Genomic DNA, 127,196 nt, shown 5'->3' on the forward strand with positions numbered 1-127,196 from the left:
TATATATATATATATATATATATATATATATATATATATATATATTGCCTTTATAAAACCTTGCTTCAATATTTTACATACACTTTTGTATTTTCTATATGGACAGTCATGTCATCTACAAATAATAAGCTTTGTTTCTCCTTTTTTGATCCTTACTTTTTATTTATTTTCCTTTTCTTACTACACCAATTGGGACCTACAGTACAAGGTTGAATAGAAGTGCTAGTTTTGCTCCTTTGTATTATTATGGTGAAGTAAATTAATAGTTTTCTTAAGTTAGATCACTCTTTTATTGCTGAGATAAGCCCACCTTGGTCATAGGTATTTTCAAGGCATTATTCATTCTGATTGCTAGTATTTTGTTTTAGATTTTGGCATGTATGTTCATAAGTGAAGTTAGCATGTAATTTTCCTTTCTCATAATATCTTTGCCTGGTTTAGCATAGAGGTTATGCTAGCCTTATAAAATGAGTTGGGGGAGATTTAATGCAACAGTTTATACAGTATTGAGATTATCTGTACCTTGCATATCTGATAGAACTCACCTATACAACCAACTACCTAGCGGGTAGGTGGTGGTTGTTTGTTGGTTGATAGATTTTAACCACTGCTTCAATTTAGTTCACAAATGTCAGTCTGTTCAGTTTTCCCCATTTTATCTTGAGTCAATTTTGGTAAATTTTAGCCTTATATAAAATTATCCATTTCATTTAAGTTTTCAAATTTAATGGCATAAAGATGTTCACAAAGTCATCTTACTTTTGTTTCAATATCCTGTCTACTGTTATTTACTTTACATCCATTTTTGGTTTGGTTTTTTTTTTTTTTAGATGGAGTCTCATTCTGTTACCCAAGTTGCAGGGCAGTGGCACGATCTCAGCTCACTGCAACATCCACCTCCCAGTTCAAGCGATTCTCCTGCCTCAGGCTACTGAGCAGCTGGGACTACAGGCATGCGCCACCATGCCCAGCTAATTTTTGTATTTTTAGTAGAGATAGGGTTCGCTATGTTGACCAGGCTGGTCTCGAACTTATGACCTCAGGTGATTCACTCTCCTTGGCCTCCCAAAGTGCTGGGATTATAGGTGTGAGCCACCGCGCCCGGCCCCATTTTCTTTTTTTACTCATTGATGGCCCTGAATTTATTGATAAGTAGGTGATTTTTTTTATCGCTTATCTCATGATTTATTCAGATCTTTAATGTCTTTCAATGAAGCTTTACAAGTTTATTCATAAATACTTTATTTTTTGTTGCTCTTGAAAATGGCCTTTTTAAAAAAAGACTTTATTTTTGTGTATAGTAACCCTATTTATTCTATTTTAAAAACTTTTATTTTAAGTTCAGGTGTACATGTGTAGGCTTGTTACATAGGTAAATGTGTGTCATGAGGGTTTGCCGTACAGATTATTTCATCACCAGGTGTTAAGCCTAGTACCCATTAGTTACTTTTCCTGATCCCCTCCCTCCTCCCACCCTCCACCCTCTGAAAGGCCCCAGTGTGTGAAAGGCCCCTCTATGTGTCCATATGTTTTCATTTTAGCTCCCACTTATAAGTGAGGACATGAAGTATTTGGTTTTCTGTTCCTGCGTTAGTTTGCTAAGGATACTGGCCTCCAGCTCCATCCATGTCCCTGCAAAGGACATGCTCTTGTTACTTTTTATAGCTGCATAGTATTCCATGGTGTATATGTACCACATTTTCTTTACTCAGTCTATCACTGATGGGTATTTAGGTTGACTCCATGTCTTTGCTATTGTGAATAGTGCTGCAATGAACATACATGTGCACGTGTCTTTATAACAGAATGATTTATATTCCTTTGGGTATATTCCCAGTAATGGGATTGCTGGGTTGAATGGTAGTTCTACTTTTAGCTCTTTCAGGAATCACCATACTGCTTTCCACAATGGGTGAACTAATTTACACTCCCACCAATAGTGTACAAGTGTTCCCTTTTCTCTGCAACCTTGCCAGCATCTGCTTTTTTTTTTTTTTTTTCCTTTTTATCATAGCCATACAGACTGGTGTGAGATGGTATCTCATTGTGGTTTTGGTTTGCATTTCTCTAATGATCAGTGATATTGAGCTTTTCTTCATATGCTTGTTGGCCATACGTACGTCTTCTTTTGAAAAATGTCTGTTCATGTCCTTTACCCACTTTTCAATGGGGTCGTTTAGTTTTTTCTTGTAAATTTGTTTAAGTTTCTTATAGATTCTGGATATTAGACCTTCATCAGATGCATAGTTTGCAAAAATGTTCTCGCATTCTGTAGGTTGTCTGTTTACTCTGTTGATAGTTTCTTTTGCTGTGCAGAAGTGCTTTCATTTAATTAGATCCCCTTTGTCAATTTTTGCTTGTGTCGCAATCGCTTTTGGTGTCTTTGTCATGAAATCTTTCCCTGTGCCTATGTCCTGAGTGGTATTGCCTAGGTTGTCTTCCAGGGATTTTATAGTTTTGGGTTTTACATTTAAGTCTTTGATTCATCTTGAGTTAATTTTTGTATGATATGGTATAAGGAAGCGGTTTAGTTTCAGTCTTCTGCATATGGCTAGCCAGTTATTCCAGTACTATTTATTGAATAGGGAGTCCTTTCCTCATTGCTTGTTTTTGTCAGGTTTGTCAAAGATCAGATGGCTGGAGGTATGCAGTTTTATTTCTGGGTTCTCTATTCTGTTCTGTTACGGGTGGAGGGTGTCCAGGTTCTTGGCATTTTGAACAAAGAATTGGACAAAACGCACAAATAAAGCAAGAAAGGAATGAAGCAAGGAAAGCAGAGATTTACTGAAAATGAAAGTACACTCCACAGTGTGGGAGTGGGCGGAGCAGTGGCTCAAGGGCCCTGGATACAGAATCTTCTTGGGGGAGGGAGAGCATCAGGATAAACAGCTAATGCATGTGGGGCTTAACATCTAGCTAATAGGTTGATCTGTGCAGCAAACCACTATGGCACACATTTATCTATGTAACAAACCTGTACGTCCTGCACATGTATCCCAGAACTTAAAATATTTTTTAATTTTTTTTTTTTTTTGAGACGGAGTCTTGCTCTGTCACCCAGGCTGGAGTGCAGTGGTACGATCTCAGCTCACTGCAACCTCCGCCTCCCAGGTTCAAGCGATTCTTCTGCCTCAGCCTCCCAAGTAGCTGGGACTACAGACGCGTGCCACCTAATTTTTGTATTTTTAGTAGAGATGGGGTTTCACCATATTGGTCAGGCTGGTCTCAAACTCCTGCTCTCAGGTGATCCACCTACCTCAGCCTCCTAAAGTGCTGGGGTTACAGGTGTGAGCCACCGTGCCCGACCATAAATTTTTTTTTTTTTAATGGAATGCTGGGACAGAGACCGAGACACGGGGAGAAAGCCATATGAAAAAAGATGAAGGCAGAGATTGAAGCAATGCATCTACAAGCCAAGAAATGCCAAAGATTGGCTGCAAACCCCCAGAAGCAATGAAAGAGGCATGGAAAAGATTCTCTTTCACAGTCTTCATAAGAAACCAACCTTGCTGACACCTTGTTTTCAGACTTCTATTCCCTAGATCTGTGAGACAATACATTTCTACATTGTTTGTGCCACCATGTTTTAACAGCCTTAGGTAACGAATGCAGCATTAGTTAATGAAGCACTGACATTGTCCAGCATAATACTGGACTAGATGTCCTTAAGGGCACTTCTTTACTTCTCTAATACACAATTTTTTAAATGGTTCAATTCAATGACAGAAGACAATAAATTGTTGGAAATATGCTTAATTCATTTATTCATTCAATAAATATTCTTTGAGGCCAGGTGCAGTGGCTCACGCCCATAATCCCAGCACTTTGGGAGGCCGAGGTGGGTAGATCACGAGGTCAGGAGATCAAGACCATCCTGGCTAACATGGTGAAACCCCATCTCTACTAAAAATACAAAAAAAAAAAAAAAATTAGCCAGGCGTGGCAGTGGGCACCTGCAGTCCCAGCTACCTGGGAGGCTGAGGCAGGAGAATGGCGTGAACCCAGGACGCAGAGCTTGCAGTGAGCCGAGATTGCGCCACTGCACTCCAGCCTGGGCGACAGAGCAAGACTCCGTCTTAAAAATAAAATAAATAAATAAATAAATAAATAAATAAATATTCTTTGAAAACACTACATGGCACACTTACATGCTAATGAAGGAGACAGACATAAAAAAAGATAAATACATAGCCACAAACTTGTTAAGTAATATTAAGAAAATACAAGGTTTGGCTGGGCACGGTGGCTTACACCTGTAATCCCAGCACTTTGGGAGGCCGAAGCGGGTGGATCACCTGAGGTCAGGAGTTCAAGATCAGGCTGGCCAACATGGTAAAACCTTGTCTCTACTAAAAATACAAAAATTAGCCAGGCGCGGTGGTGCATGCCTGTGGTCCCAGCTACTCTGGAGGCTGAGGCAGAAGAATCACTTGAACTTGGGAGGCGGAGGTTGTAGTATGCTGAGAAAGCGCCACTGCACTCCAGCCTAGGTGACAAGAGTGAAACTCTGTCTCAAAAAAAGAAAGAAAGAAAAGAAAAGAAAATACAGGGTGGCTAGGAGAGAGTATTCACAGACATTCTCTCTGGAGAGACAATATTTATACTGCAAAGTTGAAGGAAGAGAAGGATCTCTATGTGAAGACAGGGAAGCTCATTTCAGGCAGAGGAAACTACACTTGAAAGGGTCTTGACATAGAAATATGTTGGCATGGGTGAAGAACAGAAGGGCTCTTAGAACTTGATATGCATGGGATATAAGAGAGGAAAAAAGTCAAAGATGACTAACTAGGAAACTGAGTGAATAGTGGGAGCTATTGACTGAGGTGTGGAAGAATATAGGAAGAATGAAATGGGTCAGGGTAGGAAGCAAAAGCTCAGTTTTAGACATGTTAGGTTGGGAATCAGTAAATCTTCAAGTGGGAAACTGAATATATAAGCTTAGAGCTCAGGAGGAAGGCATGGGCTGGAGATAGAAATTTGGGATTCATCAGTATAGGTGGTATTTATAGCCCTGGAACTGGAAAGTATTATCAGCAAGGGAGTAAGTGGGGCTAGAGAAGGGAGAAGGGCCAAGGACTGAGTCCTGGGGAATCCTGACTCAGAGATTTGGCTTTGTCAGATCTGCATTGTCATCTGAGACTCTCCCTTCTCAACTATACTACCTTTCCCCTTTCTATTCACAAGTGTCAAGTCTATGTCATGGTCTGAGGCATTTCCTGACCAATCTTGCTTCCTCCCCTTTTGTAATTCACAAGCAAGACACCAATAAACTTCTTACACTGCTAATTCTGTCTCAGTGTCTGCTTCCCAGAGGACCTGAACTGACACAATTGGTACCAGGATTGGTCTGAGAAAGCAGGAGATGATTGGGGTTTTGGCATTGGATCACTTAATGAAATGAAATGAGGACTTCTTCCCAAGTAGTATGTGGACCATGGATAGTCCCTGGTACAAGATGGTGGCCCAACTGCTAAAACTGTTACTGGTAGTAACTTGGGAGAATGTTCTGGTAAAAAGAAAATGCTCTGGCAGGTGCAATGAAGGACAGTGGACTTGGCTGGCTGTCATTAAGGTTCATGGATACCATATGAAGGGAAAATTAAGTGGCTGAGGGCAGTTAACAATTGAAAACTAAGCATGAAAGCCAGAGGACCTCTTTGGTAGCTCATAAAGATGTTCTTATCTCCTTCGGTGAGAGAGCAGAAAAACCTAGAGATCAAACTCAGGATGACCAAGCTCCAAAGATGACTGAAAACTCATCCAAGGCAGGTCCACGATACCCAAGTCAGCACTCCAGTTAGGCAAACCCAGGATCGTGGCAAACAGCATGGGAACGTCTAAGTGGGTGCTCCCAAAGATTTTGACTCTTCAGACTGCTCTAAACCTTTAGAGCCTGCAGCAGTAACTCATCTCTCTCTATTAAGGGCTGGCATTCACCCCATCCTTTGTGGAAAAACAGCACAAAGGCCTTTCCCTTGTAAGGCACCAAGTTCTGCCTCCACCTTTTCTCCTGGCTATAAGACCAGTAACTAGGGTTAAATCAGGGTGTAAGCCAGCCAGGGATGTGCTGGGCCTGGTAAGAAAGGAAAAGATCTATACCCCAAAGGAGCTGTAAGACCTAGCCAACAGATACTAGGAGTCAAGAGAGGTCCCATGGACTGGATTTAGAGTATTTGAGCAATGGGGCCAGAACATAAGACTAGGTAAGGAATAGTTTATTGATTTGGCAGCACTGTCTAGGAATACAGGATTTAACACTGTGACAAGGACCCTAGGAGTTGGTGGGAACTGGCAGTTAGGGTGGCCCATAGAACCCTGGGGAAAGTGATAACCCACATTGAGTGAGGATGAAATGCCTAAATTGCCAGGGCAGATGGTTATGAAAGGAACTAAGTAGCGCAGGAAGGTGAGCATGCTGGAGTGGTTATATAAACTGAGTCCAGAAGACCAGCCAGAGAATTATGTTGCACAGGAGGGCTCAGGAGATGCACCATTTACCAATGCCATGTGGAATGTCCTGGTGAAAGGGGTGCCAGCATCACCAAGATGTTCCACGGTATTGTTCCTCTGCAAGCCAAGGTGGACTACAGGAGAGGCAATCACAGAGCTGGGCTTGTTAATGGAAGCCAAAGTTATAAGGGCCAAGTGGCTGAAGTCAGAAGGCTACACTTACCATAATGATTAGCAATCCGAGGAGCAGCCAAGGACACTTGACCCTCGAGGAGTCAAGAGGATTAATAGTGCATATTGTCCCTAGAGGCAAAATAGGTGGACTGCCAACAAGAATATCATTTAATTACATAATTTTTTAAGTGGCAATAGATGAACAGAAGGTTGAGGATCAGCACCCCTATAAAAAGCCATGATCTCCTGCTTAGTTCCTGGATCTGAGTCAGTTATTAGACCTAGGACTCACTGACTGAAGAGGTGGCTAGGTCCCCTGGAAGAAGAACCCGACATCACCATGGCAATTATAAACCATAGTTTGAGTCCTTCTCCCAAAAGGACCTAAGACTTAAATGACTCTACACGAAGGACAGACGTTTAGAGACTACTGGAAATTGATGTCTAGAGACCCAAAAAGTCTCTCTAACAAGGGATTCCAGGTAATAAGCAATGAGGTAGAACACAAATTTGGATACAAGTTAGTTTACCAATATAGGAGTACTCTCCTGGTATACACCCAGGGAAGGACCCTGGAAGACAGCACAAACACAATTCTAGGATAGATCCTAGTAGCATGAAAAACATGTTGTCTGACACTAAGTGCAGTAGAAATGCCTATATTGCCCTGGCAGATAGTGAAGAAACGAATGAGAAGGCTTGGGGAGGTGGACATGCTGGAGTGCGTATGTTATGTCGGGCCAGAAGACCCACTGGAGAATTCACTTGTACAGAAGGACTCAGGGAACATCCAGTTCACCCAGGCCATAAGGAATGTACTGGAGAGAGGGATGCCAGCATCACCAGTAAATTCAACGTGGCTCTCCTCTGCAGGCCAGAATGGATGGTAAGTGGGGCAATCACAGAGTTGGGCTCATAACTAGCAACGGGGACAATGGGGCCTCTTCCATCCTGGAAGGGCCAGCAATTCATTCTCACAGGATAGACATTCATTCTGAATATGGTTTTGCCTTTCCTGCCCACAGAACCTCATCCAGCACCACCATACAGGGGCTTAAGGAGTACCTGATCCACACCATGGAATCCAACACAGCACAGCATCCAAACAGGGAATTTATTTCATAGCAAAGGAAGTTTGGGAGTGTGCCTGTGACCATAGGATCCCCTAGGCATGTCACATTCCACACCATTCATAAGTAGCTGGCCTGACAGAGCAATGGAATGGCAAGGAGCAGCTGAAGCACCAGCTCAGAAGCAACATGCTGCAAAGATGTGGTAGCATCCTCCAGGATGCAGTGTAAGCACTAAATTAGAGACCTCTATATGGCACCATCTCACCAAGAGGAAAAATACATGGGTGCAGGAACCAAGGGGTGAAAGCAAGAGTACCATCATTCTCAATAACCTACTAGTAGCAAGACATTGTGTTTTCAGTCTCCACAATCTGGGGCTCTACAGTGTAAGAGGTGGGCACACTCTTGCCAGGGTCGTAGCAGGAGTCCCATTTAACTATACGCTACAGCTGTCACCAAAGCATTTTGGAGGTTAGAGACATGGTAAGTAAGAATTAGAAATACTCTGTTATAAGGTGCCTGAACTACTCATGAAGCCTTACAGTGTTAGTTGAAGGTTGACTTACATTAGTTAAAAATGTACGTTATAGGCTGAGCATGGTAGCTCATGTCTGTAATCCTGACACTGGGAAGCTGAGGCAGGAGGATCGCTTGAGCTCAGGGGTTTGAGACCAGCCTGGCCAACACAGCGAAAACTTGTCTCTACAAAAAAATACAAAAATTAGCCGGGCACCATGGCACGCATCTGTAGTCCCAGCTACTTGGGGGGCTGAGGTAGGAGGATCACTTGAGTCCAGGAGGTCGAGGCTGCAGTGAGCCAAGATCGAGCCACTGCACTCCAGCCTGGGTGGCAAAGTGAGACCCGGTCTCAAAAATAAATAAATTCATTAAAATGTATATTATAAGCTGTAGAGCAACCATTGCAACTGATACATTAGGAGAGTAGATAAAATGGAATCATTTAAAAAGCTCAATTTAAACCAGGAAAGGCAGAAAAAGACGATGGGGAAAAAACAAAGAACAAGAGCAATAAATAGAAAACAGTTATAAAAATGGGCACAAATACACACTTAGAAGAAATAAGACCAGGTTTTCAATCATCAGTACAGTGACTAAAGTTAATGTGAATCAACTGTACATTCCAAAATACCTAGAAGAGGCCAGGTGCGGTGGCTCACGCCAGTAATCCCAGCACTTTGGGAGGCCGAGGCAGGTGGATCACCTGAGGTCAGGAGTTCAAGACCAGCCCAACCAATGTGGTGAAACTCCATCTCTACTAAAAATACAAAAATTAGCCAGGTGTGGTAGCATGTACCTGTAGTCCCAGCTACTCGGGAGGCTGAGATAGGAAAATTGCTTGAACCCGGGAGGCAGAGGTTGCAGTAAGCTGAGATTGCACCACTGCACTCCAGCTTGGATGACAGAGCAAAACTCCATCTCAAAAAGAGATGAAGAAAACCTAGACAATGTCATTCAGGACATAGGTATGGGCAAGGACTTCATGTCTAAAACACCAAAAGCAATGGCAACAAAAGCCAAAATTGACAAATGGGATCTAATTAAACTAAAGAGCTTCTGCACAGCAAAAGAAACTACCATCAGAGTGAACAGGCAACCTACAGAATGGGAGAAAATTTTTGCAATCTACTCATCTGACAAAGGGCTAATATCCAGAACCTACAAAGAACTCAAACAAATTTACAAGAAAAAGCAAACAACCCCATTAAAAAGTGGGCAAAGGATATGAACAGACACTTCTCAAAAGAAGACATTTATGCAGCCAACAGACACATGAAAAAATGCTCATCATCACTGGCCATCAGAGAAATGCAAATCAAAAACACAATGAGATACCATCTCACACCAGTTAGAATGGCGATCATTAAAAAGTCAGGATACAACAGGTGCTGGAGAGGATGTGGAGAAATAGGAACATTTTTACACTGTTGGCGGGACTGTAAACTAGTTCAACCATTGTGGAAAACAGTGTGGCGATTCCTGAAGGATCTAGAACTAGAAATGCCATTTGACCCAGCCATCCCCTTACTGGTTATATACCCAAAGGATTATAAATCATGCTGCTATAAAGACACACGCACATGTATGTTTACTGCGGCACTATTCACAATAGCAAAGACTTGGAACCAACCCAAATGTCCATTAATGACAGACTGGATTAAGAAAATGTGGCATATATATACCATGGAATACTATGCAGCCATAAAAATGATGAGTTTGTGTCCTTTGTAGGGACATGGATGCAGCTGGAAACCATCATTCTCAGCAAACTATCGCAAGAACAGAAAACCAAATACCACATGTTCTCATTCATAGGTGGGAACTGAACAATGAGATCACTTGGACACAGGAAGGGGAGCATCACACACCGGGTCCTATTGTGGGGAGGGGGGAGGGGGTAAGGATAGCATTAGAAGATATACCTAATGTAAATGATGAGTTAAGGAGTGCAGCACACCAACATGGCACATGTATATATATGTAACAAACCTGCACGTTGTACACATGTACCCTAGAAATTAAAGTATAAAAAAAAAAAAGGATCTGGAACTAGAAATGCCATTTGACCCAGCCATCCCCTTACTGGGTATATACCCAAAGGATTATAAATCATGCTGCTATAAAGACACATGCACATGTATGTTTATTGCAGCACTATTCACAATAGCAAAGACTTGGAAACAACCCAAATGTCCATCAATGACAGACTGGATTAAGAAAATGTGGCACATATACACCATGGAATACTATGCAGCCATAAAAAAGGATGAGTTCATGTCCTTTGTAGGGACATGGATGTAGCTGGAAATCATCATTCTCAGCAAACTACCGCAAGAACAGAAAACCAAACACCGCATGTTCTCACTCATAGGTGGGAGCTGAACAATGAGAACACTTGCTCACAGGAAGGGGAACATCACACACTGGGGCCAGTCGTGGGGTGGGGGGAGGGGGGAGGGATAGCATTAGGAGATATACCTAATGTAAATGACGAGTTAATGGGTGCAGCACACCAACATGGCACATGTATACATATGTAACAAACCTGCACATTGTATACATGTACCCTAGAACTTAAAGTATAATAAAAAATAATAATAATAAAAAGAAAATAGCTAGAGGAGAATAATTCAACAAAAAGATTTATGTTTAAGGTGATGGATATTCCAATTACCCTGATCCGATTATGTAAATGCATCAAATTATCACATGTATCCCAAAAATATGTACATCTAATATGTATCAGTTTAAATAAATATATGAAAGAAAATAGTTATAAAAATGGTAGATATTAGTCTGACTATATCAAAGTCACCTTAAATGTGAATGGTTTAAATGCACCAATTAAAAGACAGAGATTGTCATAGTGGATAAGAAAAAAGACCCAATTACATACTGTTTATAAGAAACCCACATTTAATATAAAGACAGAGACATATTAAAAGTCAAAGGTATGGTGGCTCATACCTGTAATCCCAGCTCTTTGAGAGCCTGAGGCGGGAGGATTGCTTGAGCTCAGGAGTTTGAGACCAGCCTGGGCAACACAGTGAGACTCCATCTCTACAAAAAAATTAAAAACGAAGTAAAAAGATAGCCACAGATATACAAAAAGAAAAAAAAAACACTAACCAAAAGAAAGTTGGGGTAGTTATATTTCTATCAGATAAAGTAGGTTTCAGAACAAGGAATGTCATCAAGAACAAAATGGGGATCATGCTGTGAATGGCACTCCACAGGTCAGGTGGCTGCACAGTAGTAGCGGAGGTGACCATAGCCACAGAATGTCCATGGTTCGTTCATCCGTCCATGCCAAATGGATTGTGGGGAAGGTGACTTGGACAAAAATGCAAATGACTGCTAAAGTGAGAGTGACCAGGCTTGTTCTGGATCCCTATTTATGAAAGCATTATAATAAGAGAAAAACCTACTTTGCTCACAATGCCCTTCAGCAGTGCACAACTGGGGATATTGTGCTTCTCAAGGCTTTACCTGTTCCACGAACAAAGCATGTGAAACATGAACAGGCTGAGATAGTTTTCAACGTTGGAAAAGTCATAGATCCAGTGACAGGAAAACCCTGTGCAGGAACTACCTACCTGGAGAGTCCATTGAGTTCGGAAACCACCCAGCTAAGCAAAAATCTGGAAGAACTCAATATCTCTTCAGCACAGGGAAGGAGGAATGGAAGAAGCAGCCAAAGGGAAAGACTTACATGCTTATTTTATGGAAAAAGAAATTTTTCTAAGTTTCATCACAAACTGTGTCCAATTTCTCTTGGTATTTATAAAATAGTTAAAAACAAATGAAGTAAAGGGCATATTATGGTTTTTCACAAAGGTTTATGGTCATGCTTCAAATTTTCTTTTCAGTGAACATACTTTCACGTTACCACTAAGTATGTCTAACAGTCTGTTGTATTTTGTAAGCTCACTGTTTTAGAAGGTTTTGTTTTTGTTTTTCGAGACAGGGTCTCACTTTGTCACCCAGGCTGGAGTGCAGTGGTGCAATCAATCTTGGCTTACTGCAGCCTCAACCTCCCTGGCTCCAGCAATCTTTCCACCCCAGCCTTCTGAGTAGCTGGGAGCACAGGAGCGTGCCACTACACCTGGCTAATTTTTTGTCAATTTTGTGGAGACAGGGTCTCCCTATGTTGCCCAGGCTGGTCTTGAACTCCTGGGAGTGAAACGCTCACACTGGCCTCCCAAAGTGCTGGGATTACAGGCCTCAGCCACTGTGCCCAGCCGGTTTTCTTTTTTTCATTCAAAGGAATCTTGAATTTATCTTAGAACCTTTATTTTGAGGGAAGAAAGCCTTTGAATATAAACAGATAAGGCCACATTAAGTGAATATTTTGGATGCTATATATTCAAAATAAATATTTTATTTTTCTGACTTCACCAGTTCCAAAGGGAAATCATCAACATGCTTATGGTCAGAGTTTTTTTCGATCAAGCTGTATTAATAAGAATGTTGACGTGTGGAAAATAAAATTTTACAATTCTGAAAAAAGATAAAATAAAATGGGGCATTATGGGGGTCAAGTCTCAAGAAAACTACAATCTTAAAACGTGTATGCACCTAACAACAAAGCATCAAAATAAATGAGACAAAAACTGATAGAACTGCAAGAAGAACTAGATACATCTACTATTATCATTGGAGATTTCAACACCCCTCTGTCAACAATGGATAGATTAAGCAGGCAGAAAATCAGTACAAATATAGAATGGATTGTAGAGAAGGAAGAAAATGAAACCTAGTGGCAGCCCTGAGACCAACTGCAGCAAGATGAGCTGTAGTTCTTCTCACTAACCTCCTCTTCTAAGTCTTCCCTCAGGAAGACCTTCTGAGGGTCACAGGAATTCTGAACAGGAACTCTGAAGTTAATCCAGGCAACACCAAGGGTGGACTGTGGCAAGCATGGAGCTGCATAGCTCAGAGCTCCCATCAAGAAAGACTTTGCCGTGGAACTATGAGGAGTGAAGTTAGCTTACAGCCTCAGGTTGCAGGACCTTGCAAGACTGGCTGCAGTATTCTTGACAAAACCATGCTTTCCCTGGGCAGCCTCCAGTCAATAACTAAGCAAGGTGGCAGTTCTAGGGCCTGGCCACTTCTGCCCAATGTGAGACTCTTTTAAGAGGCAGTCTTTCCTCCAGAACTTCCCACTGGGTTGAGACCAAGACTTTGTCATATCTGCCTCAAAATCTAAGGCAACTCTGCCCAATTCTGTTTCCACCCCTTATCCTTTCACATGTGTCAGATAATGCATCGTAGTTTGAATGCCTTTCCTACCCAATCTTGCTCTCTGCCCTTTCATCTTTCACAGGTATTAGCCACAATCAACATCCTGCATTCCTAACTCCTTATTAGCATCTGCTTCCTAGAAGACCCAAATAGACACAATTAGTCACTCACCACTGCCATCCACGTTAGGGAAATTCTTTAGAATGCACTTAATCAAGCATTTCAAGAGTCTCTTCATTATGATCAAAATGTTTTCAGCAAGTTCTTCAGTTTAATTCACAACTAGGAAAATCAGATAATGAAAACCATTTAATACCACAGCCTCACAATCTTCATCAAGGCATGTGTGCTGCCGGACGCGGTGGTTCACGCCTGTAATCCCAGCACTTTGGGAGGACGAGGCGGGCAGATCACAAGGTCAGGAGATCGAGACCATCCTGGCTAACATGGTGAAACCCCGTCTCTACCAAAAATACAAAAAACTAGCCAGGCATGGTGGCACGTGCCTGTAGTCCCAGCTACTCCGGAAGCTGAGGCAGGAGAATGGCGTGAACCCGGGAGGCGGAGGTTGCAGTGAGCGGAGATCGTGCCACTGCACTCCAGCCTGGGTGACAGAGCAAGACTCCGTCTCAAAAAAAAAAAAAGGCATGTGTGCTGCAGCTACAGTTTTTGTAATCATTGCATTCAGTTTATCTGGCAGGATAGAACACTGATGAAGCTTATCATATAAGCATACATTTGGGCTGCGTAAAGTTAATCCTAATCATGCTTATGATCATTCAGATTAAGGGTTTTTGTTCCAGAAAGACACAAGATTTTTCTTGAAACTCAGTCAAGTGATGAATTTTCCTTAGGGAAGTCAGTGACTTCCTTGAGCAAAAGTAGTTATATATGGTCATTACCCTAAGCTCATAACAAAGCTGGAAAAAAAAAAAACCTTTAACATAACTGTCAAGCATTAAGTGCTTCTCATAATCTTCATGTGTAGCTCAGGTAGAGGGGGCGTTCTTGTGGTCAACAGTGTGTAGATGTATTAGTTAGTGCTGCCATTTGGATGTTTGTTCCCCCAAAACTCATGTGGAAATTTGATCCCCAGTGTTGGAGATGGGGCCTATTAGGAGATCTTTGGGTAATGGGGCAAATCCCTCATGAATAGATTAATGCCCTAGGGAGGGAAGTGGTGAGTGAGTTCTCACTCTATTACTTCTCATGAGAGCTGGTTGTTATAAAGAGACTGATACCTCCCCCTTCTCTCCCTTGCTTCCTCTCTCTCCATGTGATCTCTGCACACACTGGCTCCCCTTTGCCTTCTGCCATGAGTGGAAGCAGCCTGAGGCTTTTACCAAGAGGCCCAACATTCCAGCCCGTGGAACCATGAGCCAAACAAACCTCTTTTCTTTATTAGCGCTGATATTTCTTTTTCTTTCTTTCCTTTCTTCCTCTCTTTTTTTTTTTTTTTTTTTTGTTTGTTTGTTTGACAGAGTCTCACTCTGTCACCCAGGCTGGAGTGCAGTGGCACAATCTCAACTCACTGCAATCAACCACTGCCTCCCAGACTCAAGCGATTCTCGTGCCTCAGTCTCCCGAGTAGCTGAGACTACAGGTGTGCACTACCACATCCAGCCAATTTTTTGTATTTTTAGTAGAGACGGGGTTTCACCACGTTGGCCAGGCTGGTCTTTTTGTTTGTTTTTGTTTTTGAGACAGAGTCTCACTCTGTCACCCAGGCTGGAGTGCAGTGGCATGATCTTGGCTCACTGCAACCTCTGCCTCCTGGGCTCAGGTGATTCTTGTGCCTCAGACTCCCAAGTAGCTGGGATTACAGGCACGCACCACCATACCTCGCTAATTTTTTGTATTTTTAGTAAAGACACGGTTTTACTATGTTGGCCAGGCTGGTCTCCAACTCCTGGCCTCAAGTGATCTGCCCGCCTTGGCCTCCCAAAGTTCTGTGATTACAGGCATGAGCCACTGCGCCCAGCCAGATATTTCTGTATACCAACACAAACAGAAACAGTCAGGTAGACTAGAATCTGCTGTGGTAACAAAGAAACACTGAAATTTCATTGGCTTAACCAAAGGTTGATTTTTCACTCACACAAAGTCCCATGAGATGGTTCCTGTATGAGCAACTGTCCAGGGTGGTTTTCCTCTGAGGGGAAACCCAAGGATACAAGTTCCTTGCATCGTGTTTCACCATTTCAGAGTCCTTTGCTTCCTGCTGTACAACAGCAAAGAGATTTATTAATAGCATGAAAAATCATGAAAGGTATTACATGGGTCAGGCCTAGAAGTGGCAGTTATCAATCCTACACATGTTCCCTCGCCAAAACAAAACCACATGGTTCCACCTAGGCAAAAAGAAAGCCTGGAAATGTAAGGGAGCATGTGGATATTGGTGGATAGCCTCTGGCATAATAGACTTTTCTTTTGATATAACAGTTTGAAAACATGAAACAAGCTCTAAAGTTGGATTTACCTAAGCTTTTACTCTTTATAGTTTATCCTGACACATCACCTTCAGTCTAAGTTATTCACATAAAGTCATCAATAAGCTTAAATTCCTTCTGTATCTCAATTAATTACATCACCATCCACCCATTTGCTCAAGTGCAAAACTTAAAAGTTATCCGTGTTTCTGCTACATAGAAACTGGATAAAAGAGCTGGGCGCGGTGGCTCACGCCTGTAATCCCATTACTTTGGGAGGCCGAGGTGGGCAGATCATCTGAGGTCAGGAGTTCGAAACTAGTCTGACCAACATGGTAAAACCCTGTCTCTATGAAAAATACAAAAATTAGCTGGGCATGTTGGTGGGCGCCTGTAATCCCAGCTACTCGGGAGACTGAGACAGGAGAATCACTTGAACCCAGGAGGCAGAGGTTGCAGTGAGCCAAGATCCCACCAGTGCACTCCAGCCTGGGCAACAAGAGCAAAACCCCATCTCAAAAAAAAAAAAAAAAAGAAACTGGATAAAAGAAAGCCAAAGAGCCCTGTGCAGGAGTGATCCCAGAGCAGCTTCTATGGATATTATAATTCTAATTGGAAGGAATATTCCTAAAGTGAAGATGGATTGGTAGAATTACCTGTGAAGATATGCTCACAATGTCAGGTCCATTTAAAAAAAGAAAATAAAATAGAAGACCTATGAAGAGTATTTTAATATTTCCCTTTGCTCTAAGGTTGTGTTTTATACTAACTTCTTATTGCAGTGTGATAGCCCCTTAAGACTTCCCTAAAGCGAAGAGGGTTCCCTGAATATCCTATGTGAGTATTCAGGTCTGCTTAACAGTTATAGTTCTCACTGTCAATTAATAAACAGACATTTTGGTTCATATATATCTGTATCTTATGAGTAGAATCATTCATTCATTCATATATTTAATAAATATTTATTGAGTGCCTAGTAGGCTACAGTTTTAAATGCCAAAAATATGGAAGTATACCAGATGAAACCTCTGCCCTCGTAGAGCTTACATCTTAGTAGACTAAAGAGAGACAGATTTTGGCCCAGAGTGGTGGATCATGCCTGTAATCCCAGAACTTTGGGAGGGTGAGGTGGGCAGATGACTTGAGGTCAGGAGTTTGAGACCAGCCTGGACAACATGGTGAAACCCCATTTCTACTAAAAATACAAAAAATTAGCCAGATGTGGTGGCGCATGCCTGTAATCCCAACTACTCAGGAGGCTGAGGCAAGAGAATCACTTGACCCCGGGAGGCAGAGGTTGCAGTGAGCCAAGATCGTGCCACTGCACTCCAACCTGGGTAACAGAGCAAGACTCTGTCTCAAAAAAAAAAAAAAAAAAAACAAAAGAGAGAGAGAGAGAGGTTTTTGAAGAAAAATATACAGTGTGTCAGATGGATAGTGGTAAATTCTATAGAGAACAAGAAAGCAGGGAAGGGGGATAGGATGTACCAAGGTGGGGGTTACAATTTTAAACAGAGTATTCAGGCCTCACTGAGAAGAAGACATTTGAGAAAATCTCTGAAGGAGGTGAAGAAAGTAGCCATTCAGATGGCTATGGAAAAACATTCCAGGCAGGAGAGACACCAAGTGCAGAGGCCTGAGGTAGGGAGTGCCTGGCTTGTTTGCGGATCAGCAGAAAGGCCAGTGTGACTGAAGTGGAGTGAACGCAGGGGAGAGTAGTGGTGAGGAGTCAGAGAGATAATGTGGGGACAGTAGGGGGAACGAGGGAAAGATTGTGTAGGGCCTTGCAGAGCAATGTTAGGATTTTGGATTTTACTTTGAGACGTAGAGTCATCGGAGGGTTCCGAACAGTGAAGTGACACCATCTGACTTTCATGCTAAAAGGATCAGTTGGCCGTATGCGGTGGCTCATGCCTGTAATCCCAGCACTTTGGGCCGAAGTGGGAGGATCACGAGGTCAGGAGTGCGAGACCAGCCTGGCCAACATGGTGTAACCCCGTTTCTACTAAAAATACAAAAATTAGCTGGGCGTGGTGGTAGGTGCCTGTAATCCAGATACTCGGGAGGCTGAGGCAGGAGAATTGCTTTCAGGAGGTGGAGGTGGCAGTGAGCCAAGATCATGCCACTGCACTCCAGCCTGGGCCACAGAGTAAGACTCTGTCTTGATTAAAAAAAAAAAAAATTAAAAGGATCAATCATTCTAATTGCAGATTTGAGAATACAGTGTAAGAGGGCAATGGTGAAGCAGAAAGACCCATTAAGAGATAATCCCAATAGTGCAGGTGACGGATGATAGTTTTTAAAGAGAAAAAGGGGTGTCAAGCATGACTACAAGATTTTTGGCCTGAGTTACCAAAAGAATGAAGTTTCTGCCAGGTGCGGTGGCTCATGCCTGTAATCCCAGCAATTTCGGAGGCCGAGGTGGGTGGATCACCTGAGGTCAGGAGTTCGAGACCAGCCTGGTCAACATGGTGAAACCCTGTCTCTACTAATAATACAAAAATTTGTCAGGCATGGTGGCGCGCACGTGTAGTCCCAGCTACTCAGGAGGCTGAGGCACAAGAATTGCTTGTGCCCAGGAGGCAGAGTGTGCAGTGAGCCAAGATCGCACAACTGCACTCCAACCTGGATGACAGAGTAAGACTGTGTCTCAAAAAAAAAAAAAAAAATGAGGTTTCCATTTGCCAAGATGGGGAAGGTTAGGGAGGGACAGATTTGATGGGGTAGATCAGGGGTCTCATTTGAGACACTTTATGATTGAGATGTGTATGAAATATAAAAGTGGAGCTATTAAGGGGGTATCTGGACATGGGAATCCAGAGTTTGGGGAGAAGTCCAAACTGGAGATACAGTAGTCCTCTCTTATCTGCAGAACTGTTCCAAGATCCCCAGTGGACGCCTGAAAACATGGATAGTATTGAACCCAACATATACACTGTTTTTTCCACCTGATAACCGAGAGAGCTACTAAGAGACCAACAGGCAGGTATCATGGACAACTTGGGTACACTGGACAGAGGGATGATTCACATCTCAGGTGGGACAAAGCAAGATTTCATCACACCACTCAGAATGGTGCATAATTTAAAACTTACGAATTGTTTATTTCTGGAATTTTCCATTTAATATTCGCAAACTGTAGTTCACCACAGGTAACTGAAACTGAGGAACATGAAACTTCAGATGAGGGAACACTACAGTATATATTTGGGAGTCATCAGGACATAGATGACATTTAAACCCATGAGACTAGATGAGATCAGCATGGAAATCGGTTTAAATGGAGAAAAAGCTCAAGGAGTGAGCCTGGAGCATTTGAATATTTTAGAGGTCATGGAGATGAGGAAAAACCAACAAAGGAGAACAAGGAGTGACTGGTAGTTATTAAGAGTCAGCCTTCTGAGCCTGCTTGCTGCAGGGTACCCTGATAAAGCTGAATTTCTGGATCTGCAGAGCTAAGAAGTCAACAGCAGGGACTGCTGTCTGGTGAAGTCTAGCTAAGTAGTCAGTCAGCGTTTTCCTTTGATATCTTTTAAATGCAACAAAATCTCATGCAAATTATATGCAAAAACAACAGGATGGCAATATTGTGGTAGATATGGCTAGTCTGTGGTTTAGGGACAGACATTAAACCCCAGAACCATGCATGCCACACTGGTAGGAGGAGCTCCACCCTGTGACCCTCCAACCAGGCCCTCAGGTCAACCGTGGAGAACACCCAGCAGAGACACTGAAAACCACTCCCAGTGAGGCAGGAGAATAGGGACTGGAGTTATGGACTCTAAGGCATTTCACACTGACTTCCTAGAACTAAATTGAAAGGAAAACCCTAACTTTCCATGCCTAAGTAACAAAAGGACCAGAGGCTACTCCCTTTCCAAATCCCCACCTTTTCTGGATGGCAGATGGGAAATTGAAAGTACCTCTCACTGGTTGCAAAAGGCAAAGGAGTGTAACTTTGTAACTTCACTTTAGCCTCTGATTGGTTGCACCAATCAGATGTTTGCATAGGAGAATGACCTTTGTAACTTCACTTCAGCCTCTGATTGTGGGCCACCACTTCATTTACATGGGGTGAACACCAAGTGGCCAATGGGAACCCTCTAGGGGTTATTTGGACCCAAGAAGTTTCTGTATCGGGGGTCTTGAGCGCTGCTCTGCCGCTCCCACAGAGTGGAGTACACTTTCATTTTAAATAAATCCCTGCTTTCATTCTTTCGTTGCTTCATTCTTTCCTTGCTTTGCTGTGCATTTTGTCCAATTACTTGTTCAAAACTTCAAGAATCTGGACAGCTTGCAGTCAAGACCCTCTACTGATAACACCAGTGCCCCAGTAGCAAAAGGCTAGTGACTCACCGCACCCCCTTTCATTGCTGCCACAAATACCAACTGACCTAGAAGTAAAAGAACACTTCACACTCCAACAGCTGGACCTTATCAGCACGTTAGGTTGAGAGAGATTTTAGTTAAGGTTAGCACTCCAAGTCTATGATGGGTTAAATTCCAAAGCCTCAAATCTCTCAAGATATTCTTCCCCCATCCCTGCTGTAATCGAAACCTTGGCTGTCTGCTGACCCCTTTCAAGCGCAAGTTGTTTATTTTCTCATCCCCCCAACAGCTAAATGCCTCAGGGAGTGCCAGGAGGTGGAGCTCCAGCTCTCCTCGCTCCCCAAGACCACTTTCTGATCTTCGTTCCTCCTCCCTCCTGAGAAATCTCTAGCTCTTCCTTGGCTCATGCTATCCACTTGTATCATCCTCTCCCATTCCTGGTGGCAGTCTTCTATCACCTTCCCAGTCACTACCCTCATTTGTGAAGAATTTAGTTCTGCACTCACAGTCTCTCTGTCCTCTTTGTTCCAACTTCCCTTGCCATTCTCAGTGATTTCAATATTCATATGGCCAATAACCCAGCATGCACACCTCATGTTTCCTTGATCTGCCCATTGCAAATGACCACTGCCATTTTGGGACATACTTCACAACCCAGAGCAGCAAGATGGGACCTTGTATCTTGAAGGTTCATATACTACTTCAATGCATTTTTTTCATTGGTGCACCAGCACATGGTTTATAAAAGTTGACAACTCCTTAGTACAGGAAATAGGTAAAAGTGTGTATTGTTTTTACTAGAAGTTGGGCCTGTGCTTCATTTTTTCTGTTTTGTTTTCTGTTAAACTCACCGTGGGTCAGTGATTACAAATGGGATTTTATTTTATTTTTATTTTTTAGAGATGAGGTCTTGCTCTGTCACTCAGGCTGGGGAGCATAGCTCACTAGGGCCTCAAACTCCTGGAATCAAGGGAGTCTCCCACCTCAGCCTGCACAATAGCTAGGGCTACAGGTGCACACCACCACACTCAGCTAATTTTTAAAATTTTTTGTAAAGACGACATCTCACTATGTTGCCCAGGCTGGTCTCAAACTCCTGGCCTCAAGTGATCCTCCTGCCTTGGCCTCCCAAAGTGCTGGGATCATAGGCTGAGTCACCATGCCCAGCCTATAAATAGGATTTTTAAGTGTCACAGTAGATGAAGATAAACCCCTAACAATCCAAAGAGACATATGCACAAGGTCATTCATCACAACATTGCTTATAATTGCAAAATATTGGAAATAATATAAATGTCCATACATAGGTTTATAGCTGAATAAGCTATGGTACCTCCATACAATAGAATACTATGTGGCTGTAAAAAAAAAAAGGTGAGAAAAGTCTCTACAAACTGAAGTGGAGTGACTTCTAAAATAAAGTTACAGTGAAAAAGCAAAGTGCCAAAGATATGTCTATAGAATGCTACCTTTTAGGTAGTAAATAAAAGGAAGCATTTTCATACAAACACCTGTACATGAATGTTCACAGCAGCATTATTCATAATAGCCAAAAACCAGAATCAGACCAAATGTCCATCAACAGATGAAGGGATGCTATCATTTGAATGTGTCCCCTCCAAAATAAAGGTGTTGCCAATGTGATGGCATCCAGATGTGGTGCCTTTAACAGGTGATTAAGCCATTAGGGCTTCTCCTTCATCGAAGGGACTAAGGCCCTTATAAAAGAGGCTTCAAGTTGCATTTGGTTAGTTTGCTATTCCACCTTTTGCCATGAGGTGGTGCAGCAAGAAGGACTCACCATACCAGATGCCAGCACCTTGGTTACGGACTTTCCAGCTTCCAGATTTGTAAGCAATAAATTTTTGTTCTTTGTAAGTTACCGAGTCGCAGGTATTTTGTGGTAGCAGCACAAACTAAAACAATGGATAAACAAATTGTGGTACATCCATACTATGGAATACTATCCAGCAATCAAAAGGAAGAAACTATTGATGAACACAACATGGATAAATCTTAAAGGTATTGTGACGAGTTGATGGGTGCTGACGAGTTGATGGGTGCTGACGAGTTGATGGGTGCAGCACAGCAACATGGCACAAGTATACATATGTAACAAACCTGCACGTTATGCACATGTACCCTAGAACTTAAAGTATAATAATAATAGAAAAGAAAAAAGAAAAAAAAAAGAAAAAGAAAAAGCCAGTCTCAAAAGGTTACATGCTATATGCTTCCATTTATATGACATTCTCAGAAGGCAACACGATAGGGATAGAGAACAAATCTGTGGTTGCCCAGGTGGGGGTTGGGGAGGGCTTGACTACAAAAGGACAGCACATGAGAAGTTGGGAACAGTTCTGGATCCTTATTGTGGTAGTGGTCACACCAGTCTATACATGTGCCCAAATTCCTAGGACTCTACAACAAAATATGGTGATTATGCTGTATATCAATTACACAAAGTATAGTGGTGGAATCTGTGTGGTAAAAATGTTACTTTAATTGTAGGTCTTCAGATAGTTATTAGAGATGTATCACTCCAACACTTGGACCATCTACTGGTGTAAAAAAAAAAATACTGGCCAGGCATGGTGGCTCATGCCTATAATCCCAGCACTTTGGGAGGCTGAGGTGGGCAGATCATCTGAGGTCAGGAGTTCGAGACTAGCCTGACCAACATGGAGAAATCCCATCTCTACTAAAAAAAAAAAAAAAAAAAAAAAAAATATTATCCAGGTGTGGTGGTGCATGCCTGTAATCCCAGCTACTCAGGAGGCTAAGGCAGGAGAATCACTTGAACTCGGGAGGCAGAGGTTGCAGTGAGTCAAGATCGCACCACTGCACTCTAGCCTGGGCAACAAGAGCGATACTCCGTCTCAAAAAAAAAAAAAAAAAAAACCAGCAGTGCCAGGCACAGTGGCTCATGCCTGCAATCCCAACATTTTGGGAGGCCAAGGCAGGAGGAGGATTGCTTGAGCCCAAGAGTTCAAGACCGGCCTGGGCAACACAGTGAGACCTCATCTCTGCAAAAAAATTTTGAAAATTAGCTGGGCGTGGTGGCATATGCCTGTAGTCCTAGCTACTGCAGAGGCTGAGGTGGGAGTATCACTTAAACCCAGGAGTTGGAGGCTGCAGTGAGTTATGATCATGCCACTGCAGTCCCGCCTGGGTGACAGAGCGAGACCCTGTCTCTGAAAACAAAAACAAACAAACAAAACAGCAGCAAAGAAACCAAAAGTATCATGCAACTCCCATGAAAAATAACTGAAATTTGGATTACCATGGCCTGGTGTATTAGTTCATTTTCACACTGCTGATAAAGACATACCTGAGACTGCGCAACTTACAAAAGAAAGGTTTAATGGACTTACAATTCCACATGGCTGGGGAGGCCTCACGATCGTGTTGGAAGGCAAGGAGGAGCAAGTCACATCTTACGTGGATGGCAGCAGGCAAAGAGAGAGCTTGTGCAGGGAAACTCCCATTTTTAAAACCATCAGAACTTGTGAGACTTATCCACTATCACGAGAACAGCACAGGAAAGAGCCACCCCCATGATTCAATTACCTTTTAGTGGGTTCCTCCCACAACATGAGGGAATTGTTGGAGTTACAATTCAAGATGAGATTTGGGTGGGAACACAGCCAAACCATATCACCTGGTAATGAGAGAAAATTAAACTCCATTATGTGACATATGTATCACTTGCACAGTTCCTGATATAGAGTAAGTATTCAATAAACATTTGCGGAATGAGTAAATGAATAAATGAGTGAATGAGTGAGTGAATAAATGAAAAGGCTCATATATTTTGATACAAAATCTTCCTTGCTTCAAATATCATCAAAAATTTTGAAGCAGAATAGAAGGACATTTCATCATCACCTAAACACAACAGGCCAAAGGCAAAAGCTGTGGAAACCACATTTTATAAGGTTGTACTGAATTGCAAAGGTTAGACCTGCTGAATTCATTGTTCACACACTTACCAAAACTGCTGCCAAAGACAGAGTGAAAATGATGACTGGGAACAAAGCAAGTGTCTTTGTCAAATATCACAGTTCTTTTTAAAATTACAGATGTGGCTAGGAACTTAAAATAGCAAACATCCAACTTCTGAGGAGGTTGGTATTATTTGCTGCAAATTGATGAGTCTACTGATCTTGTGAATTAAGCTAATAATTTGGTATTTATCATATTTAACTTAAACCATTTCATGAAGACATCATGTTCTGCCAATCTTTTGCAACTTGTACAACTGAAGAAGAGATTTCCTTCCCTCCCTCCCTCCCTTCCTTCCTTCCTTCCTTTCATCTAACTAATGATTGCTGGGCACTAATGTGCCAGCCACCATTCCAGGTAACAAGGACACTGCTGTGAACAAGAGACAAGATCCCTTCCCTCAAGGATCTTACATTCTGGTAGGTGGAAACAGACAATAAAATGACAGGAAAGGAAAACAGCAGACAGGGATGAATGCTATACAGAGAATTGAAATGGGGCAATGTGGTAGACTGAATGAGGGCCCTGTAGATTAGGCAGTCAGGCAAAGCCCTCTGAGAGGAGGTAACATTTAAGTTGAGCTCTGAATGACAAAAAGAAATCAACTCTGCAAACTGGGAAAAGAACATTCCAATCAGAGGAAGCAGCTAGAGCAGTGGTTCTCAGCAAGAATAGCACCACCTCCTAGGAAGCATTTTGGAAATTTGCGGGGAAGAGTACCACAGTGATTGGGGTATTCTGCTGGCATTTACTGGAGAAAGGCCAGGGAAGCTGCACATCTGCAAGGCACAAGACAGTCCTGCATCCTTCATGGCTCTCAAAGATCCCATCAGACATTCATGCAGGTAGAAAACCTGTTTACAATTATCTGTGTGGACAACTTAACTTTGCTTTACTCCTAAAGATAAAACATTTTTTGCATGGTATTTTTGTACATGGCATTTTCCAGGATCGCAAGTACCATGTAAACAGAAGGAAGGTTGTATCTCGTTTGTTTCTTTCGGAACTTTATCAAGAGTTGTTTAACATTTAAAAAAAAAAAAAAAAAAAAAGTTGCCGGCCAGGCGCAGTGGCTCACTCCTGTAATCCCAGCACTTTGGAAGGCCGAGGCAGGCGGATCACCTGAGATCAGGAGTTCAAGACCAGCCTGGCCTACATAATGAAAACCCATCTCTACTAAAAATACAAAAATTAGCCATTTGCCGGGTGTGGTGGCAGGCGCCTGTAACCCCAGCTACTCAGGAGGCTGAGGCAGGAGAATCGCTGGAACCCAGGAGGCGGAGGTTGCAGTAAACCAAGATCGTGCCACTGCACTCCAGCCCACACAACAGAGTGAGACTCCATCTCAAAAAAAAAAAAAAAAAATTGCCAAGGAAATAAAGATGTGTCATTAAAAGGAAAAAAAAAAAAATCTCACCAATGGCAAGGCAATGTCACAGAAAACACTGCACCCTCAGAGAAAATTGATAGAGAAGAGAATTTTTTAAATTAATGATACATGGCCACGGCAAAAAAAAAAAAAAAAAAAACAGGAGAAAAAGGCAAACAGTATAAAAAGGCACACAGGCTTGGGTGCAGTGGCTCACGCCTGTAATCCCGGTACCTTGGGAGGCTAAAGGGGGCAGATCACTTGAGGTCAGGAGTTTGAGACCAGCCTGGCCAACATGGTGAAATTCCGTCTCTACTAAAAATACAAAAATTAGATGGGTGAGGTGGTGGGTGCCTGTAGTCCCAGCTACTGGGGAGGCACGAGAATCGCTTGAACCTGGGAGACAGAGGTTGCAGTGAGCTGAGATAGTGCCACTGTACTCCAGCCTGGGTGACACAGCGAGACTCTGTCTCAAAACTAACTAAATAAATAAATAAATAAACAATAAAAGAAAATAAAAAGGCACACAGTCAAAACTCAATCTCCCTTCCACCTCTGTTCCCAAGTCTCCCAGTTTCCTTCCCCAAAGATAACCTGATTAGCAGTTTTTTGGGTATCCTTCCAGAGGAATTATTTCATTTCTGTTTCAAAGGAAGGAAAGAAGGAAGGTAAGAAGGAAGGAAGAGCGGAAAGGAGGAGAAAGCAACCCCATATAATATTTATTGGTCTGAGCATGAAAAAAAATATGAGGAAGAACATTCACACACACACACCAAGCTCTTAACTGTGGTTACCTCAGGGCATGGGCAGGGGAACTTAACTTTCTTTAATACACTTCTGGACTATTTGTCTTGTTACAACAGGTATATACTACTTTATAATTTACAAATTTCCAAAAAAGTAAAAAATAAAAGAAAATTAGGAGAGTGGGAATCAATCAACATTAGTATAAATATAACAAGATAAATTATATTTTAAGAAATACTAGCAAGTTAAACTAAAGTAATGTACTGAGAGATTTCAGTTGGTGAGAAGACAAACTGAAAAATGAAAGCTGGAGAATTTAAAAACCTGCTAGCATCTCCCAAGCCCTGACTGGGGCAACAGGAAGCTGCCTATGGCTTAACTCTCAGCTGGCCACCTTTCTCCTTACATTACGATATAACTTCTAAGATTTTTTTTTTTTTTTTTACTCACTGCCTCTTCCCTTTTTTTCAGTTACCACACATTGATTTTTAGCATAGCACCCCAATTTCACATCATGTACATTTTCCAAAGTTGGAGACTGTTAACCTACTATGCTCTCCACAGACTTTTCAACAAGTGTGAAAAAGAGGCAGCAAGGTTGGCCTGAGTCTACAAGTCACAATCCAAAATAGGATATCCTCAGAGATTTATTTATGTTTAGGATCAATATACATAAGGTGCCCAATGCTAAGCAGATGAATGAGACTCTGGCTGAATAAAATATGAACACCTGGTTAGCACATGATCATGAAAAGACAGAAGGCATCCAATATATAGTTTGGTGTTGTTCGTTTTACGGTTCAGTGTACCTATAGTGAAAAATATACATTTTACTTTCAAGGTTAAAATAGGCCAGGCACGGTGGCTCATGCCTGTAATTCCAGCACTTTGAGAGGCCAAGGCAGGTGGATCATCTGAGGTCAGGAGTTCGAGACCAGCCTGGCCAACATGGCGAACCCTGTCTCTACTAAAAATACAAAAAAAATTAGCCGGGCAAGGTGGCATGCACCTGTAGTCCCAGCTACGCTACTTAGGAGGGTGAGGCAGCAGAATCACTTGAACCTGGGAGGCAGAGGTTACAGTGAGCCGAGACCACGCCACTGCACTCCACCCTGGGCGACAGAGCAAGACTCTGTCTCAAAAAAAACATAACTTGGCTGACCCAATCTCCATACAATGGGGTTATCGCAAGAAATGTTCCAGACCCAGGAACTTCCTGAAGGAGCTTTAGAATCTTGTCCTGTTGTCCAACAAAGTGCTTTAGGAAGTACCAGTACCCGAAGGTTTCCTTATTGTAATCCCCAAATTCCAATTCAAGCCCTTTTAAAGTCAGGGTCCTCGGGTCTTCAGAGTCATACATCTTTCTCAAGCTTCCCCCAGCCATGAAATTAGCTTACAGCAAGACAGGAGAATTCACAAAACATGAAAATAAGCGTTCCCCAATTGTTGAGAGCAGAGCAAGGCTTCTGCAACTAGCACAAGTTCTCACAGTCAAAACCTTGTAATCTCAAGTGAGACTAACAGTGAAAAATAAAACAGGAGAAACCCTGCAATGCCTTTTAGAAAACGTTCCTACAGCATTGTGTGTTAGTAAACATAAACAACTATACAAGCCTAAAAGCAACTATGTATGCGGAACATCTTGCTCACACCAACAGACTGCTGACTGTTCCTTTCCTTGTAATTATTAGTGACATGGCTTTTTTAGAAAAAAAGAGAAATTCTGAAATTTTGAAATTTTTGAACTGATTAAAGAATGCTTGGATTCTGGCCAAGCCTCTCTTAGCCATTCTTTGCCTGTATTCTCTTAGCTTACAGAACCACTGAAAATGTCCCTACTGGAGTTAACTGTGCAGTCCTAGTAGACGCATAGTGTAGCCGTTAATGGAAATTGACATAAACCGACCTAGATTTCAAACCAGTCTCTGCTTTGTAGGTAGCTGTGTGAGCCTGAGCAAGTCCTCTCTGTGTCTTGGTTTCCTCTCCTGTAAAAGAATATCTAATTAGAACTAACACATATAAACTGCTTACTCGTATCAGTCATTGTTCATTAACCCTTACAACAACCCCTAGGAGAAAAAAATTATAATCTCTATTTTATAAAGCAACTGACGCACAGAGAGGTTGAGTAAAGACTTCCCCAAGGTTCCACAGCTGGTAAGCTGCAGAGCCAAGAATCTTAGCAGTTTCAAGAGTCCAGATTCAAATCCCCACACCCACATAGCCTCTGTCAATGAGGACATACGTACGTAGGGCCGTTTTGAGGATTACATGAGAACATCTGTAAAGCCCAGTACTTGACAAGTGCTTGAGAGATAGCTGTGGTTGTTAGAATTTTTTACCTTCTGCACTGGGAAACCATCAAGGCTTTTTGGTCAGGCAGGAAAAAAAAAAAAAAAAAAGAGGTTGGAAGGAAGAGGAGGAGGAGGAGGGAAGAGCCAGGGGAGGAAGACAGAGAAGTGGGATGTGAAAGGGAGAAAAGGGGCAAACCAGAGGAGAGGCAGGGAGGGGCGGCGGGGACGCACTGAACATTTAGGAAGCAAGATGTCTAGCAGGCCGGGCCTTGAAAGAACAGTGACTGTTTCGCAACTGAAAGTCGCTACTCGAGCCTTGCCAACTGGGGAGACTATGCCCATCATATCCGCGGCCTCGGAGCCCAGACCCTCCGGGCCCTCGCGCCCCAACCCCCACCAGCCTCGGGCCGGGCTAGGGCGTGGACGGGGCTTCCAGTCCCTCACGCGGGTCCGCCCCATGCCGGGCGGGGCCTGGGGCCCGCCCCCTCCGCCCCCTCCGCCCCCTCCGCCAGTGGCCGGAGAGCCCCAGGCCCGAGCCACGCGGTCTCCCGGGCCCGGGCCGGGGCTCGATGGCGACGTGGAGGCGGGACGGCCGACTGACAGGCGGCCAAAGGCTGCTGTGTGCTGGGCTGGCGGGGGCGCTCAGCCTCAGCCTCACCGCGCCCCTGGAGCTCGCCACCGTGCTGGCCCAGGTTGGCGTCGTGCGAGGCCACGCCCGGGGGCCGTGGGCCACGGGGCACCGCGTGTGGCGGGCAGAGGGGCCCCGGGCCTTGTGGAAGGGGAACGCGGTGGCGTGCCTGCGCCTCTTCCCCTGCAGCGTCGTGCAGCTCGCCGCCTACCGCAAGTAAGAGCCGGGCGGGGCCTGGGAACCCAGAGGCCGGACGGGGGTGGGGGGGCGGGGAGCCGCGGCCCGACGCCGCCCTGCTGCCTGGACTCGGGGCCCTGGAATAGGGACGGCCCCCTTGTCGATCCCTTGTGGGCCCCTCGGGGCAGTGGGCCACCTCTGTGGTCCCCAGCGTGCAGTCCCAATGTTTTTCACGTTCTCTTGGGGTTACCGCCCTGCAAGATGCAGTTTTGTGGTCCGCAGCCCTGGTCCAAGAGGCTTTCCGGATTGGACCAGGCGAGGAGGTGGAATGCAGCAAAGGGTTTGGAGGAAAGGAATAAAAAGCTCTCTAGAGAGATGAGTCCTAACCATTTCCACCGTCCTCCAATTTGGAAACTTCTGCTTTGGCTGGCGTAGGAGGAGAGAGACCCTTTTAAAGGTGTTTTTGTCTGTGTGGTCCAAGCCCCGAGAAGAAAGTGCTTGGTGTGAGGAAAGGACCCAATCCATCGACACGAAAAGACCGCAGATTTCTGCCCACACATCTCCCCAACTTAAATGAAGCTTGACTTCAGGCTCCAACAGAGGCTGCAGCTTCCCCGCCCCAAGCTGAGAACGGCCCCTTCAGCCCCACTGGCCTCATTTTTTCGGCCTTTTCCGCCTTTTGCCACATCAGCAGCTCCTCCTTAGGAAAAGATCTTAAGGTGTAAATGCAGCCTTAAAGCTTCCACCGAGCTCAGAGGTACCTGCATTTGAACTGGAAACCAAGCCTAAAAGAATGAATTGGTAGTGATGGCATTTCAGGAAGCAGAGATGTTTCTGTATTGGGGGCATGGTCCCTGTGTTCCTCATTCAGTGGGCACAGTGGCATCTTTGACATCGCCTTGGCTCTGAATTAGACAAACAGCCCACAGTTGGGAGAGTCGGTCTTGACCACATAGTTTAGCTTTGGCGGCTAATAGTCAAAGGATTTTGCGTACTTGACCACATAGTTTAGCTTTGGCGGCTAATAGTCAAAGGATTTTGCGTTGACAGTGTCACTCACTTGGGAGGCCAGAGCTGGAAGGCTCACCTGGCAGCTGACAAGCCAAATGGAATGATCCTTATCAGCTAGGCCTCTAGGCCAGCACTCATTTTGCCTCTGCCTGGAAGTAGAGTTCTCTTCTCTTCCTCTACAGAGGGACTCGTGGGTAGGATCATGACATTTAGTTAAGGCCCTTTTTCCTCCCCACCCCTGCTTGCCCTCATCAACATCTGGCCTGCAGTCTGTAAACAGTTCTCCTCTGAGTCTTAATGACTCAGTTTCTCCCCCATTTCACCCTCTTCTCTACAAAGTAGTGTGGAAATCTTCCTTTGGATGGGATAAAATATGTCCAGAGCAGTGGGGGGCAGAACTTCAAAGGCTGGTTTAAGTATTGTGGCTCTTCTGCTAACCACCTAGTATATGCACATCATTAGATTTTTACAGCTCATGCCTCCTGCCCTGTAAGGTCCATAGGACAGGAAGCATTGTGCCTGTTTTACAGATGCAGAATTTGGGCTCAGAGTGATCACACCTCTTATCAGTGACAGAGCTGAGCTCCACTACCTGGCCTTCTGACTCCAAATCTCATAGTCTTTCTGTTATATCTTGCTGCCTCCCTGCAACCATTTGACACTAATTTAGTTAGGCTACATTAAGTCCCCACTGTGTGCACGATGCTGAGAACAATACCAGGATGGAAGGGGCATGGTCCCTGTGCCCCAGGAGCTTACAGAGTAATAAAAGAGTAAGACTAATATGTCCATGACCATAACACACAAGGTAGCATGTGATTGTCATAAATAATGTGCTCTAGAAATGTACCCTTCTGATAAGCAATGAGGAGGAGAAAATGTGAAGACTTCATAGAGGAGAAAAAAAATTCAGTTTGGCATTGGGAGAATGAGTAGGAGTCTGCTGGGCAGAGATGGGGAGAAAGATACTGCAGTTGATGTCAGCAAAGGCACAGAGGTGGGAAGGCAAGCAGCACAACAGGAAACCCAACCAGAAAAGCAGGTTGGAATGAGATATTAGAGGGTTGGATTAAGGAATTTGGACTTGACTTGGTATCCAAGGGTAGCCATGGGAGGTTTTTGTGGGGGGTGGGGGGAGGCGTGTTGTGATTAAAGCAATTCAATGGAAATGATCGTCACATCGTGGCAAAGATGACTAGAGAGGAGGAAGAGTGGAGACAGCAGGGCCAGTTAGGAACCTGTCGCACTAGTCCACATAGCAGCTGAGGGCACCGGCAATAGGTGACCATGGGAGCAGAGAGGAGGAGATGTGTGGGAGAACGAGAACAGAGACTTACATGGGCTAGGTTTGCTAGGAATTTTTTTTTCCCTACAGGATTATTTTCTTTCTGAAAACTAAAAGGAAGTATGTTGTTGAATGGCAAGGCATAGTTGGAAAGCAAAGTGGTTGATTAATCACGATGCCGTCCTTCCTGCATCAACATGATACTCTTGATTCATCATTATACTGATTCATTTTTACTCTTTTCTGACCATGAATTTGCAAAACAGTTGGCTGGGGGCCTGTGATCATGGGTTTGAACAAAACATAAACATCCAGAATGTTCAGGAAATGGGGTGGTTAAGCGACTTGTCCACAAACATGATTAATGGAAGAGCTGGAACTTGAAGCCAAGTCTTCTGGCTCCTTAGTTCAGGTCTCTGTCTACCATCGCACAGCAGAAATATCTGCTTAGTTAGATTTACGATCAAGAGTCCACTCAGTAGTCTATTGGGAGCTAGGTTATTGTAATGGGTGGCTTTCAGATGTATCAAATAGAAGACCCCCCCTCCTCCCCTGTAACTTCACAACCGCTTGTCTATCTTGTCTAATAAATATTAGTTTGGGTCCCTGCAACTCTGAAATTGTTCGTAACCAACACTATTTCTTTATTGAATAAGCACTTCATGAGCTTATGTTTGGCTGCATTGGTTGCTAACCTGTTAGGTTGAAGTATTGGCAGTTCTCATTACACATATCCAGGCTGTGTGTTTTATCTGTGCTGGCTGAAAGGAAGGGGTTGCTGCAGTTCACTAGTCTCGCTAGAAAATGCTTCTGTACATGTATGTGTGGGGGTGGGAGGAAGAACAGAAAAGGGAACAGTGCCGCCCTACCTAGCCAATCAAGAGTTTAAGATGCATGGACCAGGATGACGTCACTGGCGGATTATCAGGGTTGCCTGCCCTGACTCTGAGATTCTAGGGGGAACAATTGGTAGGCCTTATCTCTGTATCAAATGGGAGAAGTCTGAGAAAAAAAGGACTTCCTGTGGTTCTTCTTTTTAATTGTGTATATTTGATATTGAGACTCTATAAAAGAAACTGATATAAAATACGGCTCCTCTCCCTAGTTCATCAAGTCGTTCAGTGAATTAAGGGCCTGTTTCCTCTCCGCTTGCCCCTACCAGTCATTTCCTTATCAGAAGTGTTGAACTCCCTTAGGCTCTATGCTGAGGACTAACACAGGGTCTGATACATTGTAGATCTTCAATAAATGGGTAGTGAATTAACTATGCCCTAGAAGTGACCAAGTGGGATGGGGAATAAGAGTGGGACAAGGAGAATGAATGGTGTTTCTTTGGGCATTTCAAACTCCACCTTCTAGGTGGTTCCAGCTTGCTGCAGACCACCCCTCCAGTCAAAAATTTCTTTTTTTTTTGGAAGAAGTATCGCTCTGTCGCCCAAGTTGGAGTGCAGTGGCGCAATCTCGGCTCACTGCAACCTCTGCCTCCCAGGTTCAAGCGATTCTCCTGCCTCAGCCTCCCGAGTAGCTGGGATTACAGGTGCGCACCACCATGCCTGGCTAATTTTTGTATTTTTAGTAGAGACGGGATTTCACTATTTTGGCCAGGCTGCTCTCGAACTCCTGACCTCGTGATCCACCTGCCTTGGCCTCCGAAAGTGCTGGGATTACAGGCGTGAGCCACCGCGCCCAGCCCCAGTCAAAAATTTCTACTTCCTCTGTTTCCCCTGTCCTTCCTGAGGTCCCCCTCCAACTTGACCAGCGTATAGAAGAGGGAGGAACGAGGAAGTGGGCAGGCAGGCAGTACAACTGAGGCAGATGGTCTACTGGTGAATGCCACCTGTTTGAGAAAACCCTCTGTCAAACTGGGTTTTTCCTCTGCTCTCATACCACAACAACCCTCAACACAGAAGAAGACTTCTGTGACCAAATGTGTGTGGGGTTTTCCCCACACTCTGATAAATGGACACCAACTAGGTGTCCTGTGATTCAGTTCTGACACTGTCTACCCAGACAATGTCGGACACCACAGGTTAAGGGCTTGGTCCCCCAGAATGGCCCCCAACCAGGCACTAGTCACAGTCCAACCTCCAGAACTTTTTTTTTTTTTTTTAAAGACTGAGTCTCACTCCGTGACCTGGACTGGAGTGCAGTGCATGATCTCGGCTCACTGCAACCTCTGCCTCCCGGATTCAAACTATTTTCCTACCTCAGCCTCCTGAGTAGCTGGGATTACAGGTGCCCGCCACCATCCCTAGCTAATTTTTATAATTTTTTTAGCAGAGATGGGGTTTCGCCATGTTGGCCAGGCTTGTCTCGAACCCCTGACCTCAAGTGATCTGCCCGCCTCGGCCTCCCAAAGTGCTGGGATTACTGGCGTGAGCTGCCATGCCAAGCCAGGCCTCCAGAACTTCTGACCAACCAGCTTCAAGTTGGGGTTCCCACGACCCCCTCTTTGGATTCGATTAATTTGCTAGTGTGGCTCACAGAACTCAGGGAAATAGTTAATGTTTATCAGTTAACTATAGAGGATACCACAAAGGATACAGAGAAGAGATGCACAGGATGAGGTAAGGGGCAAGAGGCATGGAGCTTCCATGCCCTCCCTGGGCACACCACCCTTCAGGAACCTCCACGTATTCAGCCATCCAGAAGCTTCCCAAACCCTGTCTTCTCGGGTTTTATGGTAGCTTTGTTAGAGACATGACTGACAACCATGTAGAAATGTGATTGGATGAAAAGCACATGATCTAAACCCAGCAAGGCCTGTCTGTTCAGACTTTTCTTGGCCTCTGTGCAGCATTCCTTTCTCTGGGGCAGAGGTGTCCAATCTTTTGGTTTCCCTGGGTCACACTGGAAGAAGAAGAATTGTCTTGGGCCACACATGAAATATACTAACGATAGCTGATGAGCTAAAACAAAAACAAAAAAAGTCGCAAAAAAATCTCATGTTTTAAGAAAGTTTACAAATTGGTATTGGGCCACATTCAAAGCCATCCTGGGCCACGTGCGGCCTGTGGGCTGTGGGTTGGAAAAGTTTGCTCTAGGGTATGGGGCAGGACCCTCTCTGGAATGAGGATCTTTTAACCCACAATCAGATTAGAGTCCTACCTTGGGCAGGTAAAAGGAGGGCAGGAGAAGGTCAAAGAGAGAAAGATTCTGTTTCCTGAGACGTAAAGTGCCCCAACATTATAACAAGGACTACGGAAGTTAGGAGCCAGGAACCAGGGGTGAAAACCAATGTATGTATCATAGCACCACATCACCTTTACTTACCTGTATGTTTAAAAGCAACTGATTAACTCAAATGACTGTTTCAGTTAATGCGGCTAAGATAGGTTGACAAAATGAAGTCAAGACTTGTACAGCTTGAAGGAGATGCCCCTGGCCTACGGGCAACTGAAAGAACAGGAAATGTACCTTTTCACTGGAGGTTTGAAGGCTAAGTAACTGGGGATGCTCTCATTTTAAAAAAATAGGCCAGGCACAGTGGCTCACACCTGTAATCCCGGCGCTTTGAGAGGCTGAGGCGGGCAGATCACTTGAGCCCAGGAGTTTGAGACCAGGCTAGCCAATATGGCAAAACCCTATCTCTACAAAAAAAAAATTAGCCAGGCATAGTGGCACACATCTGTAGTTCCAGCTACTCAGGAGGCTGAGGTGGGAGAATCTCTTGAGCCTGGGAGGTGGACATTGCAGTGAGCCCAGATCGTGCCACTGTACTCCTGCCTGGGCAACAGAGTGAGACCCTGTCTCAAAAAAAAAAAAATTTTTTTTTCTACCAGAGAGTGGGGCTAGGGAGAGAGGGAGAAGGACATAGAGAGTTTGGAATCAAAGGTAAGTGAACAGAGCTGGGCTAGAATAAAAGTATTTTAACCGGTTTTTTTTTTTTTTTTAAAGACGAGTCTTGCTCTGTTGCCCAGGCTGGAGTGCAGTGGCGCAATCTCGGCTCACTGCAACCTGCACCTCCCTGGTTCAAGCAATTCCCCTGCCTCAGCCTCCCGAGTAGCTGGGATTACAGGCACATGCCATCATGCCTGGCTAATTTTTTTGTATTTTTTAGTAGAGATGGGGTTTCACCATGTCGGCCAGACTGGTCTCGAACTCCTGACCTCAGGTGATCCACCTGCCTCGGCCTCCCAAAGTGCCCAGTTCTGGGCCAGGTACAGTGGCTCATGTCTGTAATCCCAGCACTTTGGGAGGCCGAGCGGGGGTGGATCACCTGAGGTCAGGAGTTTGAGACCAGTCGGGCCAACATGGTGAAACTCCATCTCTACTAAAACTACAAAAATTAGCTGGGCATGGTGATGTGTGCCTGTTGTCCCAGCTACTTGTGAGGCTGAGGCATGAGAATTGGTTGAACCTGGGGAGCAGAAGTTGCAGTGAGCTGAGATCGTGCCACTGCACTCCAGCCTGGGCGACAAAGTGAGACTCTGCCTCAAAAAAAAAAAAAAGAAAAGAAAGAAAGAAAAAACAACGGAATTACTGAGATGCTCAAAGTTATCATTTCAAGAAATTTTGTTCCTTTTAAGTTTCAGCTGAACTAAAAGACTGCATTCCAGTTGGTATTTACCAGGTACTTCTGTGCATTTACACCCTATAGGCAAGCCAGGATCGACAATTACGTAGCTAAAAGTAGAAAATGCTGGCCGGGCGCGGTGGCTCAAGCCTGTAATCCCAGCACTTTGGGAGGCCGAGACGGGCAGATCACGAGGTCAGGAGATCGAGACCATCCTGGCTAACATGGTGAAACCCCGTCTCTACTAAAAAATACAAAAAACTAGCCAGGCGCGGTGGCGGGCGCCTGTAGTCCCAGCTACTTGGGAGGCTGAGGCAGGAGAATGGCATGAACCCGGGAGGCAGAGCTTGCAGTGAGCTGAGATCCCGCCACTGCACTCCAGCCTGGGCAACAGAGCGAGACTCCGTCTCAAAAAAAAGAAAAAAAAAAAAAAAAGAAAATGCTTTAAGTGGGAAGGACTTGGGATAGATGTAAATAAGAAACTTAGGCATCTCTTATAGCCAACTAGCGTCATATAAATATAGAAAAATGTAAATGTGTTATTCATGAATGCTTATATAGTACTATAGTAACTTCTCACTTTGTAAAGTTCTTTGAAATGCTGGAAAATATTTCAAGAACTAGTGGAGAGAACTCTAGCACAATCCATAGCTGATTCTTCTGGCCTTTCCCCCTATTTTCTCCCAGGTTTGTTGTGATGTTCACAGATGACCTGGGCCATATTTCCCAGTGGAGCTCCATCATGGCTGGGAGTCTCGCAGGCATGGTTTCCACCATTGTAACATATCCTACAGACCTCATCAAAACCCGGTTGATCGTGCAGAACATGCTGGAACCATCGTACAGGGGGCTCCTCCATGCTTTTTCTACTATTTACCAACAGGAAGGGTTCCTTGCCCTTTATCGAGGGGTTTCCCTCACTGTTGTAGGTAAGATGGACCTTTTCACCTTGTCCAAGAAAAGGCTATGTCCTCTGAAATTACAAATGTATTGTATACCTTTGTGAGCCACTAAATCAGTTTTACTGAGGTCAAGGTTATATGGGTTCAACCTACATAGAGCCAATTAGCTTCATTCTATTCCATAGCCATACGCTTCACTCCTAAACTGTGGCCAGTTACATCCCCGGGAGGGGAGTAGAACGGAAAGTGGAGGTGACTCAGCAAACCGGTAAGAATGCAATTCTGCCCACTCTCCATCTGACTGCAGAAGGAGTCTTCATTGATATGCCATGAGGGCAACTAGGGTAACAACTGTGTCTTCCGGGGTCTTTGTAACCTTTGCCAGAGCTACACATTTATGGCCCAGTTGCAAAATCCAGCAGACTTTTGCCCTTTATCTGAATTTGAGAAGGTTGACCACCCCTTCTTCTGGAAACTTGGCTTCGAGAACCCGTCCAAGTCCTGGGTGTCTTCCCATCTCTCTGGCAGCTCTTTCTTATCTGACTTATCCAGCCCATCTGGCTCATCTGATACTGCCAGCCCCTACACGTTGCTCTTCCCCTGGGCTCCTTCCTTAGCTTTCATTTTAGCCTCCCCTTTAGCTTGCTTCTCATCCTCCAAACCCTCCCTAGGTGGCCTCATCTGTGCTAGTGGCTTAAACAAGCGTCAGTGTACTCTGTGACCCTCATTCTCTACCTCTTTAGTAACAATGACCAACTTTTGGGGGAAAGTACTTACCACATGCTGGGTACTGTGCCAAAAGCATTGCATGCACTTTCTCATGAGGCCTTACTTTACAGATGAGGAGATAGATGCTTCAGGAAGCTAAGTGACCTGCCCAAGTCCACATAGATAGAAAGTGGGAGAAACTAGCCATAGAACTCCAGAGCCCTCTGTTAGCCCCTGACTGATACCAATTCCCAATGGTAGTATGAGTCCCTGCTGCTGGACACCTTCACCCCATGCTCCCTAGGCACATCAAATTCAAGACTAACCCTGATGTCCTCATTGGTCTCAAACTAGCTCTTCCTCCTGTGTTCCCTAATGAATGAGACTACCTTTCTTTCACCCCATGGCCCAAGCCAGAAAAAAAACCTAGGGATCACTTCAACTTCTTCTCTCACTCCACCCCCACTTGAATCACCAAGCTCTGTCGATTTGACTCATCCTCTTTCCCACAGATCCTTACGACTCACACTCTCAGGGTCTCCCGCAGACTCCGGCTCCTACCTGCTTCCACTCTTGGTCTCTCCTGCCCCAGTCTTCCCCGTGCACTGCTGCCCGGCTGAGGTGATCTCTCCACATGCAATTTCATCGTTTCATGGCCCTCATTTCACTGCTGTCCTTAAAAGTGTTCAGCGACTCCTGAGCTACAGGAGAAAGCCCAAATTCCTTAGGACATTCCAGATCCTTCAGACCTGGCCCCTGCCAGTCTGTCCTACCTCATCTCCTGCCACACCTCCACCTGCATTCATCCTCCAGCCATTCAGAAAAACCTGGATTTCCTGGAAATATGACTCCCTTTAAACATGCTGTTCCCTTTGCCTTTCCACTCTGTCAAAGTCTGATGAACTCCTACTCATTCCTCAAGATCCAGTTCAAAAGTTCTCTCTTCCATCAAGTCCCTCCTGAACCCCCAGGCAAAATTAATCCCTTTGATCCTTGTGTACCTAATGCATTTCATATAGCCCCCCTGTTGTGGCACACATCAGGGGCGTTATACTTACTTTTCCCTGACTGTCTCTTCTCCTCGATGATGAGCATCTCCAGAAATTAGCCTGTTGCTCTTTGGATTCCCAGCGCCTGGCACAGGGCCCGGCACATAACCTAAGCTTTCCAGATGTTTTCTGAATGAAGGTAAATGGAAGGTTGGTGAGCCAATTAAATAAACATTACATTTTTCTAAAGATAAGCAATCTCACTTGTATTATCCCCTATTTTAAATTTCATTTTGAGGGAGAAATGTAGTCCCTCTGTAAACTAAAGATGGCTCCTAAAGTTTCTGGAAGTTTGTGAAAGTGCCACCTACTATATTACTTACCATCTCAGTTCTTAGAAAGGTGAGGAAGCCACACAGTGTAGGGTGCCCACTGGGCCATGATATGACCACGTAATTCCCAAAGGTGAGGTCAGGTGACCTCCCTCACCACCGAGAGTCTCTCACTTTCCAGTTTTCACAGAATGTTTCCTTCTCAGCTAGAGAGCAGTCCCTCCTGTCCTCCAAAACATAATGAGGTACTGCCCACTGACTTTTTTTACCTGAGTGATTTTTCCCCAAACATTAAAAAAAAGCTTCAAATATTTAGAAAAATTAAAAGAAATATAGAGTACACATCCATGGATCATCTAGATGCTACAATTAACATTTTGCTACTCATCCCTGTCACCCGGGCTGGAGTGCAGTGGTGCAATCTCGGCTCACTGCAACCTCTGCCTCCCAGCTTTAAGCGATTCTCATGCCTCAGCCTCCCAAGTAGCTGAGATTACAGGCACGCACCACCACACCCAGTTACTTTCTGTATTTTTAGTAGAGACAGAGTTTCCGTTTTAGTAGAGATGGAGTTTAGTAGAGACGAGGTCAGGCTGGTCTTGAACTCCAGACTTCAAGTGATCTGCCCACCTCGGCCTCCCAAAGTGCTGGGATTATAGGCATGCACTACTGTGCTCAGCCAGTCCACTTTTTTTTTTTTTTTTAATGATTTCAGTGTAACTTGCAAATATCAGTATACTTCACCCCTAAACCCTTCAACATGTGTGTTATTAACTAGAGTTCAATATTTGTGTATGGTTTTTTTTTTTTTTGAGATGGAGTTTCTCTCTTGTCGCCCATGCTAGAGTGCAGTGGAGCGATCTCGGCTCACTGCAACCTCCACCTCCCGGGTTCAAGTGATTCTCCTATCTCAGTCTCCCAAGTAGTTGGGATTACAGGCACCCACCACCACACCCAGTTACTTTTTGTATTTTTAGTAGAGATGGGGTTTCACCATGTTGGCCAGGGTAGTCTCAATCTCCTGACCTCGTGATCCACCCACCTCGGCCTCCCAAAGTGCTGGGATTACAGGCATGAGCCACCACACCCAGCCGTATGGTTCTTTTTTAAAGTACAATTTACATCCAGTAAAGTGGACAAACTTTTAGTGAACCATTTGATGCATTTTGACAAATGACACAACCCCTACCAAAATATAGCACATTATCGTCACTCAAGAAAGTTCCCCCATGCTCCTTGAGTTGGAGGGATTTTAGCAACCCCAGAGCCCCTCCTGTTTTCTTTCCCCGGAATCCCCCCAGGAATTTATGTTCTCAAGCCAGTGTTTTCCCAACACAGCAGCAACCTTTCCCTGGCCTTGTTTCACAGGTGCTCTCCCGTTCTCTGCTGGCTCCCTTCTTGTTCACATGAACCTGGAGAAAATCTGGAATGGACCCCGAGATCAGTTTTCTCTTCCACAGAACTTTGCTAATGTCTGTCTGGCTGCTGCAGTGACCCAGACCCTCTCCTTTCCCTTTGAGACCGTGAAGAGAAAGATGCAGGTGACGAGTTATCCGAGCGGGATGGGGGGTGGAATGCTTTGCAGTGTTTGTGGGTGGGTAACAACAGCAAAAAACACCAACCCCAAGTGATGCCAGGTTTCCAAGGAGCTTCCGACTGCTCACACAAATACTGTGCAAAAACCCCCACGCTGTGGCATTTCTGCTGCTAACCTCAGAGCTGTTGGCTTGAGCCCAGGCTGCCTCCTAATTCCCATCCTGTTTTTTGGTCTTTTAAGAAGCCTCCAGGCCAGGTGCAGTGATTCACGCCTGTAATCCCAGCACTTTGGGAGGGCTGAGGTGGGTGGATCACTTGAGGTCAGGAGTCCAAGACCAGCTTGGTCAATGGTGAAACCCCGCCTCTACTAAAAATACAAAAACTAGCTGGGAGTGGTGGCAGGTGCCTGTAATCCCAGCTACTCGGAAGGCTGAGGCAGGAGGATCACTTGAACTTGGGAGGCAGAGGTTTTAGTGAGCTGAGATCACGCCACTGCACTCCAGCCTGGGTGACACAGAAAGACTCTGTCAAAAAAAAAAAAAGTAAAAAAGAAAAAAGCCTCCAGATGAGGCTTCCCTCTTCTTTCCTGACTTCCTGATTATATCACTTGTGGCTCTCTTCCTCCAAGACCAGCAGAGAGTAGAATATTAAATGCAGCCTGCTAATAATGCTCCCTGTCCTTCCTGCCTCCACAGCAAGGATGCCACTCTTGCTTTCCACACTGTGCCTTACCTCAGTGAAGCAGACTGGATAGGACCAACATAAGCTAGGAACTATAGCTAACAAGGGTCCAGCATCCCTGACTCCCTCGCTGAGGAAGGAACTGCATTTAAAATGGGGCAGCATCGGGCCGGGCGCAGTGGCTTATACCTGTAATCCCAGCACTTTGGGAGGCCCAGGAGGGTGGATCACCTGAGGTCAGGAATTTGAGACCAGCCTGACCAACATGGAGAAACCCTGTCTCTACTAAAAATACAAAATTATCTGGGTGTGGTGGCACTTGCCTGTAAACCCAGCTACTCGGGAGGTTGAGGCAGGAGAATCGCTTGAACCCGGGAGGCAGAGATTGCAGTGAGCAATTGCGCCATAGCACTCCAGCCTGGACAACAAGAGTGAAACTCCGTCTCAAAAAAAAGAAAAAAGAAAAAAAGGGTGGTACCTTAGTGAGACCACTGAGGCAAAATCCTAGAATCAGAGGTTCCAAAGTGAGTAATTGACTTAGCCTAGAATAAGCCAATTTTGATCAAAGAAAAATCAGACTAGTTCAAATAAGGTTGGATGGGTAACAGTTATATCTGTACAGTGGCGGCAGGCCCAGAATCCTAGCAGGGCTGAGGTGCTGTATCTTCTCTTAGCCCTGCTCAGGCCCTTAAAATTCAAAAATAGCTAATGCATGCTGGACTTAATACCTAGGTGATGGGTTGATAGGTGTAGCAAACCACCATGGCACGTGTTCACCTATGTAACAACCCTGCACATCCTGTACATGTATCACAGAACTAAAAATTAAAATTAAAATTAAAAAAAATATTCCACTTCCATGGGCTAGCCTGTCTCCATGGCCTCTTCTGGGCAAACCCTGATTTATACAAGTAATATATTCCTGAAGAACTCTATAGAAATTAATTTGGGGTCAGCTGAATCCAAGTTTAAATGATCAGTCCCAACCAAGTTTGGTTTTCCCCCGGGACTCTAACTTGTCCTCGCTTGCTCAATGCCCCTCCCCGCTCCGCTTTCCCTCTGTAGTATTCCCGGCTGCCCGGGGCCATCGCTTACCTCAGCACTAAACAGCCTGAAGGTGCTTATCAAAACTGCCTTCAGACAAATACACACTATGATTACACTCAATAATGCCACTCCACTCCCTGAAACTTTATCTGTCTGGGTTGCATTCCTTTCCTGTCCTTGTCCAAACAGATAATTGTCACATCATTGTAATGGTAGTATAGGTGCAAAGTTTTTCTATTCGTTGGTAAGAAGTCTTTATATATTAAAGATATTAACCCTTTGTCATACATCTCACACATTTTTCCCAGTTTGACATTTGGCTTCACTTTTTTTTTTTTTTTTTTTTTTTTTTGAGAGACAGAGTCTTACTCTGACACCCAGGCTGGAGTGCAGTGGCACAATCTCAGCTCACTGCAACCTCCTCCTCCTGGGTTCAAGCGATTCTCCTGCCTCAGCTTCCCAAGAGCTAGCACTACAGGCACGTGCCACTACACCCAACTAATTTTTGTATTTTTGGTAGAGACAGGATTTCACTATATGTTGACCAGGCTGGTCTCAAACTCCTGAGCTCAAGAGATCCACCTGCCTCAGCCTCCCAAAGTGCTGGGATTACAGGCATGAACCACCGTGCCCGGCTGACATTTGGCTTCTAGTGCTGTTTATGTGTTGGTGGTGGTGGTGTTTTGTTGTATATATTTGTAGAATTTTATCTAATTATATCTATTACTTTTTTTTTGTTTCTGACTTTGCTTTTCTGCATAAATGTAAAGTCTGCTTAGTGCGTGCTTATCTTTTTTTTTTTTTTAGTATTTCTAATTTTAAAAATAATGCACATTTGGAAGGCCAAGATGGGAGGATCACTTGAGCCCAGTAGTTTGAGACCAGCCTTAGCAACATAGCGAGACCTTGTCTCTACTAAAAATAAAAAATTACCTGGGCATGGTGGTGTGTACCTGTGGCCCCAGCTACTTGGGAGACTGAGGCAGGAAGATTACTTGGGCCCAAGAGGTCGAGATCACAGTGAGCTATAATCCTGCCACCACATTCCAGCCTGGGTGACAGAGAGAGAGCCTGTCTCAAAGAAAAAAAAAAAAAAAGTAATGCAAATATACTTTAAAATGGTTAAAAATGGTTCATTTTATGTATATTTGACTACAGTGAAAAAAAAAAGTAATACACATAAGTCGCAGAAAATTTGGGAGATACAGAAAAATGCAAAAAGGAAAATAAATTACCCATAGCCCAACACCCATGGATTATAATGATTAATAGTTTTCCTTCTATGGATCTTCATACATATACATATACACACACACACACATATAAATATATGTAAGATTATTTCTTTTACAAAATTGTGTTCACACTGTATATAAAAAGTAGTATCCTTAGGCCAGGCGCGGTGGCTCACAGCTGTAATCCCAGCACTTTGGGAGGCCAAGGCAGGTGGATCACCTGAGGTCAGGAGTTCCAGACCAGCCTGGCCAACATGGCGAAACCCCGTCTCTACTAAAAAATACAAAAATTAGCTGGGCATGGTGGCACGTCCCTGTAATCCCAGCTACTTGGGAGGCTGAGGTAAGATAAGTCCCTGAACCTGGGAGATGGAGGTTGCAGTGAGCCGAGATTGCACTACTGCACTCCAGCCTGGCCAACAGAGCGAGACTCCATCTCAAAAAAAAAAATTAGTATCCTTTTTTCACTTATTATATAATGGGTATTTCCCTGGGCCATTAAGTATTTAATTATCAAATAATATTCCACCATATGGATGTGCCAAAAATATGTAACAATTTCTCATTTTTTTAGTATTTAGGCTTTTTCTAATTCTTGAGTTATGATAACATTGTAATGAAAACCTTTATATTCTTTTCGTATCTGTGATGATATCCTTAGGCTATATTCCTAGAAATTGACTTACAGGTCACAAAATATGAACAATTCTAAGACTGTTCATGAAATATGCACTCCAGAAAGGTTGTAAGTTTATAATTTCACCAGCACTAAAGGAGTGGTTCAACTTCTAAACTCTAAATATTAATTGATATTAATTATCAACATTGTCACTTTTTAAAGCATTATGAACCTAATAGCTGAACCTAGTATCTCATCATTTTAATTTTAATTTGATTGATTATAAGCAGGGTTGCATTGGCCCTTTGTATTTCTTTGTAAATTTTGTATTTATATAGTCCTTGCCCTATTGTTCTAGAATATTCAACTTTTTCTCTTCATTGGTAAGAAGTCTTTATATATTAAAGATATTAACCCTTTGTCATACATTTCATGTATTTTTCTCAGTTTGACATTTGGCTTCTAATGCTGTTTATGTGGTGGTGGTGGTGGTGGGTTTTGTTGTTTTGTTTTGTTTTGTTTAGACAGGGTCTCGCTATGTCGCCCAGGCTGGAGTGCAGTAGCAGTTCAAGCAATTCTTCTGCCTCAACCTCCCAAGTAGCTGGGATTACAGGCACCTGCCACCATGCCTGGCTAATTTTTGTATTTTTTATAGAGACGGTTTCACTATGTTGGCCAGGCTGGAGTGGTGATGTTATGTTGTACATATTTTTAGAAATTTATCTAATTATATCTATTAGTATTATTTTTTGTTTCTGATTTTGCTTTTTTGCTTAAAAGGCCTATTCTATCCCATAATCCTATGACTGTTCACTGATATGTTCTTTAAATACTTTTTTAGTTGTGATTTTTACACTTGGCTTCTTTTTTTTTTTTGAGACAGGGTCTCACTACTGCCCAGGCTGGAGTGCAGTGGTGTGATCTCGGCTCACTGCAGCCTCGACTTCCTAGGCTCAGGTGATTCTCCCACCTCAGCCTCCCGAGTAGCTGGGACTACAGGCATGCGCCACCATACCCAGTCAATTTTTTTTTTTTTTTTTTTTTGAGACAGAGTTAGGCTCTGTTGCCAGGCTGAGGTGCAGTTGCGCCATCTTGGCTCACTGCAACCTCCGCCTCCCTGGTTCAAGCAATTCTCTTGCCTGAGCCTCCTGAGTAGCTGGGACTACAGGCACGTGCCACCATGCCCAGCTAATTTATTTTATTTTATTTATTTATTTATTTATTTATTTATTTTGTATTTTTAGCAGAGACAGGGTTTCACCATGTTGGCCAGGATGGTCTCGACCTTTTGACCTCGTGATCCACCCACCTCAGTCTCCCAAAGTGCTGGGATTACAGGCATGAGCCGCCATGCCTGGCCATCATACTCAGCTAATTTTTCTACTTTTTGTAGAGACAGAGTCTTGCCATGTTGCCCAGGCTGGTATCAAACTCCTGGACTCAAGCAATCCTATTCATCTCAAACTCCCAAAGTGCTGGGATTACAGGCGTGAGCCACTGTGCCCGGCCTTATACTTAACATTTTAATACATTTAGAATTTACCTGGTGTGTCAGGGTGCAGTGGCTTGTGCCTATTATCCCAGCACTTTGGGAGGCCGAGGTGGGCGAATCACCTGAGGTCAGGAGTTCGAGACCAGCCTGGCCAACATGGTGAAACCCTGTCTCTACTAAAAATACAAAAAGTAGCCGGGCGTGGTGATGCATGCCTATAGTCCCAGCTACTCAGGAGGCTGAGGCAGCAGAATTATATGAACTCAGGAGGCAGAGGTTGCAGTGAGCTGAGATCGTCCCACTGCACTCCAGCCTGGGCGACAGAGCAAGACTCAGTCTCAACAACAACAACAAAAAAATTTACTGGTGCACAGGTGCTGTGGCTCCTGCCTGTAATCACAACACTTTGGGAGTTTGAGATAGGTAGAATCACTTGAAGCTAGGAGTTCGAGACCAGCTGGCCAACATGGCGAGACCTGTCTCCATAAAAAAATACAAAAATTAACTGGGCACACCTGTAGCTGGTGCACACCTGTAGTCCCAGCTACTTGGGAGACTGAGGAGGGAGGATCACTTGAGCCCTGGAGGTAGGGGTTGCAGTGAGCCATATTTGTGCCACCACACTCCAGCCTGGGTGACAGAACAAGATTCTATCTCAAAAAAAAAAAAAAAAAAAAAGAATTTTCCTGGTGCATGATGTAAAGCAGTCATCTAAGTTGTTTTTTTTTTTTTAATAGTTTACCAATTGTTTAAGCACCATTTTTAAAATAATTATTCTTTTCTCCACTACTTTGTGCTGCAACTTTCGCCACATACTAGGGTCGCTGTCTATCTTAATGACCATAACTTTAGAAAAATGCCTTTTTTTGTTGTTGTTGTTTTTGAGATGGAGTGTTGCTCTGCCGCCCATACTGGAGTACAGTGGCGCGATCTCAGCTCACTATAACCTCCGCCACCTGGGTTAAAACGATTCTCCTGCCTCAGCCTCCCGAGTAGCTAGGACTGCAGGCGTGTGCCACCACTATGCCTGGCTAATTTTTTGTATTTTTAGTAGAGATGAGGTTTCACCATGTTACCCAGGCTGGTCTCGAACTCCTGACCTCATGATCTGCCCACCTTGGCCTCCCAAAGTGCTGGGATTACAGGCATGAGCCCCCACCCCTGGCCGAAAAATACCTTTTAATGTCTAGTGGAATATAGCCCTCCTCATTGTTTTTCTTTTCAACATTTCCTTGATTATTTTCAGGCGTTTGTTCTTCCTGATAACTTTAGAATTACCTTGTGATTATGATTGCAATTATGTAAAACCCATACACTTGGAGTAATTTATGTAAAATATTTCATCTTTTATTCAGAGACACAGTATGTCTCTCCTTTACTTTCAGTCTTCTTTCTTTAGCTTGAACCAGATGAAATTGCCAATATTCAACTTTGTTGACATCATTCAAACAGCAATTTCATCTAGTTCAAACCTTAGAGAAGTTGTTTTCTTCACAGCGTAATTATGCTCTCTCCAAACAAACAAACAAAAAAATAGTTTCTCTTTAAAAATCTAGGGAGAAGTAGGGTGGGAAAGAAGTATGATATACTTTAAGTGTTTTATTCATTTTTTTTTTTAATCCTGGTCCTAAGAATTTCTCACTGCCAGTGGCATCTCTCCAGCACTTTCTGCCACTTCATGCATAGTTCAAGGCTTCTCGAGCTTAGCTTCCTCCCCATAGTGGGCCAGTCCAAAACCAGGGCCTTGAGCCTCAAGGGGTAGGGCTAGTCAGTGAAAAAGGGTTTCAGGCCAATGCAGTGGCTCACATCTGTAATCCCAGCACTTTGGGAGGCCAAGGCAGGTGGATCACCTGAGGTCAGGAGTTCAAAACCAGCCTGACCAACATAACGAAACCCCATCTCTACTAAAAATACAAAAAAAAAAAAAAATTACCCAGGTGTGTTGGCATGTGCCTGTAGTCCCAGCTACTTGGGAGGCTGAGACAGAAGAATCGCTTAAACCTCAGAGGTGGAGGTTGCAGTGAGCTGAGATCACGCCACCGCACTCCAGCCTGGGCGACAGAGTGAAACTCTGTCTCAAAAAAAAAAAAAAAAAAGAAAGAAAGAAAAACGGTTTCAGATGAAGTCCAATGACATCTAAATGGGAGGGGGGAAGGGTCCCAGTCTTCCCCATAAACCTTAGTTTTGCTTTCTCTTCCTGGGAGCTAGAACAGTGACCTCATCTGGGAGAATCCAGCCAACACTGCTTTCTACACCATCTGCATGCTATACCCCTACCATAACAACCCACTATAAACTGGGGTAAGATACACTAGAAGTGGGTATTTGGGGATAATCCTGATCATCTTTTTCCTTGTATGGGAGCCTTCCAGATAATGCATATATAGAGCATAAGAAGAAGTTTTTAAATAGATGCAAAGTCATGATGATTGTATAAAAAAAAAAAAAAATCTGAAGAGGTAATTGCACCGTTTTCACAAAATAGGATCAGCATGTAATTATGAATAACAATATAAATGTCATCCAAAGATATAGGAAGTGAACTTTTAGGGTTTCAGTGAAAGTGTTATTTTGCACTTTTTTAGTATGTTAGTAACATACTAATACTTTGTCCACCCTATATTAAAAAAAATATATCACCCCCAAGACAGAACTGCACACTGCTTTTAAATGCAAACATGGCATTGGGCTTTTCTGGCCATTAGATGTCACTGCAGTAAATAGAGAGTAGCTGAGCACCACCTGATTGGAGCCTGAAGTTCAGTGATCTCTGTCGAGTTAAAAACTTCATAATCCCCGCTTGAAATCCATCTTCGGTTTGCAGACTAAGAGGCCTAGAAACCACAGGCTAATGCTAAACTTGTTGGTTTTGTTGTTATTGGTATTTGTCCTACAAAGCACACACTCCAAATTTACCGAGAAGAGAGGGCTTTAAAAACAGTCTGTCCCCGCTGGAGCAGGCAGGGTTTGCCAGCAGAATAAGTAACAAGGGACCTTTGCAGGGCCACTGGGCTGCTCTGACCTGAGCGCACTTAATGGCAACATTTGCATTCCATTGGCTTTCCCCATTGCACTGCCTGTCATGAAGCAAATCAATGGCAGGTGTCTGTTTGATAATGCGCTACACAGGAAATTTTTCTCAATCCCTGCACTGACTGGCCCCTTTGTCTGGATGTCTCTTTCTCTTAATATGCTTTTCTCTAGACACACACAGCCCATTTAATGGCACATCAGGTTGGAACTCCTTTGAGCATAATGACAGTAATCAGAAGTCTTGTTTAACCAGCTGAGCCCTTCCTTCATCATGCTTACACTCATTTTATCCCTTTTTCCTTTTCTTGCCTTGGCTCCTGGCTGGCATGCTAGAGAGTGGAGAGGTAAATAAATATGCATGTGCATGTCTTGATAGAATGACTTCTGGTGGGAAGGGGGGTGGGGCAGGCCTGTGCAGACATGGAATGAGGTGCCCCCAACTTGGTGTGCTTTCACGAACCCCAACCACCCTGCCTGAAATCCCCTTCTCCACGCTTCAGTGCATCTTAGCTCAAGCCCTTCCAGGTATAGCCTGGCCTTTTCGTCTATTTCCCACACCTAGCCCAGGGCCTGGGCCAGAAGAGATGGCAGAACTTAGTGTATTCAGAGAAAGGTAGGAGGGGTAAAATATTGACAGAGATGAATTCATCTGATCAATCTGTATACCCCGAATAAGAACCAGGGAGTCCTGAGAAAATGGCTCTCTGCACAGGTGCATATGGAAAAGAGAGGGAGATAGGCTGGGGAATACTGCCCTGAAAATCCAGGGAGCAGCTGAGAATGTAGGAGCCTTGGAATCTGGCAGGCCTTCTGAAAGGATCAGGAGGGAGGCACCAGACACATGCTTGGTTCCCCCACAACTCTGCCTGACACCCTCCCCTATTGCCCATATTAGGTGTCTCCATTTCATCAAATATAAAACCAAGTATGAGCCTGTTGCTTTATACCCCAGTGGACTTTGACCCCATCACAGCTCACAAGGTAAGCAGGATTGGGCCAGGTCAGCATTTGAACTGAAAGCACATAAGATGAAGGACAAAGGTGGTATCCAAGTGGTACAGCTGACTGAGCAGAATACACATGGTCAGTGAATAAACAGAGGCCCCAGCCTACTCAAATAGAGATGCTCGACACCTCGGGTTACCTTTGCTGAATTGGACACAGTCACTTCATTCATTCCCTCTCAGGGCGCTCATCCCCTCTTGCAGTTTTTCGTTTTCATATCTACATCTTCAACCCTGACCTCCCTTCTGAGCCATGGTCCCACATTTCCCACAGCCTGCTCCACATCACTATTTGGCTATTGTATCCCCACTGTTACCTCTAACTTAATATGCATCAAGCTGACTTCTTCTTTCCTAACACTGTCATCCCAGAGTTTTCCATTTCAATTCCATCATTGCCCTAATGACTCAGGCTGGAAATCCACAACTTGTGTTTGACTCTTCCCCTTCCCCTCACGCAGTCAACCTTGAGCCCAGTTGCTTCTTCATTCCTAATGTTCCCATGCTGGTCTTTCTTTCTGTCACTGCCTCTTGCCCTAATCTTGGACCTTACCAGCTCCTATCTAGGCTATGACAGTAATCTCCTCATTGGTCTCCAGGATTAATTCTAAAAATGACCTTAAGCATTGAATATTAATATGTACCAGGTACTGTGCTAAGTGCTTCATGTTCATTATCTCATTTAATCCTTACAACAGCCCTATAAGGTGGGCACTGTTATTAAGTCCATTTTACAAATGAGAAAATTGAGGCACCGAAAGGTTCTATAGCCTGCAAGTTCACCCATGCAGTCATTGAGCTGGGATATAAGCCCAGGGAACTTGTCTCCAGAGTCAGTGCTCATTTCAGTCCTCTCCAGCCCAGCCCATATGGGATTCTGGCAGATGAGTCTTTCTCAGATCTGTCTGTATTATATCCTTTTTTTTTTCTTTATGAGACAGGGTCTTGCTGTCTCTCCCAGGCTGGAGTGCAGTGGCACAATCACAGCTCATTGCAGCCCCAACCTCCTGGGCCTAAGCAATCCTTCCACCTCAGCCTCCCAAGTGGCTGGGACCACAGGCATGCGCCACCTATGCCTGACTAATTTTTTAAATGTTTTGTAGAGATCGGGTCTCCTGGTCTCCTTATGTTGACCAGGCTGGTCTCAAACTCCTGGGCTCAAGCCATCCTCCCGCTTTGACCTCCCAGAGTGGTGGGATTGCAGGCATGAGCCACTGTACTCAGCCTATTGTGTCCTTGATTGTCCCCAGAGAAAAAAGGCTGAGCCCCTTTGGCTTGGCATGTTTCCCTTACCAACTCTGCGATCCTCGTTGCACAGAGGCCCTTTATATAAGAAATTACAAAAACAAATGCCTGCAGAAACTTGGAAGTAACATGAAAAAGAGAATGTAGGGAATCCCAGATAACATATACTCACCCTGTAAAGAATAAAGCCTTCAGGCTGGGCCTGGTGGTCCACGTCTGTAATCCCACCACTTTGGGAAGCCGAAGTGGGTGGATCACTTGAGGTCAGGAGTTCAAGACCAGCCTAGCCAACATAATGAAACCCCGTCTCTACTAAAACACACAAAATTAGCTGGGCGTCGTGGCAGGTGCCTGTAGTCCCAGCTACTCAGGAGGCTGAGGCAGGAGGATAAGTTGAACCTAGGAGGTGGAGGTTGCAGTGAGTTGAGATTGTGCCACTGCACTCCAGCCTCGGTGACAGAGCGAGACTTCATCTCAAAAAAAAAAAAAAAAAAAAAAAAAAAAGCCTTCAAATGCATTCTGAGCCATCATGGCTTTCAAAAGCATTCTGAAGAGCTAAACTTCACTGTGCTCACAAAATGTGATTTGCATCTAAATATGGATAGCAGAAAGGAATAAAGAGAGCCAGTAGAGGCTGTGGCCAGTTCCTCTCCTCCAAAGGACGGATGCCATTTAGAAATGTAGGCCCAGTTTTCAAAGGAGTCTAAAATCCAGATTTTTATGTAAAATCTCCCAGTTTTTCACGGGCGGCAAATGAAAATTGTTAGGTACTGGCTGGGCTAAACAAAACACACATTTGTTTGACCTCTGCTCTATTCAAGCCTCCAAGTTCATCAAACTAATCTTCTTAGCCCCTTCTCCCAAGCCCTGAAGACTAAGTGCATTTCACATTCCAGTCACCAGGCCTTTGTTCATGAGGTTACCTCTGTCTTGGAACATCTGTCCCAATTTTCTTAAAGGCTCAGCTGAGGTTTGTCTCAGTGATGGCTGTCTTTTCTGACCTACTATAGCACATACCTGTTGTTTAAGAAATGAGTTGGCTTTTCCAACCCCCAAAACAGCTGTCCTATCTTGATGGATCAAGGTAGATGTTTTGCCTTTGTAGAACCACAATGGAGGTGCTTCAGCCCACTTCGGAGGGGATTCTGGGGCAAGAGAAGCTGAGTTAACTAACAATCTACTCAGTTAATAACTACAGATGCTGTATTTTCACTGTCCCCCACCCAACCCCCAAGGGCATAGTTATTTTGTTCTAAGAGCTTTGTGGGTGAATACCACCCCCCACCCCTTTTTTTTTTTTTTTTAAAAAAAACAGAGTCTCACTTTGTTGCCCAGGCTGGAGTGCAGTGGTGCAATCTTGGCTCACTGCAACCTCCGCCTCCTGGGTTCAAGTGATTCTCCTGCCTCAGCCTCCCGAGTAGCTGGGACTACAGGCACATGCCACCATGCCCAGCTAATTTTGTATTTTCAGTAGAAACGGGGTTTCACCATGTTGGCCAGGCTGGTCTTGAACTCCTGACCTCAGGTGATCCATCCACCTCAGCCTCCCAATGTACCGGGATTACAGGCATGAGCCACAGTGCCCGGCCCAATAACCCCTTTTAAATGATGCTTTTAGCCTATATGTGCCCTCTGATCCAGCCAGTTTCTTTTCCGTGGCATTTCTCTCCATGCCCTACCTCTTCCCATCTTAACACTATTGCCCTGGTGTCCCATCACTATAAAAGCTGCCTCTTGAAGTCTTCTCCCATCTCCCCAAGCAGTAGTCTCCCGCTCCTGAATAGCTCACTCTTGCTAGAGCTGTCTTATGACCCATGCTACATGCTTCCTTTTGTTATAATCTTTTGTGTCCCTTATTTCCTCTAGATTGCAAACTCTTTGCCTGTGGGAAGTATGTCTTACACATTTGTATATCCTCACAACATACAGCCTCATGTAGCAGACACCTAATACTTGTTTAAAAATGAATGAAGTTTAGGGACAGCTTAGGAGATCTCACTGTCTGCTGGGTGAGTCCCAAGTCTGTGTGGTTGTACCTACCTACCCAAGATGAAAGTAAGAACACCCAAGTCTGCCTCCTGCTCAACCTGCTGCCCTAAGAAAACCTCTGCATGTCCCCTGTCTAAAACTGTCTATGCACTTCACTCTGAGAATGCACTGTCTTCCATCTCCTGCCCTAGCAATCAGGTTCTATGCATCTCAGTGCAAACAGCCGTTAACATTTCAGGATAGACAAATGTGCTAAAAGGACAGAAGGAAAAATTCTTGACACCATCTTGATTTACACTTCCTCTTCATTCCAGCCTCCTGGCGCTTTGTATGGTGGCTGGAAGTGCTTGACAAATCATAGCACCATCAAATTTATACAGTCGTCCCTAGGTATCTGCAGGCCATTGGTTGCAGAACCCCTCTCTGATACCAAAATCCACTCATTTCTCAGCCCTGAAGTCGGCCCTGTGAAACCTGTGGACACAAAAAGTTGGCCCTCCTTATACAAAAGTCCCACATCCCAAATTTGGTTGTGGATGCGGAACCCACAGAAACAGAGGGCCGACTGTATTTATTGAAAAAAATCCACATATAAGTGAACCAGGACAACTGAAATCCATGTTGTTCAAAGGTCAACTGTAGGCCAGGCATGGTGGCTCCTGTCTGTAATTCCAACACTTTGGGAGGCCGAGGCAGGCCAATCACCGGAGGTCAGGAGTTCGAGACCAGCCTGGCCAACATGGTGAAACCCCCATCTCTACGAAAAATACAAAATTATCCCAGCATGGTGGCCCTTGCCTGTAATCCCAGCTACTCAGGAGGCTGAGACAGGAGAATAACTTGAACCCGGAAAGTGGAGGTTGCAGTGAGCTGAGATTGCACCACTGAACTCCAGCCTGGGCAACAGAGCAAGACTCCATCTCAAAAAAAAAAAAAAAAACAAAAGAAAAACAAAGGTCAACTGTATTTTGTTAGTTGATTGCTTTCTGTAAATGTGACCAGATCTGAATGAATGCATGTAAATCTATGCTGTACTTTGTTGGGGAGGTTTTTGTCAGGGATAAGGATGGGGGCAAACTATGTTAAGGGAAGTGATGACAAGAAAGCCTTCCCTGCGATTAAGAAATTATAATAATATATACTTACCTGGCAGGCGAGATACCGTGATCATGAAGGTGATTTTCCCAGGGCGAGGCTTATCCATTGCACTCCAGATGTGCTGACCCCTGCGATTTCCCCAAATGTGGGAAACTCGACTGCATAATTTGTGGTAGTGGAGGACTGCGTTCATGCTTTCCTCTGAGGGAAAAAAAAAAGAAAGAAAATAATATAATAATAACTACCACTTATTGGTCATTTAATGTGTACAAGGCCGTTTATTCCATTTAACTGTCTTTATTGACCCTATGAAATAAGTACTCTTAGTACTCCTGTTTTATAGATGAGGAAACAAGGCACAAGGTGTAAGTCACTTATCCAACCATCACATAGCTAGTAAGTAAGTGGCGGAGCTGGGACTTGAACCTATGTCTCTCCTTCCTCAGGCCCTTCCTTATTCACCAAGAGTACAGGAGCCTAATCCTGTAGGCGAGGTAATCGAATCATTTCGACTTCAGTTCCCTTGCCCCAGGTGCCGGACTAGAGGATGAGGGAGCAGGAAAGCAAACCTTGATATTGGGAGTCCACAGCCTCAGTGCAAGAGGAGTTGAGAAAATCAATACTTTGCAAGCTCAGAAACTGACAGGCCAGAGTCTTGTCTTATTCCGTTCAGGCTGCAATAAAAAATATCATAAACTAGATGGCTTATAAACAACCAAAATGTATTTCTCACCGTTCTGGAGACTGAGAAGTCCAAGGTCAAGGCAGATTTGATACCTGGCGAAGGCCAGCTTCCTGGAGCCTTCTTGCTTTGCCCTCACATGGTGGAAGGGGGAGCTAGCTTTCTTGCATCTCTTTTAAAAGGACCCTAATCCCATTCAATGAGGGCTTTGCTTCCATGGCCTAATCACCTCCCAAAGGCCCTGCCTCCTAAAACCATCACCCTGGGAGTGAGGATTTCAGCAGATGAATTTTGGGAGGACACAAACACTCAGAGCATAATGAGCCTGGCTTTGGCTAGGGAATGGTTAACTCGAGTTAGAGAGAGAAAAAAAATCTTTGGAAAACTGGGCTGTCCTGGGGCCTGCTTTAGTCCCTGGCAGTCTGGCAATGGAAAGCCCTACTTGTGGTTTTGACTTGAGAAGCCATAATGAGCAGTGAGCCACAGGCATAGACCATTCAGTAGCCACAGGCCTTTGGCCAGCCTTGAACGACAACTGCTCAGAGGGACTGGGAAGAAAGCCCGCCTACCACAGCGGCAGGGCAGGGAGCAGAAGCAAAGCCCCAGAATGGGAGAGTAAATTGTTGTAACTATCCCTGCGAGGAGGTGCTAACAAAGTTCCAGGTTTTCTGCCTACTTCAGTATTTCCCGGTTGGCACAGCATCTACTCTCAGTAGGAACAGAGTTCTGTTTTCCTAACAGAGTCAAATTACCTGTCCAGAGGTACAAACACTGCTAGGTTCTGAGCCTTCAGGGTAGTGGGAGAGGAGGGCAGCCTTACCTTTAGTTTGTTGTATTTTCAACTGTCCCTGCTGTCATCTTACTTTTAGGTCTGGCCCCTTTGTGAACCAAATTCTTCTAACTGAGTAGCATTGCGTTAGCAGTCAGAAAAAAAAAAAAAAAAAGATGCTTTTCAAATATAGGTAGATATCTAGGCAAGGTGGCTCTGTATGAGCATCACTATTAAAGTGAAAGGAAAGGAAAAGTCTCCCCCCCACCCTTTTTTTTTTTTTTTCAGAAGATATAGAGTGCCCGAAATACTTTAGGGATGACAGCTGTAGAGCATGGAAACAAGACTAGTCCCTGGAGGGAAGGCAAGGAAGGCATGGGGAAGAGCCTTCCTAACTCCACTGAGTGTAAAATCACTCTGTCCTCTTCACCTGACCGGAGCTGGCTTATTCCTTGGAACAGATAAAGATCTGGGAGTCAAAATGACCACCCTGTGCTGAGCGGGCTTCTTTGAACTCCAGCTAAACAGTAACAGCACCTAAGATAGGATCTTCCCACCCTCACTCCCCACCTCAAAGTGGAGGTGAAGAGGGAGGTAAGGGAAAGGGAGAGAAAGGTCCCAGGAAAGGTCTGCTGTCAACAGGGAGGACCCGCAGCTGGCTGGGAACATTCACAGGAAGCACCAATTTTCACCTCCTTTTTTCTGCAGAGCTGTCGCTTATTTGCCTATGATGGCTGTGTTCCTCTTGAGGCTGTAATGGGCAGACTAGCTCAGTGGGTAACAGCGTGGGCTTTGGATCCCATCCTTGCTCCTTACTCCCGCTTGAACTTGTGTACACCACATAACCCTTCTGAGCCTCATCTTCCTCATCTGTTTTGAGGGTAAGAATGGTGCCTACCTCATCTACTTGCAGGAAAGACTAAATTCGTTTAGTGCAAATGCAGAGCCAGGTCCGTAATAAGTACTCTCAATAATGCTAAGATGCCATGTTTATTGTTCTTGAAGCATCACTTCAAAATCTGTGCACAGCATGGAAGGCCTGATTAGAACCATAAAAGCCAGTCCAAGGCCAGGTGCGGCGGCTCATGCCTGTAATCCCAGCACTTTGGGAGGCCGAGGTGGGCGGATCACTTGAGGCCAGGAGTTTCAGACCAGCCTGGCCAACATGGCGAAACCCCGTCTCTAATAAAAATTAAAAAATTAGCTGGGCATGTGGCATGTGCCTGGAGTCCCAGCTACTCAGTAGGCTGAGGCATGATAACCACTTGAACCACGGAGGTAGAGGTTACAGTGAGCCAAGATCACGCCACTGTACTCAAGCCTGGGCGACAGAGTGAAACTCCATCTCAAAAAAAAAATCCAGTCCAGATGCATTTTCATGCTTCCTATGATTACTGTAAACACACAAATGAGCTGGGGTCACAGAACCTCAATAGACCCTCAATATGTATAGCTAATGATGAGCAGCAACAGGAATCGAGAGTTCGTACAGAATTTTTTGGTTTGGTTAGTGTAACAACAAGCTTTACAGAGAGGCTCCATGCGCAAGCACTGCATACATCTGTATGTTCCCAGCCTTCTGAGAACTGTCACTGGCAAATCTTTTCCTTCACCCTCCCCACCCTATCTCAACCCCAGGCAAGGTGACACTCTCAAAGTTGGCACAGCAGGCAGCACATGCCAGGTCTGTGACCCGGGCCTCAGCAGCTCTGCTCACTTGCATGGCAATTGCTTTCTGCAGTCGGGCCCAGCTGCTCTTTGGGTTTCCCCACCCCCACCCCCAATCACCACACAGGAACTGGCTGTTTCTCTTCTCTCCGTCCAAGCTGAATACTAACCTACTGTGGTTTGCTTGCTTCCCCCATCGTGATCGCAGGCTTTCTGAGCAGCTAGTCAGCCCTCCAGCCTGCCACTGAATCGGGAGGCATTCACGCTATAGGGGATCAAGGGGAGCTTGTAGGCTTGCCTTGCTGGTGGGCAGCCGCCTACACCCACTCATACCAGTGTCCCCGCTGCAGAGCCCGGGTGCTTCCCAGATGTACAAGGACAACTATTTGGGTCCCGGCTATGCCAAGAGAAACATGGGTCATGTGGTTCACAGGACAGAAAGGTTCGTTTACTCCAATATGATTGGCATGGTTTTTTTTGTTTGATTATTGGAGATTTGCCAAAAGACTGGAGCCTTCTGCCACAACCGCCTCCCCCACATATATGTCCTCAGATGGTTTGTGAATTGGGCAGCTTAGTCATCAGGTCGTGTCCTCCACATCCACAGAAGATACAAGTTGTTTCCAGATAACATGCAGAAGGTTCTGAGCTCCTTCCTGTGCGCTCCAACTCGAAGACTCTTTTCCTTTCCCTATGAATTTTTTTCCTTTCCTTTCTCTGGTCTTTCCTTCTTCATGCCCTTTTAAAATTAAGTATTCTGTCTTTTGAGTGGGTAACACATACACATGATACAAAATCCAAAAGGTGCAACGAGTATATGCTGAAAAGTCAACCTCTCTAACCTTTGTCCTTAGCCACCCAGCTCTCCTGTGAGTCAATATTGTTGTTAGCAGTTTCTTACCTGTATCTTCCCAAAGATGATCTATACAAAGATCCACATAAACTTGTATATTTATTTTCTGTTTTTAGATCAGCAGCAGCACACTACATACACTCTTCTGTGCCCTGTTTTTGTCCACCTAAAAATGTATCTTGGCTGGGCACAGTAGCTCACACCTGCAATCCCAGCACTTTGGGAGGTTGAGACAGGTGGATCACTTGAGGTCAGGAGTTCAAGACCAGCCTGGCCAACATGGCGAAACCCTGTCTCTACTAAAAATACAAAAATTAGCTGAGCGTGGTGGCAGGCACCTGTAATTCTAGCTACTCGGGAGGCTGAGGCGGGGAAATCACTTGAACCTGGGAGGCAGAGGTTGCAGCAAGCCGAGATCACACCATTGCACTCCAGCCTGGGTGATAAGATTGAAACTCCGTCTCAAAAAAAAAAAAAAAATCTTGGAAATGATATCACATCGATCCAGATAGAGCTGCCACATATTTTTCATTTATGACATAGTATTCCACAGTATGATACACTGTTTATTTAAGTAGTCCTGGATTGATGGACATATGGATTATTTCCAGTCTTCTGCTATTACTGACAATGCTGTAACAAATCTCCTTGTTACATACATTTTTCACGCACATGCAAATAGGATAAACAGGGGTCCCCAACCCCTGGTCCATGGCCTGTTAGGAACCAGGCTGGCCCACAGCGTGAAGTAAGTGGCCAGCAAGTGAGCATTACGGCCTGAGCCCTGCCTCCTGTCAGATCAGTGGTGACATTAGATTCTCATAGGAGTGCAAACCCTATTGTGAGCTGTGTGTGCAAGGGACCTGGGTTGCATACTCTTTATGAGAATCTAATGCCTGATGATCTGAGATGGAACAGTTTCATCCCAAAACCATTCCCCCCAACCCCTTGTCCGTGGAAAAATGGTCCTCCGTGAAACCAGTCCCTGGTGCCAAAAAGGTTAGGGACTGTTGGGCTAAATTCCTAGAATTTTTGCTTTGGTCAGAGGGCATATGTGTCTTGCATCTTTTTCTTATTTTTATTTTTTTGAGACAGAGTCGCCAGGCTGGAGTGCAGTGACAGAATCTCAGCTCACTGCAACCTCCACCTCCTGAGTTCAAGCAATTCTCCTGCCTCAGCCTCCCAAGTAGCTGGGACTACAGGCACATGCCACCATGCACAGCTAATTTTTGTATTTTCAGTAGAGATGGGGTTTCACCATGATGGCCAGGATGGTCTCCATCTCCTGACCTCATGATCTGCCCGCCTCGGCCTCCCAAAGTGTTGGGATTACAGGCATGAGCCGCCACGCCCAGCTGTGTTTTACATCTTTATGAATATTGTTCAGTTATTTCAGTACTCATGGAAAGGTTGAACAACAAAAATGCTGCCTCTGTTGGAAGACCTCTGAGGAATTTATCACAGGAATAATCAAGTGCTTTGCTTTTAAGTCTTTGTTCTTTATTTGTATCTACTGCAAGTTTGTTCTTTCTTTCCTTCAATATGTATTAAACACCTCTACTGTGCACCAGGTAAGCTTTGAAGCCAAAACAATAAACACAACAAATGTGGTTGCTGCCCCCACGGTATTTACAGTCTATGAGATGGAGCAGTTGGGGGCAGGAGTACACATGAACGAAATAATTATACACTGAGTCATTACAAACTGTGTTAAGTGCCATGAAGGAGAAGCACAGGGTGACTGCAAGTGTTCAATAGGCTCCTGACTTCATGTGGAGGTCTCAGAAGACTTCCCTGGGGAAATGATGTTTATTCTGATCAATAAGACAGACTTAGCAAGGCTGAAGAAATGGCAGGTTTGAAGTCCTAGAGGAAGGAAGGAGCACGGATTCTGGCTAGCAGCATGGATTACAGGATCTGGAAAGGGTCTTCAAGGTCATTGTGTTTCAGTCTCCTCATTTGACATGTGAGAAGACTAAAGTTTAGGGAGCTAAATGACTTGACCAGGGTTACACAGATAGTAACAAAGTCAGGCCGGGCTGCTCTGATAGTTTCAGATGATGCCAGGTTGCAGAATCCAGTGTGCTCATCCTGGGAGCTGTGGGTCTGAACTAGACAGCTATGGGATAGTTGCCTGGATTTGTGTAGGAGGACTTAAGTTCAGGTTCTTGTGACAAGCTGCCTGACATGTTTCATTTCTCTTTACTAGTAAGATACAGTTTGGATGAATGGCCATTCCAATCTAGCGGGTTGGTTTGGTCTTCAGCATACTTGTCTTTCCTACAAGTTTGAATAATAATAACAACAATGATGGTTAATTCTTTAGCGCTTGCTCTATGTCAAATACAGTTCTAAGCAATTTACATGTATTGAATCATTTGACAGCAGTTCTGTAAGGTAGGTGTTATTATTTTTACCCCATTTTACAGATGAGGAAATTGAAGCTCCAGAAGGTAAAGGCACTTGCCGACCATCACAGAGCTAGTGAGTGGCAAAGCGGGGGGACTCAGTCCAAACAGTCTGGCTTCAGGACCCATGTGCTTTGTCTCCCAGGCACCCTCAGTGTCAGCAGCAGGTTGATGAACTCGAGTTTGAGCCCAGAGCTGCCTTGTGCCATGGAAGGTCCACATCAGTGGCTCTCAACGCTGGCTGCACATCAGAATCAGCTGGGGAACTCGTAAAAAGTGCTAGTGTCCAGGCCCTCATCCCTGTTCAGTTAAATTGCGATCTCTAGGGATGGATCCCAGTCACTGAGGGTTTTTAAAAGCTTCCGTGGTCAGCCTAATGTGGCTAAGGGTTTAGATGTACTGGGATCTAGCCTTGCCATTCCTTTGCCCTTTGGGAGCAACCAGCAGCCCATACTTGCCTTTGTATTTTGGGCACCCAATTAGTAGGACACTTGTAGAGGCACTTATTCATACCACAGCACAGGCTCCTGTCTCGGCATAAAGAACTCATTCAGTGTACATGCTGTGGCAGCCACATCCACCAATGATGTGTGGCAACAAGTCTGTAAAGGGCTGAGAGAGTATTTTCAGTCCTGAGCATCAGGAGACAGTGGAGCTTAGTGGAGTGGAGCTTGGCTCTGAGTCAAACAGACCCAGATTCAAGTTGATGCTTTGTGTCATGGTCTGTGATTTTAGAGACTGGTGTTTATCCTCTCACCAACTCCATTTTGTCATCTATATAATCAAGCTAATACGATAATACTACCTCTTTCATGAGGCTTTTGTGAGGATTAAATGAGATAGTATATAGAAAGCAATCAGTGGGCCAGGCGCAGTGGCTCATGCCTGTAATCCCAGCACTTTGGGAGGCCGAGGTAGGCGGATCACCTGTGGTCAGGAGTCCGAGACCAGCCTGGCCAACATGGTGAAACCCTGTCTCTACTAAAAAATAGAAAAATTAGCCAGGCTTGATGGCAGTCACTTTTAATCCCAGCTACTCAAGAGGCTGAGGCAAGAGAATCGCTTGAACCTGGGAGGCGGAGGTTGCAGTGAGCCAAGATTGCGCCACTGCACTTCAGCCCAGAAGACAGTGAGACTCTGTCTCCAACAAAAAAAAAAAAAAAAAAGAAAGCACTCAGTGCTAGGCCATTTCTTTATTTCATGACTATCCATATAGCTTATGTGAGTAAACAGCTGTGTTTGGGAAAAGCTACTAGTAGGCCCGGCGCGGTGGCTCAAGCCTGTAATCCCAGCACTTTGGGAGGCCGAGACGGGCGGATCACGAGGTCAGGCGATCGAGACCATCCTGGCTAACACGATGAAACCCCGTCTCTACTAAAAGATACAAAAAACTAGCCGGGCGTGGTGGCGGGCGCCTGTAGTCCCAGCTACTCCGGAGGCTGAGGCAGGAGAATGGCGTGAACCCGGGAGGCGGAGCTTGCAGTGAGCCGAGATCGGGCCACTGCAATCCAGCCTGGGCGACAGAGCGAGACTCCGTCTCAAAAAAAAAAAAAAAAAAGGAAAAGCTACTAGTAACACTGATATTGACAGGAATTTGACTTGACATTTAATGAGTGCCTGGTATGTACAATGGAGAGTGAAAGATCCTGAAGAGCTAGGATGACTAGGAAGGCCCCGTGCCTGCTGATTGGCTTGCTGGCTGGGAGGGAGCATAAAGACTTACACACAGATAACTCATATAAGGTAGAGTGTGCCACAGCAGAGGTCTAAATGAGAAGCTAAGGGAGGCCAGGTGTGGTGGCTCATGCTTGTAATCCCAGCGCTTTGGGAGGCTGAGGCAGGTGGATCACTTGAGGTTAGGAATTCGAGACCAGCCTGACCAGCATGGTGAAATCCCGTCTCTACTAAAAATACAAAACAGCTGGACCTATAGTCCCAGCTACTTGGGAGGCTGAGGCAGGAGAATCACTTGAACCTGGGAAATGGGGAGGTTATAGTGAGCCGAGATCGCTCCATTGCACTCCAGCCTGAGTGACAAGAGTGAGACTCCATCTCAAAAAAAAAAAAAAAAAAAAAAAGCTAAGGGAGCACAGGATATGGAGAGAGAGAGCCCCAATTCAAACAGAAGCTGGAAAACAATTATAAAATAACCAAGGAAATATGAATACTAACTGAACTCAATATATGATGATATTAAGGAATTATAAATTTTTAGGTGTGATAGCAGTATTATTATACATATATTTTTAAGGAGCAATTATAGTTTAGATAAACATAATGCTAATTAATAATATGTAAGTCAGATGAATTGAAATGATGTCTCATGGGGGTAGAGATGAAAGAAGATTGGCCACGTATAGCTAATTGTTGAAGTTGGGTGATAGAACTTTGTGTTCATTTTACTGGCCTCTCTACTTTTATATATGGTTGAGATTTTTCATAATAAAAAGTTTTAAAAAGAGGGCCGGGCACAGTGGCTCATGACTATAATGCCAGCACTTTGGGAGGCCAAGGCGGGCATATCACTTGAGGCCAGGATTTCGAGACCAGCCTGGCCAACGTGGTGAAACCCCGTCTCTACTAAAAATACAAAAATTAGCTGAGCGTGGTGGCACACACCTGTAATCCCAGCTACTCGGGAGGCTGGGGCAGGAGAATCACTTGAACCTAGAAGGCAGAGGTTGCAGTGAGCCAAAATCGTGCCACTGCACTCCAGCCTCAGTGACAGAGTGAGACTCCGTCAAAAAAAAAAAAAAAAGTTTTAAAAAGAGGTAAAGTTGCGGCCGGGTGCAGTGGCTCATGCCTGTAATCCCAGCACTTTGGGAGGCCGAGGCAGGTGGATCACGAGGTCAGGATTTCGAGACCAGCCTGGCCAAGACGGTGAATGCCCATCTCTACTAAAAATACAAAAAAAATTAGCCGGGTGTCTGTAATCCCAGCTACTCGGGAGGCTGAGGCAGAGAATTGCTTGAACCTGGGAGGCAGAGGTTGCAATGAGCTGAGATCGTGCCATTGCACTCCAGCCTGGGCAACACAGTGAGACCCCCGTCTCAAAAAATAAAAAATAAATAGAGAGAGAGGTAAAGTTGAAGAAGAGGAAGAAAACAAGCAGTACACAATTGTGGAATCAGGAAAAATTTCAGGATGAGGTAGCATCAGACTTGGGCATGGGTGACTAGGGTGAGTTGATGTTGCAGTTTAAATCTGAAGGGAGTCTGCTGGCAGAATCTCCTCTTCCTTGAGGGGCTTCAGTCTTTTTTCTTTTAAGGCCCTCACTGATTGGATGAGGGCCACTCACATTATGGACAGGAATTTGTTTTACTTAAAGTCTACTGATTTAAATGTCAGACTCATCTTAAAAATGCCTTTACAGCAACATCTAGACTAGTGTTTTCCCAAATAGCTGGGTACTGTGGCCTAACCAAGTTGACATATGAAATTAATCATCACAGGGTGGCAGTGGGAAATGATACTAGGAAAACCGGTAGGGGCCAAATTGTAAAGGGTTTTGAATTCTGTTAAAATTGTCTTTAGTAAACTTCTTTGGAGAATTTGTCTTCTCAAAATGTTTTCTTTAGAAAATTGGGAATTGTTGAAGGCTTCTGAGCAAAGCAATGGTGGCATCTGATGAGTTTGGAAGGGTACTTGCCTGCAATGTGGAGGATGAGTTGGAGAGGGCAGACACTGAAGATCAAACAATGGGTAAGGAAACTGACCCTCAAGAGAGACGATGTGAGGTACTGGGAGTAGACTTGAAAAGTATCCAACGCACAGATTATAATGCAGGTAGCAGCAAGAGATCAGACTGAGCAGTAGGCAGAGGCCAGGTCATGGAGCACCTGGTAAGCCAGATTAAACAGCCTGGAGTTTATCCTGACGATAATGGGGGACCCACTGAAGAGTTGAAGTCAAGGGAGTAAACTGATTAAATCACTCTGACTGCTAGATGGGGGATAAGGGCAGGTAGACCAGCTAGTAACAGTTGTAGTAGTATGGGCAAAAGATGATGGTGGCTCGGACTAGGGTGAGAGTGGAACGGAAGAAAAGTAAACAAATTTAGAGTCACTGGAACTTGGCTAGTGATGGATTAGATCAGAGAAAGGTGAGAGACAGAGAAAACTTAAAGGTAACTCAGGTTTTGGGCCTGAGCAAGTAGGTTGATGACAGTGCCATTTGCTGACATGAGGAAAACTAGAGGACAGTCAAGATTGGAGTGGAGCAAAATCAGGAGTTCTGATTAGGACATAAAAAGTTTCAGATGTTCAGTAGACTTCTGAGTGGCAATGTCAAGTAGGTAGTTGACAACATGATCCTGTCGCTCAGAGGAGAAATACAGATAGAAATTTGGAAATCATCAAGCAGAGGAGAACAGAAAGAAGGCCAGCGCAGTTGAAGGGTTTTGTGACCCTTGGGTAACAAAAGAGTGACCCAAGATAAAGTTGAAAAGGTGGAAGGGTCGGGCATGGTGGTGCACGCCTGTGGTCCCAGCTACTAGGAAGGCTGAGGCAAGAGGATCACTTGAGCCCAAGAGTTCTGGACTGTAGAGCACTAAGCTAATGAGATGTCCACATTAAGTTCAGCATCACTATGGTGACCTCTTGGGAGTGGGGGACCACGAGGTTGCCAAAGAAGGGGTGAACCAGCCCAGGTTGGAAACAGCAGATCAAAACTCCTGTGCTGATCAGTAGGTGGGATTGCACCTGTGAATAGCCTGTGTTGCCCACTCCAGCCTGGGCAACATAGTGACACCACATCTCTGCTAAAAAAATTTTTTTTTTTTTTGAGACAGAGTCTGCTGCGACGTCCAGGCTGGAGTGCAATGGTGCGATCTTAGCTCACTACAACCTCTGCTTCCTGGGTTCAAGCCATTCTCGTGCCTCAGCCTCCCAAGTAGCTGGGACTACAGGCATGCACCACCACACCTGGCTAATTTTTGTGTTTTTAGTAGAGATGGTGTTTCACTATATTGGCCAGGCTGGTCTCAAACTCCCAACCTCAAGTGATCCGCCCACCTTGGCTTCTCAAAGTGCTGGGATTACAGGTGTGAGCCACCACACCCAACCTAAAAAATATTTAAAAAGAAAAAAAAAGGTGGGCAGAGCAGATCATATAGGACCTTGTAGCCTACAAGCATGCTGGAACCACTTCCTACTGGCTCAGGAAAACTGACTGTTAAATTTCAGGAAATTTGGGAGCTGGTTGACTTCACATTTGGCAGCCTGAAATCAGCCACAGTAGGGGTACTGACGCTGTTGAAATTGGTAAATGCTACAATTCAGCCCTTTTTCTTTATTTTCCCCCAGAGAACCAGTTGTTAAACTTTACTACCATATTAGTACTATGGCTTGTAGGCTCCAGTAAGAAATTTAGATTTTTTTCTAAGAGTGATGTAAAGTCATTAAAACGTTTTAAGCAGGTGAGTAAAAGGATCTGATTTTTAAAAATCACTGTACGTGGCCAGGCGCAGTGCCTCACGCCTGTAATCCCAGCACTTTGGGAGGCCGAGGCAGGTGGATCACATGAAGTCAGGAGTTCAAGACCAGCTGGGCAACATGGTAAAACCCCGTCTCTACTAAAATACAAAAAAATTAGCCGGGCGTGGTGGTGCACACCTGTAATCCCAGCAACTCGGGAGGCTGAGGCAGGAGAATCGCTTGAACCCGGGAGACAGAGGTTGCAATGAGCTGAGATTGCGCCACTGCACTCCAGCCTGGGTGACACAGCAAGACTCCATCTCAAAAAAAAAAAAAAAAAAAATTAATTAATCACTGTACAAGAATGGACTCTCAGCGGGAGAAGGCAAGATTGCTAGGAAAACTGCTGCAACAATCCACATACACACTGGTGCCTTGGCAGTGCAGGTAGAGTTCAGTCAAGAAATTTGGAAGATTGTTAAGGTCCTAAGACTGGATATAGATGGGCCTTGATTTATCACAAGTTGATTATAATTGACCTGTTATGTAATTCGTGTTACTTAGTGTCTTTTTGTTTTAGCTGTGGGGAGCACTAGATTACAGAATGATTCCCTTGACTCATGACTCGGGGCTTTTTACAGTTCTTACCAGAAACTGGCAGATGATAAATCAATCATCTTATTTGGTAGCAAAATAAGGAGGTTACTTTCCTGCATGAACATAATTTCCTCTTTTCAATATTTCAGTCTTACATTAGCAGGAGGAACTTGAAGGCTTGTGATTAGGCAGATTCTTTGTAAGGGAAAAGGAGGCTTAGTATCCCTTTGGTAACAGTTCTTTACTGAGAGGGTAGTAAAGAAAGGAGGTTGAGTCTGAACAATGCTAAAGGAAACACTTTAAAGTAAGACATCCAGCCATTTTGAAGACCCCTAGCCATTTTGCCTACTGTAAAATAGAACCATCTACAGTGTCTTGTGAAGAGAGAAATGAAATGAATTTTGATATTTGTCTTCTACAAAGATTCTACATTACACTGTGTAAGTCTTGATCCACCATTTTTATAACTCATGCATAAAATTATGTGAAAAGGCTTTAAAAATTCCAGCCCACTCTTATACTGAGCATTTTATGTACTTATTCAGCAAACCATTCATTGAGCACCGGTCATGTGTCAGCTGCTGGTTAAGGCACTAGAGATGTGGAAATTAAAAAGACCCAGTCCTCACAGAGTTCACAGAACACTAGGAAAAACAGACATATAAATTGGACATGATTACAGTACAATTGTGAAAGAGAACTCTTTGAAAGAGTTGTCTGTATTTATGTACCATCTCCACTCTTTCTCTTCCCATTCTCTCTTTTTTTTTTTTTTTTTTTTTTTTTGAGACAGAGTCTCACTCTGTCACCCAGGCTGGAATGCAGTGGCACAATCTCAGCTTACTGCAACCTCTGCCTCCCGGGTTCAAGCAATTCTCCTGCCTCAGCCTCCCAAGTAGCTGGGATTACGACCAGGCTGGGAGATTCAGCTTGTCCATTTCATATTCTGTTTCTCACAATCATCTGTGTTTGCTTGTCACTGCACCTTAAAGAGAAGGCATAACTCAAGTTTCACCCCTCACCTTGATAGAGAATTCTTTTTTTTTTTTTTTTTTTTCCAGACAGGGTCTTGCTCTGTTGCCCAGGCTGGAGTGCTGTGGTACAATCTTGGCTCACTGCAGCCTCAACCTCCTGGGCTCAGTCTATCCTCCTACCTCAGGAGCTACTCCCTCCTGAGTAGCTGGGACTACAGGTATGTGCCACCATGCCCGGCTAATTTTTTTTTCTTTTGTAGAGATGAGGTTTCATCATGTTGCCCAAGCTGGTCTTGAACTCTTGAGATCAAGCGATCTGCCAGCCTCAGCCTCCCAAAGTGCTGGAATTATAGGCATGAGCCACCGCGCCCAGGCATTCTATATTTTTAAAGCATAGAATATTGATCCTTTGAGCTGGATTAATGAGGAAAGATATAACAATCATTAAAATAAAATAAAGAATTGTGAAATCGCATTGATTTGCATGCCACCAACCTAAAATTCTAATAACCCAGGGCTTAGTAAGCAAATTAGTCATATAAATAGCATAATTATAGGGATATTTAAACTGTTAACCTAAAGAAGCTGCTTTTAAAGCCTGCTGAAGTACCTATTTATTACTAATAATGGCTAACATTATTGACACTTATAATGTTGCTGGCACTCTTCATTGTCTTATTTAATTTTTACAGCAACTCTAAGAGCTAGGTATTATCACTCCCATTTTTGAAATAAGGAAATTGAAGCTCAGAGAAGTTAAGGAACTCACTGGGTGCGGTGGCTCACGCCTGTAATCCCAGCACCTTGGGAGGCCGAGTGGGTGGATCACTTGAGGTCAGGAGTTCGAGACCAGCTTGGCCAACATGGCAAAACCCTGTCTCTACTAAAAATACAAAAATTAGCCAGGTGTGGTGGTGCGTGCCTGTAATCCCAGCTACTCAGGAGGCTGAGGCAGGAGAATCGCTTGAACTCAGGAGGCAGAGGTTGCAGTGAGCCAAGATCATGCCACTGCACTCCAGTCTGAGTGACAGTAAGACCCTGTCTCCAAAAAAAAAAAAAGAAAAGAAAAGAAAAGTTAAGGAACTTGCTTAAGATCAAATAGCTAGTGAGTAGAGAGACAAGGGTTCCAATCCAGGTGTGTGTGATGCTGAAACCCACATGCAGAACGTTCGTGCTCTACCTAGGCTTCCACAGATCACTCAACCATGCATGAAAGTAAGGCCTGAAAAGTGTCTCTACTAGGTTGCCCTTCATTAATCTAGTTCCAGTCATATATAATAAAATGGAGTGTCTTTCCAAAATTTCATAATTTAGATTTCACTCATTTAGGCCGACTCCCCATCTATACATACCCACTAGTTGGAATTGGCCTTTTACTATATGCTGTATTGAATGTCCGTATAGTTGGGGATCATGAGAGAAGCTGAAGTCTAACTTGGACAAGATGATGACTGGCATTGCCAGGGTTGTGCAGCAACAGTAGTGGGGTGGGGTGTCCTGCAAGGGCATGAGTTAGGTGACTGTCAGGTGTGGCATAAGTTGTAGTACAAAGCCTTGGAGCCTAGAGGCCAAGGTCACAGAGTCACCAGGAGGCAGGATCCTGGAGTGCAGATTGCAGTGGCCCAGTAGGCAGAGCATCTGACCTCTAGGCCTGCCTCTGCTACGCACCAGCTGGGGGCTTTGGTTAAGTTGCTCTGCTTCTCCAGGTTGTAGGTTTTCGTTTGTGAAACGAATAATTGGAAGGGAAGATCTTAGGGTCCCTTTCAGATTTGGATCTCTGGTTTAGGGCTCTGCGTTATCAGAGCCTAAAGTAATCAAGGCCTTGGAGATCTAGTAATCAGAAGGAGAGCAAGAAAAAGCCAGCTTTCATGGTCAGGGGCAACAAAGAGGTGGCTCATGCCCGTAATCCCAGCACTTTGGGAGGCCGAGGCAGGAGGATCACCTGAGGTCAGGAGTTTGAGGCCAGCCTGGCCAACATGGCGAAACCCCACCTCTACTAAAAGTACAAAAATTAGCTGGGTGTGGTGGCATGCACCTGCAGTCCCAACTACTCGAGAGGCCGAGGCAGGAGAATTGCTTGAATCTGGGAGGCAGAGGTTGCAGTGAGCTGAGATCACATCACTACTCTCTAGCCTGAGTGACAGAGTGGGACTCCATCTCAAAAAAAAAAAAGAAGTCCAGAAAGCCTGGTTTGAATCAGTAAAATCGAGTTTTCACACTGCTTCTCTGATTGTAATTCATTCTTCTACAGATTTTTAAGGAGGGTGAAAGAGAGAAAAGCTAAGTAAAATGTGGTCCTAGCCATCACAGGTCTCATAGTGTCCTGAGGGAAAGAGACAGGAAACAACTAACAATGAAATGTGTTCATTACCTGCTGTATGACCTTGGTCAAATCACTTAACCTGTCCCTGAGCCTCAGTTTCCTCAACTGCAACAGACACATAAGCAGTCAATAAATGTCAGCAGCTATGTATCAGTAGTGGCAATAGTAATATGGACTACATGTGTGATATTCTGTACTATTTCATTACATCTTAGTAAAATAGAACCATCTGTCTTGTGAAGAGAGAAATGAAATGAATTTTGATATTTGTTTTCTGCAAATATCAACTGCTGGTTAAGGCACTAGAGACATGGAAATTAAAAAGACCCAGACCTCATAGAGTTCACAGAACACTATGACAAACAGACATGTAAATTGGACATGATTACAGTACAATTGTGAAAGAGGCCTCTTTGAAAGAGTTGTCTATATTCACCGTCTCCAATCTTTCTCTTCCCATTCTTTTTTTTTTTTTTTTTTTTTTTTTTTTTTGAGACAGAGTCTCATTCGGTTGCCTAGGCTGGAGTGCAGTGGCGTGATCTCGGCTCACTGCAACCTCCACCTCCCAGATTCAAGCAATTCTCATGACTCAGCCTCCTGAGTAGCTGGGATTACAGGTGCCCACCACCATGCCCCGCTAGTTTTTGTATTTTTAGCAGAGACAGGGTTTCGCCATATTGGCCAGGCTGGTCTCGAACTCCTGACCTCAGGTAATCCACTTGCCTTGGCCTCCCAAAGTGCTAGAATTACAGGCGTGAGCCACCGTGCCCAGCCCCATTCTCTCTTGAATCCATTCCAGTCAGACTTTTGCTCCCCCACCCAATAAAATTCTCTTTTATTTTTTGAGACAGGGACTCACTCTGTCGCCCAGGCTGGAGTACAGTGGCACAATCGTGGCTCACTGCACCCTCAACCTCACAGGCTCAAGCAACCCTCCCACCTCAGCCCCCCAAGTAACTGGGACTACAGGTGTGCACCACCACACCCAGCTAATTTTTATATTTTGTGCAGAGATAGGGGTCCCACTATGTTGCCCAGGCTGGTCTTGAACTCCTGGGTTCAAGCAATCCTCCCACCACGGCCTCCCAAAGTGCTGGGATTGCACATGTGGGCCACCGCACCCAGCCAGAACTTCTCTATTTATGATAACCAGTGACCTCCATGTGTTTAGATCCAATGGTCACTTCTCAGTCTTCATCTTACTGGGCCCTCAGCAGCTCACCACTCCCTCCTCCTTGACATACCACCTTCACTCGGCTTCCTGGACACCACACTTTCCTTTTTCCTTCTTCACTGAGTGCTCCTTCTCAGTCTTCTTTTCTGGGCCTACTATTCCCTTGACCTCTAAATGTGGAAGTATCCCCAGGCTCAAACCCTAACTGATCTCATCTGGTCTCCTTGCTTTAAATACCATCTGTGTACTGATGACTCCCTAATTATGTCTCCAGCCCTGACCTCTCCCCTGAACTCCAGACTCCCCAACTCCATTTGAATGGCCAACTCCCCGTCTCCATTTGAATGGCTAACAGGCATTGCACAGTTGAACTCTTGATGTTTTCACCCACCCTCAAAAAACAAACAAAAACAAAAAGCCAACCTGCTTCTCCCATAGCGTCCTCCATCTCAGTTCATGGCACTTCCATCTATCCCGTCACTCAGGCCAGAGTGTTCCCCCTGCTTTTATTTTATCCAGAGCACTCACCTCCTCTTAGTATTTGGCATAATTTGCTTATTTATTTTCTTTCTTTGTCTACTCTTCCCCTGCAATTAGAATTTCAGCTTTATAGGAACAGGGACTTTTGTCTGTTTGGTTCACTAATGTATCCTGAGTGTCTGGCATATAGTAAGTATCAAGAAATATGCAAATAAATAAATAGTCTTTAGAGGGGATAATGGGAGTATAAAAAAGAGCTAAGGAGTGCAGTCAGTATGATTGGGGTGAGTGATGCTTTTCATGCTGGAAAAGTTGTCATGAAGGGCCTTGCATGTCATTCTAAGGAGCTTAGATTTTATCCTATAGGCAGTAAAAAGTCAGCAAAGGAGTCAGTGGTCTGAACTGGAATCTTAGAAATGCGTTCTGGCTGTAGTATAAAGAATGAGGCCGGGCATGGTGGCTCACACCTGTAATCCCAGCACTTTGGGAGGCTGAGGCAGGTGGATCGCCTGAGGTCAGGAGTTCAAGACCAGCCTGCCCAACACAGGGAAACCCTGTCTCTACTAAAAATACAAAAATTAGGCAGGTGTGATGGCATGCACCTGTAATCCCAGCTACTCAGGAGGCTGAGGCAGGAGAATCGCTTGAACCCAGGAGGCAGAGGTTGCAGTGAGCTGAGATCATGTGACTGCACTCCAGCCTGAACAACAGAGTGAGACTCCGTCTCAAAAAAAAAAAAAAAAAGGAAGAAGAATGAATTGGAGGCTGGGTGTGGTGGCTTACACCTGTAATCCTAGCACTTTGGGAGGCCAAGGTGGGAGGATCATGTGAGCCCAGGAATTCGAGACCAGCCTGGGCAACATAGGGAAACCCTGTCTCTACAAAAAATACAAAAAGTAGCAGGGCATGGTGGCACATGCCAGTAGTCCCAGCTACCAGGGAGGCTAAGGTGGGAGGATCACCTGAGCCCAGGAGGTTGAGGCTGCAGTAAGCCGTGATTGCACCATTGCACTCCAACCTGGGAAACAGAGCGAGACTCTGTCTCAAAAAAAAAAAGAAAGGAAAGAAGAAAAGGAAAGAAAAGAAAAGAAAAAAGAAAAGAAAATAATTGAAAAGGACAAGAGTGGGTCCAAGAGGCCAGTAACAGACTGCTGCAGTAATGCCCACATGAGATTTTGGTAGCCTGAATTATGGGAGTGCCAGTGGGGATGGAGAGGAGGAGCTGCATTTGAGAAATGCTCTATTTAGAAGACAAGATTGATAGGACTTGATGGTTGCTTGGATAGGGCAGTAAGGGTGGGCAAAATGAAGGAATCTCAGGTTTCTGGTTTGAGGTAGCTTGTTAAACAGTTGGGCCATTCATCACTGAGATAAGAAATACAGAAGAAAGAATAAATCTGACACTGTCAAGGAGAAAGGCAACAATGGGTTCTAGGTGTGTCGAGTTTTGAGTACTTGTGTACTATCCAGGTAGAGCTGCCCAGTAGGCAGTTGGGTGCTTGGTTTTGGAGGTCAGTGGGAGGTCAGAGCCAAAGATAAAGATTTGGGAGCCATCTGCCTGTAGGAGGTGTTTAAAGCAAAAGCTATGGTAGAATTTCCTAGAAAAGGTATATAAATTGAGGAGGACCAAAAGAGTTGCTGGATATCAGTGCCAAATATTGCCCCCTAAAAAATCCAGTAATAGGCCAGGTGCGGTGGCTCAAGCCTGTAATCCCAGCACTTTGGGAGGCCGAGACGGGCGGATCACGAGGTCAGGAGATCGAGACCATCCTGGCTAACACGGTGAAACCCCGTCTCTACTAAAAAAAAACAAAAAACAAAAAACTAGCCGGGCAAGGTGGCAGGCGCCTGTAGTCCCAGCTACTTGGGAGGCTGAGGCAGGAGAATGGTGTAAACCCAGGAGGCGGAGCTTGCAGTGAGCTGAGATCCGGCCACTGCACTCCAGCCTGGGCGACAGAGCGAGACTCCGTCTCAAGAGAAAAAAAAAAAAAAAAAAAATCCAGTAATAATATAGCCAAAAAGAGCCACTGGATTTGGCAACCTGGAGGTCGACAATGGAATGCATTTCATTTATTCAAATGTTTATTAAATATCTTCTGTGTGTTAAGGATACTAAGGATACAGAAGTCAATAAAACAGACCAAAAATCCCTCCTTACATGTAGCTGAAATTCTAGTTGCAGGGAAGGAGCAGGTAAATAAAGGAAATAAGTAAATTATTCCAAGTATTAAAAGGCAGTGAATGCTCTGAAGGTTAGATAAGCTGCCTCGGGTCACAGGGCCAAGTAAGTGAAGAAACTAGGACTCGAAATGAACCTGCTCAACTCCAGAGTTGTGCTCTTCTTAGTGTTGTACCACACCTCCTCTCCCACATTGATAGTCTTGCTTTCATTGCCACAGAATGCCATACCGCCCCAACTAAATGTTTCAGAAACAAACCAAAGTACATGCATAGCTTAATCTAAACTCAACACCATTTCTGAAAGCCAGGTATGAGGGGACATCCCCTTCATAGTGGACAGGTAGTACCAGTTTTATATGTAGATGGTATATTGAAAAGTCATTTCATCTGATCGTAAAATTATTTTTCTAAGAGGATGGCTGGATGCAGTAGCTCATGCCTGTAATCCTAGCACTTTGGGAGGCCGAGGCAGGCGGATGACTTGAGGCCGGGAGTTTCAGACCAGCCTGGTCAACATCGTGAAACTCCATCTGTACTAAAAATATAAAAATTAGCCAGGTGTGGTGTTGTGCACCTGTAGTCCCAGATACTCGGGAGGCTGTGACAGGAGAATCACTTGAACCTGGGAGGTGGAGGCTGCCACAGGAGAATCACTTGAACCTGGGAGGTGGAGGCTGCAGTGAGCCGAGATCATGCCACTGCACATCAGCCTGGGCAACAGAGTGAGATTCTGTTTCAAAAAAATAATATTATTAAAGGATAAAACGTTCCTTTCAGAGATGGAGCATTTTGGTAATAATAGGGTTCGGTCAGGATGGCTCTGAAGGTGGTGATGATATCCAAGGGGTGGCCAAAATGGTATAAAGGTGAGGATCACTGAAGCCAAAGGCCAGAAACTGGTCATGGGCTAGGTCATCTTTATAGATGCCAAAGTTACCTAAGATGATGGCGAGGCTAGGAGGGGGTGAGCCACCAGGTGTCACGGTCTTTAATGAATGTGGGAGAGTGGCCAGATTAGTAGATAATAGCAGGCCAAGGAGTACGGTTCAGTGACATCAGCCCCAGCTAAGTGCTTCTGTCATGAGAGTGAAGGAGGAAGGGTTTGGGAACAGCAACAGAGAGCGAGAAGAATGCAACCATCGCTCTGCTCCCCACCCTGTCACATCTATGAGGTGGAGAAATGAACAGCCTCCACTTGGGAGCTCCACAGGGGAAGGACCAGTAAAGACAAGGAAACAGAAGAAGACTTTAAAAAGGCTAAGGGCATGGGATTATGTTTATCATGTCCAGAAGGCATAGGTTGGGAGGGAATGTAAGTATGAAATTGAATCTGTCCCTAATGTCTGCTTCCATCCAGGCAAAATAAACCACAAATATATGGACAGGGTATCATGATTGTATTGCATGTTAATATCCATTCTAAGCCCATAGAACAAGAAGAACCCCACAGCAGCCATTCTTTGCCATCATCTTGGCCAGGAGCCCAGCGTCCAGAGTGTAGACTTGAGACTCTGGCTCCTTCTGCTAGGACATTTATTTCCTAGTGTTTCAATCACCTCATCCCAGCTTCTGTTCCCTGCCAGGCTCAGAGCCCCTACCTCCCACACAGCGGAGGAGTAGATGTCCATTTCTCAGGAGCAGTGGACTGCTTCCGGCAGATAGTGAAGGCCCAGGGGATCCTGGGGCTCTGGAATGGATTGACAGCCAATTTACTGAAGGTGAGAAGAGCCACCAGTCTCCGCTGCTCCTCTGCCTCTTCCAATTCTACCCTCTTCTTTTGTCACCCCCAACCTCCACCACAGTTTGCTTGGAAAACCCCCTCTAGCACTAATGGGTAGCACAAGGCCCATGAATGCACACTGTCAGCCCTGTAGAGAAGGGAACCTGTGCAGTGGTGGAGTATCTTATACCCCATTCCAGAGGAGCTGAGCATTTAGTGCAGAGATACCTAATATGGAGGTTCATGGGCCCCTAAGGGGAACCTAACCCCTCATCCTAAAATTCTATGCAAAAATATATGTGTATATGCATATGTGCATCATATTCCCAAAGAACTCCATGACCAAAAAAAAAAAAAAAAAAAGTTAAGCACTCTGGACTAACCTTGCACTAGCTGGCATGTAAATGATTCCAGTCAAGGTCAGCATATAGTGACAGGCAGTATCAGATAGTCTGCGTGCATATGACCCAGATCCAGCGCCTCCCAGGCAGGTCATGCCCTTCAATCACTGTCATTCCTCTCCCAACCCACACCGAACCAGTTTTCCTTTTGCCATCTTCCCTGATTCCAAAAAGTTACCATTTGTGTTGCCACCACCATTATCTCACTTTACAAGATAATTTACTCTGATCCAAGTTGACTGCAGACACATTGATGTTTTCTTTTTAAGAATTTAACTTGATCTTCATTTTCGGTTTTAACAGATAGCTCCGTATTTTGGAATTATGTTTAGCACCTTTGAGTTCTGCAAGAGAATCTGTCTTTATCAAAATGGTTACATTCTGTCTCCACTGAGCTATAAATTGACCCCAGGAGTCGATCAGAGTTTGCAGCCACAGGAATTACGAGAATTAAAGAAGTTCTTCAAAACGAGAAAACTGAAGTCTAAAAAACCAACTCTATAAAATGGAATGGAACTAGAAGTGCACCGACTGACAGCGTGTTGCAATCACAGATAAATGTAGCCTCATAACTGTACACCTAAGGAGGGATGAGAAGCTACTGTTATCTGCTGCTCTGGGAAATGAGACGGTTTGGCCATGCACCACCTCAAATCTCCAAACTGATGTCCCTGTGAACACCTGCACCATGAGAAGGTTTCCCAACAAGAGTGTATCATGATAGCATTCCACGAGATTTTATAACCAGAGTCTAGCAGTGATAAAATGTACAATTTATGCTCTGAATAGAAACGTGACACCAAAGAAAGGGCATTGCCATGACATCTCAAAGCAACAGGTAATTGAAGTGGCTGAGTGGATACCACGTTGTGAGGTCAGCCACTGGGTCACTTGTAGTCAATGCAAAGCTTGCACAAACCAACGTCAGCCTAGTTTCACTCAGTTTGACCAGAGACTTCCCAATACAGTCTGTTGTTGTTTTGTTTTTAGAGATAGGGTCTTGCTCTGTCACCCAGGCTGGAGTACAATGACACAATCATAGCTCACTGCAGCCTCGAACTCCTGGGCTCAAGACATCCTCCTGCTTCAGCCTCCTGAGAGTTGGGACCATAGGTGCACACCACCACACCTAGCTAATTTTATTTTTCTGTGGGGGTGGGGGGTGGGCGAGGTCTTGCTATGTTGCCCAGACTGGTCTTGAACTCCTGGGCTCATGCAGTCCTCCTGCCTTGGCCTCCCAAAGCCCTAGGATTACAGGTGTGAGCCACTGCACCCTGCCCCAGTACAATCTTTCTTGAACTCAAATTTTTGCTGACTTCTGAGTACACACACCACAGTGTAAATTATGCCTTATCAGAAACTAAATGGAAATAGCAAACATTTAAAAGCGATCACCATTGTAGTAGAGTCATCCTTATTTTTTGAAATTTGAAGCATCCCAGGCTTATAAATCTTGTGTTTCACAAAGACAGTTTATACCATGACTGCTTAATTATCCCCCCGAAGAACTTCTGATTGAAGTCATGTACAGTTCAGTGGCCTAAATTCTCTGCCTTTTTAACTTGCTTTGCAAGCCTACCCTGAAAATAAATTATTTAGTCAAGTTATTCTCAAAGATGTCCCAGTTGCCTAGAAAGGATCAAATGGAACGTTTGACACACATACCCAAAAAAATGTAACTGACTATAAACACTTTAACCTAATCATCTGTATCAGACTTCCTAAAAATTAAATTTCAGGATTGTTCCACCTTAGAGATTCTATGTAAAGTTTAAATAACTATATTTTTCAAATAGCACCTATCTATGCACTTAAAAATGCATTAATATCCAACATTAAATTGTTAATTTATACACAGACATACACTCCTACACAGAGATTTTCAGTATGTTGCAAGTATTTTTTCTGATTAAATGTATTTTCCAAAGAAAAAACGATGTGTTGGTCATTTATTGCTAGTCTGAGTTATAAAACTATGGTCAAATACATACTGGCCAAATCTGTAAACTCTCAGAGCCTTATCCTATTTAAGTATACCAAAATAATTCACTTTTCCAACTGCTGCGGCATTCTGTTTTATGGAGAATGGCAGTTAACACACACACATGGAAATCTCATCTGTAGCTCAATCTGTTAGAGTTTGGAGGGTGGCAGATTCTTTACCCAGAGTGAACAGTTCATGTTTATTACTCTTTATTTTCCTTGAAACAGACAACTTTTCAAACAGTTATGAAAGCTGCAAAAATATTTTTTCCTTTTTTTTAACTAACTCTAAAATCCTAACCTCACATTATTTCATAATATCTTGTGTATTCTTCCACAAGTAATTTTTTTTTTTTTGAAAAAAAAATTGTCACCCAGGCTGGAGTCCAATGGCATGATCTCAGCTCACTGCAACCTCCTCCCGGGTTCGAGAAATTCTCCAGCTTCAGCCTCCCGAGTAGCTGGGATTACAGGCACCCGCCACCATGCCTAGCTAATTTTTGTATTTTTAGTAGAAACGGGGTTTCACCATGTTGGCCAGGCTGGTCGCGAACTCCTTACCTTAGGTGATCTGCCCACGTTGGCCTCCCAAAGTGCTGGGATTACAGGTGTGAGCCACGGCACCCCGCCCTTCCACAAGTATTATTAAATAGATAGCTAAGCTCTTGCAGTTGTCATGCACAGAAATGTTTTCTGAGCTGCAGTTTTGATTTTTTCTTCATTAAATTAAGTGGAGAAAATAATATTCCTGATTTTTCTAATATCAGAAGAACTCTAAAACTTTTGTTCTGTTTCTACAATAAACTACCAGCTAATTTCATTTTCTTGGGAGTACGAAAAGAGAGTTCTGCCTTTCTGCTGTGTGGCTGACAGTGAGCACCACACTGAACTAAGTACTTGAGAAGGATTATAAAGATGTGTGATGTAATATTGACTCAGGAGGAATTTATGGTCTTAAGGAACAAAACATACCTACATATATGAAATGACTGATTACAAAGCAAATACAAGCAAAGGCATGATAATGTAGTATCAACTGTTCAGAAGATTGCCAAGGAGCTCTATACAAACTTAGTGAATAAAAAACTAAAGGGATCATCACATGGGAGAGAGACTAGGGATCAACAGGGATTTGGGGAGGTTGTGAGTCTTTTTTTTTTTCTTTTTTTTTAAACAGAGTCTCATTCTGTCACCCAGCCTGGAGTGCAGAGATGCAATCTTGGCTTACTGCAACCTCCACCTCGCAGTTCAAGTGATTCTAATGCCTCAGCCTCCTGAGTGGCTGGGACTACAGGCGCCTGCCACCATGCCCGGCTAATGTTTGTATTTTCTTGGTAGAGACGGGGTTTCACCATGTTGGCCAGGCTGGTCTTGAACTCGCGACCTCAGGTGATCTACCTGCCTCAGCCTCCCAAAGTGCTGGGATTACAGGCATGGCCTACCGCACTCAACCATGAGTCTTGAGCTAAGTTTTGAAGGAAGTTAAGGGATATGTATTGGTCACGAGTAGGAAGACATTGCAGGTTAAAGGCAGGGCATATGCAGTGTCACAGAGATGGAAGCAAGCAAAAGTGGGTCAGAGCAAGAAGAGTAGCTTTGTGCATTTATTCAATAACTGTTAGATACTACAGACACAGTGGCACAAAAGGCAGATAAGGTCCTTGCCCTCAAGGAGCTTATATTCTAGTGAGAGTGGCAGTCAATAAGCAAGGAAACTAATCAATAATTTAGGTAATCATGGACTGTAATGTTACGAGGGTGCTTATATACAGGGTGCTTTATTAGAGAATTATGTGGAGGTAAGGGGAATATTTTATTTTTGGTTTTTGTTTTGTTTTGTTTGAGACAAGGTCTCGCTCTGTCACCTAGGCTGGAGTGCAGTGGCACGATTTCAGCTCACTGCAACCTCTGCCTCCCCGGCTGAAGCCACAGGGGAATATTTTAAATCACAGAGCCAGAGAAGGCTACTCTGACAGGTGACATTTGAGATGAGACCTGAAGGATGAGAATGAGCCAACTATGCAAAGAACTAGGGAGGGCTGGTCAAAGTGCAGTGGTGTTTACAAGTAATTGACCACAACCAGCTACAGATTTCTTTGTTCTTCCCACTCCCACTGCTTCACTTGACTTGCCCTACAAAAAAGAAAGAAAAAAAAAAAAAAGGGCTGGCGCGGTGACTCACGCCTGTAATCCCAGCACTTTGGGAGGCCAAGGCAGGTGGATCCCTTGAAGTCAGAAATTTGACACCAGCCTGGCCAACATGGTGTAACCCCATCTCTACTAAAAACACAAAACTTAGCCAGGCGTGGTAGCACACGCTTGTAATCCCAGCTACTCAGGAGGCTGAGGCAGGAGAATCCCTTGAACCCAGGAGGTGGAGGTTGCAGTGAGCCAAGATCGCACCACTGCACTCCAGCCTGGGTGACAGAGCGAGACTCTGTCTCAAAAAAAAAAAAAAAAAAAAGAAAGAAAGAAAAGAAAAGAAAAAAGAAAGAAAGAAAAGAAAAGAAAAAAGAAAGAAAGAAAAAAGAACGAGGGAGAAGAGCATTCCTGGCAGAGGGAAGAACAAGTGCAGAAGTGTGGCAGTGGGAAAGCCTTTGTGAACAGAAAGGAGGCAAGGGTAGCCAGAGTGTGGTGAGAGAGTGGGATGACATGAGATTGGAGAGAGAGCACCAGATCTTATGTGGCCACGTGGGCCAGAACAAGAAGTCAAATTTTATTCTAAATGCTGTGGGGAGGCATTGAAGGTTTTTAAGCAGAAAAGCGACATAATCTAATTGATTTTTTAAAAGATTACTCAGTTGCTGTGTGGAGCATGGATTGGAGTGGAGCATGGATTGGAGGGAAGCAAGGCTGTAAGTGAGAGAGACCAGTTAAGAAGCAATTTCGGAAGTCCAAGCAAGAAAGGATGGCGTGGACTAGAATGGTGGCAATAAAGATGGAGAGGAATGAATGAGTTCAAGATGTCTTTTGGAGGTGGACTCAGCATGATTTGCTGAAGGATTGAATGTAGGGAGTTAAAGAAAGGAATCAAGGGTGGCACCTAGGTTTTTGGGTTTTGTTTGTTTTCATGAGACAGGATATCACTCTGCTCCCCCAGGATGGAGTGCAGTGGTGCAGTGGCACAATCTCGGCTCACTGCAACCTCCGCCTCCCAGGTTCAAGCAATCCTCCCACCTCAGCCTCCTGAGTAGCTGGGATTATAGGCATGCACCACCATGCCTGGCTAATTTTTGTATTTTTTGTAGACATGGGATTTCACCATGTTGCCCAGGCTGGTCTCGAACTTCTGAGCTCAAGTGATCAAGGCCTGCCTCGGCCTCCCAAAGTGCTGGGATTACAGATGTGAGCCACTGAGCCTGGCTGGTTTTTGCCCTTTGACTTAAGAACAGGTAGATGATCTTGCCATTTGCTGATGTGAGGAAGACTGAGGAGGGACAGAGTTTTGGTGGGGAGGAATTAAAAGTTCTGTTTTGGACATGTTAAACTCAAAATGCCCATGAGACATGCAAGTAGAGAAGTCAAGTAGACAGTGGGCTGGACCACATGCTGTCTGTGTAATTGTCCAAACCAGTCATGGTAAGCAGAATAATGGCCCCTACCAAAGATGTCCACACCTTAACCCCCAGAACTTGTGAATATGTTACCTTTCATGACAAAAGAGACTTTGCAGATGTGATTACTGTTACAGACATTGCGATGGAGGGATTCTCCTGGATTCGTTGGGTGGGCCCCATCTAATCACAATCCTTAAAATCACAAGTGGGGCCAGGCACGGTGGCTCACGGCTGTAATCCCAGCACTTTGGGCGGCTAAGGCAGGCGAATCATTTGAGGTCAGGGGTTTGAGACCAGCCTGGCCAACATGGTGAAACCCCGCCTCTACTAAAAATACAAAAATTAGCCAGATGTGGTGGCACACACCTGTAATCCCAGCTACTCAGGAGGCTGAGGCAGGAGCATCACTTGAACCTAGGAGGTGGAGGTTGCAGTGAGCCAAGATCACACCACTGCAATCCAGCCTGGGCAACAGAGCGAGACTTTGTCTCAAAAAAAAAAAAAAAAAAATCACAAGTGGAAGAGGAAGACAGAAGAATGGGTCAGGCAGATGCAAGGATGGAAGAAGAGGCAGGAGAAATGAGGCCTGAGAAGAACTGGACTCGCCATTGCTGGCTTTGAAGACAAAGGTTTCGGGGTACCAAGAAATGGGTATGGCCTCTAGAAGCTGAGCATGACCCTCAGCTGACAGCCAGCAAGGAAATAAAGGACTTCAACCCTACAGTCACAATGAACTGAACTCAGCCAAGAACCTGAATGCGCAAACTAACAGATTCGCCTCTGGAGCCTCCAGAGAGGCACGCAGGCCTGTCGACACTTCAATTTTGGCCCAGTGAGACCCACATCAGACTTGTGACTACAGAACTACAAGCTAATAAATTTGTGTTGTTCAAGCCAATGTATTTGTGGTAATTTGTTATAGCAGCCATAGGAAACTAGTATATCAGAACATTATTGATAATTATTTCAGGATAATAGGGACAAGTCTAGAGTGTGGGGAAGAGTGATGACTGGAGATAGGAATTTGGGTGTCATCAGCAAATAGATGGCAAGGGACTGAGTAAGAGCAGCAAAGGAGTGGATGGGAAGAAACTTCTGGGGGAGTGGGAAGCAACAAAAACTGACACTGAGGATGGTGGCTAAAGAAAGGCCTCAAGATGTGACTTGAGGCCAGGCACAGTGGCTCACGCCTATAATCCCCGCACTTTGGGAGGCCGAGGTGGGTGAATCTCTTGAGGTCAGGAGTTTGAGACCAGCCTGGCCAACATGGTGAAACCCCATCTCTACAAAAATACAAAAATTACCTTACCTGGGTGTGGTGGCGGGCACATGTAATCCCAGATACTCGGGAGGCTGAGGCAGGAGAATTGCTTCAGCCCGGGAGGCGGAGGTTGCCGTGAGTTGAGCTCACGCCACTGCACTCCAGCCTGGGCAACAGAGCAAGACTCTATCTCAAAAAAAAAAAAAAAAAAAAGATGCAACTTGAACCGGGCATGCTGACTTGAAGCCCTAATACATTCTATTGTGATGCAGGTGCCCCTAATCTAATCACAAAGACAATGAGGAGGAAAAAAACAAGTATAACAACAATAGAAGACTGGAGAAGGGATAGACACGGGGAAAGTCGTGTACTAGCAGAAAGCAAAAATAAATTATTCAGTCATTTGCATCTCTCCCTTTTGTTGTCACTGCTAGCCAAATATGAAAGTAATATCCAAACTAATTGATATAATATTCAGGTCCATTTGACAGCTGTTACTTAGGAACTGTCTAAAATATTCCAATGGGGGCCAGGCACAGTGGCTCAGGCCTGTAATCTCAGCACTTTGGGAGGCCAAGGTGGGAGGACTGCTTGAGCCCAAGGAGTTCAAGACAAGCTTGGGCAACACAGGGAGACCCTGTCTCTACAAAAAAATTTAAAAATTATCCAGGGGTGGTGGCAGGCACCTGTGGTACCAGCTAATCAAGAGGCTGAGGTGGGAGGGTCACTTGAGCCCAGGAGGTCAAGGTTGCAGTGACAGTGAGCCATGATCACGCCACTGCACTCCAGCCTGGGCAACAGAGTGAAACCCTATCTCAAAAATAAACATAAATAAATAAATTAAATATTACAATAGGATGATGGAAACGAGGGGGGTGTGTTTGACATACAGCAAAGCACATACAGCTAGAGTAGTCATCAGAAGATAAATATCACATATTAGATCCTGAAACAAATATTTTTGCTCACATTTCTAAAAGGAAACTTGAAATAAAATTTTGTGTGCTCATTATGTTTACTTTGGAATTAGAAGAAATTATACATCTTTATCAAAGATGAATCTGTGCTCCATTTTCAATAAGCTCACCTGGGGATCCTGATTGTTATGCCAAGGTGCCTGATTTTATATATATATCAAATTACATTTAATTATATAGATGCCATATGTAATTTTCCCCATAAAGTTATTTAGTCTTATTCAGACTAAAGTTGGAGATCCATAAAGCAAAATGTATATGTGCAGGGGGTGTTTTGTGTAAATTTAGGGGTATGCGTACAATTTTGTTATATGAATATAATGCTTAGTGGAGAGGTCTCGTCTTCGTGTAACCATCACCTGAATAATGTACATTTTACCCTGCACAGGTTTAGAAGGTAGTCACAGCTTATAAAATTTATTAAAATATATAAATATTTCTAAGTTAAATTTTTCTGAGTTAAATTATTTCTATGCAATTGGGCCACGTGCAGTGGCTCACGCCTGTAATCCCAGCACTTTGGGAGGCCGAGGCTGGTGGATCACTTGAGGTCAGGAGTTCAAGACCAGCACGGCCAAGATGGTGAAACCCCATCTCTACTAAAAATACAAAAATTAGCCAGGTGTGGTGGTGCACGCCTATAATCCCAGCTACTTGGGAGGCTGAGGCAGGAGAATTGCTTGAACCCGGGAAGCAGAGGTTGCAGTGAGCCAAGATCACGCCACTGCACTCCAGCTTGGGCAACAGAGCAAGACTGTCTAAAAAAAATTATTTATATACAATTGCATTTAAATGGTAACTAACCACCCCCATTGGGCAATATAGGGAGACCCTGTCTCTACAAAAAATTTAAAAATTAGCCAGGGGTGGTGGCAGGCGCCTGTGGTCCCAGCTAATTGAGAGGCTGAGGTGGGAGGGTCACTTGAGCCCAGGAGGTCAAGGTTGCAGTGACTGATGTGGAGGAACTGGAACTCTCGTACCCTGCTGTTGAGAATGTAAAATGGTACAATCACTCTGGAAAAAACTTGGGCAGGTCCTCAAATCGTTCAACATAGAGTTACCACGTGACCCAGCCATTCCACTTCTAGGTGACAACTCCAGAAATAAAACCATATGTCCACACAGAAACTTGTATAGGAAAGTTTATAGCAGTGTCATTCATAATAGGCAAAAAGTGGAAATTAGCCAATGTCCATCAAATGATGAATAAACAAAACGTGGGCCAGGCATAGTGGCTCATGCCTGTAATCCCAGCACTTTGGGAGGCCAAGGCAGGTGGATCACCTGAGGTCCAGGAGTTCAAGACCAGCCTGACCAACATTGTGAAAACCTGTCTCTACTAAAAATACAAAAATTAGCCAGGCGTGGTGGCGCATGCCTGTAATCCCAGCTACTTGGGCAGCTGAGGCAGGAGAATCACTTGAGCTCAGGAGGCGGAGTTTGCAGTGAGCCAAGATCATGCCATTGCACTCCAGCCTGGGCAACAAGAGTGAAACTCCATCTCAAAAAAAAAAAAAAAAAAAAAAAAAAGTGGCATATCTGCACAATGGAATACTACTTAGCAACAGAAAGTAAATAACTATTGATACACACAACATGAATGAATCTCAAAAAGTAACATGCAAAGTGAGAGAAGCTAGACCCCAGAAAGAAGAGTACATAATATATGATCTCATTTATACAAAATTCTAGGAAATGCAAAATTCTAGGAAACTAATCTATAGTGACAGAAAGCATATCAAAGGTTGCTTGGGGATGGAGAGATTACAAAGGGGCACAATAAAATTTTATGTGGTAATGGATATGTTCGTGATCTTGTGGTGACGGCTTAACACGTGTATACATGTGAAAAAACTTGGCAAATTGTGCTCTATAAATATGTACAGTCTTATTGTCTGACGATTACATCTCAATAAGACTGTTGTTTTAAGCAGTCACCCATGGGCTGGAATCCACCGACTGTTGCTTTGTTTTGTTTTGTTTGAGACAGAGTCTCACTCTGTCACCCATGCTGTAGTGCAGCGGTGCAATCATGGCCCATTGCAACCTCCACCTCCCTGGCTCAGGTGACCCTCCTGCCTCAGACTCCCGAGTAGCTGCGACTATAGGCATGTGCCACCACGCCCAGTTAACTGTTTAATTTTTTCATAGAGATGGGGTTTCACCGTGTTGCCCTGGCTGGTCTCAAACTCCTGGGCTCAAGCGATCCTCTCGCTTTAGCCTCCCAAAGTGCTGGGATTACAGGTGTGAGCCACTATGCCCAGCTGTATTTTTCTTAAAATTAATAAAATCTAACACATATTAAGTGATGTTCTATGCATATATTATCTCATTTGCATGTGCCTACAGTCCTCTGAGGTATAGGTACTACTATCATTCTCATTTTACACCTGAAGAAATTGCAGTTTGGAGAGGTAAAGCAATTTACCCAAGACCTGACAGCTAGCAAGTGGCAGAGCCAGAATTTAAACTTAAGCAACCTGGTTTCAGGGCCCACCCTCTTAACCACTGGGCTAAATTACCCTTCTCTTCTTATTTGCCCCAGATTCCCAGACCCAGATGCTCAAATCCACTCAAACTTATAGACACAAAAGGATAGAGCCATAGAATCTTAGAATTGGAAAGGGTGTAGAACTCTTTTCCAGACCAACCCAGCGATCTCCTCCATAGCATCCCTAACAAGTGGCTATTCTGCCTCAACCTTTAGCCTTCCCAGTAACAAAAAGTTCACCCCATCATACGGCAACCCATTCTACCTTTAAGTAGCTCACATTTTACAAAGTAATGTCTTTTTGAGCTGAAGTCTACCTTCATGAAACTTCTACCAGTGGGTGTTAATTCCACATAGAATGTTTAATTTATGAAGACAGTTATGATGTCCTTCTTTCACCCAAATCTCTTTCCCAGTTAAATATCTCTCATTCATTCAGCCATTTCTCATAATACATGACTTATAGACACTTCACTTTCCTGATTGCCTTGTTTGAATATGCTCCAGTTTGTTAATGTCCTCTTAAATGTAGCATCCAGAATTAAATGTAAAACTCCATGGGCTGGCCAACAGAAACCCAAGTGGAACGGAAAGTCCCTCTGATCTGGTCACTACCATTCTCTTAGTGCAACTCAAGACTCATTGGTATTTTTTGGCATTGCCAACCCACAGTGAACTAGGACCTACTTCTCTTCTTCACACATGCTACCATTAAGCTCTATCTCCTCATCCTTAAATGTCTTGCATTAAATAGGGCATTAAAACTCTTTATTGCGGTGCTTCCCATTTTATAAGCCTGGGTTTATTCTGGACTTTAGCCCTTATGACTCAATTCCTAGAGGTTTGTGACATTCTTTGGGCTTTGTCCTTGGAAGCATAGTCCTCCTTCTGTCATATATACATGTACTTTTAAGATCTGAGCTCATCAGAGAATAATCTATAAGGACACTGTAGTTTATTAGAAATCTCTTCCTTTTTAATTTATCATTGGAACTTTTCCAAATTCTACAGTTCTGAATTTTCAACTGGATCCCTCTCCCTCTTGAGCTATCTTTCTTCTTTGGTGTTAGGCCAGGAGATCATACTTATCTTTTCTCTGATCCTTTTGAAGTCTACCTTACACATACACATACATACACCACACGCGCACACGCACACACATACACACACACACACGTTAATTAACCTATGTGACCATGCCCAGCAATTTTTTTTTTTTTTTTTAGTTTTTTTTGCTTAACAGATATCCAGATGACAGGATCACTTTCCCCAAGATTCTTGTCACTTTCACTTCGCTAACCAAATCTTCCTTATTTATTATCAGGATTAAGCCCAGCTTAGCAATTTACCTCATTGCTTCTTTCATTGCTTCTTCATTCTTTTGAGAACTGTAATGACACTGTATCAGCAAGAGAGCCAAGAATCTGTCAGATGTTTTCTTAACTTTAAGATGGTCTTAAAAATAAGAAAAAAGAATGTATCAGATATGTTGCTATCAGAATAACTTCCAGCAGATATTCAGATGTTCTATGTCTCTGATCACCCTTTCTTGTTCGTCTGTGTGACAGTTTTATGAAGTGCCATTCATACTTTTATTTATTTTATTTTTTATTTTTATTGTGAGACAGAGTCTCACTCTGTCACCCAGGCTGGAGTGCAGTGGTGTGATCTGGGCTCACTGCAACCTCCGCCTCCTGGGTTCAAACGATTCTCCTGCCTCAGCCTCCTGAGTAGCTAGGATTACAGGTGTGAGTCGCCACACGTGGCTGATTTTTGTATTTTTAGTAGAGACGGGGTTTTACCATGTTGACCAGGCTGATCTCAAACTCCTGACCTCAGGTGATCCACCTGCCTCAGCCTCCCAAAGTGCTGGGATTACAGGCGTGAGTCACTGCGCCCGGCCCCATTCATACTTTTAATCTGAGCAGTCTCTTGTATACTTCTACAACTATAATCACTTTCATTTATCTGTTTCATTCTCATTTAATGCTTTTCACCCTCCAGAATTACTAGTTATACCTTCTTGATTTATTACTGCTCTCCTCTTCTTCTGTATAGTATCTCTGAACCAAGTTTTCCAGATGCTAGCCGGAAGTTCCACCCTATCAAATCTAAACAATACCTATAAAACTGCATTTTCCTGAGTGTATTAAAATTTTACATTCCCGGCCGGGCACTGTGGCTCACACCTGTAATCCCAGCACTTTGGGAGGCTGAGGCAGGCAGATCACCTGAGGTCAGGAGTTTGAGAGTAGCCTGGCCAACATGGTGAAACCCCGTATCTACTAAAAATACAAAAATTAGCCAGGCATGGTGGTTGGCATGCCTGTAATCCCAGCTACTCGGGAGGCTGAGGCTGGAGAATCGCTTGAACCCAGGAGGTAGAGGTTGCAGCGAGCGGAGATCGCACCATTGCGATCTTGTCACATGGGCGACAAGAGAAAAACTCTGTCTCAAAAAAAAAAAAAAAAAAATTTTACATTACCTTTATTACCCATATTCTGGGTGTTGGTACATAGATATCTGAGGTCTTAAAAGTGTCATCTCTGACTCTCTTCCTTGTTTTCCTTGAGAATTACTAGGCATTGCCTTAGCTTTAGTTCCTCTTTATTAGACTTATATTTTACATACCTCCCAGAAACACAATAATTCTAACACAGCACTATGTCTCAATGGAGGAATTAGTTTTGATTAACTGACCAGCCATATATCATTATCAACATCATCATTATCATCATCATGAATATTCTTCTCGGCTGGGTGCAGTGGCTCATACCTGTAATCCCAGCAATTTGGAAGGCCAAGGCAGGAGGATCACTTGAGCCGAGGAGTTCGAGGCTGCAGTAAGCTATGACTGTGCCGCTGCACTCCAGCCTGGGTGACAGAATGAGATTCTATTCTCTATTTTCCTGGATGCTTGCTCCTTGTTTCTTTTTCCTTCTTTTTTCTTTAAAAAGTTTTTTAAACTTTCAGACTTTTTAAAATGCTGCAAAAACAGTACAAAAATGTCCTTATATCATTTATTCAACTTCTCTAAATCTTACATAACCACCATAACCAAGAATAGTATTGGTAATCTACAGATATTCGAACCTCACCAATATAACCAATGTCCTTTTTCTGGTCCAGGAGTCAGTTGAGTGTCATATATTACATTCAGTTGTCAAGTCTCTTTAGTCTCCTTTAATCTGTGACAGTTCCTTACTCTCTTTGTCTTTCATGGCCTTAACAGTTTCGAGAATATCTGACTCCTTAAAATATACACGGTAATAGGCGACTAGGGGAGCTCCAGCTCACCATGGATTTAGCAAAATACCAAGTGATGGCATGAAGTTGCTTTTAAATGACCCATCTTGTATTTCATCGTCAATAAAACCACACTTAGTTACCCAAAGACTGAGAAGGGAAAAATTCTATGTAATTATTTGATCACCTTTTTTTGTGGAGAGAAAAAAACTGACAAAACAATGAGCTCTGGAATAGAATACAGTAGAGGCATCATGCTCAAAGAGAGTAGCAGATGTGGCCAGGGCAAGGTCACATGAAGAAAAGGGATACACAAGTGATGGCGAGGTGTACTGAGGAATAATTAACAGTTGAATAAAAATGCATTCATCAGAATGTCAAGAGTTCAAACTAGAAAGGTTTTGAATTTTATTTTTAAATGCACTATAAATAAAATCCACCTCTCTCCAATAAAGCCCTCTGTAGAATTTTGCCTTAGCTCTTGTTTCTCTCACTAGAATAGAGAAGTGAACATCGCCTTTGAAGGATATACTCTACCATTCTCTGAAGCTGTTTTCTTGCATCCAGCTACCTCACTATTATAATCAGCTGAGAAACACTGTAGCCTTTCACTAACGCAGGTCAAAGATTTCTCCCAGGATCTACAAAGCTAGATTCAAAATTGCTCCTTTGAACACCTGCAATTTGCCTGTATCAGTTTGGATCGCTGGGGTTCTTGAGGTGACTAACAAATTGCAAAGTGTACTTTCAGAGGAAGGGCCTAACCATCCTGGAGGGTCCTAGAATTGGGTCCTTTCACAGGCAGATCTGGAGAAGATGGGAGAGGGCAGGAAAGGAAAGTGAAGGATATGACCACTATGTGTTCAGCGTGCAAAGGCCTGCTGGCATTTTGCCTTTGGGAATTCTGAAGTCTGGGCACATAAGGTTCAGCCGCAGTTGCCGTTTTCAACAGTCATCCTTATTTTTATAAACATTGTTATGATTATTCAGACACGGAATTTGTGATTACACTCTCTGCTCCTGTTCTGAACCTGAGGGAGTCCACTTAAGCTAACAAGTAGGTTTTTGAGGACATGTGTGGCAAATGCTTACCCAGTGAAGGGATTAAGGGGCTCAGTAAGCACTTGTCCATTGGCACAATGGCTGCCAATCTAATTCTATTGATTCCTCTAAATGTTTCTGGAGTTCAGAAATCTATTCGATCCAAGGGCACTTTACCTGGGGTCCTGGGAGCCAAATGTCAACGTAGTTCTTAACCTTCCTAAGCCTCTTAACCTTCTGGGTACAACCTCTATATTTACCTTCTGGCTAAAATCATTTCCCCACCCCCAGCCCAGTCCTTTGGACTCTCCCAGGCCAATTCCTGGCAAGGTCTTTGTTGAACTGTATTTGCAAACCAGGGTCTGGGGCACGGTGGCAGTTCCTTCGTCTGTTGTTCCCTTAATTTCGTCTGGTTTCACTGGCTCCAGGACAGTGCCCGGTCTAGGGCGGGAAGAGTGAGGCACTCACCTTGGTGAAACACAACTCAGTAATTAAGACAAATGATTTTTAATGCACTATTTTAAAAAAAAAATCAAAAGCAATGCAAAAATTCATGATGAACAAATGACCAGCATTTGAAATACAGACAGGATCCCAACCTGCACTTGCATGACTTTGTCTCGCTTGCCTCACCCTGATTTCAGCCTTGACACTTCAATTAAACTTTATTTACAAAACAAGGGGGCCGGCCAGCAGGATGTTTGCCCATACGACTTTTTTAAAGTATCACATTAACTATTGTTTATCTCGATGACTGAAGGGTTATTTTGGCATCCCCGTAACAAATGCGTCTCACCCTAGTTCTGCTCCAAGGGTTTTTGTCCAGGCACACCGTGACCTCACCGTTCCTACCCACTCCGAGGCCTCTGTCAGGGTCCAGCGTTCAAGTCCCGGGTGTCCTCTGGACCCGCCCCTTCCTCCTGCCGGGTCAGGTGCCGAGGGCGAGCCCGGGCGGCGCGGAGAGCTGTCCCGGCCAGCCCTCCACGACTCCTCCCCCTGCGCGCTGGGCCACTCAGCTGCTCTGCCGCCCAGCGCGCCGGGGCCCAGACCCCGCCCCGGCCCCGCCTCCGACGCCTGCCGCTCCGGCGCCGGCTCCCCCTATATAAATCGGCCATTTGCTTCGCTCCGCCCCGCAGCGCCGGAGTCAAAGCCGGTTCCCGGCCCAGTCCCGTCCCGCAGCAGCCTGCCTCCTCTTTCCTTTCAACATGACAGATGCCGCTGTGTCCTTCGCCAAGGACTTCCTGGCAGGTGGAGTGGCCGCAGCCATCTCCAAGACGGCGGTAGCGCCCATCGAGCGGGTCAAGCTGCTGCTGCAGGTACGTCCTGGGATCCAGGAGCCCAACCAGGAAGTGGGGGGAAGGGTCGCACAGAAGGCGGGCGCCCGAGGGGTGGCGGGGAGCGAACTCTAAAGACATGGCCAGGGAAGCGGCTAGGAGAGGCCAGAGCCGGGCGCAGAGGCAGAGCAGAAGGCAAACTGGTGGGAGGCGCCTTTAGTGACCTGAAGTTGTGAGTCTAGAAAGGGGCCGGGGGCGGAGAGCAGGACCAGGCTCTCGGCATCCCCGAGGCGGCCGACTCGGATGGAGCAGTCCCTGAGTGACGGCCTCCCCGGGCCTGGGCGTCAAGGGCGAAGGCCGAAAGCCGGCGTTAGAAAGAGGAACGCCAGTTCTTAACGAAGACCTCAAGGTCGCGGCAAGGAGATAACTGCCCGGGGAAGGCCATGCGCCCGGGTCCGGCGGCCTCCCAGCCCGCGGACGCGCTCAAACCTCGCCGGGCCGGAAGCCGGCGCCGGGAAGCGCGTGTTCCTTTTACGTCCGCCTCCGCGCAGCCGCGGCCGCCGCGTCCCCTCCGCCTGCCTCTCTGCGCCGCGCGCTCTCCAGTGCTGGCTCTAGAGGGCGCCCCTGGGCGAGCGTGTAGGGGTGCCGGCGGCGGCGCTCGGGTCACCTCTGGAAGCGGAGTGGGGGCGGAGCGAGACGGAAGCAGCTCAGGAGACCTGAGGCGTAGGCTGCGGTCCCCAAGGTGACCGCGCCCTATGTGGGACTCGCCCTCATGCCTCTGAACGTGGGTTTGAGGTAATGACCTTTATCTCAGGTTTAAAGGTCACGAGTCCGCTGGAGGATGTCCCCTCTCCACTCAGAGGGGTGGAGGCTTAATACCTCTGGTGCCGATCACCTCTTCCCCTGTGACAGCCTCATATGGTTGGGAGGCTCCAGCCAGTATGATATACGAAGACTAGATTTGGGAGAGGGGAGCCAGCCTTAAAGGGTATTGATCCATATGGCATATGCTCTTCTCTTTCCCTTCCGCATGGTTATAACTGTCCCTGTTGGCTTCTTCCTGTCTGTTAGGTGCAGCATGCCAGCAAGCAGATCACTGCAGATAAGCAATACAAAGGCATTATAGACTGCGTGGTCCGTATTCCCAAGGAGCAGGGAGTTCTGTCCTTCTGGCGCGGTAACCTGGCCAATGTCATCAGATACTTCCCCACCCAGGCTCTTAACTTCGCCTTCAAAGATAAATACAAGCAGATCTTCCTAGGTGGTGTGGACAAGAGGACCCAGTTTTGGCGCTACTTTGCAGGGAATCTGGCATCAGGTGGTGCCGCAGGGGCCACATCCCTGTGTTTTGTGTACCCTCTTGATTTTGCCCGTACCCGTCTAGCAGCTGATGTGGGTAAAGCTGGAGCTGAAAGGGAATTCCGAGGCCTCGGTGACTGCCTGGTTAAGATCTACAAATCTGATGGGATTAAGGGCCTGTACCAAGGCTTTAACGTGTCTGTGCAGGGTATTATCATCTACCGAGCCGCCTACTTCGGTATCTATGACACTGCAAAGGGTAAGTTTGCTATGGGCTTTAAAGTTGTGTTCTTAGGAGACAATTTAAAAGAGCGTTGTACCAACCTAACATTCCAAGAGCTAGAGAGTTTTTTTAATTGCTGAAGGAAGCCAAGATCATCCAGTGCGACCCTCATGCACAGATGACATGTTTAGGGGATGTGGGGAAAGGAAGTCAGTAAAACTCTACTTTTTGGTAAAAGCATCTCTTTTCTATTCCCAGGAATGCTTCCGGATCCCAAGAACACTCACATCATCATCAGCTGGATGATCGCACAGACTGTCACTGCTGTTGCTGGGTTGACTTCCTATCCATTTGATACTGTTCGCCGCCGCATGATGATGCAGTCAGGGCGCAAAGGAAGTAAGTTCCCCTTGAGCAGAAGATAAAGTTGCAGGCGTGGGGCAAGCTGCGGCCACAAACTAGTGATGCCCACCTTTAGAAATGGCTGTCTGTCCAAGTCAAGGGATGGGGTTGATAGCATCTGTGTCTATTCCACAGCTGCCTTTGATCCGGCCCTTCAGATGCCTATGAATGAGGGTGCTTAACTGGTATTAGAGATTAAGAACAGTGGGTAGTCTGTGTATTCCTGTGGTCACAGCATTAATATTTCAGTGTTGCCCATGCTAATGTGTGAATGTTGGGTTTAAAGCTGATGTTCTTAGAGGTAGGGCTCTGCTTTATTTAGCCTAGTGAATCTTAGGATTTTTCATCGGCCTTCAGTCACCAACTCTATGTCTTTATTCTTTGCAGCTGACATCATGTACACAGGCACGCTTGACTGCTGGAAAAAGATAGCTCGTGATGAAGGAGGCAAAGCTTTTTTCAAGGGTGCATGGTCCAATGTTCTCAGGGGCATGGGTGGTGCTTTTGTGCTTGTCTTGTATGATGAAATCAAGAAGTACACATAAGTTATTTCCTAGGATTTTTCCCCCTGTGAACAGGCATGTTGTATTATATAACATATCTTTAGCATTCTTGACAGACTCCTGGCTGTCAATTTCTCAGTGGCAACTATTTACTGGTTGAAAATGGGAAGCAATAATATTCATCTGACCAGTTTTCTCTTAAAGCCATTTCCATGATGATGATGGGACTCAATTGTATTTTTTATTTCAGTCACTCCTGATAAATAACAAATTTGGAGAAATAAAAATATCTAAAATAAATTTTGTCTGTCTGCAGTTTATTTTCATATAAAAATATATTTTATATTTGAGTGCTACATTTGAATAAATACTACCTTTTTAGTGAATGCTACATTTTAATAAATGCTACAATATCTCTGGAGATGAAGAACTGTCTTTTTAAAACCAGTTGTCCGGTGGCTCAAGCCTGTAATCCCAGCACTTTGGGAGGCTGAGGCAGGCGGATCACGAGGTCAGGAGATCGAGACCATCCTGGCTAACCCAGTGAAACCCCGTCTCTACTAAAAAATACAAAAAACTAGCCAGGCGAGGTGGCGGGCGCCTGTAGTCCCAGCTACTCGGGAGGCTGAGGCAGGAGAATGGCGTAAACCCAGGAGGCGGAGCTTGCAGTGAGCTGAGATCCGGCCACTGCACTCCAGCCTGGGCAACAGAGCGAGACTCTGTCTCAAAAAAAAAAAAAAAAATTGTCAGCCATCCACTTAACAAAGAATAACTTGGTTGTGCTACCTACCAACATTTCCAACACATTAGCAAAGGAATTCAGGCCCAGTGCATCCAAAAAACATTGTTCTATTCCCTATGGATGGTCATAGCTGAATGAGCTTTCTCCAAGAAATACTATGAACCCACCTTTGGTAGTCCTATGGTTATTAATCATGAACCGTGAGCTGGATTGTCCACTTTAAAATGGTTACATTTGTTTTATGACTATCACCTCATTTAAACAAAAATTTTTAGAATCAATACCAATTTCATCCAGTTGCCTTCATCCATTTTCACCTGGCTCAAGCCTTTTTTTTTTTTTTTTTTTTTTTTTGAGATGGAGTCTTGCTGTGTTGCCAGGCTGGAGTGCAATGGTGCAATATTGGCCTACTGCAACCTCTGCCTCCTGTGTTCAAGCAATTCTGCCTCAGCATCCTGAGTAGGTGGGACTATAGGTGTACACCACCACGCCCAACTAATTTTTGTATTTTTAGTAGAGATGGTTTCACCATGTTGGCCAGGATGGTCTCAATCTCTTGACCTCATGATCCACCCACTCGGCCTCCCAAAGTGCTAGGATTACAGGCATTAGCCACCGCACCCGGCCGGCTCAAGCCATTTTTAAAAATTCATTTATTTATCTATCTTTTGAGATGGAATTTATTTTGCCCAGGCTGGAGTGCAATGATGCAATCTCGGTTCACTGCAACCTCCCCCTTCCAGTTTCAAGCAATTCTGCCTCAGCCTTTTGAGTAGCTGGGATTACAGACACCTGCCACCATGCCGGGCTAATTTTTGTATTTTTAGTAGAGACAGGGTTTCACCATGTTGGCCAGGCTGGTCTTGAACTCCTAACTTCGCGATCTGCCCATTTCGGCCTCCCAAAGTACTGAGATTACAGGTGTGAGCCACTGCGCCCGGTCTCAAGCCATTTTTAATGCCATTCAGAGTAGAGGATTAGAGCTGGCACAGTTACATAGTGCTGAGATTGCAGTGCTGTTAAAGATTATAAAGAGGGCCAGACATCGACCACGACCTCAAAAACTCACAGAGGAAATAGCATCTACATTTTGCTTCATGCTAATAAGCCCAGTCAATGGAGGGCATTTATGTTTATTTTCAATAAACCCTTATTTGGCATCCATGTGACAGTGTTTGGACTTTCTGTATCTCTTGATTAGGGCTCAAATCCAGTGGATTTTGCCATGAGATTTGTACTAAGAATAAAGCATTATGTCTGTCAAGCCACAACATTAAAAATGATAGGGGCCGGGCGCGGTGGCTGACGCCTGTAATCCCAGCATTTTGGGAGGCCAGGGCGGGCGGATCACGAGGTCAGGAGATCGAGACCATCCTGGCTAACACGGTGAAACCCCGTCTCTACTAAAAATACAAAAAATTAGCCAGGCGTGGTGGCGGGCGCCTGTAGTCCCAGCTACTCTGGAGGCTGAGGCAGGAGAATGGCGTGAACCCGGGAGGCAGAGCTTGCAGTGAGCCAAGATTGCGCCACTGCACTCCAGCCTGGGCGACAGAACGAGACTCCATCTCAAAAAAAAAAAAAAAAAAAAAAAAAAATGATAGGATGGGTGCTCCATGTGCACATGTAAAGCTCATTCCGGAGGAACATGCCACACACTGGCATGTATAAGAGCTATTCACAGAGAGGTCTGCACGGCATGGATGAATGCCCAAAGATCCCAGAGTTTATGTTTGTCCTCTGGCCAGGCACCTGAATCATAGTATAGCTTAGTTGTTAAGAATTCTGTTCTGGTATCAAAGAGGCCTGGGCTGAAGATCTGGACTCTGATGCTCAGTTGTGTTAGGCCAAGTTACTTAATTTCTCTAAACCTTGGTTTTCCTTATCTATAAAATGAGGCTATTAATAATGACTGTCTCAGAGGGTTGTTACAAAGATTAAATAATTTATGCAAAGCATCTACCATAGAACATAATAAGTATTACATAAATGGTGACTGACAATTCTTAGGAGGCAGATTTCAGGTGCTCTAGAATCAATCAGACGTACCTCGATTTTAATTCTGGCTCTGCTGATAACTGTGTAACTTTGGGCAAATCACTTAATCCCCAGGAGCCTCAGTTTCCTCGTCTGTGAAGTGGGAATATAATAGCGCTCATATATTTCTTTCCTTCTTTCTTTTTTTTTTTTCTTGACACGGAGTCTCACTCTGTCACCCATTCAGAGTAGAGGATTAGAGCTGGCACAGTTACATAGTGCTCAGATTGCAGTGCTGTTAAAGATTATGACATCTTTAACAGCTGGAATGCAGTGATGCGAGCTCAGCTCACTGCAACCTCCGCCTCCCAGGTTCAAGCAATTCTCCTGCCTCAGCCTCCCAAGTAGCTGGGATTACAGGCATGCACCACCATACCCAGCTAATTTTTGTATTTTTAGTAGAGATTGGTTTTCGCCATGTTGGCCAGGCTGGTCTCAAACTCCTGACCTCAGGTGATCTGCCTGCCTTGGCCTCCCAAAGTGCTGCGATTACAGGCGTGAGCCACCGCGCCTGGCCTGCTCATATATTTCTTAGGGGTGTTGTGAGTGAGGGTTAAGCACAAGAAAGCATGTAGAGCCAGAATTATGGTGCCTAGCATTTAGCAAGCACTCCGATGTGAACTTTCTCATAATATGGCACCCAGTGAAGTGAAGATTTGTTGAGTGAAGATTTGCCCAAGTACAGCATTGCTTAAGAATGAATTCAAGCTCACCTTTCTTTTTCTGCAACAGACTAGACATACTATATTGTGTAGCATTTATACAAAATAAACTTCAGCTTAGGTGTTTTTCAGCTGTAGATTTTGTTCCTGAAAGGGGATAAGAGGCTCTCCAGTAAGGGCTGCATACACGATGCAAGAGGACCCAAGCCCCTTTATGGTTATTACAATAGATGTGGACTCACTGAGCTGGCAGCTATTAAAATAAACCTAGGACCAGGCATTAATGATCAGAAAGCAAGAAGTGGTGCCTCCTGCAATTGGGTAGCTGACATAGATGAGGTGGGGGGTTTTTTTGTTGTTGTTCTTTCTATTCTTGTTCAATGATTTTTGAAATTTAATTTAAAGACAAAGTGGTTTTAATCTCGCCAAGCTGTGCACGATAGTGCTATAGAATTCATTATGTCCATTATGCTCATGCGAACGTTGATGGTACACAATCTTAGCAACACCCTAATTTATGCCGTTGTTTTGTTACTATTCAATGCATAACAGGATCCGTGAAGCCTGATTCCAGGTGAGAGAGCCAGAACACAGGTCAGCTTGTGCACAGCCGTGCTTCCTATTCCAAGGCCCTCTGCACTCAGTGACTGGAAGCAGCGTGCTACGGACGCTCCGGAACGCCGGAGAAAGAAACGAGGGGTGTCTTCCCAGACGGGCAGTTTTCGTGAATGGTAAGTCATTTAAACCGTCATTTTTGTATCAAAAGAGATGCAGAGATGCTAGACAGTCTATTAATTTGAATGCATTTTAAAAACATAAACTGCAAAGAGAGTTGTGGTATACAAGAGCCATTTCTGGCACTGCCCCCAGACTCCTGGGGAAACCAATTCAGTCTCCTCTGCCATTATAGATACTTCAGGAGAAAAAATTTTTTAAAGTACTGCTGTACTGTATCATAGATTTTCAAGCATCCGTGTTACTGGGGTAAATTCTATTTCTCCTTTGAAGTTTGTGAACGTAGTATTTCTAATTTGCTTTTGAGGTTTTTAATAGTTAACATCTGTACATGGTAATAAAAGTCAAATAGTAAAGAAAATATGTAAAATGAAAAGTAAACATCTTCCTGTCCTGCGTTTCCCATCACTAGTCCCCTCCTCAAAAGTCACCGTTATTAGCAATTTCTTGGCTATCCATCCCCCCAAAACGAATGCATATTGCTGTAACGGCCGCTGATTTGTTTTATCGGAATCGTATTCTGACCACTTGGATTCAAAATGGCATGATTCTTTTAGAACCGAGTCAGACTGTGGAGTACCAGGACTAACAGAAGCTGTCGGAGGCAGGAGGGCAGGGAAAGGGTAGCTTCCGGACTCTGAGCAAGGGTTTCTAAGTGTCGCCATTTATTAAAATCCTAACCTGGGTATTTTGTTTGTTTGTTTGTTTGTTTGTTTTTGTTTTGCCGGGGGGAGGTTAGTTTTGGCCGCTGAGTGACCTGGGGACAAGTCACTTCTAACATCAGGGTCTTGGTTTCTTATCCTTGAATGGAGAAATTTGGGGAACAGACAAACTCTAAAGTCCCTTCTAGTTTAGACATCCTCCAGCTCCATCATTTTTACAGAAAGCAGAGCCGGTGAAAAGACTGGGATTAGGTGATTTAATCCTTTCAGAGAACATTTTAAAATATCTAACACAGTCGTAAATGAATAGTCTCTGACTCAGAGCAGTCATTTACAGACTGTGTGAGTGGGTTGGCATTGGCAAGTAAAATTACGAATGTAAAGATTTACATTAATTTCAGGACCAAGAAGCTGAGCAACAAATTACAGCTCAGTGTTTGGGTCAGAGGTGCTCTGATTTACCTCAAAATAATTAACATCTGTCTTCTCAAAGCCTCATCTTATTATGTGTAATGTGCACTTCCGTATGCAGGTTGAGATTTATTTGAACAACAAATATTAGGCACTGCAATTTTGTACACAAAAATGCCTTGTGTTCCACTCCAAATGTTTGGAGGAGCTTTCCTATCATTTCAGCCATTATTTGCTTTATGTGCAGGTGAACAAGGTCAGATGCATGGTGCTCTTCTTAGCCAAAGGCTTAAGAGAGCCTTTGGTATCCCGGCAACAAATATAAACAGTGTTCAAGCGACAGATTGGGCAGTTGCTTTCACTGGACCCTCATCAGAGACAAAACTGAGTTAAATTAAAGGAGTCTATTAATCCTTGGCTTTTCCATGACTATCAGGGAAGGGGACAGTGAAAGGAGGGGGTTATTTTGATGGCGAGCATCCATCCTGGGATTTCATTTCCTTGGGCAACTTTCGTAACATGGGGAGGCAATTTAGCACTGTTGAGATTTTAGAGAACATGCCGAATTTGATCTCATGGCATGTTACACTGTCTCTAATGTTTTCAGTCCCGGAATGGAGATGGTTATGGTTGCAAAGACATAACCAGAATAAAGTATCAGTTAAATAGCTGTTGACTGGTAACTTCTGAGGGCCTCGTGTTTGGGAATGAAAAGGAAAACTCTTCTGTCTAAATGAGCTCCAATACCCGGTTCGGCAAGAAACAGAGACATCTCATGGGCAGAGGCAAAGGCAGATGTACTGTGGAGCTAAGGATGCTTCCCCTTTGAAGCCACCCTTTGCATGGGCCCCTCCCAAGCCCTAACCACGTATTCATTTGGTCATATGGTTTGGCAACATTTTCAAAAGATACATTTTGTGTTTTTAAAAAGAGGGAGCCAAAATCATATAAGCTGACACTTCCACAAAACCCAGATGCACTCCTGCCCGTGGAACTGGAGTAGATGAAGGAATTTGGAGGCAGCCCTGTACATCAGGGAGAGGTCTGGGGTTTCCTCACCACCTGACCTCCCTCAGAGCACACCACTCCTCTTCTTTCTGCTCAGGACTCGCTCATGAGAAGCTTTTAGGCTAGAGGTCTCATTTTCAAATACCGAACTTTCTTACTTGACAACAATTCAACTTTTACTTAACTGTTTTGTGCCTTAGTTTCCCCATGTGGAATATGGGGATAACATTAGTACCTACCTCATAGGAATAGTGTGAAGATTAAAGGAGTTAATATATGTAAAGTGCTTAGAACAATGCTAGGCACCTGCTTTACACAATTTTGCTCTTATTATGACTATTACTGATTTGTTTTTGTTTTTGAGACAGAGTCTTGCTCTGACGCCCAGGCTGGAGTTCAATGGTGTGAACTTGGCTCACTGCAACCTCCACCCGCTGGGTTCCAGCGATTCTCCTGCCTTAGTCTCCCGAGTAGCTGGGACAACAGGTGCACGCCACCACACCTGGCTAATTTTTGTATTTTTAGTAGAGACAGGGTTTCACCATGTTGGCCAGGTTGTCTCGAACTCCTGGCCTCAAGTGATCCAACCGCCTCAGCCTCCCAAAGTGTTGGGATTACAGGTAGGAGCCACTGCACCTGGCCCAACTGTTATTGTTTTATTGAAATGCTTTAAATTATTTTCACTTCATTCATGGGAGAATGGTTTAATGGATTTTTCCTTGACCTGCAGATTTTCTAAAACAGTCTCAAGAAAATGCTATATATACTATAGAAAGTGGATCTCACACACACACACACAGAGAGAGAGAGAGAGAGAGAGAGAGAGAGAGAAGGTTGTAAAGAAAGAAAAGGACATTTTTGGAATGGACTGAATGAATAGAAACATGTGCTTATGGTGATAATCCTGAGCTCTAACTCAGAGCCCTTATTTTACAACACTGATTATGAAAGAGACCAAAGATCAAAGATAAATCCATCCTGCCTCACAACCAGACTGCATTGCTCACCTGACCCAGGGGCCACTGTGTGATCACCAAGATTCTTCTCACAGCTTCCTTTGCTCTTGTAGTATTTCAAGGAATCCATGAGGTCCCAGCCTGATTACCCAACCATATGACTTCACTCCCTAGGGAAAGAAGCTGCAGGGAGGAGAAAATTTACCGAGACCTTTAGAAGCAAAGGATCTCCTTTCACTTTTACAACTAAGTCCAGGGTTCAGGAGTCCATTTATTACAAAAATTGAGCCTCATAGTGGCTTTACCCCGGAAGTCAAGATCAGGGGGTAAAGGCGCTTGGGCTTCTGGGTAAAAGCATGCTGTTTGCCAATTAGGACAGAAAGCTAGGAGTTTGACTACTGAAATTGTAATCCCACTTCGGCTCCATGCTTCTTTGTCTTCGGTCATATCACATCCCGTCACTTGTTAGTGGCTCAGTTTGTCTACCAGGAAACCTGGAAATCGACTTTCCTTGTTTAAGCTACAATATAATTTCTCAAATCTACTGTGGGCTGTGGTTCTTTTTGGAGTTTCTAGGGCTAGACAGATTGAATTAAGTTAAGCCGCATCTTCAGATTAAACAATCGATACAAACAGGTAACAGTAATTTCTCTAAAACTACAGAATCAAGATCATAGCTCATTATTTTGACATCTTATATGCCAGATGTTGTGCTACACACTTTACACGGATTAACTCTCCCGATTGTCTCAACAGTCCTGAGAGGCAGGTATTATTATTCACTCCATTTCACAGCTGTGAAACTGAAGCTTAGAGAGGTGAGGTAATGTCCTCTGAGCTATCTGACTCGGCAAAAGGTTTCAAAGAGAACTTCAAGGTGACCCTGTCCAACTATTTATTTTGGGTCATGAACTGTATTAAAATATGAAAGCCGGCCGGGCGCGGTGGCTCACGCCTGTAATCCCAGCACTCTGGGAGGCCGAGGCGGGCGAATCATGAGGTCAGGAGATCGACAGCATCCTGGCTAACACAGTGAAACACCGTCTCTACTATCTCTACTAAAAAATACAAAAAAATAAAAATAAAATAAAATTAGCCGGGCGTGGTAGCGGCGCCTGTAGTCCCAGCTACTCGGGAGGCTGAGGCAGGAGAATGGCGGGAACCCGGGAGGCGGAGCTTGCAGTGAGCTGAAATCCGGCCACTGCACTCCAGCCTGGGCGACAGAGCAAGACTCCGTCTCAAAAAAAATAATAATAATAATAATAAAAATATGAAAGCCGAGTAGTTTCAATACCAACGGACAAAATCCATCTGACAAATATTAAATAGAAATTATAATAACCTCAGTTGGATAAAAAAAAGAGATGACAAAAGAAAAAAATAAATTATAATAACCAAAGCACTGTTTATAAAGTCCATTTTTAGAGTATGGGTTATTTTCTATTTTTGGCCAATTTAAGAATTATGGTCATTAAAAACTACTTCACCCTAAAGCTCCAGAGTTAAATTCTATTTCATTCACATTTCTATGGCTTTTCCAAGACAGATCTTCCTTTTAAATGACGGCTCTTCGCAAGGAATACTGAGCCTCTCTCTAAGGTTACAAGCCTGAGGCTGAAGTCATTAGGACTCTGGGTAAGGCCCATACCAACTAACACAACCACAGGAGGAGGTGGTGTTGGCTGCACCCTTACCTCTAGCCAGGGTTGGCTCTCAGAAAAATGCAGTGAGGCTGGGCGCAGTGGCTCATGCCTGTAATCCCAGTACTTTGGGAAGCCTAGGCAGGCAGATCACCTGAGGTCAGGAGTTCGAGACCAGCCTGGCCAACACGGTGAAACCCCATCTCTGCTAAAAATACAAAAATTAGCCGGGTGTGGTGGCGGGCACCCATAATCCCAGATACTCAGGAGACTGAGGCAGGAGAATCGCTTGAACCCAGGAGGCGGAGGCTGCAGTGAGCTGAGATCACACCATTGCACTTCAGCCTGGGTGACAGAGTGAGACTCTGCCTCAAAAAAAAGAAAAAAAAAAAGAATAAAAGAAAAAGAAAAAGGCAGTGAGTTGGGCTTTGGGCTATTTATCTGATTGCACCTTATATTGAGAGACAGTACTGTGCGCCTCATGTTCTGTTCCTCCTCCTGCACATGATCTGCAGTTCCACTTGCCATTTCCTACCTATGCCATTCACTTCCATATTTCCAAGCTTGGCTGTACTATTATTTTTTCCCAGCATGCCCTTACCTGCCCCTCTGCCAGGGCATTATCCTTCAAGACCCAGCTCAGATTGCACCACCTCTGGGAGCCTTCCCAGACTCCACCTGCTCGTACTCATTGCTCTCTCCTCTGCACTTCTAAAGTAATCTATCTCTGTCAGCTCCACACAGGCAGATATTTTGTCTGTTTCATTCATGTGTCCCCAGTGCCTAGAACAGTGCCTAGCACATAGTAGATGTTCAAGAAATATTTGTTAAGTGAATGAATTATAATGTTTATTTCATGGTATCACAGCCAAGTGTTTACTTGTCTGTCCTCATTAAGGGCTATGTCTCGTATCTCTTTACATTCCTAAAGCTCAGCATAGAACCTAACACATAGTGAACGTGTGGTAAATGTTTGCTGAAGGAGGAGATAAATGAGAAAATGGGCCAGGCACGGTGGCTCACGCCTGTCATCCCAGCACTTTGGAAGGCCAAGGAGGGTGGTCATTTGAGGTCAGGAGTTCGAGACCAGCTTGGCCAACATAGTGAAACACTGTCACTACTAAAAATACAAAAAATTAGCTGGGCACGGTGGCACATGCCTGTAATGCCAGCTACTCAGGAGGCTGAGGCCGGAGAATCGCTTGAGCCCAGGAGGTAGAAGTTGCAGTGAACTGAGATCGCACCACTGCACTCCAGCCAGGGCGACAGAGACTCTGTCTCTTAATAAATAAATGAATAAAATAACCAGGCGCAGTGGCTCATGCCTGTAATCCCAGCACTTTGGGAAGCTGAGGCAGTGGAATCACTTGAGGTTGGGAGTTTGAGACCAGCCTGGCCAACACAGTGAAAACCCATCTCTACTAAAAATACAAAAATTAGCTAGGTGTGGTGGCATGCGCCTGTAGTCCCAGCTACTTGGGAAGCTGAGGCAGAAGAATCTCTTGAACCTGAGAGATGGAGGTTGCAGTGAGCCAAGATCGAGCCACTGCACTCCAGCCTGGGCAACAGAGAGAGACCCTGTCTCAAAAATAAATAAATATATATATATATATAACAAAATAAATAGAGAATGAATGAATGGCATGTTGTAGGGTTTGTGCATTGGTTATTGATTGGCATGAATGAATTTTGGCTCAATCCAGCCACTTGATACCTGGGAACAATTCTGTAGCAATAAATGTACAGGGTCTTTCTTTCTTTTTCATTTTCTTACATCATAATTCAGCAAATGTCCAGGGCCTTTTGACTTGCCGCTATTGTTTTTCCAGCCCCCAGGCTTACAGGGAAGATCTCTGGACACTGCAGGGGTTGGGAAACCAACTGGTTTCTGTACTGCTGCTATGTTGTCCATGCTAGAGTATCCGAGAGGCAGGACCTTGGCACACACCCCTCCCCTCCTGAAATCTGTGTGAAAAACAGCTGAAGAACCACATCCAGGGCTTCTACCATACTGTGTTCATGGGGTGCTGGCCTGTGCCACACATGTGCTGGCCGTTTTGTCATGAGCCCCTAACACAGAGCCCTCCACATGGTAAGTGCCTGATGGATGTCTGGTTGTGATGATGACAATATTGAACAGTGGCTGTCACAAAACATGACTCAGGCCACTCCAAGGAGACAGGAACAGACATGTTCCTGGGGCACTTAAGGACGCCGTGGATAAAGCTGTACCAACTGCACACCCATGTGACTGATTAGGGCTGATTAGGCCAGACCTGCTCCTAGACCTGGGCCTAATGTTCCCAGCTTCTAAGACAGTTTCAGCCACTAAAAGCCCTCGAGAACCCTTGAGTGAATGTGGCCCTCTTTGACCTGCTCAGGAAGCAGGCAGTTTGTTCTCTCTCACTTGTGAGTGGGAGGCCTCCAGGAGTGCAGCAGCGGACTTGCTCAGGAGTAACATCCCTTGTCATTTCTTGAGCTTTGACTGTGGGCCAGGCACTCTTTTCATTGTGTCTGGGTACCCATTTAATCCTTTCAGTGGCCTTCTGATGCAGGTGCTAGCATTACCATTTCCCAGATGAGGAAACTGAGGCACCTGGCAAGCCACGTGTAACACCTGCAGCTGAAAACAAAGGGAACCCCTCCCCCAACTTAGAGAGAGTCAGGAAGCAGCACTTAATGGTGCCGTGCCTGGAAAATAAGCACGCAGACCCAGAGGAACGGGAGAGGTTCAGGCTCTTTGGGGACCATCAGCCTGTCTGGGGACCTACCCCATGTGAGGAGCCCCTGGAGAGGCGCTTGGTGCAGTGGTTAAGAGCATGGTTCCGCCCCTTTCCAGCTGTGAAATGGTGAGCAAGATTCTAAGTCTCACTGCCTCAGCTTGCTCAGCCGGAAAATGGGGTCAAGAACACCACCTGCCTGGCACTGTAGTGAGGATGAAATAAATTAGTATTTGCGAGGCGCTTGGCACAAAGCCTAGCACATAATATGCGCTTAAGTGTTTGTTAAATGACTACGGGCTCTCTCAGAGTCGGCCCCTTCCCTTTAAGCACCGGTTTTGTAATCTGGCAAACTTTGTAAAGAGCGCTCTCAGCGCGGTGGCTGAAACAGTCCGCTAGGACTGTGCGGAGTAGCAGCAGAAGGAAATGCCCCCGCCTGCCAGGCGGGGAGCTGCAGACAACTAGGAGCGAGGAGGGCTGGACACACACAGAGCGAAAAACGCTGCTATTGCGGGCCTAATGGCGGTTGAAAGTCGCGGAAGTGCAAGGTTGGCTGAGAAAGTCGCAGCGCAGCTGCAGCGGCAGCGGCCGATGGCCAACTCCTTCCTTTTCCAGTCCACGCGCCCAGGGGGTCTCCGGCCGCCTCTCGCAGCTGCCTGCAGAGGGCGCGCTGCTTCTCGCCTCGGCCTGGGCTCCGCGGCCGATCCCGCTGGGAGAGCTGTGTCCTCCACGCAGGCCGCTTTCCACCAAGCTCAGCTAAACCCACCGCCTCTAAGAAGCCTCCCCTGGCCGCTCCAGCCAAACTCTTCCTCCTCCGAACCCCCAAAGCATCATCAGCACTGCATAATTTAGAACTTGGATATGTGCTGGCTGGTCACTGTGTCCTACGTATCGTACAAATCTTGGCTCAACAATATCACACTTTGCATTTCTCCCCCGAGTCACACACGGCCCTTGGCATACCGGCAGCCGCAAAGCGTGTGCCCAGCAAACACCTGGTGTACCGCTACTAGATCTCACTGTATTGGCTCCCAAAGGAGACTCTCAGGATCCCTGATGTCGCCAAGCTCTGGGGTGGCACAAGGGACACCTGGGAGGATGCCTGCATGGCCTCAGTTGCCACTTCAAGCCTTCACTGACCAGATGAGGTCGGTGTAGCCCACATCAGAAGGTAATGCCTTCGTGCAAAGGAAACCCTCTGCCGGGGAATCCGTTGATATGGAAACATTTGCTGAACCCCAGCTTTGGTGCAGAGCCCTGTGCTGGGCACCAGGGACACAGTGAGGAATAAACAGGATTCTTGTGGTGATGGGAGGCAGTGTAGAAAAAGGAGAATGGCAAGAGATTTAGAGTCAGGCTGGGCGCGGTGGCTCACGCCTCTAATCCCAGCACTTTGGGAGGCCAAGGGAGGCAGATTATTTGAGGTCTGGAGTTCGAGACCAGCTTGACCAACATGGTGAAAGCCTGTCTCTACTAAAAATACAAAAAATAAAAATAAATTAGCCGGGCGTGGTGGCACATGCCTGTAGTCTCAGCTACTCGGGAGGCTGAGGCAGGAGAATCGCTTGAACCCTGGGAAGTGGAGGTTGCAGTGAGCCAAGAGTGCACCACTGCACTCCAACCTGGGCGACTGAGTGAGACTCCGTCTCAAAAAAGAAAAGAAAGAGAGAGAGAGAGATTTAGAATCAGAAAATGCCCCACAGGCACTAGCTCTGTGGCCTTGGGCACATCATGTCATTTCTTTGAGTCTCAGTTTCCTCTTCTGTATCTCTAAGGGAGTCTGGAGTAGGGTAGGGGTGGTCAGATCTATAATGATAGCCAGATTTATAATGTTTTAATTTTCATGAGAACATATTTAGCCCTAAAGTAAGTAGTTTAAATTACATTTTTAACAGTACACATTTTTATTTATTTTATTTTATTTTTTATTTATATTTTTTGAGATGGAGTCTCGCACTGTTACCCAGGCTGGAGTGCAGTGGCGTGATCTCAGCTCACTGCAACCTCCGCCTTCTGGGTTCAAGCGATTCTCCAGCCTCAGCCTCCCGAGTAGCTGGGATTACAGGCACGCATCACCATGCTCGGCTAATTTTTTGTATTTTTAGTAGAAGCGGGGTTTCACCATGTTGGTCAGGCTGGTCGAACTCCTGACCTCAAGTGATCCGCCCACCACGGCCTCCCAAAGTGCTAGGATTACAGGTGTGAGCCACTGTACCCAGCCACATGTTTTCATTTTTTAATCGATACATAATATTTGTACATATTTATGGGATACCTGTCATATTTTCATATATGCATGCAGTGTGTAATGAACAAATCCACCTATTTAGCATATCCATCACCTTGAGCATTTATCATCTTTGTGTTGGGACCATTTCAAATCTTCTAGCTATTTTGAAATGTACAATATATTGTTGTTAACCCTAGTCACTCTACAGTGCTACAGTACTCGAGAATTTGTTCCTTCCATTTATTTATTTTATTTATTTAGTTAGTTAGTTAGTTAGTTAGTTGGTTATTTTTTCTTTTGAGACGGAGTCTTGCTCTGTCGCCCATGCTGGAGTGCAGTGGCACGATCTCGGCTCACTGCAAGCTCCGCCTCCCGGGTTCACGCCATTCTCCTGCCTCAGCCTCCTGAATAGCTGGGACTACAGGCGCCCCCCACCTCGCCTGGCTAATTTTTTGTATTTTAGTAGAGATGGGGTTTCACCACGTTAGCCAGGATGGCCTCTATCTCCTGACCTCGTGATCCACCCGCCTTGGCCTCCCAAAGTGCTGGGATTACAGGTGTGAGCCACTGCGCCCGGCTTATTTATTTTTGAGACAGAGTTTCATTCTGCCGCCCACGCTGGAGCACAGTGGTGGGATCTCTGCTCACTACAACCTCTACCTCCTGGGTTCAAGGGATTCTCATGCCTCAGCCTCGTGAGTAGCTGGGATTGTAGGCGCTCACCACCACACCCAGCTAATTTTGTATTTTTAGTAGAGATGGGATTTCACCAGGTTGGCCAGGATGGTCTCGAACTCCTGACCTCAAGTGATCTTCCTACCTCAGCTTCCCAAAGTGCTGGGATTACAGGCATGAGCCACTGCACCCAGCCTTATTCCTTCCATTTAGCTGCAACTTTGTAACCAACCTCTCCCTATCCTCCCCTCCCCTCTACCTTTCCCAGCCTCTAATAATCATAATTCTACTCTCTACTTCTATGAGCTCAGGGATTTTTTTTAGCTCCCACATATAAGTGAGAACATGCAGAACATGCCCGACTTATTTCACTTAACATAATGTCCTCCAGGCTCATCCATCTTGACATGAATGACAAGATCTCATTCTTTTTTATGGCTGAATAATATTCTGCTGTGTATATGTACCACATTTTCTCTATCCATTCATCCATTGATGGACACTAAGATTGATTCCATATCTTAGCTATGTAAATAATGCTGCAATAAACATGGGGAGGCAGGTATCTCTTCAATACACGGATTTCCTTTTTGGGGGTAAATATCCAGTAGTGAGTGGAATTGCTGTATCATATGGTAGTCCTATTTGTAGGTTTTTATTTTTATTTTTTTTAGAAACCTCCATATCATTTTCCATATGGCTGTACTAATTTATATTCTCATCAACAATGTACAAGTCCCCTTTTCTCTGCACCCTCCCCAGCACTTTTTTTTTTTTTTTTTTTTTTGTCTTTCTGACAATAGCTGTTCTAGCTGGGGTATACATTATATTTTTTAAGTTGAAACATAAAATGGAAGTGATGGTGTTTTGTGAAAACCAAATGATAAAATACTTATGAAAGCTGTTAGTAACTGAAAGAGGTACCACAAAGCTTCATTATGTTTACCACTGCTAAAATATATAGGAGGCACCCAGTTAATGTTTCTTGGGGAGAATGGAAATGTTTCCTGAGTGATAGGATCCATATATAAATATGAGAGTTAAGAATGCCAGAACATCTGACATGTGCCAAATGAGCTGTCCAGATGATAAGTATTTAATGGATTCGCTTAGAGAGCAATCACTGGGGGCGGGTGGTCAGGGCTGCACGGTGGAGGTGAGATTTGAGTTGGGCCCTGATGACTGCATTGATCTGTGGTGAAGAGGTATGGGGAAGACAATCCAGACAGAGGGAAGGGCATGCACTAAGGGCACAGAAGCAGGAAGATATGAATGATTGGGAATGCCAAGTGCAGGAGGACAGGGCCCTCTGCCTCTGCTCTACCCTCAGTGCCTAGCACAGTCCCTGACACATAGTAGGCTCTCAATATGTGTTTGCTCACACACAAAGTAGGATGGGTGTTGGACGATGAATACAGATGTGGTGTGAGGTGTGGGTTGAAGTGGAGGAGAAGAGGAGACACAGGTGTCCATGGTTGTTGCAACAGCAAAGGGATTAGGGACAGGCTAGGGTGATGGCAATGGGAGTGAAAGGACAGGTATGGCAGAGAAAGCAGAATAACAGAACTTGGTTTTTTTGTTTGTTTGTTTTTGTGTTGTTTTGTTTTTTTTGTTGTTGTTTTTGAGATGGAGTCTCACTCTGTCTCCCAGGCTGGAGTGCAATGGCGCGGTCTTGGCTCATTGCAACCTCCGCCTCCCGGGTTCAAGTGATTCTCCTGCCTCAGCCTCCTGAGTAGCTGGGATTCGATTATAGGCGCGTGCCACCACACCCAGCTAATTTTTGTATTTTTATTACAGACAGGGTTTCACCATGTTGGTCAGCAGTACGAGACCATGTTGGTCAGGCTGGTCTCATACTGCTGACCTCATGATCCACCCGCCTCAGCCTCCCAAAGTGCTGGGATTACAGGCGTGAGCCACCACGCCTGGCCAGAACTCATTATTTTTGAAAGGAAACTGTGGAGAGATGATGCAAATTAGAAAAGAGAGATAGGTATGAGCTCAGAAAGGTGCGGAGACCTGCTGCGTGTGTTTTACTGCCAAAAAGCACAGAGCTGAGCCTGTCTGCAACCCCCTGTCAAAGTGTAAAATAACCCGGAAGACTCACAGGGGGTTCTGCTGGCCCTGGTCAGTGAAAGTCGGAATGACCAATTCCCAGACGCTGCAAATTTTTCGGGCAATGACATTTTCCCAGGAATTTTAGAGACTGCCTGTATTTTTTTTTTTCCCTCTCTTCCTTCAAATTGTCAGGACAGCACAGTCCACAAGGGGGCAGATTATATCTGGCAAAGTCCAATTATGATGGCAATACTGGTGAAATTAAAAGACAATCTCCCGGCTGGGCGCTGTGGCTCACGCCTGTAATCCCAGCACTTTGGGAGTCTAAGGTGGGCGGATCACTTGAGGTCAGGAGTTCAAGACCAGCCTGGCCAATATGGTGAAACCCCATCTCTACTAAAAATACAAAAATTAGCCGGGCGTGGTGGCAGGTGCCTGTAATCCCAGCTACTCGGGAGGCTGAGCCAGGAGAATGGCTTGAACCCAGGAGGCGGAGGTTGCAGTGAGCCGAGATCGTTCCATTGCACTCTAGCCTGGGTGTCGCAGCGAGACTCCATCTCAAAAAAAAAAAAAAAAAAAAAAAAAAAGGGCAATCTCCCCTCACAGGTGCTTCAGCTATCTGAACAAGCACAAAGAGGATATCAATGCCATTCATTTCCCCGGCCCTATTAGCAGGAGCTGCAACATCAGAGGTGTGCGTGTTGCCATGTGGCAATGAGGCGAGCCCTGGGAAGCCAAAGAGCCAATGTCCCCTACAGGGGACATTGGTTATTGGCCAAACTTGACACTTCCTCCAGCTTCTAGCTCCTGGACACCTCACCATTTGCATCTCCAGGAAGGAGCAGAGTGTGAGGCCCAGTGGGCCTGATGGTGCTAGGAAGACCCCTGCAAACTGAGATCGGTCGGGCAAGTGCCCACTGCAAGCTGAGCCCAGGATTGGGTGTGGGGAGGTGGAAATCCAGGAGAAATCAAAGACTCCTTCACTAAACCCAATCTGATGGAAGAGAAAAGGCAAGCCCACACTGGTTCAGAGATCACAGAGACCTGGGTTCAGATCTCAGCCCCATCACTTCTTAGCACTATGTTATAAGTCAAGCTGCTTAACTTCCTGAACCTCAGTTACCTCATCTGTAAAATGGGGAGGGTAAAAACAGTACCCACCTCACAGGGTGGTTGTGGGGTTTCAGTGAGATACTGCATAAATGAGATACAGCCTGGCTCACAGGTAGTGCTCAGGAAATGGTAGCTGGAATCCATGTTATCGTTCCAGTAACAACAAAGCAAGGTGGTGGCACTGACTATATTGAGTACAGAAAAACCCTGGAAGACACAACCGGCAGCTGGGAAGTGGGTTTTTCCCTGAGTGATTGAAGGTGAAGGGGCAGGAGGTGTGAGAACGGAGCAGGGAGGGCATTCCAGAAAGAGGGAAAGAGAGGATGTCTTCAGGGCTGGCGCCATGGGTCTGCATCAGCAAGGACGGAGGCTGCTGTGATAGGGCTGAGTGGTTTCAGGCCCAGCCCAGCCAGGTACAGGCAGCTGCTCAGCTCCCTGACTGTGCATTAAGAAGTCAGTGAAGAAGTAATATGAGGGGCCGGGTGCGGTGGCTCATGCGTGTAATCCCAGCACTTCGGAGGCCAAGGCTGGTGTATCGCCTGAAGTCAAGAGTTCAAGACAAGCCTGGCCAACATGGTGAAACTCTGTCTCTACAAAAAACACAAATATTAGTCAGGCGTGGTGGCAGGTGCCTGTAATCCCAGCTACTTGGGAGGCGGAGGCAAGAGAATCACTTGAACCTGGGAGGTGGAGGTTGCAGTGAGCCGAGATCATGCCACTGCACTTCAGCCTGGGTGACAGAGCGAGACTTGGTCTCAAAAACAAAAGTAAAAACAAAGAAGTAATAGGAGGGAAAGAGTGTCTCGGATGATTGTTAGAGAAGTCTCTCGGTCTCCAGCCACAGCGTTTTAGAAGAGGAAGGCAAATCCATGACAGCAAGCTATGGAAGATGAGGCCCAATCTCCCTCTGCAGGTGCAGAGAAGCTGATAATATGGGATAAGCGACTCTGCAAGTTTCTTTCTTCTGGGCCTGAACATCTATCTAGAATTCCAAGAACATGACCCAATGGGACCCAGAAGCCAGCCCACAAAACCATCAGCTATCAACTGCAAAATGCTCATCCCAGGCCTGTGTCCCCCGACCCCCAAACTCCCCACCCCAGGGACAGTAAACTGGAAGGCTATTCTTGACATTTCTGATCCCAGGGCCTGGTCTAAGGTTTTCATTTCCATGCTGGGTTTTGTTTTCTTGTTTTGTTTGTTTTTTTAGACAGAGTCTTGCTCTGTCACCCAAGCTGGAGTGCAGTGGCGTGAGCTCAGTACAACCTCAACCTCCCGGGTTCAAGCGATTCTCCTGCTTCAGCCTCCCAAGTAGCTGGGACTACAGGCATGTGCGACCACACCCAGCTAAATTTTTGTATTTTTAGTAGAGACAGGTTTTTGCCCTGTTGGCCAAGCTGGTCTCGAACTCCTGACCTCAAGTGATCTGCCCCCCCTTCAGCCTCCCAAAGTGTTGGCATTACAGGTGTGAGCCACCGCACCTGGTCCATCCTGGTTCTGTAAGTTTAACTTCCCCTGTGAGTAGATCTTTTTAGGGCCCTGACAGAGCCAGCAGAGCTGGGCTCATTTCCTGTTTGCCCAGATGCTAAGCTGCCATATAACCCTTGGTTACACAGGCCCTTGGAAGGAAGCCTCGGACTAAATAGCCCCAAACAAGTGATAATAGAAAAGCCTTTTATATTTAGCTTTAGGATATTGTAAGTGATTTTTGGCAGCATATTTCTCTTCCTAAATAGAGTTGGATGGGGCTAATTAAAATTAACTTTATGGGATGCAGAATAGAAGAGTGGGTAAGAGCCTTTATAGACCAGCGGTATGGGCGCTCAGCCACACAATCTGGTTTTCAGTCTAGTCACCACCTTTTGCTAGCTGTTTATCTCCCTGAGTTTCTTCATCTGCAAAACATAGATATAGCCAGAATACCTTTCTCTTTGGGTATTTGTGAGGATTGCATGAAGACTAATACATGTAACACAGCCTGATGTCTGGCCCCTGGAAGCATTCAATAAACGGAGGCAGTCATAGTTATCACGACATTATTTCCCTAGCAGACCCACTGGGCTTTGGATAAAGGAAGTCTAAAGGTAGCCTGGGGGAGGGGTATATGAGGGAAAAGTCAGGCCAGGATTAAAAACTGTCAGCATCGGCCCGGCACAGTAGCTCACATCTGTAATCGTACCACTTTGGGAGGCGGAGGCAGGTGGATCACTTGAGGTCAGGAGTTTGAGACTAGCCTGGCCAACATGGCAAAACCCTGTCTCTACTAAAAAATACAAAAATTAGCCGAGTGTCGTGGCAGGTGCCTGTAGTCCCAGCTACTTGGAAGGTTGAGGCAGAAGAATTGTTTGAACCCAAGAGGCAAAGGTTGCCGTGAGCCAAGATCATACCTGTGTGACAGAGTGAGACTCTGTCTCGCAAAAAAAAAAAAAAAAAAAAAAAATTGTCAGCCTATAATCCAGAAAAAAAAACAATCCACCTATAATTGCATTATCCACTTGTTATTCTTTTTTTTTTTTTTTTTTTCTGAAACAGGGTCTCACTGTTGCCCAGGCTGGAGTGCAGTGGTGTGATCAGAGCTCACTGCAGTCTCAAACTCCTGGCCTCAAGTGAGCCTCCTGCCTCAGTTTCCCAAAGTGTTTGGATTACAGGAGTGAACCACCACTCACGGCCAGAATGTGATTTCTTGGCCCTTTTTCTCAGGACTGTGCTAGCTCCTCAGCAGGTTTAGGCTAGAGTGAGCAGGTGGCGTTGCCCCAAGCCCAGTTGGATGCAGTGTGTCAGGAATCACTTCTCTATGCCAGGGAGTAGGTCTGGCTACGCACAGGTATGTGCTTGCAAGATAAATAGTTGTTACTGACACAGTCACCTTTGTGAGGGGAGGAGGAGGCCATTGCCTATGGAAGGACAAAACTCCTTCTGCCTTAGGCGGGTCTTACCTGCCTCTGCGTTCTTGTCAGATTATATATTGCTCTTGTGATGTGTTTGGAAAAAGACAAGAAAACACCCTTTTCTTTTTTTTTTTTTTTTTTCTTCTTCTTCTAGCCAGGAGCCCTGGCTAGAGGTAGAGCGACTTCTTAGAAGTCACTGTCATGGCTGAAGCCTCAATTCTGTCCTAAGCCAGGAAGCCAAATTGGTAAATTCGGTCTTTTTTTTTTTTTTTTTGACAGGGTCTCACTCCTGTCTCCCAGGCTGGAGTGCAGTGGCACAGTCTCAGCTCACTGCAGCCTCGATAGCCCAGGCTCAAGTGATCCTCCCACCTCAGCCCCTCAAGTAGCTGGAATTACAGGCATGAGCTACCACGCCCAGCTAATTTTTGTATTTTTAGTAGAGACAGGGTTTCACCATGTTGGCCAGGCTGGTCTCGAACTCCTGACCGCAGATGATCTGCTGGCCTCAGCCTCCAAAGTGCTGGGATTATAGGCGTGAGCCATCATGCCTGGACTAGTAAATTCAGTCTTTATATCATGGCTCCTCCATTGTTGTCAGTAACTCTAGCACTGTAAACATGCTTTTGTGAGCTCATGCTGCTATTTACTTCTCTATTACACATTTACATATCTGTGTCTCCCTGTTATCACATTTTTCTTTTGAATGGGTAATATATTGGTAATATATCCTCAGATACCAAATTGACAAGGTATAAAGGGTTTACAGTAACAAGTTAGTTTCCCTCCCACCCCTGTTCCCTTGCCACCCACAGGTAATCTCCATGACCACATTCTGGTGTTCCCTTCCAGAGATAAGCTATGCCTATCCAGGCATCTATTATTTTAGGTGGTAGCGTTCTTTCTCATATTTGTATCCCAGTGCCTAGAGAAGTGCCAAACAAGTGTGCTGTCAAAAAAATCTTGTTGGTTGCATGTTTGTTGCTCCAGATTTGTTGCCCTCATCCCAGCCATGGGTGCCTGAACTCTCTCGTTGAAATTTCCACAAGCTTATCAAAATTTTACCTGGGGCCAAGCGTGGTGGCTCACGCCTCTAATCCCAGCACTTTGGGAGGCCAAGGCAGGCGGATCAGCCTGGTCAACATGGTGAAACCCCGGATCTACTGAAATTAAAAATTAGCTGGGCGTCGTGGCGGGTGCCTGTAATCCCAGCTACTTGAGAGGCTGAGGCAAGGAGAATCTCTTGAACCTGGGAGGCAGAGGTTGCAGTGAGCTGAGATTGCGCCATTGCACTCCAGCCCAGGCAAGAGTGTGAGACTCTGTCTCAAAACAAACAAACAAAAAATTTTTTTTTATCTGTTTGGACTTGCAGCTCTGGCTTTATTTTCTCCAGACTGAAATTTACAAAGAGGCTACCAGGGCCTTGCTTAATATAAACAAGTTATTCTCTTTCATAATAGAACTCTAAAGAGCACCCTGATGCATGGATTTTCTTCCCTGCTCTGCTCAGTGTAAAACTGAAGCTTAGCCCCAGCTCCTCTTTGTTAGGTGACTGTTCCCTGAGGCAAGGGTTAAAGAGACTTTGATGCTGCTCATCTTAGGGGAGTCTCTATGCATACTCATCTCAGAATTCTGGCTCAGGAAATAAAATGCAGGAGTTTCCACTGCAGTATTCCTCAGTCCTTGACAGAGCTGGGTTTTCCAGAAGCATCCAGACAGCAGTGCCACCTTCATATTCTCTCATATTCTCTCTCTCTCACACACACACACACACACACACACACACACACACACACACACTTTTTTCTCCCTGATGTGGCTAGGGGACAGGCTGGACTCCTGCACTTAATCCATATAAAAGAACCTAAGGAAGAAAGAAAAAGGGAGGAGTAAGAGGGCCACTCCCTGTCCTGTTCTATGATCACGAGGCTTGTAAACTTAAAGAGGCAGCAGGGCAGAGTGCCGAAGCAAACAGAGGCTGCCTGGGCTGGAATCCTGACTCTGCCATTTATCACCTGTGTGACTTTGAAACCACCTTTGCAAAATTATAACTGAGGAAGTTATGATAGTGCAAGAAATCAGACCTAACCGATTCCATCTTGCTTCTAACCTTTAAGCTGTCCTTGTTCATTCCTGGGCATAGGCCGAACTCTCCATTGCAATTCCCCTGTCTTGATAAATCGTCTCCGTCTAGGCAGTGAGCAAGGTGAACCCATTGGGCAGTTACAACTTTGGACAAGTTATTTAACCTCTCTCTGCTTCCATTTCTTCCACCGTAAAATGGGGATAACTGTACCTACTTTAAAAGACTTGTTATGAGGATTCGGTGAGTTAACAGATTGTAATACATTTAGAACGGTGCCTGGGCATGTGGTAAGTGCCATATACATGCTATTTATTTATTTATTATTTTCATTTTATTTTATTTTATTTTATTTTTGAGATGGAGTCTCACTCTGTTGTCCAGGGTGGAGTGCAATGGTGCAATCTCAGCTCACTGCAACCTCCACCTCCCAGATTCAAGCAATTCTCCTGCCTCAGCCTCCCAAGTAGCTGGGACTACAGGTGCCCACCACCATGCCTGGCTAATTTTTGCATTTTTAGTAGAGACAGGGTTTCACCATGTTGGCCAAAAACTCCTGACCTCAGTTGATCTATCCGCCTCGGCCTCCTAAAGTGCTGGGATTACAGGCGTGAGCCACTGCGCCCGGCCTACACATGCTTTTTAAACAAAACAAAAAATGTCCATGTCAGTGGTTCCTGTGTTAGATGCATGTCCCTCTATTCCCTGGCTATAAGTTTCAAGGTTTTCACTTACTGATCTTGGGCCCTTTGGTGCGTTTTTTTTTCCTATTGGGAAAGAGCTAAATGTTGTCTTGTATGGTGCATTTCTTACACGGGAAGGAAAAACTAAAAAATAGCCTGTATCTAGGCTAAAATTCCTGTGTAAAGGCAAGATTGTGTCATCCAAAGTTCTTACTACACTTTTTCCTGGTGCTGCTCTTGGGGCCCCCACTCTGCCCTGAGAGGGCTGGTAAGAGTCCACAGGGGAGCTTCCCCCGCCCGGGCCGTCTAGGAAGAGTTGCTGTGGCTACTGAGCTGATCAAAGGTCTCAGCCTCCACAGAGAAGCATGTGCTGCTGTGGCAATGGGCCTGAGGATACGGGGCCCCGGGGTTGCAGAGCAAGACAACGATCCAGAATCCAGCTGTTGTCTCAGCCATCATCTGAGGTCATTCTGCCAGATTGGCAGGCTGTGCCCTAGACCACAGAGGTGGCCTCTGCTCTTCAAAGGGCTGGATTGTCAGCCCAGCCCCTCCTAGGCCTTCTCTCCAGGCTTCTTCTTTGTACATTATCCCAACACAAACAGCTTGACTTGCAAGTGACATTGCACCAGAAAGACTTCCAAAGTCAGCTCACCTAGCCTAGGGATCTAGCTCTGCCAGGGGCTCCTATGAGGGATTCCGTAGGAGGAGCCAGAAACTGTCATCTAGGAAAGCTTCAGAACTTCAGAATAGGTCCTGGGCAACCCTTGATCACCCTCAGAGACTCACTCAGGTTTTGGTGTGCCTCAATTACGGAAACCCTCCTGACTCTAATCACATTGCAACTGCATTTCCTTCCTGTGCTTCGGGCTCAGTCAGGGTTGGGCCCTGGCATGCCAGAACAGCAGGAGTTCAAAGAGCACATCGCCTGCTTCTCAGATCTTGCTCACTAACAGTTCAGTGCAGTTCTATGCAAAGGAAAAAAAAGTGTACCCTTAACAACCAATATGCACATACAGACTCATTCAGTAAACATTTGTTGAGTTCCTGTACCTTATGAACAAGGTCCCGTACCAAGTACCAAGGGGAGGGGAAGAGGATGCAAAGTCGATTTAAGCATAGTCCTTTCCCTTAAGGACTTTGTCCTCTGCCAGAGAAGCCAGTCACACATATATAAATGGAATTCGTTTATTAGTTTAATAAAGTGGAATTAAAACGAGCTGTACCATAAGATCAAACTATTTATTGACTTGACATTTGCTGAACAGATAATGTGGGCCAGGCACTGTACTAAGAGCAAGGGATACACAGCAAAAAGGAAGAGAGAAAAAATCCTACCCTTGTGGAGCTTATATCCCAGTGAAGCAGGCAGAGAAGTAAGAATTAAAATATAGTGTTGGCCGGGCGTGGTGGCTCACGCCTGTAATCCCAGCACTTTAGGAGGCCGAGGCGGGCGGATTACGAGGTCAGGAGATTGAGACCATCCTGGCTAACACAGTGAAATTTTGTATACTAAAGAATACAAAATATTAGCCGGGGTTAATGGCGAGCGCCTATCGTCCCAGCTACTCAGGAGGCTGAGGCAGGAGAATGGCGTGAACCCAGGAGGCGGAGGTTGCAGTGAGCCAAGATTTCACCACTGCACTCCAACCTGGGCGACAGAGCAAGACTCTATCTCAAAAAACAAACAAACAAACAAAAAGTAATTACAATATAGTGTGACAAGAGTGTTAAGAGGGGTCAGCAGTCTGAGATTTCAGAGCAAAGAAGGAAGAATGTTTAACTAACTGACATCTGGGGAATCTGGGAACACTTCCGAGAGGAAGCTCCATCTCGGCTGGGCGCGGTGGCTCATGCCTGTAATCCCAGCACTTTCAGACGCCAAAGCGGGCAGATCACTTGAGGCCAGGAGTTCGAGACCAGCCTGGGCAACATGGCAAAACCCTGTCTCTACTAAAAATACAGAAATTAGCTGGGTGTGGTGGCACACACCTGTAATCCCAGCTACTCGGGAGGCTGAGACAGGAGAATTGCTAGAACCTGGGAAGCGGAGGTGGCAGTGAGTCAAGATCTCACTACTGTACTCCAGTCTGGTTGACAGAGCAAGACTGTGTCTCAAGAAAAAAAGGAAGTGCCATCTCAACCACAGCTGCCATGTGGCATGGCTACAATGTGAATGTTGTGCATTACCAATTGTAACAGTCCAGGCTGAAGGAGAAATAGGAGTTAGCCAATAGTACTTAGCAGGTGTGGAGAACCAAAAATGGTTCAATATGGCTAGAGTGCAAGGGCCAACTGGCAAATGTGGATGGAGGGAGCATGAGAGTTAGAAACACATCATTTTGCAAATATCATTATAAAGATCGGATGAGCCAGATGTGGTGGCTCACGCCTGTAATCCCAGGCATGAGATTTAGGAAGCTTAGGTGGGAGGATCACTTGAGGCCAGGGGTTTCAAGACCAGCCTGGGCAACACAGCGAGACTCTGTCTCTACAAAAAATTAAAAAGATAAGCTGGGCAAGGCGGTGCAAGCCTGTAGTCCTAGCTACACAGGAGGCTGAGGTGGGAGGATCACTTGAGCCCAGGAGTCAGAGGCTGCAGTGAGCTATGATTGTGCCACTGCACTCCATCCTGGGGGACATAATGAGACCCTGTCTTGAAAAGACAAAAATATCAGATGAAACACAACATGCCAAGTTTATACCAGTAAGCAACTATATCAAAAATGTATAATGATTTCAAATAAACAACCTAACGAGGCATCTCAGAAAACTAGACAAGCAGCCGGGCGCGGTGGCTCACGCCTGTAATCCCAGCACTTTGGGAGGCTGAGGTGGGTGGATCACTTGAGGTCAGGAGTTCGGGACCAGCCTGGCCAACATGGTGAAACCCCGTCACTACTTAAAAAAAAAAAATAGTCGGGCAGTAGTGGCGCATGCCTGTAATCCCAGCTATCAGGAGGCTGAGGCAGGAGAATCACTTGAGCCCGGGAGGTGGAGGTTGCAGTGAGCCGAGATCATGCCGCTGCACTCCAGTCTGGGCGACAGAGTGAGACCCTGTCTCAAAAAAACAAAACAAAAAAGGGAAATACTTTTTCTTTCTGGGAGACTCTAAAACCTCTCAGAGAATGAGGTGTACGTGAAGGATATGGCAAGGATGCCCACCTAGACATCTACGAAGGAAGCTCAGCACTTTACCTGAGATACAAATTAAACCCCTAGGAATAATGAACGCATTCCTTAGGACATGAATTTATGCCTGAGATGGGCTCAGTAGGGTGAGTACAAGTAAACTCCCATGGCTGCAGATAAAAGAAGATTACCGGAAGTGATACTGAGGCTCCTGGGAATGAAACTAACTCTTACCATGCAACTAACTTTTCCCATACAGATTATGCTAAAGGAAATGCTAAATCATCTTTCTATTCTTTTCATAGGAAATGGTCTACAAATTATTATGGTATGAAGAGAATTTCAAAGAATAAAGAACAAAACAGAATAGCAAAAGCATAGCAGTATATCAGGCAGTCAATAAAAACCTTATGTGTGTAGATTTTTGAGATGTTTGTGATATATGTCAGTTTTTCAGGTTGTAATTTGTTGTGATATATTTTCTTATTCAAATAAATAGTCACCTTTGTTAAAAAAAATTGAATCAGACAGGAATTATCAATGGATGCTAGATCTAGAAGGGATTTTGTTTTGTTTTGTTTTGAGACGGAATCTTACTCTGTCACCCAGGCTGGAGTGCAGTGGTGCAATCTCGGCTCACTGCAACGTCTAGGAGGGATTTTAAATGAGAAGCAGAATATGTGCATGATTTTAAAGCATCTCCCACAGCCTGCTTATTACCTGCAAGGGAGGAAAAGATGTAGCCATACAGTAGAGAAATAGGGCACCACCTTTAGTGATCAAAATTAACATCACTGATGAAAGACAGATGTATATCAAGTGCCTGTAGATAAGATATCGTATTACCTGTGCAGTGTGCCAGCAGACATGCATGTCCCCAATCTAATCATGAGGAAATATCAGGCAATGCTCTGTTAAACAATGCTAGCAGGAGAAATAACTGTATTCTTCAAAACTATCAAGGTCATAAAACACACACACACACACACACACACACACACACACACACACACACAAATGCTGTGGGCCAGGCGTGGCAGTTTATGCCTGTAATCCCAGCACTTTGGGAGGCCGAGACGGTTGGATCACCTGAGGTCAGGAGTTTGAGACCAGCCTGGCCAACATGGTGAAACCCCGTCACTACTAAAAATACAAAAAAAAAAAAAAAAATTAGCTGGGCATGGTAGTGGACGCCTGTAATCCCAGCTACTTGTGAGGCTGAGGGAGAAGAATTGCTTGAACGTGGGAGGCAGAGGTTGCAGTGAACCAAGACCGTGCCGTTGCGCTCCAGCCTGTGTGACAGAGCGAGACTCCATAAAAAAAAATGCTGTGGGAATGTTCTTTAGAACATTTTTTTCCTCTCAAGTACAGGAGCTACTCTAGGGTCAGGTATTTCATTTAGCTTTTTTAAAATCTGGAACAGGATATCTCTATAGTTACGAAATGTACACTGAAGTGTAGTAGTAAAGGACCATGATATATACAACTTATTCTCAAATGGTTCAGAAAAAGTGTGTGTGTTTATAGTATGCATATAAAATGTATATACATAATGCATATATATTATGTGTGTATGTGTATACGTGTATACATAGTGTGCATGTATAAAATGTATATACATAATGTGTGTGTGTATCTGTATGGAGAAAGAGAGAGAACACAAATGATAAAGGAAATGAGATAAAATGTTAAAAGCAGATGAATCTGGGTAAAGAGTATACAAATGTTCCTCATGCTCTTTTTATTTTTGCACATTTTGTAAATTTGAATTATTATTATTTTTTTTGATGGAGTTTCACTCTTGCCCAGGCTGGAGTGCAGTGGTGCAATCTTAGCTCACTGCAACCTCCACCTCTCAGGTTCAAGTGATCCTCCTGCCGGCTCCTTTTTTTTTTTTTTTTTTTGGCATTTTTAGTAGAGACGGGGTTTCACCATGTTGGCCAGGCTGGCCTTGAACTACTGAGCTCAGGCGATCCACCCGCCTCGGCCTCCCAAAGTGCTGGGATTACAGACGTGAACCACTGCACCCGGCCTGAAATTACTTCCAAATAAAGAGTTTTTTTAAGTATAGAACGGGAGTGGTGGCTCACACCTGTAGTCTCAGCACTTTGGGAGGCCCGGGCGGGGGGATCACAAGGTCAAGAGATCGAGACCATCCTGGCCAACATGGTGAAACCCCATCTCTACTAAAAATGCAAAAATTAGCTGGGCATGGTGGCACGCGCCTGTAGTCCCAGCTACTCAGGAGGCTGAGGCAGGAGAGTCGCTTGAACCCGGGAGGCAGAGGTTGAAATGAGCCAAGATCATGCCACTGTACTCCAGCCTGGTGATAGGGTGAGACTCTGTCCCAAAATAAAAATAAATAAATAAATAAATAAAAGTATGGCAAGACACAGAGTACCAAGGATTAGGGAGGGAGCGGTGAGAAATGAAAGCAGAAGCTAGATCTTGAAGAGACCTGCTCACCATGGTCAGAATCGGACTTTGGGGCAATAAAAGGTGTATTCTCAAAGGAGTGAAAGGGGTCAGGCATGGTGGCTCATGCCTGTAATCCCAGCATTTTGGGAGGCCGAGGTAGGAAGAGCTCTTGAGGCCATGAGTTCAAGACCAGCCTGGGCAACATAGAGAGACCACCCCGTCCCTACAAAAAAAATACAAAAATTAGCCAGGTGTGGTGGCACGCACCTGTAGTCCCAGCTACTCAGGAGGCTGAGGTGAGAGGATCAACTGAGCCCAGGAGGTCAAGTTTCAGTGAGCCATGATCACACCACTGCACTCCAGTCTGGGCAACAGAGCAAGACCCTGTCTCCAAAAAGCAAACACAAGACAAAAAACAAAAAGGGTGTAGGGAAAGGGGTTGACCTTGGAGGAAGTACCAGGATGCAGAAAAGATGGGCATTTTGCAGGCTGAGTAGAAGGATGCATGGTGGTCATCTTCTTAGCTCTGGTTATGTTTGAGCAACACATCACAGTACAGACACAAAGATGAATGAGGCACGGTGGGCTCTTCCCAAGAAGTCTCGGGGTGTCACATCCTGGAGGACTGGTTGGGGCAGTGTCCTGGAGATGTCAGAGGCAGCCACGGAAGAGCGTGGGCGTCAATGTCACCTTGCAGGACTGGAGAGGGGTTGGTGCAAGCTATATCTTATAGGGGGCTGTCTCTCCAGCTGGCCTAGAGGATGGGGGTTAAGAAGAGACTTGAGTTTTGTAAGAGAAAAAGCCTCCCTCAGACTCTGAGGATCAGGATCTGCCCACCCAAAGGAAGAAATGTGTGGCTCTGTCAGTTTTTCAGAGAGCTATTTGCTGGCTCTCCCCACAGAAAGACCTTGGGAGGGAAGCACAGTCACCTGTCGTGGCAGGAGCTGGCAAGCTGAGACCTCTCCCTTCCACCGGCCCTGCCTTCTTCGGGGTTGGGCTTCCTCATGGGCTGTCCCTTCAGAACCCAGCCCACACCTTTTCAGGAAGCCACTCCCCAAAAATCCCCTCTCGTCCTATGAACATGCGCATATCCTTCTCTGGGCCTTCCCCTGACTTCCTCATTGGTGTCAAAACTTTTTTTTTTTTTTTTTGAGACGGAGTGTTGCTCTTGTTGCCCAGGCTGGAGTGCAGTGGCACTATCTCGGCTCACTGCAACCTCCACCTCTTGGGTTCAAGCAATTCTCCTGCCTCAGCCTCCTGAGTAGCTGGGACTACTCCTGAGTAGCTGGGAGGCACGCACCACATTGCCCAGCTAATTTTGTATTTTTAGTAGAGACGGGGTTTCACCATGTTGGTCAGGCTGGTCTCAAACTCCTGACCTCAGGTATTCCGCCCGCTTCAGCCTCCCAAAGTGCTGGGATTACAGGCATGAGCCACCGCGCCCAGTCTCAAAACTTTCTTCTCAGTTCACATTCCTTCCTTTCTGCCAATGCCAATGCCAGTAGGGTGAATCAGATAACCTAGAGTGGTGAGCTAGCTAATACGGCAGCGCTGTCCCCAGAAACTACTGGAATAAGGGGGAACATCAGGCACCTACAATCTGGAGAGAAAGACTTGTTTGTCAGGCAGGTCTGCTTCCTGCTGCCTTGGGCACTTCCTTTGGGACTGGTTGGTTGAGAATGGATTGGAGGGTGGGGTGGGGATACCGGGGGAACTGGAGGCAGGCAAGCTCATCAGGAGGCGTTGCTGCACTTCTACATAGATGGGGGCCTGACCTGAAGACTAGGCCTATGGGGGTGTGAGACGAGTGTGTGCCCAGATTTCCTGCTTGGCCAGATAGGTGAGTGGCAGTGCCACTCATTGAGAAAGGGATCATCAGGCAGGACAAACTGTGAGTTTGAGGGGCAAGGAAAGGATGACAAGTTGTGTTGGGTAGATTCAATCTGAGTTGCCTATAGGACATGTAAGTGGGGCTGTCCAGGAGGCCCTTGGATGGAAGTGTGTGTGTTTCGAGCACAGGAGCAAAGTCTGGTCTGGAAACAAGAGTATTAATTTTCTCTGTCTCTCACTGTCTCTCTCTCTTTCCTTCACACACACACACACACACACACACACACACACGCAAACACCAGAACTTTCAAAGCTGGGTGCACTCACAGGGTCATAAAGCCCAGGACATGTTGACAAGGGTGTGGAGGTGTAATCCTCGGGGACATGCAGGGAGGGTTCCTGGACAGTGGTTTTTACATCACCTCCTTAATTGTCCGTAACCATAACCATGACCCATAGCCATAAGGACAACAGGAATTGTGGTCCCCCAGAGATTTTTTTCCTACTGAAACTCCATAGTCACACCTCTTTGCAGACTTTATGGCAGGCCTTCCCTTTTTTCCAAACCCCTGTGAATAGTGTCAGACAGCATCTGCTGGAGGATGTGTGTGAATGCTGGGATGCAGGCGGCATGGCAGGGAGTGGCGCACTTGTAATTCTGTTGAGGTTGGAGCCCTCCCCTTTCAGAGTGCATTGAGTTCTTAGTGTCTGCACCCTCACCCCAATCAATTCCCAATCCCTGTGTTGCAGGAAGGGCAGCACCACCCTCTCAGTCGCACAGGATGTTCTCAGGCTGGTGCCAAGAGCAAATCGCTCCCAGCCAGCACACTTCTGCCAGCCCTGGTAGGCACAGCGTGTAGCGGTGCACATGTGGGTGGGGACAGAGGTGACTTTTCTCATAGATTGGGAGAAAAAAATGGCATCTGAACTTCCTGGTTACAGAACATTTGGCTAGTAGAAACCTTTGTGTGTGTGTATGTGTTGGGCACGGGGGGATTAGTGAGGTTCCCCTCCCCCCAAGTGTTAGCAGTAATGAAGGACACTCTTTGTACAAGACGTCAAGATGAGCACTTCCACACAGGATTCCACACTGTGCTTCTGTTTCACCAGGAAGAAATCTTGAATGTCAGCCAGGCTTGTACTCATCAATTCATTCAGCCAGTCTCTGAGGGCTGGTCCTTCTACTGAGTGCTGCCTAGGGTGGGGCTGAGGACTGTGCCCCTGGAGAGCTGCCAGCCTAGGTGCAAACACAGAACCTTCATTCATGCAATGACATCAGAGCAGCCCATCACAACACTGCCCCAACTGCATCAGAGCAGTTGCACCTGATAAGTTTCCCAGGGGTTACCTGAGGAGCAAAGACAAGTGTGTGCGGCCCAAAGGAGACAGCATATAGGGCCTGCATGCTGAGGACCACCCCAAATGCTGGCCCAGCTTTCTTCACCAGGGAGGGTCAGATTCCAAAGCTGACTAAGCCAGTCAGCATGAGGCCCAGACCCAAATCCCACTGCCAGCCACTTCTGCTGCTGAAAAGGAAATAGGACCGAAAATGTAGACTTCAAGGGCAAACACTGGATCACCCTTGGGAGTAGCTTCCAGAGCTCTGGGTAACATCCTGGAGGCAGAAGAGAAAGGTTTGCCCTGCCCCCCAGCCCACAGTCTCCAGCATCACCAGCCTTTCTGGAAAGCCTTCCAAAATCAATTTCAGCCCAGCCAGGAGCAGGGCCAAGTTGACAGAGGGCTGAGCCAGAGCTCCCCTGCACTCACACCTTTATCTTTCTCTTCCTCGTAGACTTGAGTGCTTGCCAGGTGTGCATTCCAGAGTCAGTGCAAGTGTCCCTGGCTCTCTTCCATCCCTTCCCAGGCAAAAAGAGGCCACCCACCCATGGAAAAGCCACTGTTGTCAGTCTGTCCCCAGAACTCTTGCTCAAGGTGGCAGTGAGGCTTTGGTGCCAGCCAGGGTTTGCTTTGGAATCCGGGAGCTCCCATCAAAGGTGGTGGGCTATGGGGCCCTGAATGAATGGCAAAGGGGCATGGGAGTAGCGATGAGGGTCATTCAGGACTTGGAAATATAGTTGGCCCCGGGTATGTGCTGGAGCTGGCTCCTTCTGGCCCATTAGCACCAGATGCTATATTTTCAGAAGTTTTGTGAGTCAGTCATTAAGCATAGCACTTATTTTAAAATATATAAAATTACAATTAAATAAATTATATTGAAAACTAAGGTAATCAATGTCCCAAAACTCATCATATCCTAATCATTTTCGTTTTTGTTTTTGTTTTTGTTTGAGACAGAGTTTCGCTCTTGTTGGCCAGGCTGGAGTGCAGTGGCACGATCTCAGTTCACCACAACCTCTGCCTCCCGGGTTCAAGCGATTCTCCTGCCTCAGCTTCCCAAGTAGCTGGGATTACAGGCATGTGCCACCACGCCCGGCTAATTTTTTTTTTTTTTTTTTTTTTT

The 127,196-nt window shown here is 45.1% G+C and overlaps 2 protein-coding genes, 1 long non-coding RNA gene, 1 other non-coding gene and 1 pseudogene across 5 annotated transcripts; 4 read left to right on the forward strand and 1 right to left on the reverse strand.

The window, feature by feature from the left end:
* The first annotated feature begins 11,480 nt into the window (after nucleotides 1-11,480).
* On the forward strand, nucleotides 11,481-12,022 carry LOC112615252 (annotated as a pseudogene).
* A 16,818-nt stretch (nucleotides 12,023-28,840) lies between these two features.
* Nucleotides 28,841-77,731, forward strand: SLC25A43 (solute carrier family 25 member 43). The gene is made up of 5 exons (XM_025373624.1): nucleotides 28,841-29,477; nucleotides 36,938-37,179; nucleotides 40,550-40,722; nucleotides 75,267-75,401; nucleotides 76,108-77,731. Exons 1-5 carry the CDS (start codon nucleotides 29,203-29,205, stop codon nucleotides 76,306-76,308), a joined length of 1,026 nt encoding a protein of 341 aa, XP_025229409.1. The 5' UTR covers nucleotides 28,841-29,202; the 3' UTR covers nucleotides 76,309-77,731.
* LOC112616779 lies at nucleotides 54,201-54,364 on the forward strand. The gene has a single exon (XR_003117793.1). It is a non-coding gene; the product is annotated as a U1 spliceosomal RNA (small nuclear RNA).
* An 11,348-nt stretch (nucleotides 77,732-89,079) lies between the features above and the next one.
* On the reverse strand, nucleotides 89,080-92,198 carry LOC112615398. Its single transcript, XR_003117346.1, has 2 exons — nucleotides 91,859-92,198; nucleotides 89,080-90,801 (listed from the first exon to the last, which is right to left on the reverse strand). It is a non-coding gene; the product is annotated as an uncharacterized LOC112615398 (long non-coding RNA).
* On the forward strand, nucleotides 90,870-94,361 carry SLC25A5 (solute carrier family 25 member 5). 2 transcript variants are annotated; one of them, XM_025372025.1, is made up of 5 exons: nucleotides 90,870-91,676; nucleotides 92,706-92,811; nucleotides 93,022-93,192; nucleotides 93,415-93,555; nucleotides 93,946-94,361. In XM_025372025.1, the coding sequence occupies exons 1-5, from the start codon at nucleotides 91,566-91,568 to the stop codon at nucleotides 94,101-94,103; spliced, it is 687 nt and encodes a 228-aa protein (XP_025227810.1). In that variant the 5' UTR covers nucleotides 90,870-91,565; the 3' UTR covers nucleotides 94,104-94,361. The 2 variants fall into 2 exon arrangements, with proteins under 2 accessions (XP_025227810.1, XP_025227809.1); XM_025372024.1 differs by having other exon boundaries at nucleotides 92,706-93,192.
* The last annotated feature ends 32,835 nt before the right edge of the window (nucleotides 94,362-127,196 follow it).

Source organism: Theropithecus gelada, chromosome X (assembly GCF_003255815.1).
Source record: "Theropithecus gelada isolate Dixy chromosome X, Tgel_1.0, whole genome shotgun sequence".
In the NCBI taxonomy this organism is placed as follows: domain Eukaryota; kingdom Metazoa; phylum Chordata; class Mammalia; order Primates; family Cercopithecidae; genus Theropithecus; species Theropithecus gelada.

Bases quoted from the DNA above. Each gene is read 5' to 3' on its own strand.
- SLC25A43 (XM_025373624.1), top strand. From the start codon at position 29,203: ATGGCGACGTGGAGGCGGGACGGCCGACTGACAGGCGGCCAAAGGCTG. The intron at 40,723-75,266 runs GTGACGAGTTAT...GTTCCCTGCCAG, and splicing joins CCGTGAAGAGAAAGATGCAG to GCTCAGAGCCCCTACCTCCC. The intron at 75,402-76,107 runs GTGAGAAGAGCC...CGGTTTTAACAG, and splicing joins TGACAGCCAATTTACTGAAG to ATAGCTCCGTATTTTGGAAT.
- SLC25A5 (XM_025372024.1), top strand. From the start codon at position 91,566: ATGACAGATGCCGCTGTGTCCTTCGCCAAGGACTTCCTGGCAGGTGGA. The intron at 93,193-93,414 runs GTAAGTTTGCTA...TTCTATTCCCAG, and splicing joins TATCTATGACACTGCAAAGG to GAATGCTTCCGGATCCCAAG. The intron at 93,556-93,945 runs GTAAGTTCCCCT...TATTCTTTGCAG, and splicing joins GCAGTCAGGGCGCAAAGGAA to CTGACATCATGTACACAGGC.